The sequence below is a fragment of the Hippocampus zosterae genome, chromosome 11 (genome assembly GCF_025434085.1).
Source record: "Hippocampus zosterae strain Florida chromosome 11, ASM2543408v3, whole genome shotgun sequence".
Taxonomy (NCBI): Eukaryota; Metazoa; Chordata; class Actinopteri; order Syngnathiformes; family Syngnathidae; genus Hippocampus; species Hippocampus zosterae.
This window is the reverse complement of record NC_067461.1, coordinates 4,407,577-4,529,472: the sequence shown is the minus strand read 5'-3', so window position 1 is coordinate 4,529,472 and position 121,896 is coordinate 4,407,577. Positions and strand designations below refer to the sequence as shown.

The 121,896-nt window shown below is 45.7% G+C and overlaps 6 protein-coding genes and 3 long non-coding RNA genes across 11 annotated transcripts; 5 read left to right on the top strand and 4 right to left on the bottom strand.

Annotated features, from left to right (window-relative positions):
• The first annotated feature begins 602 nt into the window (after positions 1-602).
• On the top strand, positions 603-16,174 carry add3b (adducin 3 (gamma) b). 2 transcript variants are annotated; one of them, XM_052080867.1, is made up of 15 exons: positions 603-753; positions 1,579-1,820; positions 2,927-3,071; positions 4,729-4,880; positions 6,686-6,766; positions 7,290-7,439; positions 7,647-7,790; positions 9,018-9,116; positions 9,314-9,487; positions 10,644-10,910; positions 12,411-12,527; positions 13,070-13,159; positions 13,221-13,344; positions 14,146-14,238; positions 14,427-16,174. In XM_052080867.1, exons 2-15 carry the CDS (start codon positions 1,632-1,634, stop codon positions 14,654-14,656), a joined length of 2,055 nt encoding a protein of 684 aa, XP_051936827.1. In that variant the 5' UTR covers positions 603-753; positions 1,579-1,631; the 3' UTR covers positions 14,657-16,174. The 2 variants fall into 2 exon arrangements, with proteins under 2 accessions (XP_051936827.1, XP_051936826.1); XM_052080866.1 differs by having other exon boundaries at positions 14,143-14,238.
• Positions 16,175-19,809: 3,635 nt separating this feature from the next.
• LOC127610577 (max-interacting protein 1-like) lies at positions 19,810-27,207 on the top strand. Its single transcript, XM_052080888.1, has 6 exons — positions 19,810-20,603; positions 21,553-21,658; positions 22,064-22,093; positions 23,185-23,299; positions 24,883-25,054; positions 25,140-27,207. Exons 1-6 carry the CDS (start codon positions 20,099-20,101, stop codon positions 25,301-25,303), a joined length of 1,092 nt encoding a protein of 363 aa, XP_051936848.1. The 5' UTR covers positions 19,810-20,098; the 3' UTR covers positions 25,304-27,207.
• LOC127610605 (uncharacterized) lies at positions 22,090-24,974 on the bottom strand. Its single transcript, XR_007964971.1, has 3 exons — positions 24,856-24,974; positions 24,445-24,525; positions 22,090-22,431 (listed from the first exon to the last, which is right to left on the bottom strand). It is a non-coding gene; the product is annotated as an uncharacterized LOC127610605 (long non-coding RNA).
• Positions 27,208-28,020: 813 nt separating the features above from the next.
• smndc1 (survival motor neuron domain containing 1) lies at positions 28,021-32,004 on the bottom strand. 2 transcript variants are annotated; one of them, XM_052080895.1, is made up of 6 exons: positions 31,847-32,004; positions 31,377-31,496; positions 30,602-30,744; positions 29,855-30,019; positions 29,615-29,768; positions 28,021-28,617 (listed from the first exon to the last, which is right to left on the bottom strand). In XM_052080895.1, the coding sequence occupies exons 2-6, from the start codon at positions 31,494-31,496 to the stop codon at positions 28,480-28,482; spliced, it is 720 nt and encodes a 239-aa protein (XP_051936855.1). In that variant the 5' UTR covers positions 31,847-32,004; the 3' UTR covers positions 28,021-28,479. The 2 variants fall into 2 exon arrangements, with proteins under 2 accessions (XP_051936855.1, XP_051936854.1); XM_052080894.1 differs by having other exon boundaries at positions 31,377-31,516; positions 31,847-31,988.
• Positions 32,005-33,031: 1,027 nt separating this feature from the next.
• LOC127610576 (alpha-2A adrenergic receptor-like) lies at positions 33,032-34,640 on the top strand. The gene has a single exon (XM_052080887.1). It carries the CDS (start codon positions 33,204-33,206, stop codon positions 34,317-34,319), a length of 1,116 nt encoding a protein of 371 aa, XP_051936847.1. The 5' UTR covers positions 33,032-33,203; the 3' UTR covers positions 34,320-34,640.
• A 9,883-nt stretch (positions 34,641-44,523) lies between these two features.
• bnip4 (BCL2 interacting protein 4) lies at positions 44,524-50,106 on the top strand. The gene is made up of 6 exons (XM_052080924.1): positions 44,524-44,698; positions 44,962-45,124; positions 45,203-45,260; positions 45,712-45,818; positions 46,609-46,758; positions 48,867-50,106. The coding sequence occupies exons 1-6, from the start codon at positions 44,656-44,658 to the stop codon at positions 48,907-48,909; spliced, it is 564 nt and encodes a 187-aa protein (XP_051936884.1). The 5' UTR covers positions 44,524-44,655; the 3' UTR covers positions 48,910-50,106.
• ppp2r2d (protein phosphatase 2, regulatory subunit B, delta) lies at positions 49,327-57,369 on the bottom strand. Its single transcript, XM_052080883.1, has 10 exons — positions 57,130-57,369; positions 56,764-56,838; positions 54,924-55,021; positions 54,644-54,809; positions 54,455-54,567; positions 54,164-54,341; positions 53,160-53,324; positions 52,910-53,079; positions 52,496-52,587; positions 49,327-51,013 (listed from the first exon to the last, which is right to left on the bottom strand). Exons 1-10 carry the CDS (start codon positions 57,134-57,136, stop codon positions 50,734-50,736), a joined length of 1,344 nt encoding a protein of 447 aa, XP_051936843.1. The 5' UTR covers positions 57,137-57,369; the 3' UTR covers positions 49,327-50,733.
• A 5,932-nt stretch (positions 57,370-63,301) lies between these two features.
• On the bottom strand, positions 63,302-72,865 carry LOC127610600 (uncharacterized). The gene is made up of 2 exons (XR_007964966.1): positions 69,270-72,865; positions 63,302-69,227 (listed from the first exon to the last, which is right to left on the bottom strand). It is a non-coding gene; the product is annotated as an uncharacterized LOC127610600 (long non-coding RNA).
• Positions 72,866-73,465: 600 nt separating this feature from the next.
• LOC127610595 (uncharacterized) lies at positions 73,466-81,635 on the top strand. The gene is made up of 5 exons (XR_007964932.1): positions 73,466-73,702; positions 73,912-74,068; positions 74,162-74,225; positions 74,322-75,915; positions 80,797-81,635. It is a non-coding gene; the product is annotated as an uncharacterized LOC127610595 (long non-coding RNA).
• Positions 81,636-121,896: the final 40,261 nt, after the last annotated feature.

Here is a 121,896-nt window from a genome sequence, read left to right as displayed (position 1 = left end):
CATATTATTCCGACCATAACCAACGATAGATCAATCACTGAGATCAAAATTAAGCAGGTGGATGGTTGCCCTCAATTTCAGCCCTTGCGATTTGAAAATGACACTTGACTAACTGCACACGGTATTTAAGAAATCCAATCAGTGCGTCTGTACTTCCAACCGTCTTTTTCTTGTCTGTAATTTTTACTTTAGTAAAGACTGAGCCTTCTTTTCCTGCTTGCTAGTCAGTGAAATCCTGAGCTCTGCTTATTTGTGTGATGAAGAGGCGGGGGGAGTCAATGAATCACACGAGCAGATGGTTGGAAGAAGTCTTCCTGAAAAAAAGGCTTAAAAATAAAACAACCAGAACTGGGAGAAGACTATTTAGTACCTCGCTTCTGGACTGGAGTTGGGACTGTACTGCAGTGGTTGGAAGGGTTGTGGCCGCCATTTGTTCGTAGTTTCCGAGGAGGCGTGGTGAGTGGATGAAGTCGGGTCACGTGGTCACTTTTCCTTTTTTCCTTCTTTTTTTTTCACCACTCACACCCACCCACTCACCCACATCCTCAGCCACCCTCCCCGCCGACCTCCCTCCGTCTCTCCGCTAAGCGCGGTCGCCACTCTGCTGCTTCTGGATAGTGTGCGCAATGTATCCACAGTCGGACTAAAATACACCTGGCTTACTTTAATCAACCTTTTTGGAGCGCATTCTCTCTTTTTTGTGTGTGGGGAGGGGGCGAGAATTGACTCCACGCCGTCCGGAGAAGTTTTGAGGTAACTTTTGGGGAAAGTGTTCTCGCAGTGGGTTAGCTGTTTGCTTTTTTACGATGACTTCATAGTGATTCTACTGATAATCGAGTTGGGGTTTATTCGGACACAAAACGTCGCTAAAGCTACGCAGGAGAATTTTGTCTTGGGGGAACTACGTAATGATAGAAATAGTCGCGGTTGTGATGTACTGTCTGTATTTTTGTGTATCCTTCTACCCCCACATCCAGGTAGCCCCAAAGGTGCTAACTGCTATTCAAAGTGGCTCATTTACAAAAATGAGGGTGGGTGGGGGCTCTTTTTGTTTACTGTTAACTACTCTTGGCTTAAGAATGCAAGGCGCTTTCCCTCCCACCCTATTTGTTCAAAAAAAAGGGGTGGGGGTGATGTAGAGTGTTGAGAAATCCAAGGGATAGTATGATGATGACTTCCATTTTGTGGCACTGTACTCTTGTTTCCCAACTTTTATCAAAAGCAAGGCAAACACAAAGTGGACCACCAAACAAAAACAAAAAATCAAATGATATACTGCACCTTCTGTTTTCTAAGGAACAACATTCAGTTTTTCTGCCTGTCAGGGTAAATCGCTGGCATAGATAGTTGAACAAATATCATAATACAATATAATAATATTTTTTACAGATTAAGTGAAACTGTATCCTATCCTGCAGCACACCTGATGATCTCTCACTGCACACTAATGCATTTGGAAATTACTGATTTAAATCCCAGTTGTTACATGAGTCATCATTGCGCCTGTTGCCTAGACAGCCTGACTGAAAAAGCTCCCATATTTGTGTGGTGGGGGGTTTTTTTGGGTACCATTGTCAGATTCAAGAGGAAGCGTAGGTGGCGGGCGGTGATACAAGAGGCTCTGCTGGAGGATGAGTCTGGTGGAGGTGAGGCAGTTGGCAGGCTCACTGACCCTGTCCCTGTCCAGCAATGACTCCAAGGAACGCTCCTGCGAGACCGACCCCGACAACCTCCGCAGCCGAGCCATGTCTCCAGACCTGAGGCAGGACTTCAACATGATGGAGCAGAAGAAGAGGGTCACCCACATCCTGCAGAGTCCAGTATGTAGTCCGTAAAGAGAGTGTGAACCTCGTTTCACCTACTGGTCACAGCATTAGGTACACCTGCACTTATTCTGAATGGATTCAATATATAAACACATTTTTTTAATTCCGTTTATCCTGCTCAAGGGAGCTGGAGCTTATCTTGACTGACTTTGGGCAAATGTCAATTACAGAGCACAGATAGATTAAATTGTTGGGTTTCAGGCCTCAGCTAGAACGCAAAAAAAAAACACGTCAGGAAAAGCCTACTAGAACATCTGAACTTAGTTGAGGTTAATCTGAGGCAATTGAAATGATGGGCCGGTTCCCATTTAACGTAAATTTGAATGTTGAACACATCCACTTCCCCAACTATTATCAGCGGGTGCATCTTTGTGCAACCACATCATTTCAGTTGTTTATGGTTCACTTGTGTTGTGCAGGTTATACATCACATTCATTCTGGAGAGACGCCATGATCACAACATGCACAAAGTCGCACACGTCTGCTCCAAGCTAAGTTTGAAAGTAAACGAGAAGCTGTCGTGTCCACTGATGAAGACAGAGATTGTCTAAGTAGTCTCGCCCCGTATGAAAATGTTCATATGCATGATATTGCACATTTAGAGCCATATGAAAATGAGTGGTATGGATATGGATAGTCATTTAAAATAAATCCCATGAATCAATTCAACTTTGTTGAACGTCGCATTGGGCTATAAGATGGAAAGGAAGCTCGGCAGCTCCGTTCAAGGAGGCACGGTGAACACATGCCAGCTGAGTGCATACAAATAAATCGAGCCCACACTCCGCTGCGATTGCGTAACAGGCCCTAACAAGTAGAACTTATCTCATCGCCATGGTTACGGCTCTCGAATGAAGCAGAATGCTGGCGCTGGGCTGACAAGCACATCGCCGCTCGGAGATTCGCAGGCCCCCCCTGCATGGGGGAGAAAGTAAAAAAGTCGGGCTAAAATAACAAACGGCACCGCCGTCGGCCCACGCGGCGCTCGCACAAAGAGCTTTTTCTCGATTTGTGACTTGTAATAAGAAGAGCGTAGAAATGAGCCGCAGGGATTACGGAGCTCCAACACGGTGTAATGACTCTGGGCTTGGTTTTGCAGGTGTTCAAAGATGAGCTGGAAGGCCTGATTCAGGACCAGATGACCAAGGGCAACAACCCAACAGGTCTCCTGGCCCTGAGGCAGATAGCCGACCTGGTCATGGCCAGCACGGTGGGAGGGGCCGGGCCCTTGACGTCACCCATCAGTGAGTGCTTGTGCGCTCCAAATGAATCCGCTCGTTCTTGTCAGCGTGAAACAGCAGAAAAGTTGCGGAGGGCATTGTCAGTGTTTCCATGAAGCAAACCCGCATGACCGCCCGAGCAAATGAATCGCAGCAGTTTGCAAAGCTAATTACATTAGCCGAGTTTCTGGGGACAGCAATTGCAGGTAATTGTTTATGTGACTTTTATTGTGGAAGAAGTCCGAATGTCAGCGTCTATATCAACTAGCGATAAGGAATAATAAGCCATCCATTTTCTGGAGTTGCTTAAGCGCGTCTTAAAGCAATGGTCCCTTAACAATGGCAAAAAAAAAAATGAGGATGCAGTTCAAAGTTAAATGACCATCATTTTTGTTTTTTATTCTTTACATTTTGCACAACTCTCGTTTATTGCGCTGACAATCTAATTGTAACGTGTATTTGTTACATATTTTGATGCATTTTTATGCTTTAGAAAACATTTGTGTCTGAATTTTGACGGGCCTTGGAACGGATTAGCGCATTAACATGGGAAAAGCGTCTACTACTTTTTCTTGTTAAGAAATCTCTTCCGGAACCAATTAATTTTGTAAGTAGAGGTACCACTGTGGTTAGCACGTCGGCTTCACAGTGCAGAGATACCGGGTTCTATTCCAGCTCCGGCCTCCCTGTGTGGAGTTTGCATGTTCTCCCCGGGCCTGCGTGGGTTTTCTCCGGGTGCTCCGGTTTCCTCCCACATTCCAAAAATATGCATGGCAGGCTGATTGAACGCTCTAAATTGTCCCTAGGTGTGAGTGTGGGCGTGGATGGTTGTTCGTCTATGTGTGCCCTGCGATTGGCTGGCAACCGATTCAGGGTGTCCCCCGCCTGCTGCCCGGAGACGGCTGGGATGGGCTCCAGCACCCCCCGCGACCCTAGTGAGGATCAAGCGGCTCGGAAGATGAATGAATGAATGAATGAAGGTACCACTGTATCGCCTATTTAAAAAAGGAACTGTAAAACTAAGTTTTTTATTGTAAAACTAAGCACACCTCAAAAAGAATTGCACAACCCTGCATATTCAAATACAATAATTATTTTTAGCCGGTAGTTAACTCGCTAGCTTAATGCTAATAATCAAAACTATGGAGCGACGAGCCCACATGAGCACTAGACATGGGAGGGGGTGGGGGGGGGTTACCTTCAACTACAGAATATTCACACACAATTGCTGTGATAACAGTTTATATAACAATATTATAAACATTTCTTCCTACTCTGTGAAGAACTATTTATTCTAGTAAAGTTTTCAAAAAAAATTTTGTGCCTCTGGGCCTCATGTTTTAATGTCGGCTTCTTCCAGTTGAGACCACCTTGTTTGTCTTTAAGTTAAAACGCCTTAATGTTAGGAAAATGCCCGTGAAGTCAAAGCAGGCTTTGCCCTTTTAAAAAGCTTAAGTGCCTGTAAGAGATGGCATCGTTAAATATCCTTATATGGCCGCACGCTCCAAAATATCCTCGCTGGGAATTTCTGGAAAGCCTTTTTTCAGGTTCACATGCTCCCCGAGGGAGCCTTTAACTTGGTCAGCGGTGAAGGCAAAGCCTGTAAACATCCTTGTTATGTCTGCAAGTGTAGTTAAATGCAAACTCCTTACCGGATGATGTGTCGTCCGTCCCGTTGCAGGCTTGGGAATGGTGTCCCCCATCAATGACTTGTACGCCGCCGAGTCGCCATCCTTTGCCAAAGGCGAGAAGCCGAGCCGCTGCAAGCTGGCCAGCCTCTACAGGCTCGTTGACCTTTTCGGCTGGGCTCGTTTCACCAGTTCCTACATCACCGTGAGTGATGACATCCCCTGCACGTCTCTCCGTCTTCATGAGATCTTCTCCGGCACCACCATGAAGGCTTAAAGGGAGATGCGGCGTTCTTTTGTGTGCATGTGTTCAGAACATCCCATTTCATGCTCCACTAGTTGATTTACTATTGTGGGGTGCGGTTCTGTCTCAGGCCATTTCCTGTTGATGAACCCTTGCTATTGATACATACACTATACATACATGCTGATTTATATAGCGCTTTCACAACAGCGGCAGCTGTAACAAAGCGCTTAACAAAACAGTTAAAATAAAGTAAAATAATAAACAAGCTAGCGGCCCGGTAGCCCAGTGGTTAGCACGTCGGCTTCACAGTGCAGAGATACCGGGTTCGATTCCAGCTCCGGCCTCCCTGTGTGGAGTTTGCATGTTCTCCCCGGGCCTGCGTTGGTTTTCTCCGGGTGCTCCGGTTTCCTCCCACATTCCAAAAACATGCGTGGCAGGCTGATTGGACGCTCTAAATTGTCCCTGGGTGTGAGCGTGAGCGTGGATGGTTGTTCGTCTCTGTGTGCCCTGCGATTGGCTGGCAACCGATTCAGGGTGTCCCCCGCCTACTGCCCGGAGACGGCTGGGATGGGCTCCAGCACCCCCCGCGACCCTAGTGAGGATCAAGCGGTACAGAAGATGAATGAATGAATATGGCTTAAAAAAGGCATCTGGCGTTCTTCAGTCAAAGCAGACACAGAAAATAAAAACAGGACACTTAAATTCCACTTCTCTGCTCCACCAGAAGTTGCGCTTTTTGAGGCGGTGGTTCTGAGCTTTCGTTACTCTGGCGACCAGTGACGGAGCGAGAATGTTGAAGCTTGGGGAGCCGCGACCTGTAGCGAAATTGCGCAGAATCTTGAGGAGAAGGGATCAAGAAAGAAACCGGGGGTGGAACAGAATGATAGACATCTTTATTTGTGAACGCAGCCCTGCAGTGGCAATTCGTGTCGCCGATCTGTGTATATTGTGCATGCAGTGGACAAATGTCCCCTGACCCAGTGTTGACAATTGAAGCAAATACTGTTGGCTAATGTAACCCTACGCCGAGCACTGCACGTCTGCTTAATCTGGCCGTGAAAAGAAAAGGAAAATTTGTCGAGTTGTACTTTCGGAAAACGCAGAACAGCTGGCTAACATAAAAATGTACTTGGTTGTTTAATTTCACACTTGAAGGGCGAGGGCAGGCACTCCAGAGATGCAACCGTTTGTTCCAAGTAATTAAAAAGTCAAGTGCATCCCATAGTACGTCCTCTTTGAGGAACTTAAGTGAATTTAAAAAATATACTTTCGCTCATAAAATAATCTCATATATCAGAGAGGAATGACAGATCCTATTGCAATTTATATTTCAAGGGGTGGGGGGGGAAAAGCACAACGCTATCCACAGACGGACGGATTTGGCGCCACAGACGTCGTGCCCTTCATGTTTTAAAACGATTTCCCTCCCTCGGAACTTATAGAATTTCGACGTATCTAACTGAATTAGAAAGTCTTTGATGAACATGTGACTCGCGACGCAGCACCGGAAATGTAAATCTCTCTTTTCAAAGGCAACTGTGAAGTTTTACACGTCTCCTTGCCTTCAAACGTTAATTACTTGACCTTCAGACGGCAACATGATACATATTTTACCACGCTACATAGAAGAAATATACCACCGTCGCTCGCTACCATTTTTGAGCACATAAAGGACTGCTAAAGTCGAAGAAATAATGAATGCTTTCTGGATCCGTATTCGAAACCTGAATGAGGTTAGCTAAGCGTTTTTCTTTTCATCTCAGGTGCGTGTCAACAAGGAGCAGGACCATATCCTGATCAGCCCAAGAGGTCTGTCTTTTGCCGAGGTCACCGCTGCCACTTTGGTAAGTGAATCGAAATTGTAAGTAGTAGGAATTAAACAAAAGGCAAAAATTTTAAAAAAATACGCCTTTTGTTGCCACGACGACCGGATTTTGATGATGCTTGCGACTTTGTTGGGGTCGAAGTGCAGAGCAGCGACGAGAAAAGTTTTACTTGGGTGCAGTTTCACACTCGATGGAAGGGCAGGCATGTGTCGACCCCGCTACGTTCATGGTTCAGTGCCGCTGTAATCGGGATTTTTAGTCTCAACTATTCACTGAAATGTCCTCGCATGTGCGAAAGGAGAACGACAGTGGCCAATGTACTTTTCAGCCGCTCATTTAGATCACTAAAACCCCAAACCACAGACTCGGCGATGTCATGTGCAAGCACACCAGGCCCCGCCTCCTAAAGGCGCATGCAAGATGGACTCTATATTTGGCTCTTTTCCCCTCCATTTTATGCTTTTATCATTGCTCACTGTGTAAAAGCATTTCAGAAGCCAAAATACATCGCGTTTTGTTTGACGCTGACGTTTTGTTTCAGGTGAAAGTGAACATGATCGGCGACGTCGTGGACCAGGGCTCAACCGACTTGGGCATCGACCACTTTGGATTCGCCCCTCACGCCGCCATCTACGCCATGCGGCCCGACTTGAAATGCATCGTCCACGCCCACACGCCCGCTACGGCTGCCGTGAGTCGCCCGCGCGGCTAAGCTTACCGCTCAGGGGCTCGCCGTGATGCTCTTTTCATGTCGTTTTGTTTGCCATAAACTTTAAAGCCGGGCCGTAAAAATTCACAGCATGCGACGGACGCGACCGGCAAGGCTTTTTATGTGATTGCACAAACGTGTCTCTGTTTCGACGCGGCGGCGCCGACACCGTGTTGTTTATGCTCACAGGTGTCGTCCATGAAGTGCGGAATCCTGCCAATTTCCCAGGAGGCCTTGCTCCTCGGAGACGTGAGCTGCTTCGGTTACCATGGCAGCCTGGATAATCGAGAGGAGAAGGTGGAGTTTCAGAAAGCTCTGGGACCCACTGCCAAGGTACTGTCAAGTTGAGAGACTCCATTAGTGAAAGGAGCTTTTTTTATTTTATTTATTTTTTTTCGACAGCTGCTTTACCTCTCCAGTCACACCAGGTACACCTGCGGCATCTAATGAGATCCATTACAAAGAGCTCTGTCGAGAATTCTGCCTTTTGGCTACCTTATTTTTCTTTCAGTCACTTCAATTTCTACACTACTGCCACCTGCAATAATAAAAATGCCACAGGAAGTGAGTATTTGCGATACAGGGCTTTTATTACCTAATCTCGGAACATTACGAGCTGTATCTCATAAAAATACTTTATTTTTGTCATAGTTTGAGTTATTTTTCCATCATATTAAATCTAAATAAAACGACCAACCCCGGCTCAGATTCGGGAAAAAGGTGAGCGGTGATTGTTCGTTACCCACGCCCTGAGAAACGGCAATGTCATTTTCGGGCAAGAGCAAGTGGCAAAATAGCTGCCCCCCCCCACCCCCCCCGAGATGAACAACTTGACTCATATTTCACATACACAATATTAATCATGGGGCAGCTTTATTTTGTTTGTTGTTTTATTTTGAAATTTGATGCTGTCCCACGTGGCATCATTCATAATCGTGGTTTGAAGTTTTCTACCACAAATGGGGGGCGGCTTCCCAAAAAGATTAATTCATTTGCTTAAAACATAATTATTCATGGGCGGCCCGGTAGTCCAGTGGTTAGCACGTGGGCTTCACAGTGCAGAGGTACCGGGTTCGATTCCAGCTCCGGCCTCCCTGTGTGGAGTTTGCATGTTCTCCCCGGGCCTGCGTGGGTTTTCTCCGGGTGCTCCGGTTTCCTCCCACATTCCAAAAACATGCGTGGCAGGCTGATTGAACACTCTAAATTGTCCCTAGGTGTGAGTGTGAGTGCGAATGGTTGTCCGTTTCTGTGTGCCCTGCGATTGGCTGGCAACCGATTCAGGGTGTCCCCCGCCTACTGCCCGGGGACAGCTGGGATAGGCTCCAGCACCCCCCCCCCCCCCCCCCCGCGACCCTAGTGAGGATCAAGCGGCTCGGAAGATGAATGAATGAATATTAATCATAATGTGTTGAAACTTGTGGAGGTACATAGAAAAAATTGTTGTTAAGAAAATTTGGGGTTGACTTCATCTTTTCGACTTAAAAATTAAAAAGTCCTCATATTACAAACTCAACATCCTTTCTGCAATTGGGTTTAAAGAATTTCTGTTGTATTTTCCAGGTGATGATGCTAAGGAACCACGGGTTGCTTGCTTTGGGAGAAACCGTAGAGGAAGCCTTCCACTACATGTACCGCTCACAGCAAGCGTGTGAAATCCAAGTACGTTGAATGACGTCGTGACAGCACAGTGAGGGACGCAAGTATTTGGACAGTGACAGAATTGTTTTGACGTACGCTCGCTTGGACTTACCTTGCGACTGTTTTTTTTTTTTTGCTCAAAATGTGGCCTCCACTCTTATCCAATCGATGTCTTCTGTGACATGTTACCAGTTCGTTGTGGTCTGACTCGCTTTTAGGTGCAGGCGCTGGCGTGCTCGGGCGGCGTGGACAACCTGCTGCTGCTGGACAAAGAGAAGTTCAAACCTCTTACGCAGGGAGTGGCCGCTGCCGGGGTGCCCGTGAGCAACGATTTCAAGTGGAAAGTGGGAGAGGCCGAATTCGAGTCCCTGATGAGGATGCTGGACAACCTCGTGAGTGACTTTTTTTTTTTTTTCGCCGGGCGTATTTAATCCCACCTAATGTTCGGTTCCATCTGTACTCGTGCGCTACTGATGGACAGCCGAGGCAGTTGAGCGCGCTGCGGCTGCGGGAGCCGTCCGCCCACCCTTCGCCAGGCGTAGGCACCAGATGACAAAGCTAACAGCGGGTGCAAGCAGCACAACTAAGCGACCACGCAGTCGCTTAAGGGACTAGATTTAGCGTGCCCTGTTGCTGCAAGGGATTTAGTGACTGCTCAAGAGACTTATCGATGCCGTCGGCTTAGCCAACAGCTCAGGTGGTTAGAGGATCGCGTTACGTCCTGTAGCATGAAGATGATTTATCACTGCAGCTGTGGAGATGACACACCGTCTACCAAAATCTCAACTGTTCACATCGAAAGTAGGAAACCGCCTCCATATTTTCATTTTCAGCCGTAGCTCAAACGGCCAGACCTCCCTTACAGTGTACAAAGGACATAAGGAAGGAGCAGAGAATATTGTGAGAAGGAAGCGGCGGTATTTCAAGGTAAAAGGTAGTTGGAAAAAGAAAGCGCTTATCGCAATGTAGGCACCCTTTTTTCGGATCTCATTCAATCTATACAAGACATATTTGGGATATTTTCTACCACACATATTTCCTGGTACATTAGAAATGTCAGGGGAAATCCTTTTATATTTGACCGCATATCTCAGGGGTGTCAAACTCATTTTAGTCGCAGGCCAATTTGGACTTACGGCTCCCCTCGGAGGGCCGATATGACAGTCAAACCACAAAATGATTAATTGTACACAACAAATGAATAGATTACTATTTTTCAAATCAGTTAAGTTAATTATAATAATTTGTTAAATTATTCTCGCAAAATCTCAACAATATTTATTACACATTAAAATTTGACATTTCGGGACAGGTTTTAGCAAGTTGACACGCATGATTTGCTTTTGCGGGCCACATAAAATGACCCGGCGGGCCGGATATGGCCCCCAGGCCTTGAGTTTGACACAGGCGCTATAAGTGGTGTTTTTCAATATTCCGACACGTGACGGCAGTTTGACAAACATCCCTGTAATGACTTTTACACCGTTTATTTGTGAAAGGCCTTTGAGGGAATAATCGGCCCGACGTTCAGCTTTGGTTTCTCCACAGGGATACAGAACAGGCCACTCGTACAGAAACCCCATCGTCCGAGAAAAGCCCCGATCCAAGAACGACGTTGAAATCCCCGCCACAGTGTCCGCGATCGCATCAGATGACGACGGCGAGGCGGCGGCACTGCGTAGCCCCTTCACGTTTATGGCGCAGAGGCAGCAGCGGGAGCGGACGCGCTGGCTGACATCGCCCAACAGCTACTTGAGAGTGAACGTGCCCGAACGCTCGCCCAGCGGAGACGTCAGCCCCAGAACCAAAACGATGGTGAGTAGAGTCTACATGCATACCTTTTGATGAGGGAGTTGGGGCACGATGAAGCAGCTGGGAACGCCTCTGCCTCCCAGTCGAGAGGTTCTGGTTTTGAGTCTTGGCTCGGGCATTCCTGCGGGGAGATTGCAGGTTGAAGTAGAGTGTGCGGTCCAGAAGTAAGCATGCTGCATTTGAGTCTTACTCGGGTGAAACATAAATGTTGAATAAAGTATTACTCTTTCCCCAGTTCCAAGCCATTCAATTAAAAAAATGATCCCCCACCATGCAAAAATTCCAACAAAGGCCCATTCAGAATGCTCAAGAAAAGAGCCTCTCTGCCTCCAAAAACCTTGATTCAACGCAGTTACTAAAAGAAGCATCTTCCCTCGAGCTTCTTCGGGGTTGCATTTTTGTTCAACCCTTTCTTCACACTCAACTGTCCTTGAATGAACTCTGGTTATTTCAGTCAGGATTTGGCCGAGGTAGATTTCTGTCAACTACATTTAAATTCCCTCTTATTTTGTAGAATTCTGCTTCATTCGCATCCATCATTCCTGTAATATCCCCCACGGGATGTTGTCAACTTTGAAAATTCCTTGGGGAGGAAAAAAAAATCTGACTGCCTCAACAAATTATGTTTTGCCAGTGCTTTTGAAAAACGTTCACAATTTGAGTGCAACAGACTGCCGGGCTCTCTCACCTTCAGCTTTTTCAATCTCGTGTGAGCGACGTGAAGTAAAAGACAAGTCGGCAGACCGCGTTGACGGAACAGGACAATAAAATGACTTCAAGTGGAGCAGCCAGACCATTGAGAATGCCAATAACCAAGACGGGAGGAAACAAAGACGGGTGAATCGGACAAAAGGTGTGAATGAGCTGTGTCATTTGGCTGCCATCCAGTTCATTGTGTCCGTTCGCCCCTCACCCGCTGAAAGAGATTCCAGCGACCCTCACTCACACAGTGAGAAAGAAGCACGACAGGAAATGGACTGACGAGGTCTTTTGGATTAGCCTGCCATCTTGTGGACAACTGTGGAAATTCTGTATTGTCTTCTCATTAGGGTGAGCTGTACACACAGGACTGACCGGTTGGCAGAAAATCTCAGGGCGCCTTCAGCCAAACGAGCTTTCAAACTCACAGTCAGACAATTTGGAATTTTTCCACGAACCAAACGAGTATGCTGTCGTGGTGGGAGGGAAGTGGACAACATGCAAACTCCACACAGAAAGCCAAGTGCCAAGATTCGAACACAGAACTTTCGCAGCTGTGAGGCAGACTTGCAAAGCACAAAATATAGGAGGGCGGGTTGGAATAACGCTTCTTGTTGTGTTTTTGTTTGTGGGTTGTTTTTTTTTTCCCCTCCCCAAACACCTCTCAGTGTGTCGTCTAATTAAATCGATTACTCCAACAGCGACACAGCTGGGCTAAAGGAGAGTCAAAAACGTCTTGTATTTAAAACGGAGTAAACACCAATTAGCATCGTGCAGCTTTCAAATGATTTGTTTGTTTCTCAGTGGATGAAGTCATCCGAACCGGGCAAAAGCATCGGCACCCCCATTAAGATTGAAGATCCCAACCAATTTGTGCCTCTCAACACGGATCCCACAGAAGTGCTGCACAAGAGGAATCGGGTGAGTCATTGTGCAGCATTGCCCAAGTCGTTGCTTAGCAATTTTGGAAAACAGAAACAAACAAACATTCAACAAACACGAACCTACTTGACTTAAATTTCAAACAGACATCAAGAAGCAATCCCATTGCAATTTTCTTTTTTTTTTATGTTGTGACAGCAAGCTAAGATGACTCAGGCGGTTCATGTTATTAGGCTAAAGAAATACAAAATGAGAGCACTCACCGGGAGCTGCTGTCGGTCCAGATGCTCACAATGCAGACTAATCAGCCAGGCCAACTCTAGCTCTGGATGTCAATCACTAGGCCACGCCCCTAAATAGGTACATAAGAATACAGTGCGTTCGGTAATTGCGTTTCATTAGAACGGCCTATTTCTACACATTCCCTCTTATTATTTTTTGGTACATTTCTATTGTTCCATTGTTATTGATTAAAAACGGAACAAAAATTGGAAAGGCATTCATTTCAATGGGGGAAACGGATTTAATGTTATAGACATTAAACCCAAAGTCCAACCGCCACTGTCACTCTATTAATTCAGATAAAAGAGCAGCACAGAGGCGACCAGATGACATCCGGTCCCAAGTCCCATTTACTGGCGGGCATCGTTGTGGACACCATCCCAGGACCGGTGAGTGCACATTTTTTCTTTGGTTGTTCGCGCAATCCGACACTCTCCCGTTCTTGTGCAGGCTTTCATCATGGAGGATGAGGAACACACTCGCTCGCTTCCGCCCAATCCTTTCAACCATTTGACGGAGGAGGTGCTTGAGGAGTATAAGAGCCTGGTGGAGCGGAAGCGACTCGGCCAAGACGGTACTTATTTTAAAAAAAAAAAAAGATGTCTACCTGCTGTGTTTTTTCCACTTCAAAGTGTGAGTGCGCACAAGAAATGATTGAATTGGTCTAATATCCAACAGGAGTGTCCAAACTTTCTTCATGTGCTTTTCTTCCTGTAGCATTTCTATGCAATTCAAAATCTTAGTAGGGGGTTGCCAAAATTAATCCCGTTTTTTTTTCCCCCTTCGCTAATGCCGCAGGACACTGAAAAAAAATGGACGGTGGGTCGCAAATGACAGGCAAGCCGTAGTTGGGATCTACAACGATTTAGTCAGTACAGGCGAGGCAAAGCGCCCATATTTGATTTAGCACATTTCACAGAAGCTAACTCAATGTGCTTCAGATACTTACAAACAATAGGCTGTGGACAACATTAAAAAGCAAAGTAGAGAAATTAAAAGGAGCTTCCTAAAACTACTTGAAAAATGTACAGAACAAGAACATGATTTGGCGTGTTGGGGAGTGGCCACTATAGAAATGTTCTGCAAGCATAGTTTTAAAAGTTTGAAAATAATTTACACGCCGGGCTAACTTCAGTTTGCATCGTTTTCCTTTTGTGTGCAGCGTAACAGCTAAATGCTGCTTCACCATGTTTGCTTTTAACTCTGCGCTCCACGAACTGACCTTACTCTGCTAGCATTTCTTTAAAAAAAATCTAAGCCATTCTCCGATCTGTAGACCAGTAGCATTATTTAAAAATCTATTGTACGTTGTGACGGCTGGATTGTGATCATATAAGTGATGAAAATTTAAGAAATCACGTGTCGTTTCCAGAAGACGAAGACGCAACCGATGCGGACGAGATGACCACGTTCGATGGGTCCACAATCTCACTCTCGCTCTCTCCCATCATGACACCAACCAAGCTAGGTAGGCCAACAACCACCCAAAGGCGTTTTTTCCAGTGTCGCCATGAATGTATATGAATGCAAGATTGTATGGGAATTTAATCGGCAAAACTCTTGACGGTTGTTACTATTTCTGATATCGGTTGAGTTTTGGATCTCGTGAGATGATGTTTTTTTTTTTTTTTCTGATTGTGCTGCACTCACCAACAGACTCGATACCCAACGGGAAAGATCACTTGTCCGATCCGGATGAGGACTTGAGCCTGGAGGTTTCCAAGTTGAGCGCGAGCGCTTCGGAATCTCTGGACATCTCCACGGGCGCTCAAAACGAGACCCCGGAGTGCCAGAGCAAGACAAAGAAGAAGAAGAACAAGTTCCGCACGCCTTCCTTCCTGAAGAAGAGCAAGAAGAAGGAGAAATGTCAGGCGTCTACGCATTAACGCCAAAAACAATCATTTCGGAATGCAAATGAGGGGACGGAGATAAGCCAAGATTTGAATGCTTGTGCGTTTGTATGAATTGGCGTCGAAGAGACAAACTTGTGAAGTTCTGAGGATTTTTTTCCCTTTTTGCACAAATCCCTCGTATGAATGTATGGAAACGGGCGCAGCCGCGGCGTAATAATTGCCACTAATATACAGTCTGCGGCCTTCAAAACAAGTACGATTTATATCTTAAAAGACGGAAGCGATTAATAAGCTCGTGTTGCTCTGTCACGGGGTTCGGGAACCTTCGCTTGACGGGACAATCGTGCCTCTCCCCCCCAAAAAAGATTGCGAAGGAATTATGGTCAAAAAATGTTATCAATTGAGAGCTCATTTTTAAATCATATGGTTTTACTCAGAAAATGAAGATATTTGGTCTCGGAATATTTCGGCTTCGTACTAAATTTCATGAATCTTTTCCAATTATATGCCAATTTGATTCTGGTGAAGTTACAAAAAAAAATTAATCGACTTAGTTCTCAAACAGTTATGTCTTTTAAAGTTGATATTTTATTGTCAGCAATTGAAAACAATTTCACACTTATTCTCATCCAATAAAAAAAACAGAAAAAGAAATGCACGTTATTTCAACAGAATTGTCTGAAAAGTAACTTTTTTTAAACTTTAGTTTCAAGATTAGTCTATTTTTCTTGTGAAATTAAAATGTTTTCCCATTTTAATATGACGACTTCAGTCTGTGTTTTATTCTTAACTTCTCAAAAATATTTGTAGTCTAACCAAATTAACATTCAACTTTTAAAACTTTCTAATAAGAATAATATTTCTTGATTCTTCACCATTTCTTTTTTGGCAGAATAACTTTTTATGACATGGAGGGCTGAAACATGCAGTAATATCATATATATAAATATATGTAAAACCAAAGAAAAATCGTAATTTCCCGATGCTTAAGTAACAATATTTATAACAAACATTTGCTCAAGTGTGTCATAAATGCAGTTTTTCGGGAAAAGGTTCCCCAGCCCCCGCTTTCTATCCTCGCTATATTACATAATTGTGTGCTGTCGTTCAATTGAATATTTACCTACTTAAAAAAAAAAAACTGAGGAGCTCTATGAAGTAATACTTGTCATACAATATGCTGCTTTATTGTTCTGACTATGTGTAACAAAGCAACGAGGCTTTTGTTGTTGTTGTTTGCAGTACAATGTGAAGAATGTGTCAACCCAAAGGGAGCGAGTTGCTTTTGTAAATACGTTTTTGTTACACTCAAACTATGAAACGTTTTCAAATGTGACAGTACAATCCTAATACAGTACGTCGTTTTTAACAACTCTTTTTATTCTTCTTTGTTTTTGTTTTTTTTTTAAGATGATTCACATGTTCTGAGCAGGCACTGTTATTTGTTTGTGTGCGTATATTTGGACACGGTCATACCACTTTTTGAAATGTATTTGGTGTTGGTAAAAAAGTGCAAACACATGCGGTATGAAATAAAGCTTTTGAGAAAGACGGGCGGCAGCTTTTGTCACTTTTTGGACTGCGGATGCTTGTCGTGGTTGAACTCAATTGTCATAAAATATGGATGTTTTTTGAAAAAAATTGCTTTAAGTGTTCATGCATATTCTCGGAGAATAAATACAAAATATCAAATCTGATATTTTGCATGTCAAAATTACACATTTGTGTCATAGGATTTTGATACAAAGTGCAGTTTTCTCATAATATTACAATTAAGCGCTCCTAAAATTCAACACTTGTCTCGTCATTACATCATTCTCACAAAAAGTGAAAAATTGCATTCTCGAATTTATTATTATTATTTTAAATTGACACGTTCTGAGTGTTTGTGTCCTTACATTTTTTCCATTGTATCACTTTTTCAAGCATATTTGATGCAAATTACTGCGTAAACGCCTCAGATAGAAATAAAGCTTACAACAACTCTTTTTTTTCCTCTCTCTGATGTTTATTTTTATTGATCTTTCCGAAGCCCCCTGAAACAAATGTGGAGTTATAATTGGCTGCGCGAGGCGGTATAATCGGCCCCGTCGCCATGATATGAATGGCTCGTTGTCATGGTAATGCAACTCAGAGGGGTCTGCGGAGACAAAGAAGGGATTTGGTGTCTCCAACAGGTGTTCCATTTGGGGGGAGGGGGGAGGTATAGATCCCCCCCCTCCTCCCCCGCCGCCTATGCACAATATGACATAAGGAAGAGATACGAACACCGCGATGCAATTAAAAGGAAGCGCATATGCTTTTGAGGATGGCACGTTTCCTTCTGAGGTGCTTTTTGCTTGAGTTTGGGGGTTCGAAAAACAACGTCGGGGACACTTGTGGAGGACAAAAGCTGCGTAGGGAGCAGGTGATGCACGTCTGGACGCTTGGGGGGGGGTGGGGGTGCAAACGCCGCCGTGACCTCGGGGCAAAGTGCAACCATTGTCTCCCAACAACAGCCCAACAACAAGATAACGTCTGGAGAGCAGGACTGGAAACATTATGTTATGTTATGTGCATAGTTTGATGAGTGCACGGTGGATATAAAAAGTCTGCAAGGTCCTGTTCCCATGCCTGTTTTTTGTCATGTGGAAAAAAAAAGAGAGAGAGAGAGACAGTAATATGTAACTTCGACTATGCTGTAACCTGTATAACTCAATTAAAAAAAAGGAAATATTTTGAAAAGAAAGCAAGTCTATATATATATATATATATATATATATATATATATATATATATTACACATTTATATTTATATATATATATGGGCGGCCCGGTAGCCCAGTGGTTAGCACGTCGGCTTCACACTGCAGAGGTACCGGGTTCGATTCCAGCTCCGGCCTCCCTGTGTGGAGTTTGCATGTCCTCCCTGGGCCTGCGTGGGTTTTCTCCGGGTGCTCCGGTTTCCTCCCACATTCCAAAAACATGCGTGGCAGGCTGATTGGACGCTCTAAATTGTCCCTAGGTGTGAGTGTGAGTGCGAATGGTTGTTCGTTTCTGTGTGCCCTGTGATTGGCTGGCAACCGATTCAGGGTGTCCCCCGCCTACTGCCCGAAGACAGCTGGGATGGGCTCCAGCACCCCCCGCGACCCTAGTGAGGATCAAGCGGTACGGAAGATGAATGAATGAATGAATGTACATATAACGGAGATACGGTGGGTGCATAAGTGTGCACACCCCGCGTGTTTACAATCAGCTACCTGGATTTTAAAGCACGTCTGATTAATATTGAATCAAGTTCACATCTTCTAGTAGGATTTTCCTGACATTGGTTTTTATTTCATTTTATTTATTTGTTTTTGGACCTGAAAGCAAATTGGGCCGTCTTTTTATTTCGCAATTGTACAACTACAGTAACGCAGTTGTTTCGTCCCCCCCCCCCCCCCCCAAAATGAGTTGTACAAGTCATAGGCCCGATTTAAAAAAAAAAAAAAAAGATTTATCTTGGTGTTATTTGAATATATTTGAAAAAAATAGGCATTTGAACAGGGGTGTGCAGACTTTTTCCTCATTAACAAAACATCAATTTTGGTTCTTGTTTATGTGGGAGACCGAAACGGATTAACGGCTTCCCCATTCATTTCAATGAGAGACAAGTGTCTGCTCCCTGACAAGTTCCCCAAATCACGCGCGCACGCACACACCAACTTTGACTTTGCCTAGTGTGTGATAGTCAAGCCACTTTTGTAATCCTCCAGCTTTTCAGATTACTCCACTTGGGGTCACACATTCTACAGCCGTGCTGCGACGGGCCGCTTGTGTACAGCACCCAGAACCCGACCAGGCGTCTGATATAGACCAGCACTCCCAAGCACCCAGCACCCCCCCCCCCCCCTTTCAGAGAGGTTGTCACTCTCTCACAGGCGTCCGTTACAGGGTGGGCCACATCTGCAGCAGGCCGGCCATCTGCACCTATTGTCTGCCGGCCTGCCCGGGACCGCCACGCATGGCTGGCCTTGTAAAGACCCCCAGAGACGAGACAACCCCCTCTTACCCCTACCCTCCGACTACCTCCCTGTCCCCCCTTCCTCGGCTGGCAAAAAGATGACTTCTTAATCACCAGCCGAGTGTTTTGCAAAGACACGAGGCAGGCGCGTTCGAGGCGAGTTGCTTGGCAATCAGCCGCGAAACGTTCGGCCTGGGTTCGAAGTTGACGCGACGTGGTGTGCAAGTGCTTTTATTGTTGATTGGCTGGAGAAGTCACAAGGGGCGGGGGCCGAGGGCGAGAACGCACCCCCCAAAAATGACTCGAACACGTGACGGCATGGGAAATGAAGCAAAAGTGAAGAATGCTGTCAGTGAGTCAGCACATCTTAAAATGTCTTTTTGCTAATTCATTGAGTAGAATTTGTTATTTTATGACATTTTTGTTGTCTTTGCTTTTGACTGCCTTTAGCGTTTTTGTTTGGATGTGCTTATAAGTGTTGTGTCAAGCACATTAAGTTGTCTTGTGCATGAGATGTGCTATCTAAAAAAGCTGCGCTGCCTTGCCTAAACACGATAATACAGAATTATTTAACACATCAATAACGTCGTGCATAAAGAAGAATAATTAAAATAATATTGTAATATGACAATATACCGTCATTTATCATGTTATCGCGAGAAAATGGTCACAATCTGAGAATATGTTGCTGAAGGCGGATATAAAAAGTCGACACACCCCCAGCTCAAACGGCAGATTTTCACAATATAAAAATGAGACCAAAATAAGAAACTTATTTGAAAACACATTTTAAAAGGCGAGAAGAAACTAAACAGATTAAATAATGTGGTTGCACAAGTATGCACCCCCTCTCCTAACTTGGAGATGATCGTGTTCAGAATCAACCAATCATATTCAAACTCGCGTTAAAGAGAAGTCACCCGGTATCTGACACCATTTAAAGTGCCTGCGATTAATTCCAAACGAATTTCAGATGTTTTAGTGGGCTTTTCCTGGCATGCTTCCCCCCCCCCCCCTTTTTTTAGGCAGAACACTTAAGGTTTTGTGCTGACACCGATTGCTACTTGGGACTATTTTATGTTACAATTGTGCAGTCTGAAGATCTCAATAGCCCCCCCCCCCCCCTTTGGAAAATGCGTTTCCAATTTGAGTTTCTGAGGTTTATGGGTCACATCAATGGTGGCGGAAGCTTTGAGATGATATATTTTGGTCTCATTTTTCTTTACATCACAAAAACCTGGCATTTGAACCAGGGTGGGTATCGTCTTAAGTTGCCTTAACTAGTGAGAACAAAGCGCACTGGTACATGGAACTTGATATACTGGAACTGGATATACTAGTAGGCTCTAGTAGCGGAATAAACTTTATTAGTCGGAAACAGTCGTTCTACTAATGTGTTGAACTGTCAGACTGGTGAAGGCAAAAAGTGTGCGCCAGTAAATAGGGATTACATTGGGTATCGAGGATATGGAATAGACGGCCAAAGCTTGATGTGTTTTGGGAGAAATAAAATGCAAATGATGTTTTGCGATAAATCCAATCCGTCAGCTCCCCTCCCTTCTGCTGCATTGATCATGAGGATGTGTTCTGTGGCCCAGTTGACAATGGATGCGGCGTGCACGCGTTCAGTGGGAGGGATTATCCACCAAGTAGGGCAAGTGGCTGAGGCTAAGAACTGCAATTGCATCCAGCTTCAGACATCCGCTCGTTGCGCACGCGGACGACGAGCCGGGGGCCGCTTCTTCGCCCCAGTCACGACGAATAACACCTCAACCGAAATGGTCAAGTACGCGGGACAACAACGCCAGAACGACGAGCGGAAAAAGCAGGGGCCGGTGTCGGAGCGCGGTGCGTTCAAGGACCCGCGGGATTCGGGAAACGTGTCCGACTGTTCGCTGGGCGACGCGTCGGACGCCATGGATACGTTCATGAAGAACGTGCAAGTGCTGCTGGACGCCGCGCACTACATCGAGAGCGTGGATAAGAACAGCGGAAGTAAGTGGGATATACGTGCGGCGAAGAGACGCGGCTGTGTGCGTGCAGTGAACGCGCCACGGTCGGATCCCGGGGCAGACAACAAAAGAGGCGACGCGCACGGCACAACGCAGGGCCGTGGATAACCCTTTCCCTCCTCCCCCTCGCGGTGCCTGCGTCTTGTGGGAGTAATAGCACTAATCATAAATGAAGCCAACGGTAAATAATGCTAAATTCGGAGATCATGCATCGCTCTTGATCACAGTTGGTGCGTTTTTTATGCGGTTGTTACGATCTGCCCCCATTTTAAAACGCAGGCCAGGAGAGCTAAAGCGCGAGTTTTAATCTTCGTGCATACACGCACCATCAATTTACGTCGTTTTTTTCAAACATGTTAAATACGACACCGATGGCCTTTTCTGATTAATTAATCATTACGGTGCATCTGCTCCACCTATTTGCTTAATAAATATACAAAACGACTATGTCCTATTGCTAAAGGTATTGTTTGGTACTTATTATGAATTATAAATACCGGTTATCACTTTCGGGGCCAAGCTTCCTTGCATGTGTTATTCACATGGTTTCCACATGGAACATATTGGAGCCTCCTGATTGGCCTGGCACTCTTGTTCACCACCACCGTTAACCAATCAGACGTGCGTTCAAGCGTGACGTTGACGTGGCACCGGAAAAAAAGCATTTTGGGATTTGTATGATTTCACGCTCTGGCACATAGAGAGTGAAATGGCGGATGAAATTGTGTATTTTTCCCCCACATTGTTATTTGGACTAATATTGAATGTTAATATCGGGAAGGAACATTTAATCACCTCTTACATTGTAAATTTGCTGAGAATTTAGGTCAGGGCACACATGCTAATGCTATTAGATAACTATGTAGGTGGATATGTGTCAGACTGAGTTATATATGAACTTGTAAAGTCCGATTTTTTTTTTAACGACACAGAATGTGAGCATGGTTATGCTTCCACGTACCCTGCCAATGATCTGGCACACCCACAGAAACATCGTAAATTCAACAAGAACAGGAAACTGGACAATATTCACAACAGGTGGGTTCAATAAACAGCATATTACAATTATTAAACAGCCAATGTTCAATACACCAAAGGTAAATAATTCGCTTTTTTGAAGAAATAAAAATCTGTTTAGTGCCCGATTTTTCATGAGCTGAACACAAGGACTTCTTTCAGACATTGTTCACAAATCTGTGTAAATCTATTTTGTGTATTAGATACTAAATTATAAAATGGATTGCCTTGACATAATAGGATTGCTCGTCATGAATTGTCAGTTATGGTGTATTGTATCATTGTATCAATATTTGACTTTTTAAAAACATATTTTGTTTCTTTTTTTTTCTTCAAAATCAATCCTCTTAGCTTTTGTTTCTATTATTTGTCTCAGTATTAGAGTTTCCGATTTTCTAATGTTCTACATATTTGTAACCACTGCAGGTCAGCCCACAATGAATTGGAAAAGAATAGGTGAGTAATGAAAGATTAAAGCAAATTTCCTGTATGAATGTAGTTGTTTTTCCTACATATGACAAATACATGTATTCTGACAAGTCGCGTAAATTGTAAGTATCACTGTAATGACATCCTGAACAAGGACATGGTTGCCCACAGCTTTCAAATTCACCTTTGAAGAGGCGTAGCCTTGAGCAGTGTGTTCACGCCCCCTCGGTTAGTGAGTGACACAGTTCCTGGAGGACTTGCAGACATTTCCCCAGTCAGCAAATGTGCAGCATCTGTTCCCAGACAACGCGACTCCTTCCTGAAGCACGCCCTCGTCCCTCCGGTGCGGGACGAGGCGGCCGTAGCTGTGAGCAGACAACAAATGTCAGGATGCGTTTGTGTCCAAAATTAAATGGCCAGTTAATGTTTGCAAAACAAATCAATTGTGGGGCAGGAGGGAGAGAAATGTTTCTTTGAGAACGATTACATCACAGCTTGACCTATATACAGGACTACATTTTTTTCATTACCGGTAGCGGTACTGTACAGTTGATACCATGCATTTTTGTACCCGATTGTACATACAGGAATTATAGAAACCAATATCATACAAAAATGTCCTAAGAGCACACCACTTTGCCACATACATACAGAATCATACAAGATGTGGATTAATAAATACGTGAACACAATTTGCTTCTTGAACAGTTATGCTCTGACCAACCAATCAGAGCGCAGAACATTCTGATGTCATAAAGGGCCGGCACTCTGGCCCTGTGAGGATGCGTTTGAAATCTGGTTAAACAAACAGTCCAGTTGCTAATACATTTCAAGTTACATAAACCATCCGAAAGACGGGGGCAGATAAGTCTGACATGGCAACATCGACTGCAATCTAATTGGACAAAAAACAAATCTTAAGATCTTGAAATTGGACGAAATGAACGGCTTGCCACTGTCTGGTGCACTCTTGGATCAGCATTAATGTAACCGTATGTTTTGTTTTGAATTTGTGCGCTGTTGCATCGATTATTTTGGTTATCATATTACGCTGTGACCGTGACCGGAAAATTAACTTCCTGTTTGTGTGTTTGTGCAACCCTCCCCCCGACCCACAGACGAGCGCATCTCCGCCTATGCTTGGAAAGGTTGAAGTCGCTCATCCCTCTCGGGCCAGACTGCAGTCGGCACACCACGCTGGGACTCCTTAACAAGGCCAAAGTGCACATCAAGGTGTGGTTGTATTTTTAAGAAGCGTTGCACTGTCAAGACACTAAGATTTGGATTGTTTTCAATATTGAGCCACAATATTAGGTAAATTAGCACATCTCAGACGATCCAACACAAGAGGGTTTGGGTGGGGGGTAGTTTCCCGTGACCTTCCTGCTGCACACTCTTGCGTATAGTGGAGAGTGAATGCATCATCAACACACACATGGAATGTTTTAGTGGTCCCTTTCCTGTTTTGATTTTCGCTTAGTCAAGTCAAGTCAAGTCAACAGTATTTATAGAGCACTTTCAAACAGCCATCGCTGCATACAAAGTGCTGTACATGGAGCGATTTAACATATACAATAAACAGTAAGACGAATCAGTAATAAGTAATAAGTAATAAGGCGGTAGAAAGCACCAAGCAGTAAAACCAATAGCAAATCTAAGTCATGCTGAGTCAAACGCCAAAGAATACAAGTGAGTTTTGAGGAGGGATTTAAAGATGGGCAGCGAGGAGGCTTGCCGAATGTTCAGTGGGAGGTCATTCCAGAGAGATGGACCAGCAACAGAAAAGGCTCGATCCCCTCTGAGCCTCAGTTTAGTTCTTGGCACGTCTAGCAAAGACTGGTCCACAGACCTGAGGCGCCGGGCAGGTGTGTAGGGGCGTATGAGCTCAGAGAGGTAAGGTGGCGCGAGATTATTCAGAGATTTGAAAACAAAGAGGAGGATCTTAAAAATAATTCTAAAATGAATGGGGAGCCAGTGAAGGGATGCCAAAGTAGGAGTTACTGTATATGCTCCCTCTTACGAGTACCAGTCAAGAGGCGAGCAGCGGCATTCTGTACCAGCTGAAGGCGCTTGATGAAGGACTGGCTGACTCCAAAGTACAGGGCGTTGCAGTAATCGAGCCGGGATGTGACAAAGGCATGAATTACTGTCTCAAAGTGTTCATGTGAGAGGAAAGGTTTTATTTTATCTTATCTTAAATAAATCTTAAATCTTAGTGGAGATTTGAAGCTTTTGTTTGGGCAATAATAACGATGGTTAATAACAAATGGTTGCATAACGTAACGCAGACGCCATTATGTGGTTTGTCCCCTTTGATGAGGCGATTTGCGGTTGAAAATATTTACTTTGGTGGATAAAGCGTGTACAGTATGAAGTACCTCTTGAAGTCAACAGCTGGCTGTTTGAAGTCCTCAGAACGAGGTTCCGGTGTGGCGTTCTGATGTGGTTAAGTGTAGGAACTGGAGCAGGTGTGAACAGCATGCAGGGAGAGAACAAAAACACACAGCCGGCGTTATTTCAGCTACGGGAAATAGCTCGATTAGTGCTATCGTTGTCACTCACACCAGAGCCCATTCTCTACATGGCCATTTTAGAGTACTATCGCAAGTTTGGCACCCTCTAGTGGTATGCGAAAGAATCACTTAATTTAACTGTGGACGATATATTGGCTTCAGCTGTTTTGTTTTGTTTTCCCGGGTCCAGCACAGTACATTTGTTCAGAGTGTAGTATTGATGGATTTCGGATTAACGCACACGCACATTCTTGGCCCAATGCGCTCCCCTCACACCTTCTCCTCCTGGGTTTTCCTTTGAAGAAACTAGAGGAGGTGGACCGGAAGAGTCAGCACCAGCTGGACACCTTGGAGCGGGAGCAGAGGTATCTGCAGAGGCAGCTGGCCCAGCTGCAGACGCTCGGCGAAAGGGATCGCGTCCGCATGGATAGCCTGGGCTCCCCCACGGACTCTGACCGCTCCGAATCGGACCGAGGTTTGGATACAGTTACCACTACGTGCCCGGGGGCAATGGCAGCACCCTTTAATGCTTGCGTTTGTCCTTTTGTGTGTGTTTGCAGAGGAGATTGAGGTGGATGTGGAGTGCACCGATTTCTCCCTGGGAGAAATGGACAGCGTGAGTAGCGGCGGGGCCAGCGACCTGGATGACCAGAGTAGCCGGCAGAGCTCAGCCAGCGACGAGGGCTACTCCACTTGCAGCCTCAAAGTGGCCTTCTCGGCTTGAGGTCTGCCGCACTGTGCTCCTCTTCCCCCAACACTACTGTTTTATGGCTTTAAACAGGGGTGGGGAACCTACGGCAGGCGAGACACAATCCGATTCGATCTGCCATTGCAATTTTCACAACTGCATATCTACAATCGCCAACACGCGGTGAAGAATCATGGTTGGCTAACTTAAAATAGCGTACGGTCGCTAGCGAGAACAAATTGTATTCCTCCACGTGTCCAAATTCTAATTTTTTGAATAACGGTAAAATAAACACAAGCACATATTCTCTCACAACCTGCTGTGTGCTACAACTGAAACGGAGTGGTAAGCCATGTCACACGCATTCAATCGCAGATGCTACAGTACTATATAATGTGAGAATGGTGACCCCAGGTGGACAAAAATAATACCGACACCTCACATGCAGAAATAATTGATATTCTATGTAAGGCTGTCACTATCAAGTATTTTTTTACAAATGATTATTGGATTGAGAATGGCTCTAAATTATTTTAAAAAATAGTTATATCGTCACAAATTATCTAATTAATTGATTGGTTGTTGATAAATTTTGACACCTCTAATTCGGTATGAAGCCTCAAAACGTAATAAAATAACCATTTGGTCGCTGACGAGGGCCGACTGTACTGCGCAATAAAGTTTGCTGCTGTTTTTTTTCCCACACGCAAATCTTTGGCGAATCAGGCCGGAGGAATCAAAAAGGTCCCCGACACAAAAAAAGGTTCCCCACCTCTGACTTGAACAATCACCAGCCTACAGCTCCACAAACCCTCCATGTCCACCTAAAAACCAGCCTTAAGCTTGACCCCAACCTAAACCTGAATGCCTGTTGTCCCGTGACCAGCCACAATCAAAAAGAAAGGCACAAATGGGTACAAGTCTAATCTTCGATGAATCAAATGGATCCTTTTAGAAAACTGGAACGAAAAGGGGGGTGTGAAGGTCACAAATACCAGCTTGACATTTGCTCCATTTGCCTTTTAAAAAAAATGTAGCCCTTTTTCTTTGGAGGGCTGCGACGTCTGCATTCCAAAATGTGTTTGCAAACACAAAATCTGCTTTTAGTCGTCGGAGCCACAAGCATCAAAACTCTACACCTTAGTTGTTCTAATTTATTTTGCATAGTATTTATTATTTGTTGCTATATTTAATTGTGCTGCAGCTTAAGTGGTGGGAAGAAAAAAAAAAACGTTGAAAATGACGTGACCTCCCCTTGAAATGCATTACAGTGTCAGAACCTGTCATCTTTATTTTGACCCCCCATTTTAAAAGTCATAAGCTCTCCGGGACTTGTCTGAGCACAAGGTGAAAAAGCAATAAAACATCTATTTATTTTTTTAACGTCGCTTTTGTCCGTCCATAAGCTAAGGCGATTCATGTCCAACTTGGAAGACTAGTGATTTAAGTTTAAAAAAAAAAAAAGTAACAGAATTTCACAAGCTACAGTGCATGTGTGTTGAATGTTGTAATGAAAAAAAAAAACAATGTCTGTAGCATGAACAAAACACTTTTTTTATTGGATTTTTTTTTTAACGTTTAAACGGTCACCCCTTGTTGCACTGTTCCAAACCATCAAGGACCACAATAACGATGCCCATTTCCATCCATTTTCTCCCCTGCCAGTGAATCCATCAGCACCAAATTGTGTCTTAATGTGGGTGTATGACTCTTGCACAAGTCCCTGATCACCCCAACATCTGGGGAAATGTATAAAATGCACTATAAAAATAGGAATTGTGTTTGGGGGGTGGGGGAAAAAAAGCACAGCCCTGATGTTTTCTAGTGCTTGATTAGGGATTTTTTTTTTTTTTTGCAAAACATGCTGCTGGTGCCCTACTGATACTTTGTAACGGTTCCTGACGACACTCCCTGGAATCTGAATAAATCTCTTCCACCAACATGTGACCCAATTGTGTGTTGAACTTGAGCCGTTTTCCATGACGTTTGTTCCCATACTCGATGCAGATTGACCGTTTTGGCTATAACTATAAAAGCGGTTTAAAAACGATTAACTCGTGTTTTTATCTCCAACGATTTAGTTGATAAATTGAAAATAAGAAAAGTATAATTGCCTATATTTTTTAAGTGTTTGGGAAAACCTGATTGAAATACAACAAACTAATCCTTTCAGGGACAGCGGGTACTCCAGTGGCCATCTTATGTAATCAGGTTAGCATTATTGATGCATGAAAGGGTTTTAAAGAAGCTAAAGCAAGATGACTTGATTGAACCTTTCTCGATTACACCGTTAAGGACATTGTGACTCCGGCTAACAATATCACATAATAATATTACCTGCGTAAGTTTTGCTTTTGTGTCACAATATCAATTACAAAATCATCAACTATTTTACAAATAATCGTTCACAATTTATGAATAGAAAAGTAAACCCCGTTAGCGTAAAAGGTACATAATCACCAGCATCAAACGCAACCCAAGTAAAAGAGAAACGACTCACCACTTGATGGCAGATGTTAAGCGACGTAGCGTCGTTTTAAAGGCGTCGCTGTAATTCACAAAAGCATCAGTGCGTGTTAGCATTCGTGCAAGCGAGTGATGCGGAATGGCAGTGTTCATATTGCTTTTAGCGTCACGCACGAGGTAGGCCATGGGATGCTCACTGACCTGAAGTCCGGCTTGAATCGCTGACGACGTCGTCAATGCCGGCTTAAAGTCTGCAAGTGGTTCTTCCAATGATAAGAAGGCAGTCGTTTATCAAACTCAACAAATTGATGTTTATTTGACTTTTATAAATTACAGAAATTAAAAGGAGAAAGCAAAGCTAATTCACGTCATTGGCGCCGTTCTTGATCTTCTCCAAGTGAAAAAAAAGAAAGGAAAAAAAAATAAAACAGCCTGACACTGACACACCAATTCTGAGAAATGTTGAGCGTGACCCACAGTGACCTGTGGGTGGAATTAGGGCACGAGCAGCTAACTTCCTCTTTGTACATAACAAGCGACCCGATTACAAAGCAGGGCGACTTCCTATCTAATTGGAACAGCTTTTCTTCTACCTGCAAAACATTCCAAAAAACATAGTTTCAATTCGATGGTGTGCAAGTAACTGCAACTTTTTTTCCCCCCTCCTTCAATCATGTTTACACCCACACAAAAATGGACAACGCGGTTATATTCAGTATACAGCATATTTACAGGAGAGGCGGGGATCACTGCGGCATTAAATGCCTGACGTTGTATTTGGACGTGTCGTTGTACTGCGTCATGGGCTTGTCGGCGATGCCGCATGTGCCCACCCCGACTTTGCCGTTGACACTTTCTGGAGATGCAAATATGCTTCGCTTCACCTGAGGGAACAAACAAGATCATCGTGAGTAAATGGGCACGCAAACACGAGAAAAACAGTAAGATATTAAGATATGATGTTGCCCAAGAAGGATTTATTTGGTGATTGCATGTGATTGTGGTTCTCTTGGTGTTTTAATATTGTGATTATTTTATGTTGCAACACGGAGACACTATCCTGTTTTTTTTTGCAACCAAGCATGTCGTGTTTATTAAAATAAAAGTTTCCTTTGTGTCAAAGTAACGTTGATGATTGTTAGCATTGTGGATATAGCAGGGAAAATCAGACACTTTTGGAAACAACGACCTCACCTTGGCAAAGCTACATAAATCCGTTTCTACTTAGGAGGAGAACAACACGTGATTAAAACATTATTTTTAAATGAAAACCTCACCCCAAGGAAAAGCCTAAATTTTTTTAATGTATTCACTGATACCTTGTATGCTGAATATCCAGATTCATTCATTCATTCATCTTCCGAGCCGCTTGATCCTCACTAGGGTCGCGGGGGGTGCTGGAGCCTATCCCAGCTGTCTTCGGGCAGTAGGCGGGGGACACCCTGAATCGGTTTCCAGCCAATCGCAGGGCACACAGAAACGAACAACCATTCGCACTCACACTCACACCTAGGGACAATTTAGAGTGTTCAATCAGCCTGCCACGCATGTTTTTGGAATGTGGGAGGAAACCGGAGCACCCGGAGGAAACCGGAGCACCCGGAGAAAACCCACGCAGGCCCGAGGAGAGCATGCAAACTCCACACAGGGAGGCCGCAGCTGGAATCGAACCCAGTACCTCTGCACTGTGAAGCCGACGTGCTAACCACTGGACTACCGGGCCGCCCCTATCCAGATTCAAACATGACCAATTTTGCTCAATTTCACATCTTTTCACAAATCCAAAATATTGGTCAAGCCCCCATGTTATTACATTTTAATCTTTTCCGAACTGCTGCCAAATACATTTCCATCCATCCAAAGTGGGTAAAGGGATGTTACCTGTCCTTTCTTGTTCTTTGAGTAAGCTTTGTTGTTGAACTGTTGCCACTTGGACTTTTGGTCCTCTCTCTCCTGCTCCAGTTCCTTCATCCTCAACACCTTCTTCTGGGCCTTCTTCTTTTTGTATTCTCGCTGCTCGGCGATCTGCTCCTTTCTAGACTCGCAAGGAAGGCGGAGAATGCCAATTGAGCTGCTGCTGCTGCGTGGACCACGGTAGGCGGGAACACATTTTGCTCGTACCTCGATTTGTTCCTGGACAAGCCGAGGTCGTCTTCGAGGCGCCTGCGGTCCTCCACCGCTTTGAGGTTCTGCAGGGGGATGATTTCGGCGTTGCCGTAGCCGGTGAAGGTAACGGCGGCCGTGCTGTTCTCGTGGTCTATCTCCTCGATCTCGGCCTCATACACCCTGCAAAAGAGCCACGTCTGTAAGCAGGTGAGTACGGTTCACAGGTGGGCCACAATCACAAGCGACGACAGATTCATTGAGACATTCGCAGAGATTATAGGTGAGATTTCCCACGATCACCGAGGAAAGGTCAAAATAAATAAATCCTTTATTAAAAACTGAAAAAAAGTAAATAAAATGAAATGGCCAAGTATATATATTATTTTTAAACTGTATGACGTACTATCACAACAGTCACACGGTGACGACAGTGAACTAAATTTCCCGCAGCACCGATTGGACAAGCGATGTCATGTGATCATCTGCATGTGATGGTTAAGCGGGCGTGTCATGACTAATTGACATGTTGAGTCGGGTGCTTCTGAACATCAATGGCAGAGGATTAGAATGCCAATTCTCATTTCAATATTTAAAATAATTTTCAAAGGTTCGTATGCAGCATTCACATTTCTTAAGATGACTGTGGGTTTCGTTTTCCACTACATTCAAATCAAGTCTGACGCGCCCCCTATGTCAAAGGCACGTGTAAAACTAAAGGTAAGTTGAAACGGTGCTGTTTGTGGTGGTACAGGCAACACTCACTGTCCGTCCTGACTCCACACGGACAAACACTTGTCTCCCACTTTCCAGATGTGCCTGATGGGTGTCGGGGCAGTGCCATTGGCACTGGGGGCAGCTTCCGCGGGCTGCGAGGCCAAGAGGTCCTTGGTCAAGTCGATGACTTCCTGAAGGAGAAATCACAATCGAGCGTGGGGTCAGCTGTTAATTCCCAATTGTGGATTTTACTCATAACATATATGCTTCCTCATTGTAATGTTATTCGACAGTCTCCTATTTCACCAGAGTTAGAACAAGCTCGAAGGAATTTTGGAAAAGTGTCTTTTCATGGGTTTCAATGTGTTTAAGCATGTCGGAGAGTTGAAAAGTAACTAAACGTGTCTCTATTATGAAAGTTATTGTATCAAAACGGGCCGTATTTCACTCAGCGGTGCAGGTTTGCAAGTGTGTGCGCATGTAAGCGAATGCAGTTTTAATGGTCTCAAAACGTTTTTTTCTTTTCCCAAATAGATTTTCAGCAGGTCCAAAATTTTTCTTGTTGACAAGACAAGAAAAAACTGTTTGCAACCATTAAAACTGTTTGGGAATGTTTGGCGAACATCTTTTAGAGCTGTTCGCAACATTAATTGGAACCCTGACAAAAACAACATTCGCGATGTGCTCACACACAAACATTTGTCGCTAAGTGAGAGTTCACTGTGAAAAATACTATACTTCCCATTATAAACTCTTTCTGCAGCGACTCTCTGTCACTGCCGACTATGCCTTTAAACTCGTCGTGACAGACATCGAAACAAACCTGCAAGTCTTTCTGTAACTTGAGGAGATCTTCATTGTCTTGGTCGGTGGACAAGGCAACCTCAACTTGCTGTAGCTGAGCTTTGTAGCTGCCGAGCTGTTTCACCAAGTCCTCCGACATCTGCGAAACGGCATCCAACACTACAATTCACTCGCCGTGTGTCAGCTAGCTGCGTGCGTTAGCACGCAATATGGAGGACGGAAAATATGCCATTGACGATCGATTCGACGTGGTGGTTTCAGTTGGCATAAACACAGAGTCTACGCAAGGAGCTAAAACTAAAAATAAATCTTAGCTTAGGAGTCACAATTCCATAAAAAAGTTGGTTATATTTCTTAGCTTCGGCCTTCGTTCGTCGACGTCTCGCTATCACGCTGGATGCTAATGCTAACGACCGGCAGCGAAAGAGAAAAAAAAAGAAGTACACCCTTTATAATTCTGAACACAGCGTTTTCCAAAACTAAACTCACCTCTGAATGGTTGCGAATGATAAATAAAGTAAGCAAGCATTCAACTCTCACGACTTCAATAAGGCAAATAAACAATCCGCTGTGTGGAACAACAAGAATGGACGTCGTACAAGCTTGTCCTTTCGATGGAAATCTCGCGATAAGGTCCACGAATCTCGATTGAGCTCGAGGACGTCCCCAGCGGCCATGATAAGCAAAACAGTCTCAATATTTTTCCACAAATATGTTGACGATGGATCGTTTTTGAAAATGTATGAAAAATAACAGTTCGTTTAGAAATAAGATAAGAATAAGCCCTTCAAACCCTTTGACCAACTTGTATCCACTTCCAAAGCGTTTCAGGCTAGAGATACTCAAACAGGATTAAATTGGATCTCCTAAAATCTGATTTTGAATGGGTATATGACTTTATGCAAAACATTGAGAAGTATTTGTCATATTTTAGTCATTTGTGTATCGGATTAATCTATCTGTCCATCCAATTTCATTCTTACTTGTCATAATTTGAGTCTTAAATTTTCGGGGAGAGAAGCAGGGTTCACCCAGGACTGGCCATGAAGTCAAGTCGAAAACAAACAGCTCATCACGCTCACATTTAAGCCCAAGGACAACCTAAACCCCTGCATTCAGGAGTCCGACAGAAATATGAACCCTGATCTTCAGAACTGTGAGCCAGATGTGCTAACCACAACGTCACTACTGTGCTTCCACAGCTGAATAACGAAAATATTAAAAACCGCTCTGGGTGAAATGCAATACACTTTCACACCGCAGTAATAAGCGCATTGAAAAATGAATCGCAATAAGGATGGGTCATTTGGCTCCATTTCCTAGATCTACTTTGCGGCAAATTAAGAATGACTGTTAAAATGAAAACTTGACTCACGGAATTACTCACTGTATTATTTTTGTATAATCTTATTTTTTTTACCTTAGTAGTATTGGATCTTGTTAGAGTATCATTGCGGTGACTTTATATAAATATTAATCCAATCTATCAAAATGACTGCCAGTGTCATTACTAGGTTTCAGAGTCCGGTAGCAGCCTCCAGAAGCAGGAGGAGCCCTCCCCACCCTCGCTTGTAGCGTCACATCCATGTGGTATAAAAAGAGTCCCTCTCCAGTCTACCACACCTGCTCAAAACATCTGCTTGAACTCCATCCGTGTGTCTTCTTTTAAAAGGTCAGTGCCTGAATGATTCATTTGAAGTGCTTCGATGCGGTGGGGTAGGAACACAGTCGCATTTTTTTTTGTCTTTTCTTTTTTTCCTCTCAACTGAGAGAACTTGAACAAAATGACGACAGCTCCCGCTGATGCCGAGTGCAGCTTATAGTCTTCAATCCGAGACGAGTGTCAATGGACTGCCTGAACTTGACCGATGAGACCGCGCCGGCCCGGCACCCGTACACCGCTCAGACCTCGGCGCCTCTCACCCTCCTGGTGGGCGTCCTCATCCTGCTCACCGTCTTTGGCAACGTGATGGTGGTCATCGCCGTGACCACCAGCCGTGCCCTCAGAGCCCCACAGAACTTATTCCTGCTTTCTCTGGCGTGTGCCGACATCCTGGTGGCCACGTCGGTGATGCCTTTCTCCCTGGCCAACGAACTGATGGGTTACTGGTACTTTGGCAAGGTGTGGTGCGAAATCTACCTGGCGCTAGATGTGTTTTTCTGCACTTCGTCCATCGTCCACCTGTGCGCCATAAGCCTGGATCGATACTGGTCCATCACTCGTGCCATTGAGTACAACCTGAGAAGGACGCCGCACCGGATCAAATGCACCATCTTCGTCGTTTGGTTGCTGGCCGCCCTTATCTCCTTCCCGCCACTGATCACCATGAATAAGGACAAAGGTCAAGAGGACCGACCACAATGTGAAATCAATGACGAGAAGTGGTACATTATCTTCTCCAGCACCGCCTCCTTCTTCGCGCCTTGCGCCATCATGGTCCTGGTCTACGTGAGGATCTACCAGGTGGCCAAACTGAGGACAAGAACCCCGCCGGGTGAAAGGTCACGAGAAAACAGACGCCCGGAGCGTGAGGAAGCCGAGGTCAACGGGGAGTTCGGCGACGACTCGTCATCCGACGGCCACGAAATAACCTTGTGCTCCCTGAAAAAGAGGCGGCCCGCCCGGACGGCCGAGTGGAGCCCAGAGAATCCCGGAGAAGCCGCCCCAAAGTCGGAGGCCGACTCCCGCCGCTGGAAAGGAAGACAGCGGCGAGAGAAACGCTTCACGTTAGTGCTGGCCGTGGTGGTGGGAGTGTTCGTCCTGTGCTGGCTCCCTTTCTTCTTCACGTACACGCTCACGGCCGTGTGCGCGTGCTGCGTGCCCGAGACGCTCTTCAAGATGTTCTTCTGGTTGGGCTACTGCAACAGCTCCCTCAACCCGCTCATCTACACCATATTCAATAACGACTTCCGCAGGTCCTTTAAAAAGATCCTCTGCAGGAAAAGCCAGGCGGATTTATAAGAGGACGCGACTTGGAAGATCATTTGATGGTGCATGTCGAAATGTAAACTCCACAGTATTTACTGAACGCGACGGTTGATGTGCCGTTGGTTCTGTCCCATGTGTGTGTGTGTGTGTGTGTGTGTATCTGTTACTAAATACGGTACACGCTCCGAAACATTAAATAATATATGCAAAACATCTCTATCATGATATGTATGTTAATTATATATCATTCTTACATACACTTAGCAGGCATACATCACATGCAATCTTATCGTGAGAGGCATGTGACATTTCTGCGAACTTAGGATGAAGTCCGAAAATGTGGTTCCTTGCTTGGACATTTATAATAATAATAATAATAATAATACATTTTATTTATAAGCGCCTTTCATTTACTCTTTGTTATGGACTGTCAATCATCTTTTTAAAGATAAGATAAGATAAGATATCCTTTATTCGTCCCACACTGGGGAAATTTACAGCCTCCAGCAGCAAGAATGTCAATTTCAATTAAATACAATATGAACACAAATGGATAAATCGCAGTACTATTTACAATTTTTCCTTCACGTCATTTAATTATTATTATTATTATGATTGTTATTTTTTATTCATCAATTTTTAGCACGGGCGGCCCGGTAGTCCAGTGGTTAGCACGTCGGCTTCACAGTGCAGAGGTACCGGGTTCGATTCCATCTCCGGCCTCCCTGTGTGGAGTTTGCATGTTCTCCCCGGGCCTGCGTGGGTTTTCTCCGGGTGCTCCGGTTTCCTCCCACATTCCAAAAACATGCGTGGCAGGCTGATTGAACACTCTAAATTGTCCCTAGGTGTGAGTGCGAGTGCGAATGGTTGTTTGTTTCTGTGTGCCCTGCGATTGGCTGGCAACCGATTCAGGGTGTCCCCCACCTACTGCCCGGAGACGGCTGGGATGGGCTCCAGCACCCCCCCGCGACCCTAGTGAGGATCAAGCGGTACGGAAGATGAATGAATGAATGAATGAACACAAATGGATAAATCGCAGTACTATTTACAAATTTTCCTTCACATCATTTAATTATTATTATTATTATGATTGTTATTTTTTATTCATCAATTTTTAGCACATTACAGAAAAAAAACAACAACAATCAGTGAGAAATACGTAGTCGGAGTATGAAGTTACATCTTCATTTTGGGGTGGGTAACCTATAATATGTTTGGTAAATTATTATATAAGGATGTACAAGGGAAAATGTAACTCTCACTTTGTGTTTTTGTTTTGCACACCTCAGAGAGGAGCAGATCACAACTGCAGGCATGCAAGGAGAAGTCCAAAGTTGAAATGGGCATACAGCGAAGGGGGGATGGTGCCTTGCTCGAGGGCATTGCAACAGTAGCCGGCAAGCAGGCCAGCATCCCTCCACCAGCTTTGAAAATGTTGTCTGCTTCTAGGCTCAAACTGCTGTCCTCCAGCTCCAAAGCCCAAATCCTCACAGATGAGCTATAAGCTGACCCATAAATGATCCAGCCTGCCATTTAATTCTAAAAACCAAAACTTCCATCGGAGGGTAACCACAGATATTTATTTGGGGGGTTAATTGGAGGCTCATGAAACTGTGGCAGTTATGTGCCGACTCCCGTGTCAATCTGATTGGTTCATTCTGAATTCAGACACATCCCAGTTAATTTAAAATAGGGTGTGCACACTTACGCAACAACATCATTGCAGTGCATTATCATTCATTCATTCATTCATTCATCTTCCGAGCCGCTTGATCCTCACTAGGGTCGCGGGGGGTGCTGGAGCCTATCCCAGCTGTCTTCGGGCAGTAGGCGGGGGACACCCTGAATCGGTTGCCAGCCAATCGCAGGGCACACAGAAACGAACAACCATCCACGCTCACACTCACACCTAGGGACAATTTAGAGTGTTCAATCAGCCTGCCACGCATGTTTTTTGGAATGTGGGAGGAAACCGTAGCACCCGGAGAAAACCCACGCAGGCCCGGGGAGAACATGCAAACTCCACACAGGGAGGCCGGAGCTGGAATCGAACCCGGTACCTCTTGCAGTGCATTAATCCTGGAAAAATAGATATTTTAGCAGTTTTAGCTGTTAAAAAAAACAACAGTGCATCACAGTACCAAATATTTTCTCAAACATTTTGGATCACTTCCTCAAAATGAAAAGACATTTAGTAAAAGACATTATCTGCATTAATTTTTTTTTGTTCCCACTGAATAGTCAAGTGCATTCGTGTCTTCTTTGTGCCCGCCGTCAGAAGGAAGGAAATAACACGCAATAGCGACACGACTGATGATTTGAAAATCCAATTGAGGCCAAATGATCCCCATCCCCACTCCGGCAACTTGCCTGCGCTGAGCAGGAGGCACTTAGATGAAGGGGAAAATTAAAGCTAGGAGGTGTGTAGGCGGCCGCATCATTGAAGGCAGCTTATCATGAATTATTGCCCCTTCATATCAGGATGTCATTAAATCCTCCCCTGGAGTCAAACATGACTGCAGCAACGAATTGCAAGTAGGCGTGTCTTCTGCGGATGACACAATTAACTCTCATATGCGCACACAAGCTTATCAGTGCGATGAACACTATAGCATTCTTTTTTTTTTTTTTTTTGCATGCATGGCACATTTCAAACAATTTGACATTTACTACGCTGTGAACTCGAAGACATGTGGAAAACGCGCCGCTCAGTGAAGATTCCCATGACTTGCGCTGTGGAAATTTATTGTTTGAGATTCCTGTGGTGCGCATGTTTGGACTCAATCTGCGAGATTTAAAAATATGACCGCTATTAGTCAAACGGTCATCTGTGTTGAATAAACGTCTCTCAGCTGGACTTCCCATGAACAATGCGGGATGAGAAAAATTGCGTAACAGAAGCTCGACTTCACCCTGGTATGTGAAGCTCACGTGTGCTATTAATATGTTGACATGGGAAACATCATTTGAGCCACGGTAGCACTAACATACAATCAATATCAAAAGTCTACACCCCCCACCCCGTTTTTTAAAACACTTGTTTTTTTTTGTGATTAAAAAAAAAATATACTAAGATTAGGCGGCCCGGTAGTCCAGTGGTTAGCACGTCGGCTTCACAGTGCAGAGGTACCGGGTTCGATTCCAGCTCCGGCCTCCCTGTGTGGAGTTTGCATGTTCTCCCCGGGCCTGCGTGGGTTTTCTCCGGGTGCTCCGGTTTCCTCCCATGTTCCAAAAACATGCATGGCAGGCTGATTGAACACTCTAAATTGTCCCTAGGTGTGAGTGTGAGTGCGAATGGTTGTTCGTTTCTGTGTGCCCTGCGATTGGCTGGCAACCGATTCAGGGTGTCCCCCGCCTACTGCCCGAAGACAGCTGGGATAGGCTCCAGCACCCCCCGCGACCCTAGTGAGGATCAAGCGGCTCGGAAGATGAATGAATGAATATACTAAGATTAGGCGGCCCGGTAGTCCAGTGGTTAGCACGTCGGCTTCACAGGGCAGAGGTACCGGGTTCGATTCCAGCTCCGGCCTCCCTGTGTGGAGTTTGCATGTTCTCCCCGGGCCTGCGTGGGTTTTCTCCGGGTGCTCCGGTTTCCTCCCACATTCCAAAAACGTGCGTGGCAGGCTGATTGAACACTCTAAATTGTCCCTAGGTGTGAGTGTGAGTGCGAATGGTTGTTCGTTTCTGTGTGCCCTGCGATTGGCTGGCAACCGGGCCTGCGTGGGTTTTCTCTGGGTGCTCCGGTTTCCTCCCACATTCCAAAAACATGCATGGCAGGCTGATTGGACGCTCTAAATTGTCCCTAGGTGTGAGTGTGAGTGCGAATGGTTGTTCGTTTCTGTGTGCCCTGCGATTGGCTGGCAACCGGGCCTGCGTGGGTTTTCTCCGGGTGCTCCGGTTTCCTCCCACATTCCAAAAACATGCATGGCAGGCTGATTGGACGCTCTAAATTGTCCCTAGGTGTGAGTGTGAGTGCGAATGGTTGTTCGTTTCTGTGTGCCCTGCGATTGGCTGGCAACCGATTCAGGGTGTCCCCCGCCTACTGCCCGAAGACAGCTGGGATAGGCTCCAGCACCCCCCGCGACCCTAGTGAGGATCAAGCGGCTTGGAAGATGAATGAATGAATGAATGAATATACTAAGATTAATCTTTTCAAATTTTGCTCCACCGTGACAACTCAATTCAATTTTTGGGTTAGTCTTTTCAAGAGAGGAAGTCAAAAAAATTTTTTTTTAATGTATGGACACCCTCTCATAATTAGTGAATGGAACTCCATTCATAGTTAACCAATCATATTGAAACCTGACATCGTTGAACATGCCGCAGAATAACCCCAAATGAACTTCGGCTGTTCTAGTAGGCTTTTCCTGATATTTCATTTGCTTCCTACCAAACGCCTAAAGATTTTGTGGTCGCACTTACTGCTATTTGAAATGATAAATAATGTCCTCCACCTTGTTTCGGACACCAGCTGAACAGGGTCTGTCATTAAATCTTTTTAGGTGGGGGCTCTGTCAGAACCGGCACTCGCCTGATTTAAAACAATACTTCACGAAATTCATAGTTAGATACACTATGTACCGCAAACTGTGTTTGAAATAGTGAAGTGTGTCACCTCGGCAGCCAAAACACACGGAAGTATAGGCAATCAAAGTAGCTTCTTTAAAGACACACACACATACACACACACACACACACACACTCCCTTTCCCAACACGTAGACATGAATTAAAACAATACTTAACTTATTTTGTAGGCATGCATATAATTGTGGTCACCTTTTTACAGCTCAGCCCGACTGTTTTTTTTTTAACAGCTGTCTTCTAAAACTAGTGTTCTGTTTCACCAAATGTGTTAAAATATGTATGTCTTTCTATTTTATGTCCCTGTCAAGCGGGCTGATTGTGTCTGCATCATAAATTCACACATGTCCACTTTCAGTGTTTGCAGAGACAATATGATTTATTCAGAGCGTTTAAGGGCTTCATATAAAGTCAATTTAAAAAAAAAAAATGAGGCTTTAAAAAGTTGCTGCTGGCACAAGTTCCCACCATCAGCTGTCTCCGCATTCTCCTCATTGCGCTCGTCTCTTTAAATCTTCGAGTCATGTCTCTCAAAAGGGCGTCTGAACTTTGAGGCAATTAAAGAGCGCCGAGTGCCGACTGCATCCCACATATGCAGGATGATTAAGGCTGGCTCGCAGTGTCAGACAGAGGCCTCCAGACCATACTAATAAGTTTTTATCGTAGTTGGAGATGAATAGAGGGATTTTAATTGAATGCTGGCTCATTTATTATGGATGGAGCACTGGAGTACATGATACTTCCTCCCGCTCGGCTTGATCAAGATTCTGGATAATCTACTTAGATGCCGGGGGGGCTGCAAGCAGGGGCGAGAGATCCAGCTTGATTTTGCTTTTTCATTTTTCTCTCTATTCGCTTTCCTTTCCATCACTGATTGCTTGTTTACTTGCTTCAATCGCTTGTTTTTTCAAAGTTTGGGTATTTAATTACCATTCCTCCCCAGCAAATTCAATTTGCGGTGGATCTCACCCCTTTGACCAGATATCCAAATATGAAATAGGGCCAATTGTGTCAACAAGAAAATGAGTATATGGCAAAATGCGAGTTTAACTCGTTCCATGTTTCGATAAAGAGTGTGGCTCCTTTTGATATTGACTACCGAGCGCAAGTGTAAAAACAATCAGATGCAAGTCATTTGTCACAGAGGATTTAGAGAGTATTTGCCTGGGAATATTGTTATACTGTATGTCTGCATGTGTTGCTTCACCATTGGTGTTTTAAAAAAATTCCATTGCTTGAAGTGTTATAACACTGCCGCATAGCTGTTTGGTAGCTTATCTATTGTGTTTCCCCCCCATGAAGGTTTAGCATTGAGATAATGGAATTAACGCAAAGTCATGTGGTTGTTTTTCAGTAAAATATGTGTAATTATCTTTGTTTCACGGTTAGTTTGACTGTAAACTTTCGTAACTGGCAATGGCATTAAACAAATTGAAACCTCTTCGGTTCACTGGTTTGTCAAATGCTTTGCATCACAGCTCTCCGAATGAGACCATAAATGAAATAGAAAAAAACAAATAGAATGTTAGGTCCTGACTGAACTGAATTATGTTTTAGGATCCCACTGTGCGATTACAAAAATAGTTAGAAAAAAGAAAATAAAGGTATGTACCGAAATTGATGGTCACAAGGTGCTAGGAAAAAAACAATGCATGAAACCAAAAGGGCTTGGTGGAAAATAACATAATTTTAATTCATTAGGCTCTTGTTCGCAAACAGCTGTATTTAATAAAATAAGGCGACTGGGCTATTATGATCGCGTGTGTGTGAGCACAGCAATCCATCGCAAAACAAACCAATCTTAAAGACTCAAGGGAGCCAGGAGCCCCCCGTGTGGAATTAAAAAAGCCACAATCTTGTGTTTATATACTGTACGTATTAAAAGAAAAATAATCAGTCATCCTCCAGGGACACTTGTTCCAGTCTCTTTCACTGCGTCCGTTAATTACAGTAGATCCCTTTTTTTTACGCGCAAAAAGAAGTTGCTGTTAAATTATTCATCGCGGATTGCTTTCGGCAAAGCAAATTCACTTTTAAGAGAAGACCTGCTTCAAAAAAAAAAAAACAATTAAAAAAAACAATTAAAATGAGTTAACATTCGTAGAATACGCAAAGTCCAATTTATGGAAGTTAAGTTTACCTCAAGCTTTGTAATCCCCCCCCCCCAAAAAAAAATTCCCATTGCAGCATGAGGCAATTCTTACTTAAGGGCTCATGCGGCCTCATAAGGGCTAATGAATATTAAATATAGCTCTGCAGGTGTTCAATGTTAATCCATAATTAGATCGTGTTTTGGGGTGGGGGGTTAAAAATGTATATGAATGTGTGCGACGGGGTGAAAGAAAGTGGGCCAATAGATTTCATGATATGAGCAGTATCGCAAACATGGATACAGTGATGCTAATGCTTGACAACAAGTAATGCAGGCTAATCGCCGGAAATGGTGCTCGGGTCGTACTTTAGACAGCACCGGTTTGCGTAGAAACAATTGTAGATCATTGAATTCAGCTCCTGAAAAATCGGAGCAAAAAGGAGTATTCTCTTGATATTTTTAAATATAATTATCAACACCAGTTCAATGCTATCATAGACATCGGATCTCAGGCCGATACCAGACTTATTTCAAGTTAACGGGGGTCTCGTGAAAGATGATGATACCAGCCGCTGATATTTAAGGAAAAAGATAAATACATCCGGAATCAAATAAGTCTTCCTTGCTTGGAGTTGGCATAGCACTGCGGCCGTTTGACGCACTGCTGAATTATTATGCGTGTCAGAAAGACAGAAAGGTCGAGACCTGTTTTCTGTTCACAATTTTCAGTTCTTGTGTTTAGTGAAATTTGATGTATCATATGTAGTAGAAGTATCGGTATTGGTATCGGCCTCAGTGAGTACTCAAGGGGTGAATACTCGCATTGGTATCAGTCTGAAAAAAAGCGATACCAGTCAAATGTCGCTCTCTATCTCTTTGGCTGATCGAAAGCAGGATGTGGCCAATGGAGGTTAATTGTCAGAGATAATCAGGATTTGAACAGATGCTAAATGTCTTCCTGCCTTACTACAACTTCCTGTCTTCCCGCCTTCTCATCTTCCCCATCCACAAACCTATTTATATGCTGTATCTAATCAACGTTTCATATCCCGCTTCGCCAAGTTAGCCGCATTCATTTGTTTTTATCTTTCCTGATATCGTATTAATATCAGATACGAGTTGCGCTTGGAATGCCGTCTGTCACCGGGGATGCGGAGATGAACAAAAGCTCCATAACATTTAACCCAATCATTGTCGCCGGCAACACATGCTGACTGCAGCTTATGAAAATCTAAAGCACTTAACACCAGCACGATATGCGAATGCTCGCTTCGGGTTTGCAGCTGCATAAATGTTTTTGGAGGATGCGCGCGTTGCTTCTTGAAACCAACGGTATTGACGTTTCATAAGCAGTCAACATATTTTATTTTAGTATGGAAAGATGATTTATTCGCATATTACCATTTGGCCAGATGCAGTGCTTGGTCACTATATTGGAGGAAATGGCCAGAAAATTCCAGGTGTTAACTTTCTTGTCATGGGGGAATTATTGGGATGCCTTCCATATTCATACGGGCTGAATTAGACAGATGGAAGGTGTTAAACTGCAAAAGCATATACGCTTTCATCGTTTTCTGCGCAGATGGTCACATATCGAAAATTGTTAAAAATGCAAGCCTGAAGGTGATTGGGGAGACACACCCCCGAGCAAGCATTTGCAATATTGTATTTGTTTGTTTTTTTTCTACTATTGTGTCAGTAGTGGACACTTGTCAGTCAGACAGAAAAAAAACTGTTCTCTGGTGTTTTCGAAGATAAACAAGCAAAATATCACACTCACTGACACCTTTTCAGAAACAGTGAGCTAAAATATTTGGTTGTTTCATTTCGCACTTGACGGATGGGCAGAGCGTGTGAGTTTAGACTCAACTATTTGTATACAAGACCAAAAAAAAAAAAGTCAATTTTCCACAACATGACCCCTATGAAGAGATATTTTGGGAGCACATCTCCTTGGAGTGGATAACTTCCCTTCTCGGAAACATCCGTTGCTCTTTTTGCAAAGCAATTCCACCGTGCAAAAAGACGCATTGAATTTCTTCCATTTTGCACAGTGCGCCATGTTTGTTTCAAAGTGTATTTCAGTTGGGTAACAAGCCCATGTCTGGCAGGAAGGAGGACAGATTTGTAAGTAATAGCCTCCCTAAATTGCAGAAATAATTGAGTTGTCCAGGAATAATCAGTCACGCTAATCTCAACGCGAGGAAAACATAATTTCATTTGCCCGCCACAAATTTGGAGTTGCCTCGGCGAGATAGCACGCACAGTTCATGTGGATTTTAACAACTAGTCAAATTACGCTGGAGGTTCGTATATAAGGATTAAAACAAGTATTCTACACACGTGTGTGCATTTTGAAACACCACCGCTAGATACAACAATTGAGAATGTGCAAACACAACATGAGTTGAGTCATTGAAGAATTACCGGCCACTGTATGAGAAAATAGGGCCATCATGAATCAAAAAAAAAAGCACTTTCTTCAGGTAGGGGTGCTTCGATCAAGTCTGGTACGGTGCCGATTCTGATTTCGATCATCCATGAGTGAGATCGACCGATACCGATTCCCAAACCGATCACGTGGATCAAATGAACTGCACATTTGTCAATTTTACAGTTGCTCACTAACAATTATTATACTAATTGACATGACAACATTAATTGACATTGACATTGATAATAATATGTAATCTGACATTTGTCTTGATTAATTCAATAATCAGACTTTAAAAATACATTTTATGCACATTTCTATCCCTTTATTATCCAAAAACATGACCTCATTTAAGAGTGACAGTGTAGAAAAGACACACACCTATATTATGATTCAGTAACTGTTTACACGGACTGCACCAAACAAGCTGTGGGTGATCGGCAATGAAAGGCAATGATCGATACATGCCGATCAAGTAAATTATCACGGATATCGTTTGATGATATCGATCGAAGGACCACTACAAATAACAGTATGTATGCAAGTATCCCAAGTGTGGTATAGTAAGGAGTTGGAGTTTACAAGCTTCCAAATCTGGAAAAGCATGGGACACATAAACTATTACAGTATATGAATATTTCCATTTGCAAGACCAATTAATTTTATTGGAATGAAAAGTACTTTGGGTGTGGAATTTTTCAGTTTAGAAACTCTGCTATCAGTATTACTCAATACAAGTGAACGAGTCACAGCCTTAAGAGGTGAGAAAAACAAAAAACAAATACTTCTGACCGAGGAGGGAAACGTTGCTCAACAATGCCACTTTGAGAGGGGTCTGATCTTATACTGCCACCTAGAGCCAAATGCGCCGCACTGCCTCTATCCGCTGACCCACACAATATTTTTACTCGACGTGGTCCGTTGAATCGTTCTATTTGTGATGTATCGTGTCGATGTCATGGTGTGTTTTCAAACCCCGGCTTGTGACATATACCGGACGCAACAAAGACGTCTGCTTTCCAGGGAGAATGATTGCGCATGCGCATTCTAGCATAGGAGGGCGGGGCCTATTTTTCATACGTACGACACGCGCCCTCGCCTTGGCCAATCGGCTTCCAGGTAAACACTTGATTTCGTCATTGTTATTGTGTTGCTTGGAGGACGCTGCAGCTGATCGGGTCTCAGGGAATATTTCGCCACATTTAAACTTTTAGCCACGTTGGTCAACGCTTAAAACGAAGGAGGAAGCCAAGCTGTGCCATGTCGATACCAAAGGACGCTCCTTCGGAGGAGAGTTTGCAAGGTATTGTTTTAAAATGACACATTTTGTTCGGAAATGGCGCGAGCTAGCATGGAAACTGTTGGGAAGCTTCACGACAAGATTCTAAAAATGTTTTATATGAGTATGTAGTTTAAGATTTTGTGAGTCAGAGCGCAAATGATTACATTGTGCTTGCACACATTTTTATCGACATATCTTGTATTTAAAAATACATTTTTCATCATCACTGGCTGCTTTGTGTACATGATATGTATTTTTTTCCGATTGTTTTTATTTTTAACCAGGTTCGTGGGTGGAGTTCCACTTTACACAAAGCATCAGTCGCCACGGAAGCCAGGAGCTCGTCATGCCCACGTCCACTCAGCAGGATGACGTGGAAAACATGCTGCTGGACGCCCAGCACGAGTCGAGCAGGAGCAGCTCAGGTGGAAGCTCGGAGTGCAATAGGTCTGTGCTCGAAAGGGGAACGAAATGGTTGCGAAATGCACACAGTCACTCTGACCCTTTTCTCCCCTCTTACAACAGCCCACGGAGAGCACTGACCCCCCTTGTGTGGAAAGGCTCTGGGGGAAGCAGCTTGCAGGTACTGCATATTATCTACTGTCTTCATTTGAAAGCGGGGTACACGCGTATTGATTTTTAGAACATGAGTGACCCGACACATGACCAAAAAAAAAAAAAAAGTCATACATTATAGTAATCCTCCAACCCGCACTAGTTGTTTTTCAAACAAAATTTTCCCACGCTAATCTGGCATTTCTGTACTCGTTGGACAGCTTTGGCATACAAGTACTTCAATTACATGTTACAAAATAGGCCAAGCCCTGCATTCGTTGACATTAAAGTGCTACTAATAATATTGTACCTCACTAGTAATGGAATGTAGTTGTCCTACTCGTGAGCACAAAGAGTTTATTAGTAATGATATGACATTGCTGTTACACAAATTCACAATTGTCGGTATGTCTGTACCCTGGTGCTTGTTTTTATTTTATTTTTTTCAACCTGACCGAACCCACAATGTGTTTTTTTAGTCGGACGAGGACCTTCAGGAAAGAAGACAGGAAGTAGAGATGATGATGAAGAAAAACGCAGACTGGATCTGGGACTGGTCCAGTCGACCCGAGAACAATCCGCCAAAGTATGCTTTTTATACGTGATCACACTGGCTGTGGCCACAACATGAGCTACACGAGTTTTGATTGAAACAGTTTATTTTACGGAGTGGTGTTCCGAACAATATCGTCTCGATTAAAGCTGCTCCTTAAAAGATGGAATATGGATTCTTTTAGCTGCACCCTCACATTCGCGTTGGACGCTGAGGCATCAGCGCTGCAAGCATGTTTTGTTCATGACGGCGTATTGCCAAAAATGAAATGTTACTGGTTCAACGTATTTTTTTAAAACGTATTTTTACGTTTACAATCCAAACGTAAGAGAGACGCCTTAGTAAATGGAAACAGTCACGTCTGCGCCAGTGGTTGCAGCAGTCCATATGCAGTCAGTTGCCTGCGCCTGAAGTTAAGGAATAATAGGCTGATGAATAAAAAATAACAATCATAATGATAATAATAATTAAATGATGTGAAGGAAAATTGTAAATAGTACTGCGATTTATCCATTTGTGTTCATATTGTATTTAATTGAAAGATGTTTGTTTTCTCTCTGTCTCCTTTCTTCTTTCTACATACATAATAAAGTATATCTTATCTTATCTTAATATTTGAATATTAAATTAGAGGCATAAGATGAGGCCAGGGAAGATTGTTTTTTTTTCCCCCAAAAAATTCATTTCACTCGCTTTTCTGCCACATGAAGTGCCGTGGCGCCTCTTGCTTAAATATGACAATTTGGTCACTTAGGCAAGGTGACCGTTTTCTGTCGTCGTGACCTTCGACGGGCGATGAAAGTTTTATGTGCTTCCTCCGCAGGGAGTTCCTGCTCAAGCACCCCAAGCGCGCCACTGCGCTCAGCATGCGCAACAGCAGCGTCATGAAGAAGGGCGGGGTCCTCTCGCCCGACTTCCTGCAGCTCTTCTTGCCCTCTTTAATCATCTCGCATATACTCGCCATCGGCCTCGGGTAAGGCTCGTTGCAGTATGGGAGCATCTCTCAAGGAGTTGAGAAATGGCTTCAAAGTAAGAGTTTGAAAGTAGGGTAAAGATTTGAAAGTAGTGATTGAAGTTCGGGTTAGTGTTTCAAAATCAGTTCTCAAAAGCTGCATTTAGAATTTACCAATCGGTTTCAAACCCGGTTTACACATGATTACCACAATTTTAAGTACCTCTGCTCAATCTCCAAATGAAGTTCTGTTGTTCTAGTACATAGGTGCAGTGGCGGGCCATGCATTTCAACCTTCGGCCTACAGTGACGTCACATACATTAACACAATACAGGCTCGTCAAGCAGCACTTAATTTCAGGAGCATTTAAAACCATCAAGTATGCATTCATAATTAAGAGCAGCAAACTACATTTACAGGTATTGTCAAAAAAAAATCAAGATTTAAAAAAATACAAAATAAAATGCCAACCCAAATTACGCTGTGTGATCTTAAACAAGTCTGTCCAATAAATTGCGCAATGTCACAGTTTCATATAAGTTAACTGTATTTATAGAGCACTTTCAAACAGCCATCGTTGCATACAAAGTCCTGTACAAGGAGCAATTTAACATGCACAATAAACAGTAAGACAAATCGGTAAAAAAAAGACAGTAGAAAGCACCAAACAGTAAACCAAGAACAAATCTAAATCATGCTGAGTCGAATGCCAAACAATACAAGTGAGTTTTGAGGAGACACCAACCACACAACAAAACAAACCATTCTTTGAAAATAAAGTTAACAGATCATTTGCATTTTGAGAATAGGCTATACAACAGCAAATAACTGAAAATGTTGATCAGCTGAGATTGAACGAACTTTAGTGCACCAAGCTGACTACAATGCGCCATTATAAATTGCAGGTGATCTGATTTATTTGATACATTTTTGTATCGTTGTCATTTTATTTCGTTACCATTAATACTAACGAAATAAAATAACAAGACCATTAATACTAACGAAATAAAATAGCAAGAAGAAATGTAAAATAAAATTCATTTACTCACCAATGTAGTGCCTGTTCACTGAGCTGTAGATCTACGCGAGTGTCCCCAAACGTTTTTAAACGCACCGTAGCTTGTAAGTGCCCAGCCGTGATCTGATGTTTCCTTGCTGCCTTGGTAAAACAACTTAAATTGGTAAATCCAGTGGAAGGTCCGTCTTGAAAATTGTGTGGAAAGTAGTTCCGCAACCAGATCAACGTCTTCTCCTTCGGCCATTTTGGGTCAAAATGCAGCAACAGCTCCCTCTAGCGGGCGCTAATCCAATCACCGAACGCGCACGTCCAGTGTAGACGTAAGGCCTTCAAACTGGCACTGGTACGCAGACTCGTGATCTGATTGGCTATTGCAACCTGACTGTCACTGTGCACGTTCATTTACAGTGCACAGGGGCCTGCCCTGTTTACTCTGATGGCCGCGAGAAAGTTTAATTTACCTGGCAACACAAGCTATCTGAAATATGATTGGTTACAAACTCTACCATAATAAATTAGTTATTTATCGAGTGGCTTTCAATGTTATTTAAAATAACATTGAAAGCCACTCGACTAAGTGCAAATAATATGACGTAAAGAAGACAGAGAATAATTTTGTTTACATATTTATGAAAATAAAATAACATAAATTAAATTTGTTATTCTCAGAGTCAATTTATTAAATTTACTTTTCTGAGAATGTTTAGGCCAGCAGATAAGTCCTTGCTGGCCCTGTCGGAACGCCACTGCATAGGTGTCTAAACTCGGGTCCTGGATGGCCGCTGTCGTGCATGTTTTCCAAGTCTCCCTGTCGGAACACATCTGATTCGAATGATCAGGTTCAATGTCAGGCTTCTGCAGAGTTTGCTGATGATCTGATCATTTGAATCAGGTGTGTTGCAACAGGGAGACTTGGAAAACATGCAGGACAGCGGCCTTCCAGGACCGGAGTTTGACACCCCTGTTCTAGTAGGATGATCCTGCCTTTTTTTTTTACTTTCCTGCACAGGCCTGTCGCCAATACATACAGCTATTAATCCCTTAAGGAATTTTAGCCAAAAGCTCAACCTAAAAATAGAACTGATGTGGTCTACCGTTTTGTTTTTTTAGGATATACGTCGGGAAGCGTCTGGCGTCCCACAGCACCCTCTGAGAAGTGTTGCATTCGGACCTTGATGAGACCTCGTCATGCCTTGAAATGATGAGGGATCGAATGTGAAAAAAAATCAAGCCACCGTGGGCCAAGTGACTGAAACGCCTGCAGCCCCTCTCGGGACTCATCTAAACTGTCCTCTGGTTTTTCTGCCACTTCCTCAAAGATCTGAACGTTTTAGGAACTGCTGCGTTGTACGTCTATGAATCACTTGATCGAAACTGGTCAATTGTTTGTATTACCGGTACTATTGTGTCATTTGTATCCATGTACTGTGATTACTTCACTACAAATTATGCTGCGATATTTGTCAACAAAAGAAAATGTGACGCACAAACATGGTCCATGAGATTCAATAAAAGTTGAAAAATGCATGCGGCTTTTGCGAGTGATGTGAAAGGAAATCCGCCCAAAAGATGAACACAATTAAAATTTTATTGAACTTTGGTCAAAATAATAAAACCAGTGAATACATTGCCACCATATGAGGAATCAATGGACAAAGACAATGCGTTGTGTGTTTCGTTTTGAACGTACGTCTAAATTTTCGGAGGAACTTCCCCGTATTAGGAAGGAGACGGATGAGGGCTGTCAACACTCCTAAGATTGGGAGGCACTCTTATCGCCGACGCGTATGGGTGCAATGTGTATTCGTAGCAGCGGCGTTAATGTGGACATCACGCGTCAAAGATCGGAATTAACTCATAATGCACGTGAGGTTCGGGCTGGGAGGGGGGTCGGAACTTGTAGCTGTCACTCATAGAAAGTCGGAATTAAGGCTGCAGGTTCCCTTTGTCCGTCTTGTGCCCATGTGCTTTACCGGCCCACAAAAAAACCAAAAAATAAAACGCGCTCTAAAATCAAGAGGAACTTGGAACACACACACACGCGCGCACACATTGACACACACACACTTAGTTGTGTCCAACAGTGGTTGTGGAACTGGTAGCCCCAAAATGGTAGTTCATTAGAAATCTACAAAAAAAAAAAAAAAAACAGTGCTGCGACTGGACATGTTCCATCTCTACAACATAAAAACATGCAAAGCAATATACATCGAAATTTAAAAACACATCTGTCGTTTTAGTTTCTTTTTATTATGTGGATGACAAGGTGTACTTGAGTAGATACAGTCAGTGAAATCAGGTCACTGTATTGATGGGTGGAGGGAGAACGTAAGTACGAGAAGGGGAAAGAAAGGGAGAGAGAAAAAAAAAAAAAAAGTCCGCTCTCCAGATTCACGGCCACTTCCACCAGCAGATATGCGGCCGACGGGAGGGAAGGAATGTTACAGTTTGACTTTTTTTACCCCCCCCCCTGCCCAACCAACCGTTAATCCGCTCTTCGGTGCTCGGAAACCTTTCAGACGGCGGTACGACGTCACTTGTGTGGCGGGAGGGGGGGGGGGGGGGGGCATGGGGGTCAGCTTCCGAGCCTTTAAAACGGTGAAACGAAGGTTAAAATTGTCAACACAAACATCGACGTTCAAGAGTTTGACCTCCGTCAATGAGATCCAGGTTGGGCTTTCTGGGTCACTGGGGCGAGGGACAGGGGGGGGGGGGGGGGGGGTTGCGATGATTGCCCTGATGCCAAAAGGCAAAAAAAAAAAAAAAAAAAAAAAAAAAAAATCCAAAAACAACCTAAGCTTAGATTCAAAATAAAACAGACCTACAGGTCGGCCTCCCAAAAAGTAGACGCGTGCTTTCGAAAATTTCTTCACCGGGAGGACGACGCGGCCGTTTTTTTTCTTGTTGTTCTTTTACAGACAGACACGTAGTAGGCTGAACTACAACAAGGACGCCCAAAGCCCGTCCCCGCGCTCTTCTAGTTGATCTTGTCCTGGAAAATGTACAAGTTGTTGGTGGCGGCCACGGCGATCACGTTCTCTTTGGGGTGCCAGGCCGTGTGCAGGATCTTCTTGTTGAAGTCCAGGCTGTCCACGCTGATCTCGTCCTTCTTCCGCTTGCCGCCCGTGGACACCTTGCGCGGCTTCAGCGTGGCCCGCGGCTTGCTGCTTTCCCGGGAAGCCTCCAGCGTGACGTCCCGCCGGGTATTGCGGTCGAACATTCGGAAGAAGTTGTTGTACGAGCCCGTCATGATGGCACTGGAAGAGAGGGAGGCGATTCAGCACAGCCTTGCCCAACCTTTTCCGATACCGTCCAACGCTTATCCGGGGTCGGGTCACGGGGGCAGTAGCTTGAGCAGGGAGGCTCAGACTTCCCCTAGCCACTTCTTCCAGCTCTTCCCAGGGGATCCCGAGGCGTCACCGGGCCAGCTGGGAGACATCGTCTCTCTAGCGTGTCCTGGGTCGTTCACGGGGGCCTCCTGCTGGTGGGAGGAGCCTGAAACACCTCACCAGGCAGGAGGCGTCTAGGAGGCATCCTCATCAGATGCTCCTCTCAACGTGGAGGAGAAGCGGCTCGGCAGACAAGGTTACACCTATGCCTACTGACTTCCTGTCTGCCTGTGATTATTAATGTATGCTCAGTGTGTTGACGCTCCAATTGGGCTTCAAGTTACGATAACAATCTCGTCGCTGGTCTTGAAAACAACCAATTTGTCATAAAAAAAAAAATCACAGTTAATGGATGTTGGTTTTTTTTAAATGACAAAAATGGACCGACATGTTTTTCACAAAACACTCATCTCTGTTAGCCTTTCTAGGATGTTTTTTTGCTTTATAAATTAGCCAACCTTCGTCAAATGAAACGGCTTAATTGGTCCATTTTGGTGTTTCACCCTCTCGGTGGGGTGTTACTGCCGTGAACAAATTAAAGCAGCACTTATTTGTTATTTCCAAGTATTATACACAGCTCTGCTAATTTCCGTGAGCCCGTCTATAACCTTAACCACATTAAACTAGCCGGTGTTGGTCAAGGTGACAAATTTTGGGGTTGAAATATTCTTTTGCGTTAGGTGTCACTTACACAGTGAATTTATACACCGTATTTGGAGAATGTGTGAGCAAGAGAGTGGATGACGCGTCATAAGCAATAAGTTAAAAGGTGTGCTTACATCAAAATAAATGCATGGAAAGTATGCAGGGATGGTATTCATTCATTCATTCATCTTCCGAGCCGCTTGATCCTCACAAGGGTCGCGGGGTGCTGGAGCCCATCCCAGCCGTCTCCGGGCAGTAGGCGGGGGACACCCTGAATCGGTTGCCAGCCAATCGGAGGGCACACAGAAACGAACAACCATGCGCACTCACACTCACACCTAGGGACAATTTAGAGTGTTCAATCAGCCTGCCACGCATATTTTTGGAATGTGGGAGGAAACCGGAGCACCCGGAGAAAACCCACGCAGGCCCGGGGAGAACATGCAAACTCCACACAGGGAGGCCGGAGCTGGAATCGAACCCAGTGCCTCTGCACTGTGAAGCCGACGTGCTAACCACTGGACTACCGGGCCGCTCTCTAAAAATCCATCACAAATATCCATGTTATTATGTTCACAGCAGCACATGAATTACTTTTCACGAAAAGGAAAATGAATGTGAAATTGGATCATTTCGTGGTCTCCGGCAGTGGTTGGGAAGCACGAGCGTGGTCAAAAAAATTTAAATAAAAATAAAAGTACAGACCTGTCACTGCCATTCCAGCAGCACTCAAACTTGTCAAAGATGCAGTCGTTTTCATACAGGGAGCACAGTTTGCTGCGAAGGTACTCGTGGACCTGAAGGGCAAACAAAACCATACAGCAAATTGAGACCTTTAAAAATTTATTATGATATTTTTAATATGAAATTTTTTCATAAAAATAAAAACCTTTATTTTTTGGAGCAACTGAATTATATCTCATTTGCTGAATTTAAGGGGATCCTCAGTTTACGACAGAGTTCCTTTCCTACAGTGCCGAACACCCAAAAAAAAAAAAAATTGCCCACGAACACTTCACACATTTCATCAGTAACACATAATCTGGTTTGGCAAAAAAACAACACTGTGAATAATCCCAAAAAATTGGGGGAGCGAAGGGGGAATATCTGCAAACACACCTGATACGTCTCCACTGGCCGATTCTCCATGTTGAGGTCCCAAACTTTGACAGAGAGGTAGTCACGTGTCATCATGTAGCGCCCGCTGTGACTGAACTTCACGTCTGAGATGGACGAGATGATCTCGGAGAAGAAGGAGCGGCTGCTCGGATCCTCGGGCTCCTCGAAGACTACAATTGATCCATTAAAATTACAACTGGGGGAAAAAAAAAAAAAAGGACAGAATGCTGGCGCGCTGACGGCCACTCACACTTGGAGTGGCGGTCGCAGAGCGCCGCCGCTCGCATGTCGCACAGCCGGATCGTGCCTTTGCTACTGCTGTACACAAATACATTGCATTGGTGGGGGTGGCACTCGGCTGCCGTGATGACTTCTGTCAGCTCCTCCATATTTGCCGGCTTGATGTCTACAATATCTGGGAGGGGGTGGCGGGGGTTAAAGGTGACAACCAGCAGCCCCAGAGTGTCATAATATAAAATAAAACAGCTGACAGAAGAAAAAACAAAAAAACAAAACAGGATGAAAGAGGCGACTGGACTCCAAAAAATTATTCGGTTCTAAATTTAGAAGCGTGTAGTGTCTCCATCTCCCACCGGTGTCAAACTCGGGCCCGGCCAGGGGTCAAGGTCAAGCAAATTTTGTTCATCAGCTTCCATGATTCTTGCTAAAATTTCACAGTTGCAAATGTAAGAAATAAAGATGTCAGGTGATACGGCATTTATTTGTTTCAATTAACAAGCACTTTTTTAACAGTAACTTGGACAACTCTTATCACCGACTTCAGTTTTTTTTCCCCAAACATTTTCCATCAATTTTGTGCTAATATGATGATAAAAAAATATTTTGATGGCTTCACAGTCATACCTGGCCCCTGAGGCCCGTATCAAAAATCAATTTAAATGTCTCGCCAATGTATTCAACTTTCAGTGTCTGAATGTTCTTTGCGTTTCAGAGTCGACAAAAGGAAAGGGGCCAGCACATTCCGCCTCCCGCTCCGTCCTCAGACTCGAGGTGTCGTTGCCCTTTTCTTGGCGGACGGACATCAACACCAAACGCCCCATTGTGACCACAACCGCGGAGACACTCCGCACTTATAACATTAAGAACCGAAGATTCCTTTTGGATTCAAGGCGTCGCGTCTTCAACAAACAAGAGTCCGGATTTCCCCCGATGCAGCATTGCAGATTTCCACCCCCCCCCCCCCCCCCCCCGGATGACGACTAAGAATCTCCGCAGCCGTAGCAAAAAGGATACTAAAACTTCTGTCTGTGATTTCCAAGTGCCATAAATTTATTCTTAGGTCATCTGCAGAGAGGTACGTTTCATGGTCACTATTTACAGAAATGGAATTAATGTGATAGGTGTGCGCGTTTGCAAAGATCCTCCGCGGGCTGGCTTCTACCATGAGATCCATCGGCATTAGCACCGGTACCTGCAAAGCAGCCGCAAAGGCACACGTTAGGACGGCTCAGCCCCCCCCCCAAAAAAAAATAAAATCAAATAAAAAGAGAGACAACAAGGTGGGGCAAGTGAAAGCGGACGTACCCGTAAAGACGTGATTCTAAAGGGGTCTATAAGTCGACCGTCTTCATATTTCAGGTTGTAGCCTTCCGCTCGCTTGTCTCGTTCACTTATTTTCCACAATTTGATAGTTTTATCTGATCCCCCCCCAAAAAAGAGCAGTTGAGTGAGAGACGACGTTGGTTTGGCGGAGCGGGAAAAGCGATCTCTTACCGTTTGTTGAAAGTAGAAAGTGAGCAGCGTTCTGTTGGGGCAGCCATCGAATTTTATTGATTTTTTCCTCAATTTCTAAACTTTTCAAATAGTCAAATTCAGGCTCGTGACTCTGAAAAGTGCTATAAACGTTGTACTCGCCACGCAGGTGTGGACGATTTTTAGACTGTGAAGCAAGAGAGGAAACAATTTGATGTCCGTGACTCACGGAATGACAAATACATAAAGCCCCCCCCCCTCCACACCCTCACCCCCTTAGAGCGGGGGGGAATTTAAATACCTCCTGCTCGTGCTGAAATATCACAACTCTGCCTCCCTTGTCTCCCGTGGCGAGCAGCTCTCCGGAATAGTTGAATTCAACCGTAGAGATGATGTCAGCTAAAAATAGAAACAACAAGCTGTGGTGATGTGTAAAAATATCTGCATTCAGTTACAGCTGCATGATGGAAAAATATCTTCTCTCTCTCTCTCTATCAACGATCACAACAAAATTAGCTGCTGTCAAACAAACAAAAACAACATTTGCATTTTGTGTGCGCACGTTGCTAAAGAGAACGCTTGAGTATCTGCTAAAGTTAAAGTGGCCCTAAATGCAAATGTGACATTTTTCCGACTTAAAAATGTTGGGATAAAAATCTTCCCGTTTGTACTGTAGGTCAAGCAGCTCGGACAGAGCAAATGACAGATGACGACGACGACAACCATAGGCAGCGGAGCAGTTGTTCACACCATACCGCACTCGATTCCTCACAGCAACCACCTTATAAATTGTCCAATTTCACTTGAACTGGTTGGAAAATTTGAAGGCTATTACTTATATTATTGTATCTTAATCCATCTTTGCGTGCCATCGACTCAAAGTGACCGACGAAGCAATTTAGAGGCATATTTGTGGTCAAATCTAGAGTATTCTCAGAGATTATAATTGTTGTTTTTGTAAATATACAATTCTCACACAAAAAAACGCACTCGTTCGGTGTTTCAGTACTTTACACACGACTTGCTGTTTTTCCAACAGTGACCCGATGGCAAAAATCACAACCGGTGTTTGAACCAATACATTTGTCATGATGTCTGTTTCTTGGCCTTTCTGTGACTCTTCCAGTCTCTGCTGAACCCCATGAAAGACACTGTGGCAGTTAGCTCGGTGGCCACTATCCTCGGAGAACATCCTGTTTGAAGGCTCCGAATGGCCAGGTACTATTCATCAATCGTTAGGCCCGCCGCACACAAAACGATGCAGCCGAGCAGGACTTAACTGGAATGGCTGCTCAACCACACACCTGCCGAGTGACCGTTGCACACTAATTCTCTCATTGACAAAGCAACATTTTGAAGCACCACATACACCGTATAGTATTATTGTTACGGAACCACAAACGACACTGCAGTTCTAAGGAATTGAGGGAATGGAATCTTCAAATGCTGCTTTTGTGTTGGTCTTTTTTTTTCCTTTGATGATTGTTTCTATTTTTATGTTCAGTGTAATGATGAGCATCTTTGCTGCAAGAGTCTAATTCCTCTCATAGTATGAATAAAGTATCTGTCAATCAATCAGTGGGACATGCATTCAAAAGTTTAGCTCATCAAAAATTTTCAGCACATCCTGAATTTCCCCATGAAGGCTATCATGTGATTTTTTTGTGAGTGAAGCAGGCTTACTTCCTTCAGCTCCTATTAGTAATAGGGTACGACATTATTAGCCTTATATCACGTAAAGCTGCTTTTTCCTTCGAACCCATATGTAAACAAGACAGTTTTCTCACCATTATACGCGCATTGCATTCGATTCCCTGAATGAATGAAATCGAGCGTGATGTCACACGCCAATTTATGGGCGCAGCGCAATGACGTCACGTCCACAGGCGCTCCCCCTTTAATAGCCTAGCCGCCGTTTAGCATTCGGCTAGCTAGCCGCGCACACAGTAGCGTCACCGTTTCAAGACAAACGGCACGTTCAACACACAAATACACAAACACGCTCCATCCAAGTACCGCAGCCGAGGGCGGCGGTGTCTAAGAAACCCGTGGCGAGCGCAGAAGAGCGGCTTGCTCTCCTTCTCCTCCTCCCCCCTCCATTCTAGCCCAGCGTGCTAGCCATGCTAACGTTAGCTACATACCTTCCGCAACATCTTCATCTATCGCTCCTTTTACTTGAGAGAAACACCACTGAAAATCATTTCCTCCAGCAACCCCTGAAAGGTAGAAAAGGGAGAGAGAAGGGTGTCACTTTTGTCGTGACAGCGCGAGGCGTTTCGACGTTAAATGACTTGACAGTGACACAGTTTTGACAACAAGCACGCTAATTAGCTTAGCCAGCTAACTTGCAGTCACTCAGGGCCATCTCTCGCTCTCTATCTCTCTCTCACACACACACGCACAAACGCACACATGTATATTTATATACACGCATATACACACACATGCACGAGCTAAACGAGGTGGTGGATCCTTTTGCTTCCCCTCTTCCCTCTAAAGTCGCTCACCCGCCATTGCTTCATTTAGCAGCGCTTTTTGTTGTACACGGCGCGTCCGATGCCCAAAACGACGCGCGTGGCTGGCTCGGAGTTAACGGTGAACATCCACGATGACTGCGAAATGCCGGGGCTTCAGGATCCGTCAAGACCACACAAATTATCCGTGATTTTTTTCCTCCTCTCCCCCTTTCCAAAATGGCGCAAGGGACATGGAGCGGTGACGTCATGCACGCATGCCACCCTCGCGCGCGCGCATCCTGCTCCAGCATCACCAATAGAAGTTCGCGCGTTTGTAATGCATTTCGATATCAAATGTTTTTAATCGTTATCCTGATGTTACCTGGTACAGCGGCGTTCAAGTTTATCCCCAGTACGAGTGCACAGATAACACGAGTGCATCTGCACGAGAATGATTTGATTTGTATTAGTGCTGCAGTACAACAAACAAAATACTACTACAATAACAACGCCATAGCAGCAACATAATTTTTCGGAAATCATAAAAAAAACAATAATGTACAGTGTCTATGATAATTGAGAGCATTAAATATACAATTGTAGAATTAGTATTTAAAATGTTGTCGCGTCCTTTAGAACTTCCTTCTGTGTCGATTTCATTTATCGTTTGCATTTTACAAGCGACATGAAATGCATAAATATTATGACACCCGCAAGCGTATGAATTTCACGGGTGAATGAGCACCACCTTGTGGAAAAAGGACACGCATGCAGAATGTGTCGACGGCGATACTGTACTGTACAGCTATTTTAGTGTCATTTAATTTTACATCTGACACTTTCATTTTGAGCTATGCGAGTCAGGTAGCATATTTTATTCTCAAGTTCAGCGCAAAAATGAATGAATAGAGAAAATTCATATGAACATTGGACACAATCAAGGTTTATTTTCGAATGTTGATGAATAGAAACAGCCCGTTATAGCATTGAATTGAATTTACTCCCTCCAAAATGACCAAAATGGAGTCGACGAAAAATATCAGTGGCTCATACAAAACATCTGCGTGACTGTGACGGCTTGTCTTAACACTACAACAAACTAAATTTAGTAACAACATCACTGCGGCAACACTGTAGTAAAATAATAACAATCAACATTCTGCCAGAGTAGTGAGTACAGTACTACTGTACGTTTTAAAAATATAGTATTAAGCACACATGAGTAGAAATAGACTTTCCAAAGACTTTAATATTTTTCTGGACTATTAACCTACTTGAGCGTTCATGATTTATGGATTCTATTTTAGAAGCTAATTTATAAACTTGTCACTTTGAAGCGGTCGCATTTCACGGGCAATGATCACCCCCTAGTGGGGAAATGACAGCAATGCAGAAATGTGTGCGCATGCTGACAAGACTCAAGCGGTCCTCAAATTGATTTGACGTCACGGCTGCAAAATTAATTACACAATATAGTGAAAAAGAGCAAGTGTTATCAAAATGAATCAGTTGAGAGGGGTTAAATTTTCACAGAAAGCACAACATTTTGCTATTTGTGTTGCCCTTTGTGTTTTATTACACAGAAAATATCACTAGTAACATTTGAAAGTGGTTTCACGATTAATAATTTCAGAATTATTCATCCGACCATAGTACATAGCTGTTTCGAACCTTTTAGTTATTACATGTGCCAAAACTAAAATGTCTTCGAACTTAAGAGTTCTTAAATATTATATATATTAAATATATTTTAAAAAATGTGAAATATTTTGTGCATTTTTACTTTTGAGGTTTTTCAATTTTTCCCGAGTGAGGGTTTGAGTCCAGCCGCTTATCGTCACTGAAACCTAACATACAATGGGAAACTCCATATGCATGTCCGCTAACAATTAGCATCTACAGTATGTGGCAAAGGGTGCCGCAACACGTCAGCAGACAAGATAACAATACTTATAGGTACATACTCTTTATCCTCTGAATAGAACTATCAGTATTGTTGCCATACTGAGAAGCCTAGAGAGTATGTCTGACGAAGGTTCGTACACCCAAATGAACAGCTGAACTCACGTCAACTTTATTTGTACATCACTTTAGAAGTGCTGTCCCTGGAGTAAAATTTTGACATATAAAATACAGTTAAAACAATCAATAAATGACACAAAAACAGTATAATAACACCATAAAATGACGAAACAATTCCGCGTCTTAAGCCGAGTCAATTGCAGCACCAGGTCGGCTTTGGTGGTAGCATTCTAGAGTGGTTTAGATCCTATTTGGCACACAAAATGTTTTTGTGTTTGCCTGCCCCACTGTCGTATGATGTTCCGCAGGGTTCAATTTTGGGGCTCCTGCCATTTTCATTGTATTTGGAGAAACAATTACAATCTTTTGAATTAAGCGGAAGATCTGAGGTCCAGGGCGGCCCGGTAGCCCAGTGGTTAGCACGTGGGCTTCACAGTGCAGAGGTACCGGGTTCGATTCCAGCTCCGGCCTCCCTGTGTGGAGTTTGCATGTTCTCCCCGGGCCTGCGTGGGTTTTCTCCGGGTGCTCCGGTTTCCTCCCACATTCCAAAAATATGCATGGCAGGCTGATTGAACACCCTAACTTGTCCCTAGGTGTGAGTGTGAGCGTGGATGGTTGTTCGTCTATGTGTGCCCTGCGATTGGCTGGCAACCGATTCAGGGTGTCCCCCGCCTACTGCCCGGAGATGGCTGGGATGGGCTCCAGCACCCCCCGCGACCCTAGTGAGGATCAAGCGGTATGGAAGATGAATGAATGAATGAATGAATGAATCTGAGGTCCAGTACTAGCACGTGATCAATGGCTGCCACCCCTCCTGGGAGGGGTACTGTACATTCATTTTGGGCAACATTTTGACATGGCTCACAAAAAACAAAACAAATTGTCAACATCACAATGAGACTTGACTTGCGAGACGCGATGTTCAAAAAGTCCATAATCCATTTCCAAACTTGCGATTTAACCACATACAAAACAACGAGTGGTTGTTTTGAATGTCTTTCTCCACAACAGAAGACTCGCCAACCTTGAACGCACAATTTTCGGAAACGCTGCGCTTTAATGAGCGCTCCATCCTTGTTGCCGCGTCGATTGGATTTTTGTCCTCCTCACTTTCCTCCAAAGTTCAGTGCACATTGTGAGTGCGCCCGGGCTTGCTCACTGGCTGCGGCGCTGCAGCTTGATCAGGTATAAGGAGAGGTGTTGACTTTATTCCGAGCCTCCAGTAACACCACTGACTCTGATAGTTCCCTATCCCGCCGGGAATTCATTATAAGACAGCTAGAGGCTGCTTGCGGACGCTTCCCGCGCTCGGCCGTATGTTAACGTGTCGCTGTGGCGCCGGGCAAACGTGGTGCAGCTGCTTTCTCTGGCTGTGGGCAACCTGGAGAGATTGATTGGTGAGCCTTCTGTTTCATCCAGGATCAGGGCCACATTCAGCAGACACGCCGCCTCCGGAGAAGACGCCATTTTCCGAGGAAAATATGGCTCATTACCAGCGCTGGCAAAATGAAGGTGTATTGACTTTTCTCCCCCCCTCCCCCCACCCGTCTTTTTGAAAGCATCTCTTACACACAACACACCTATTGTTTGTTTGTGCTAGCTCAAAAAAACAACCAAAAAAACTTTCACACATCTCATCATGTATTATATTGTGTATTTAGTCTTCAAAATGAAAGAGCGGACTACTGGAAACGCACAAAAGGATCAGTGTCGACTATTTGCCTTTTTAAATAGTACTGACCACAAATGGTTCGTGTTTCTACAACAGTGGCCCCTTGAGATACAAGTTGAATTTGTCCCGTCACCGTGCGCGTAACACACAGCATGCACATCTCAAATCATTGTTCCCCCTTGAGCAGAATGGAAATGCCATTAATTTGTTCCCACTTCCTCAAAAATTCACAGCGCTGCAGAATATTGTACAGAATGTAAAAAACAAAGCAGTTTTGGGATTAGTTCAATGGATAAAAAAAAATTACCAGCAAAATTCTTGAAAGGGGCAAAAACTGCCAATAAGCATTTTTCCACAAAAAACAGGGGTTGGCCCCACCCAAAAAAAAACTATATACTGTAAATGTTTTTCAATTAAAAAAAAGCATGGGGCAGAACACTTTAAAAAAGTATGTCAGTGTTGGTCGCTCATGTTTAAAAAGTGCTAAACTGACGTTTTTTTCCAGTATTTTCTTGAAAAATATTAAAATGTTTGAGTTCAGCACATTTTAATCATGTGCAACTGAATTGTCAGAATAACCTAAATCCAAAAAGGATTTGTGTGTGTGTGATATTAGTTGTTCTTCATGGAGGATGAAGGATATATGCTTGCAACTATTGCCTTCTAATCTCTCTACTGTGTATTGCGGAGCGCACGCTGTGTATAAATATTAATTGATTGAAGGGTTAAAACCCTACAACACTGATGCTAATTGTTTGCCAGTCCATAGCATTTTGCATGGTTTGTTAGCATTATGCTAAACGGATTGTAAGGCAACACTGTGTCGTTTCGAATAAATTTAAAAAAAACATCTAATTGTTTTTGTATTAGTTTTAGCTTGACAGTTAAATTCACCTGGGAGTGGTAATAAACACCCTGAAATCATTTTTTGGGGCGGGTGGGCTAGCTATCAAACTGTTGTTTGCTTGCATCTCAAATTTTTGCTCTTAAGTCAAAGCAAAAAATATATATACAGTACATCCGACTGACAGGTAATATTTTGAAAAGCTTGTAAGTCAGGCCACACATATCTTAAAGGTACGACTTCACTTACCGTACTTCCTCTAGGTAACCCCCAAATTTGCTAGGGAAGAAGCCCATTCAATGGCAGTTTTCTACCGGCAAAAATATGACTTCCTAAATCAGTTTGATTTCTATTTATTACTCTTTTGAAAAGTAAAATAAAAATCATAGTAAGTAATCCAACATGTTGCTAGTTAATTGCAGTTAGTGGAGTTCTCACATTTAGTCATAATTTGGGAACCCACAAAAAATGAACAAAAAACAACTATATAACACCTTATGCCTTATAACCTCACAGAGCACCTTGCAAACACGCACACACACACACACACACACGCAGAGAGACCCCTCCTCCATGTTTGGTCCATCAGACAGTTTTTAAAACTAACCATTGCTGTGCTCAGGGGCATGAAGCTGTGTCCAGGCACACAAACACACGTACGAAGCAGCAAAAGACAAACACAATTAATTATTCAACGCTCTTGTTTTTCTTTTTTCCCCCAGATCATTTTGGCTATGTTGTCTCTATAGCATCCGTCCGCCTTGGCGAGCTGGAAGCCAGGAGGGCCTGGCAGATGAGCGAGCTTGAGGTCCTTGATATCATTTGCATGCGCACACCACCGGAGGTCATACGTGGAGGACGCGCCACTGATTCCACCCTTCATGTGAGCTTTTTTTCCTTTTTGTCATGCTTTTTCTCCTCACTCTGGTGTTCAACCGCAAACAAGGATGAAACCAGGTGTGTTTTTTTTCCCTTTTTGTTTTTGACAGCAGAACCGCACCTTTCCATGTAACACCAACGGATTGATGAAGAAGGCGGCGACAAATCACTACTTTTCTATCAGGCAGAGTTACACAAATTAATAAATTATATAAACATGAATGATACAAATAATAAATCAGATAAAGAAATTAGCTGGTCCAAATAAAGCTCCTCCGACATTTTCCCAAGGTGGCACCAAGACAATAATTTGACATTAGACATGGCTTTGACACACACACACACACACAAATGCTTGTCAGCGAATAACGGAACAGTAAATTCACAAGTAGCGAATAGCCAATAAGCGGAGAAGACAATTTCGAAGACTAACCGAATGCTAATGTTAGCCGCTAGCTGTTGACTGACTAGCTGATTGTCACTTGTTATAAAAGCTGGTGTGTTTTTTATAGAACGTTTTACATTTTACATTTTTACACTTGTGTGTACATGTTGTTAGTTGTCATTTATGTTTTGATTTTTTTTGTTAAGGGGGGAAGCCCTCAATGACGTCCCTTGGTCAGAGCAAACCTGTTCAACTAGCAAATCACATCTGTAGTGATCTGCATGCATTAAGATGTTTAATAATGACGTATTTTATCGACGCGTTTCATTGATATTGTTTGATGAACAATACATTTGACGTAAGGCTTTTAAAAGGTGGATTGGGTCGTGTCCCCAAAGACCTCGGTACAAAATGCACAGCCCACCAACTGTGTGATGTGCATCTTTTGCATACAGTGCGGTAATCTGAGCACTAGATGGCAGTGTGGCACTGATTATTTTTCAACCGTGATTTTCCCCTTTTGCAAGACGATGACACGGCGAAGGCCACCAACGACGTTTAAGTATCACACAGCACATCTGTGATTACACTCGATTCAACATTTAATTTAATTTAACTGTGTTTTTGTTGCACGGCAATCTATTAAGCTTCTACTCGGGTTGACTTTTCTTTCTTTTTTCTTTTTTTGACTACGGGTTTATTTGGACATCACATCAAATATATTCTGAGGATGAAGAAGAAGCAGAAAAAAAAATCAATGAATCACACTGAGGAGAAATATTAGACGCTGATCCTTTGCAGAAAGCATGTCTTTGTAAAACGATCACATTGTAAATAAGATGGGTTAAATTGCACTTGTAGCTCGCCTTGCAACAGTCGGCCTATTCTCTCGGGGTGCCGGGTGTGGAAGTGAGTGCTGCACACTCTTCCTTCTAATAACGCCAGCAGACAATAAGAATCCCGGCTCATAACATAGGCCTGCCCCCCACACCCCCTCGTCTACACTGTACAAAACACGTATTGGGGGGAATGGGGGGGGCTTAGCAGCTAATAAAGTGGCAAGTCGTCAAATCCATGTGAGAAGAGCGCGGCGCCACAGGGACCTTTCATAACACTTGTATGCGCGGGTTCAAGCGCAGTGTAAAGGTTACACGTTGGCATTGTACGCGCGCTCACCTGATGGCTCGCCGTAAGCCTCGCCTCATTTCCAAGGCCGCCTTTCTCATTTGAACCAGCGCCACTGAATAATTCCGCTCCCAAAGACAGCGGAGGCCCGATGAATGTTTCACACGCGATACAAAATTGACCGTGTTCGTGGCGGCGGCGAATTAATCAGCCTCTGTTGGATTTCCCGTTAAGACGTGGAGCTTTTCAGTTTCTAATGTTGGATCGGGGCCCGGCCTTTAACCAAAATAAGAGTGTCGCTAATTAGCCCGCGTCGGCCGGCCCGGTGTCTGAAGCTGTCCTTCACGGGAGCGCAGACGTTCTCCCGCGGCATTTCCACCCACTTTGTTCGCCGGGCTTTGATCCACACGATTCCAGTTAAAGTTACACCCATTGCGCTGCAAGTTGAAACTTTGGCCATTGTCACCGGGCGGAACCTTATACCCGTGGCGCCTTCTGGCTTTTGTCCCTCCCTTTTAGCGACGGAACTCTCCTAGCGTGGCACACAAAAGGCTACTCACGACACCATTTTATCATCCCTGCCACGATAGCCACATGCTAACGTTGAACAATCGAGATATCGGGAGCAAATGTGAGCAACCTGAAGCGGTACTCGTGGGTAAAAATTGCTTTGCATTTAGCAGAACGCGGGTCATTAGGTGGGACGTTGTAGAAAATAGACAAATTTTTAACAAATACATTAATGAGTCAGTTTACTACGCTATTACTTTGTGTAAGCTATCATGCTAACACACAAGTTGGTCAGTTTCTACCTCTTTTAAGACGACTAAAAGCTAACCTAAAATTTGTCATGGTTCTACTTATTACTTTTTAGAGACCCGGAATTTAGTCAGGTATCTAAGAAAATATTTTTGAAAGTAACCACCCAAAAATCACTCTTCTACTAATTAGTTTTTGTAAGCTAACTTACAAATCGACCAGCAAATTAGCACGTATTTCCTATTTATTGAATTTATTGTATTTTTAATAAATTCGCTAATTATATTTGTAGGAAATTGTCAAAACAAACCTCAAATGAGTGTTTTTTAAAAATGTTTTGAACAAATGACCTGTTGCTTTTTCACAAGCCAGTCTCATAAAGCCTCCAGTACAAATGTCTCTTTTTTTTATGTTAGCAATTAGCTCTTCAACACCAGAAGACGACCAACAAACGCGCGTTTCCATCATCTTTGTGTTTGCGCGCGCGTGTGTTGTCCCCGTTGTTGTTCGAGGAGCATGTCGCTGCTAAACTAAACGGAACGCTTCGCGGCGCGCTAATCTGGCGCACTTAAAGGCGGCAACAACAACATGCCGGGTCGTGCGTGTAAAGTGCCGCTTCCCCGTACAATCGGCATTGGCGTCGTGCGAGTGAAACATTCATGGCGCACTCCATCGGTTCAATATTTCATTTCTCGACAAATACGACACTGCGGAACAGATGCTCAAACTTTTCCTCAGGAGAGTCAAAGTCACTTTCGCAGGCGCCGTGGAACAAAGGACCAAGTGAAACATTTGTGCGTCCTCTCGCTCAGACACACACACACACATTTATACATACAGACATATTCATATGAAAGTTAAAGTCCATCTTTAGCTTAATCTCATTTTAACACTTAAAGTGTAGATTGTATTTGAAGGGCAATAAAGCAGCAACACATTCAGACCGGAAATAGACCAAAGAAACACATGCATATATTCTTTATCCTAGGCGAAGAATGACGAATATTATAGCATCTTACTGAGTCACTTACAAACATTGTGAAATTCTTTTTTGTGCCTGCACTGGTAGCCAAGTCGCGCACACCACAAGGCGTCACAATGGTTTAATCATGATGCCCAAACTGTTTCATTCTGGACATTCTAAGTGAAATTTTAATCGAGTGATGTTTCTCTTTATTGGCATTTCCATTCATTTCAATGGGGCAATAAGGCCCCCTGCTGTATTGCTTTTCTGAGCGTAATCGCACCCACTCTAATGGACAGGCTTCTTGTGTGTGACTGTAAATAAATCAAAAGGTGTAAAATGTCATGCTCTCTTTTCGGAAGAAAAACTTTGGACACCCCTGATGAGCGTTGTCGGTGTAACGCGGACAGCGCAATGTTTACATCCGAGGGCGACGAAAAAGTCAAGCCCCTTAACGATGCGCCAAGGTTGCCCCCTTTCCCTCCATGTCGCACGCGCGATGAAAACCGGACTCGGCATGTTTACGTTAGGATTTCTTCATCTGCCTTTTAAAGCCCGACGGGCGTGCTTGAAGGTGAGGGGAGCTAAGATGATGATCCCCTCTTCCTCCGAGGAGCTTTTCCTCGCGCGCACCCTCGCAGATGTCGACATTTGGTGAGGCGCTGTACACCAAACCCCAGATTATCAAGCCGCTCCTCACCCAAAGTCTGTCGAGCCAAACTCCAGAGCCCACAATTCACCCCCACCCGGTCCCGCCCCGCCCCTTCGCGGCCCGTTGTTGTGTAACCCGAGCTGCCACCTGAAGGCCTCAACGAGCGGCGGCGCGGACCTGACGTGCTATCGATCAACAGGCAGAGCAGATGGCGTGCACCGCGCTTCCTAATGCTCCTCAAATCCAACAGGAATTGACAAGTGAAATCCCCCGCCGGAGTTTGGCCGACTTTTTAGCTCGGGCGTTAAGCTTCTGTAGGATTCTCAATTGCAAAGTCAAACAAGAATACGGGGGGGGGGGGGGGGTTTGGGGGGTGGGGGGTTTCGGCGGTTTTGGACAGGGCGAACGTTTTGAAGTTGGGAGGTCCGTGTAGTTTCAGTTTTAAATTTCATCGGGACCTAGATTTTGACTTCTAAATCAATTTAAGATCTTTTCAGGTCCTTTGTTTCGATGCGTTGCGGCCTCTGCCGCCATCTAGTGGCAAAAAAGCCAGCAACCCGCAGTGGGTCTCACTTCCACTGTGTTTTTACATTAGACAGGGCTACGGCCTGACTAAGTGACACCCTTTTCCTTGTTTCTACCTAAATATATTCGGCACCAATATGCCACAGGGTGGCGCCAAAGCGATGCTTTAATGTTAGACAAGGGCTGTGGTCGTTGAAAGCAGAGAATCGGGAAATAACAGAGGCAAAGCAACTAGTTTTGCGTCAATGCCAAAGAATATTCTGACTTTACGACTAGCGTTAGGTCAGATACAGACTACGACACAATTTGGGTTACATTGCTGTCGTAGGAAGGGAAACTCTGTTGTAAAACGAAGACAGGAAGAAGCAGACGGGGCCAAACGTGCTCGGGGGAAAAAGGTTGACGATGTTGACTCGCATCGCTCTAGCTAGCTTTCCCAGAGTGCGTGAACATCCTCCGCACTCTCCTGCGGCCGCCCCTCCCCGGAACGGCGCTCCCCTTCCCACTGGAAAGTAGGCCAAGTGAGCGCCAGGGCGTTTTTTTTCTTTTTTTTTTTTTAAAGATGATCACTTCATCCGTGTGTGTGTTTTTGGGTGTGTGCTCGCTCAGGACAAGCTATTCATGTGGCGTGTAGAACAAAGAGCAGCATTATACAATTTGCGGAGGGGAAAACAAGGCCAGTTGAAACAAAGACAGCAACAAAAAAATGTAGCTTTCCGTTTCATTGACTTCCTTCTTTTCCACCTCCTCTTGGAGGAAAAAAAAAAAAAGGTCCCTTGCCACTAACACAACTGCATGTTCATTGTGTGCTGCTGGATTATTTTAGCGTACACTCGGTCTTGGTTTTCGCCGCGCAGCTTTTTCACCTTGACTCCCGCTCTCGTGACATCACAATTAACATTTCTGTTAATAGCGATGCACCTCGGCGTTTGGCGCCGATGCCGGCGGAGTGCAAGAAGTCGCTCCGCATCGCTGGGGGGGAAAAAAAAAAACACACACACACACACACACACACAATAGAAGAGGCGTGTTCATTAGCACCACATTGCCGATAATTATGTATTGTGATGACATGAATTCTTACACATGAAGAGAAGAATTTTTTTTTTTTTTACTGTCGCGGGTGGAGGAGGCGGAGGAGATCAGAACCCAAGTGGTGAGATCGAAGGCCGTATATAAAATAAAAAAAAGTCAGGTCAAAGTGTAAAAAATGAAGTTGGTAATAAGGACTTCAGTCAGAGGACTTGGCTAGTAACGTTCCACTCAATTTTCAATGGGATTTGTCACTTGAGCTGTATTGTAACGTAGCATTTAACTAGCCTACACACATAGCATTTAACTAGCCTACACGGTTTAAAAAAAAAACAGTTGAGTGAGCTCAACATTTCAAGAAAACAAGCCTCAACCCAATTTTAGAATGGGCAATTCAACAACCTATTTTTACTTTTGAGAAAATGTGTCTTTCCTGCATTGTTCACAGAGCTAACTGTCTCTTGTACTTTCTCCCAATACCTTCAAAATTTAAATGTAAACAACTCAGATTTTTTTTTGGGTGGGGGGGGGGGCAAACAACACGCTTGTTTTGTTGTGCTTGCTAACATTGTTACCAGTTTTTGTTCCTTTCTCTTTCTGCCATTGTATGATCACGTAGCGTTAGCATAAACTGAACACCTTTACGTAAGTCTTCAATAAATTGATAAAAGGGCGACTGCTAAAAATTGTCTTTTTGGAGGGGAGGGGTCGAGTTATTCAGGTCATCGTAATCGTAAAAGGTTGAATTGAGGCAACTGGACTCTTCTTTTAACAAATTTGTTGTGTTTGTGGACACGACTTGGGCAACGATGCTATTAGGCTAACGATTTCTGATTCGCTGTTTCTGTCACGCTTCCTGTTTTGATCAACTAGAAAACATTTTTGGGGAGGCATCATTAAAAATAAATAAATACATGAATAAAAGGGATGCAAAAGTGTACTGTAGTAAACCCTTTTGACACTTCGCTGAGTCTCACGATATACGAGGGCGGGTCAGCAAAGTTCCAACCTTTCCCCTTGGAGTGCTATGGCACTTTCCAAGCTTTATTTGTTCCACATTCATGCATCCCTGAAATGATTCTCCATCTTGACATGTCAGCGTCTTTATAAGAATTTTTTTTTTTTAAAGGCTCCCCGTGATGACTCCTTGAGCCTATAGTAAAAAGAAGCGGGGGTGGCTGGGATAATCTCAGGTCAGGTGACTAAAAGGTTCCAAGCAAGTCACCTTTTCTCGCGCATTGAATGAAACAACTGTCTTTTGACACCAGTCCTGAGACCTTTCTGATCCACCTCATATTCTAAACTTCATAAATGAGGCCGTTTTTTTTAAACTTGTAAATTGGCTCATGCTATATGTTTTACGATCACTTATGACGTTTGCCATACGGTTTGCGATGACATTCAACAGACACGTGAGCACAGCCCTGCCCACCAGCTGATGTGATTTTAAAATTTGACCTTTTGAAAGTCTTCATTTGGCCTTCAAGTTGAATATGTTTCCACTTATGGCTGAAATAATCACATTTGATTGCCTTTCTCCTCTTTTTGACACCGCTCAAGAATCACCAACTCAACTTTTATTTAAATCAGTCCCGGATAGCTCCACAAAGCGGTGATGGACACCTCCGCGATTGGATTGGAGGGGTGGGGTGTGGAAGGGGTAAGGAGTGCAGGGGAAGAGGGGGGTCGTAAGGAGGGAGGGGTCTGCATGAGAGTGATGGCACCCTGGGTATTTTTTTTTTTTTTTGGTCATGTGCATTTCGGTGGAAATTTCCAGGGGATATTTTAGATGTTAATAGCCCTGAAGTGGTCGTGGTTTCTTATTTAATTTCTCTCGCCTTCTTTTAAAATGTAATTCGCCCACAGACTGCGCCGCGAGGCTCGAAAGCAGGCGCGGGTTAAAAAAAAAAAAAAAGTCTCTCTTCATTTCCACAGTAGAATGGAAATGCAAATGGGACGCAGGCATATTGATGCCCTTGACACAACTCACCAGTGCACACAATTAAGTTGGTCACCCAATGTGACGTCAAGACGGAACACCACATTTAATATTATTATTACTATATTAACAAGAGGATAATAATAATTAGTAGTATGGCCCGCGCGTATGTCGTGCTGGCCTTACGAAACAAAATTCGGCTTTTCCATTAATTGCACTCGTATCGATTTATGAAATGCTCGGCGTGGAATCTGAACACTACTACCAATAATAACGATGATGATTAAAACAACGAAAATAAGCAGAATTAGCTTCTGCTTTTTTTTTCCTTCACTAAAAAAAAAAAAAAAAAATCCACGTCGAGATTTGGGCGCCTTGTGCAAGTGGGGGGAGAAAAAAAAAAGAGTGTTGCCAAAGAGGGGCGCTGTCCGTCTATCAGCTCGACAAAAATCGATCCCATCGCTCCTCTTGCCTAGAATACATTTTTACCCCTCCCACCCTCCTCGCCGCCCCCCCTTAAAGACAAAAATAATCCATAATTTGTCCTTTTTATGTCTCCTTCTAATGTTTTTTTTTGGTGCGTGTGGAGTGGGGATGCTTTCCTTTTAATTGTGAGCGAAATGTGAATGCATTTATTTTAATGAACACACGCACAAAAAGTGTTTTGCAATCACGCCCCACCCCAAAAAATAAAATAAAATGACTATTGGTGATAAAAATGTGTTGGTGGTGAAACAAACGCGGGGAGGTAATTATTAAAATGCACGTTAAAATATAAAGACGTATTTTACGGGGGGGAGCAATGTGATGAATCGATGAAAAGATGGGAGTGAAATATGTTAGGAGCGAAAAATGAATTTTAACTCAATAAAAATGTGAAAGTGTTCATTTCCATGAAAGAAACATGGGAGGGGTGGGGGGGATAATCATCAGAAATCAACGCAAATGCAATACAAATATTTCGGGGTGACAAATTACGAATGCATGCACGGACTAAATTCAAATGTGTCAACCATAACAAATCAGTTAAAATGTGTTCTAATTAAGGAACGCGAGAGAATAATTTAGAATGTGTTTTTTTTGGGGAGGTGGGGGGCGATCAAATATGTGAAAGAAACAAGGGGAAACCATTCAAAATGAATGCTTACAAAAAAAACAAGCTTTCAAAAATGGCGAAATAATCGGAATCGATGCATGACAATATTAGAATGGCTTTGAATGAAAGAAACAATCATTTAAAAGAAATCAATCGGAAAATACTTTCAACTCCATGCGCCACCCATCCCCAAAATCAATAACAAAAATATAGTTTCCAGTGCAAAGGGGAAAGAAGAAAAAAAAACCACGTACGCTTGCTGCGTGGGCTGCTTCTCTAATCATTAAGAATTTGCGAGGCACTGTGGGCGTGCATGTAATTAATAATTAATCGACAAAAGATCCCTTTCACAAAGCCTGCATGGGCTGCTTATACCAGAAAAAATAAAAATTAAAATAAAAACAACCACGCAAAACGCAGGTGAGCTCCCTACAGCAAAAAAAAGCTCCTTTTTAAATAAATGCGAATAAATAATAATAATCATACGGTGTTGCATGGGCGCGCGTGGATGTGGAAGTGGGCTGGACAGCTGGGCAGCGGCCGGCTGATTGACTTTGCCGTGACATCTGGGAGGCCCGCTGGCCCCTGGCACGCGTGGAGGCTGATGTCGGCCATTTACATGCAAATTTGGGGCGAGATCATGAAGGGCCTCGCCCCGTAAATTCAACACACACACGCACACACAAAGACAGAGGGGTGCATGCGCGCGCCACACACACCGGAAGCCCTCATTGGGGAGTTTGATTGGATATCAGTGGAGGTCAATAGAAGGGTGGGTGGGAGACACTAGTAAGCGTGACGTGCTATTTTTTTTGCGCATCTTTCCACCCCCCCACCCCCCAAAAAAATATATAATATTTACATTTTGGATTTTTGTTGTCCGAAGACCACAACAGTCAAGGGGGCTCAGCTGACGCCCCTCTTTTTCCGTCTCTGCACGTCCAGATGGCTGCAGCACACAGATTTGCATTCATTTCCACCGCTAATATGTCCACAACGAGCGGGGCCAGCTGCATTTGTTGTCAAATACGCTTTAAAAAGACGCCGTCGTTATTCCGACACATTGTGTGCGGGCGAGTGTGTGTGCGCGCGCGCGTGCGTGCGCGTGTGTGGCGGCTCCTCTCCAGTCAACAGTATCTGATCTCTAAAGAGGATTTGCCTTTTAAAGAGAAAGAAAGAAAAAAAAACTCCGACATAAAAGGGAAGGTTAACTTCTTCATAAGCGAATAGCGCGCATTTTTTTTTTTTTTGCATGCGGTCTTTGACGATTTTTAGCGCGCGCAAAGTGTGTGCAAAGCTCAATTTGGCAATAGATTTGCGCGGAGGTGAAAGCAACAGCTTATAATTCACTTATCTTTGGCAGCAGCTATTAACCCTCAGCACCGGCTAGATAGATTGCTCAGGATGGAGCAGTCGGCCCTCCTCCTCCTCCTCCTCCGCCTCCTTCTACTCCTCCTCATCCTCCTTTTCACCACTAATGAAGCGAACTGCTCGGACCGAGGAGCATGCAAGACAGTTCTTCAAGGAAAAAAAAAAAAAAAGATGATGTGTCTGATGATTATGGATTTTTCGGCACTTGCGTAGTAAAAAATAAGACGTCATATTATGATAGGGAAGTGTCCTTTTGTCAGAAAAAAAACCGATGATGGTCCTTTACACAAAACCGCAACTTAAATTCGCGGTATTTTTTATCCTCCCCCCTCCTGCTTGCATGCGATGCCGATTAAAATTAAAAAAAAAAACACACACGCAAAATAAAACTCACCACATTGGAAGGGGCCTACAATGGAAGAGGTGGTGAAAAAGTGAACGAGGCAAAAAAAAAAAAAAAAAAAGAAAAAAAAATCTCTCTCCGATTCGCTCTTTGGAAACAGGAAGCGTCACGCCTCCGTATATGGTCATAGCCCCGCCCATTCAGCGCGTCATCCCGTGACGGCTCCTCTCCCGTGGGTTTAGAGTTTTGGCTCCCGGGAAAGAGTGCAGTCCTCGGGGGAAGAGGGCTTAGTTTTGCATGTTCCCATCCAGCGTGCGCCACGCCGCCGCCGCCGCCGCCGCCGTCACGCCAACGGGGCCCCTCGTCTCCTCCACCAGCGACGCCACTTGCACATCTCGCGCCTAGCGTGGAACACCTTCCACTGGCGAGCAGTGTTTTGGAGTGTTTTTTTCCCCCTCTACCGCCGCGAGTGGGGCTTTCTATTTTTTTTTTTTGGTAATTTTTTTTTTCCCTCTCGTCAAGTCCTGAAGGTTTTGGACGCCGGTGCTTCGGGATGTGTCCACTTTGAGAGCAGCATCACCCACGAACACAATCATTTTTATTCCTCCACGCCAAAAAAAAAAAAAGAAAATAATAATATCGCTTTTTTTTAACGCTCGTGTGTGTGGATATCTCTCTTAACCCACTCGAGCACTTTTGAGAATTGTTCACAGCGGACGGAGAGAAGAGGGAGAGCGGACCTGTGTGGACTTTTGGACGGATAAGCCAACACGCGTGGCGTGGACCCTTATTTCCCCCCCAGTCCCACCACCACCACCACCACCACCGCCACCGCCGCCGCCTATTTTTTTTTTTTAATCTTTCCCACCCCACGCAGGAGGCTCGATGTTTGGGATTCAGGAGACGATACCGCGGGGCGGCACGACCATGAAGGAGGAACCGCTCGGCGGGCTCAACTCGGTGCGCTCATGGATGCACACGGCCGGGGTCGTAGACGCCAACACGGCCGCGCAAAGGTACCGCAGGTCATCCCCTTCCCGTTAAAACAAAAAATACCAAAAAATATAAATCCGAAGTGGAACTTGAATCTCGGCAAGTGGACTCTTTTTGTTCGTGGTAGATATCTTCCACGAGCGGAAAAGAATCCAAATGCCGAGATGGCAAGTTTGAGGAAACGGAGCGACCTACCTTCCACCCGACTGTGTCCTTGTTGTTCACCCCGCAGTGGAGTCGGCCTGGCCCGGGCGCACTATGAGAAGCAGCCCCCGTCCAACCTCAGAAAGTCCAATTTCTTCCACTTCGTGCTCGCCTTGTACGACAGGCAGGGGCAGCCTGTGGAAATCGAGAGGACGGCTTTTGTCGACTTTGTGGAGAAAGAAAAAGTAAGCGCAAACCCCATCCCGATTCATCCTTAAAAAAAAAAATCCAAATATTTTTAATTTATTGCTTTACTAATTCCCCCCCTCCCCTTGCAGGAGCCAACCAGTGAAAAAACCAACAATGGGATACATTACAAACTACAATTATTGTACAGTAACGGTGAGTCGACTCAATCTCAAAACGAGCGAGTTGTCATTTCTAACGATAATAATATCAATTTTATTGATATCAAATCGATTTCCTGTCTTCTTCTAGGCGTCAGAACAGAACAGGATCTTTACATTCGGCTAATCGATTCCATGACGAAGCAGGTAAGTTGCATGGGTGAAAAAAACGGCGCACGTGTATTGCTTGGGAGAGGGGGGGGGTGGTTGGAAAAAATCCAAAACAACAAAAAAAAGCCACCCCATAATAATAATAATGATAACAACAATAATATGTAACGTCAATTAATATAAGATGTAACGTGAGAAGTTAAAAGCCTTGCCAGACTCACTTTGTCCCAATATTAAAAATTCAAACACGTCTACCGATCGCGTCGAGATGTGAAAACTATGTCAGAAAACAAGAAGAAGAAATAAATGCAGCCCGTTTTCTATTCAGCACGTGCTCGCTTTATTATTATTATTTTTATTTTTTATTTTTATTTTATTTTGAAAGCACAAATGCACGCCGCCTATTTCGGAAGCCAAATTAAGACGTGGATATTTTACTTATTGTTATTCATATATATTTTTTCTTCTTGAATTTAAAGAAGTAGCGCCGTGCCGGCAAAGCGCTCACACACACACTCACACACACGCGTGCGCGCGCGCACACACACTCACACACACATTCCTGCGCCAATGATCCGAGTCAATGACGCAGAACAAGCAATTTATGGATTTCGGTTGCCTCGGCTGCAAAATGGCCACATCAATCAAAAGCAATAGGGTTACGGAAACATGTTCAAATAAAATTAAACAAATGGCGGGGGGTAGGGGGGGGGGGGAATCAATTCTGATATGTCACACACCACGTTTTTGGGGGACGAAAATAAAAATGCCGACCCTTAACAGCCGCAAATTGTTGTTCTTTTAGCCTTCTTGACTTTTTTTTGTTGTAATTCTTAAAAAGAAAAAAAAAAGGTGCCGTCGGAGGATATAAGGAGAGCCCGAGTCTCCTTAGAAACGGCAAGGATGAGGATGAGGATGAGGATGAGGAGGAGGGATGGAGGGCGGCAGAAGTGATCGCTCCACGCCATCTGTTTTCAGCCAATGCTCAAAAACTACTCGAGCGTACACCGCCAGACAGCCGCGCGTTTTATCCACAGAAAAAGATCATTGTTAGCGGCTCCAAAATAAACAACAGATTGCCCATTAACACTTTCCCCCAAATATCCCCAGATTATAAGCATATTGATGACACTTCTATTGGAGCGAAAATGACCCCCCCCCCCCCCCACCAGACACCATCATCCACCCCCCCCAACCCCACTGTCAGTCTGTCCGTCTTAAGTGGATTAAATGGGAGGGAAAACAATACACATTGGAAATATTAGTATTCTGGCGTTTCATCAATTAGCTTAAAAAAAACCCGGAAATGCCAAAAATGACATTTAAAAAAAATGTATTAGTCTGATATTAATTGAAAGGAAATATTTTCATACATCCGCCATTTGTGATTGTAAAATGGTCGCGTGAAGCCACAATTAATGATTCCCGAAATCAAAAATCAATGGACGTTATTTTCTATTTGTTGGCTAAATGTTGACGTGCGACTTTTTTTATTTTAAAGGCATCGTTTACGAAGGCCAAGACAAGAACCCGGAAATGTGCAGAGTTCTTCTCACCCATGAAATCATGTGCAGGTAAGTCGATGACATTTTTTTTCTTCTATTTTTTTGTTGTTGTTGTTGTTGTTTTATATTTAATTTTTTAAAATGCCTTCGTCTGTGACATGTGACTCACAAAGAGTGAGTGCAAGTTCTAAGCGATTAGCCAGACCGCGTTAAACAGAATATATTATTATTATTATATGTATAAATTATATATATTTATAGATACATAATTGTTCATCTTTTTTTTAATGGATGATCTGAGCGTCAGCGATGTCGAGCGAGGCTTTTAGCAATTTGCGCACGCATTCGCCTCTCACGTTGCGCTGCCGCCATTCATACCGTCACCGATACCGAAACGCCTTTTGTCGTTATTGTTGACCCAAGAACCCCCCCCCCCTGACCCCCCCCCCGACCCACCACCACCACCCCGCTTGCCCTCCCCAGACCCCCCCCCCAACCCAACGTGCGACCGCAGCTCTGCGAGCACCGAATTAAAATTCGCGTCGCTTGAACGCCCCCCCCCTCACCTCTTCCAACCTTCTCTCGTTTTATTATTATTGTTACATTGTTTCGATTGAAAAGGAGCATGCATCAAATGCTCTTTTTAACACCCCCCCCCCACCACCCGGCCCCCTCCACTCCCCCTCCGCCCCCCCCCCCCCCTCTTGCGTAAACTCATCACTCCCCATCAATTTGCATGCGCATCCATCACTTTGGTTTTGTCACCCGGCGTGGACATAACATTAGGCACACCTGAGATCCGACACCGCGTGTTCAAATGAACCAAAAATAATAAAATAAAATAAAAAAATAACCGACTGCTGTTCACACATCGCACCGAGAGCTGTTCCTAATATTTGCCTCGCTATGTGAGATCACGGGCATGACCTGGAATCCCCTTGAGAGTAGTTACATTACGATTATATACGGCATCGGGGCTCATGTTTATTATCATAATTTGCATTGGGAATCCAAAACGCCTCATGCTCGGAGCTGTTTCTAATATTTTGCTTTGTTCCTTTCATTTTTTTTTTTTCAAATCGATCAAATCCAGATGACGACGAGTATTCGTGAAAGTAGTTCTGTGACAAGCGGGACACTAAGTCGAATTATGTTTTATGATCAGAGTTGCAGAAATGCAATCGGGCATCATGCTGCGAGCTCTTCCTAATATTTTCCTTGTTATATTAACAACTGCATATGGCCAGGAAAGCGGTTACATCTCCATGATATACCGATTATACAAGTGTCATGCTGTTCCTATTTTTATTTTTTTATTTTTTATTGTGATTTTTTTAACAAGTGCAGTATTTGACCAATACTCCATTGGAGAGTATTACTTTTCTCTATCAAGTATCCAGAAATATGCTTCTTATTGTAAGCCTGGACTGATTGTAGAAGCTGTTCCTAATATTTTGGCTGTCGCTCGTGACTCAAATATTGCCCTTTATTATTGTTAGTAAGAGAGTGAAAAGAGACGTGACCTTGCGATTACACACGGGCTCCAAAAAAAAAAAGCTTTTCGACGCTTTGTCATGCTTGTCACCACATTGAAGAAGTTGCCCGTCATTTATTTTGCTGCCATGCTGCCGTTTCATCAATTTGCATTGGGGGGGTTTGCTTGCGCTGAGAGTTGCTCGGCTTTATGTCACTGGTGCCTCGTATTGCTTTTTGCGCTGTTGTCACACACACACACAAAAAAAAATTGGGACTATTCCACACATCCGCTTCACCTCCACTTCATTTCACGGCATAGCGTGTCCCCTTCACGGTCGCTTTCAGCGTTGGAGAGACAAGCACCCAAGGCTTGTTTCTGACACGCATCAATTCACGCTGAGAGCTGTTCCTAATGTTTAGTCCGCACGTAATTCTCGCTCTTAATCACGATACGACCGGGGGATGCCGTGGATGGCGAAGTTCTGAATCGGCAGGGGCGCCTTTTTGACGGACGCTGGTCACCGTATGGCGGTTTGCTGTGTTTTTGTGCTAAATTCCCGTCCTGTCACTTATTGATCAGATGTGAATTCGTTTGACTGTTAGGACGGCCTGGAATTATTCTGCGAGTTGCTCTTAATATTTCCGAGACGCTATTCCACGTTTGCGTTGCCCCCCCCCCCCCCCCAATCAGGGTTCTTGTACGTATCAAAGTTGAATTTGTCTGATAACGAGTAGGTACGAGCGCAAAGATACGAGTGGTGCGCGCGGTGCACAAGTGGAGGGCTCGCGACTGAGAGGAGTTTCTGGGAAGGGGGGGGGGGCGTCGCTATCCACGCGGCTTCACATTATGATAGCTCGGATGACTCCTAGTCGGCGACGGTGGTTAAGGCACACCTGCACAAAAGGCCCCGGCAAGGAGGATAGTGCTGAATTTGTCAAGCGACCTCCGTGCGATATTTTTTTTTAATTTTTTTGCGCGAGATGAAATGCGAGAGGTGACGCCGCAGGCGTGGCTTTGTCATGATCGTTATGGGGGCTACTCGAGGGCCTTTTACGACGGATAACGTTTGACGTGCGCGGTTCAGGGGCCGCAAGACAATAATTTTATTTTCACGGCACAAGTTTGCACTTGTGTTTTGGTTGTGCAATATAATGTCAAGAAAGTGGCCAGTGAGAGATTTAAAATATTTTTTCTGGTTATTAAAAAAAAAAAAGTGTGAAGAGATCATGAAAAGATAAGAGTGAGGTGACCTTTAACCCCCCCAGTGCTCAAGTAATAGATCACGTTTTATTTTTAAATTTTAGGCTGCGGAAATAATAATAAGTTAAGCGTGATTATTGCTGCTGTAAATCAGACTTTTTTTTTTTTTTTTTGGTCCTTTTCTAAAGCGTGAGTGAGCTCGACCGACAGTATCTTTGCGCAAATCTTTGTTTGGCTTCCTGCACCATATGGCGCAAATCAATCTGATTCTCATGAGTTTTCATTTCAAATGGAAGCCCGGATGATGAATTTGTTTATTTCAGTTTTTTTTTTTTGGCTTCTAATTCATGTTCAAATCAAAGGATGTGAAAGTCAGCTAGCTGCAAGCTCTGGATTGGCGTGGTAGAAAGAGGGCGGGGGGGGGGGGGGGGGGTCGGTTGCTGTTTGCGCCTGAAACATGTGGTGGAAGATAGATTAGTGCTTTTGAGGCCATAATTGATAAATGCCTCGCAGAAATATTGGTTGAGGGTGGCACCTTGCATCTCCCTCAGAAATAGCAGCTTGGCAATTAGAGGTAAACAAAAGCTGAAGCTGTGAAAAGTGACTCCCCTGCTTCACCCCCCCCCACCCCAATCCCCCCCCCCCTGTGCCTCCCCTCCCCTGCAATGCTATAAGCCAAAGAACACAACATGTTGTTTTCCAGATTTAAAAAAAAAAAATCTATCAGCATCAATGCAAAGAGTCGAGCTAGCCTCACGCGTGGTAGCCACTCGATAAAACGCACGCTGGGTGTGGGGGGGGGGCTTGCGCTGCTTCTGAGCGAGAGGGACAAAAAAAGTCTTTTTCGCAAGTTAGGAGAGAGCGGAGGGAATTGGAAGTGAGGGGGGGGGGGTTGTGGCGAGGATAATTTTTAAACAAATTTTTTTTGGGTAAATGTTCGTTTTGCTAGTAGCCCCAATAAATGTCGCTAAAAGTGCTTTCAACGCGGCAATACGGGGAGGACCGAGATGTGACGTCACACAAAATGTTTTTTTCTACAAGTAAGCCATGTACATCATCTCTAGGTAATTTAAATTAAAAAAAAAATATGTATACTTTTTGGAATGCCCTTCGTTTCTTGATAGCCTCTTTTCACACGGAGACCCTGCATACGCGGTGCTCCCACAAGGACCATACGAGCACGCCGCGGGGCCTGTTCTCATATTTTATATACCCTTTCACGCACCCTGTAACCCGATAACACGACAAGCCGTCCACTGGAGTGACCGCTGTCCACTTGAAAGGGTTACGTTCAATTCAACCAAATATTTTTTGCTGATAGGAAAATTGCTGTCCCGCATTGCCAACAAGGAGATTTAAAAAAAAAAACGTAACTGTCGCCTTGATTGTCAGCCGACTTCAAGACAGAAGTAAAAACAACTCGGCAAATTGCTTTGGAGCAAAGAACACGCTCGCTTTGTTGCACTAGCTAACATCGTTGCCATAAATGTCAATCGTTTCGACTTGAACCTTGTCCCAACTGAAATTATGGTTTCCCCTGCCCCACCAAAATGCCAGTTGCGTTTTTTTTTTTTACCATGAGATAACTCAAGGTAATTTATGGCAGTTGTTATTTCAGAAGTGTGTATGAAATTGTTAGAAATTCAGTCCCCAAGAAGTATGTAACCCTCCGCACTTTTACATATCACGCAAAATTTTTTAATGTATTTATTTAGTGGCACCATCAAATCTCTGCGCAAATCTTGGAATTTATTTGGATATTTTTAATTTCCTCCATGTCCCTCACTCAACTCTTTGACACGGAGATCCTGCAAAATTCTGAGTTAGTATTTCATTCCGCCTAGCAGAGGCGGGATTGATGCTTTGCATTTTTTTTTTTAAATCTACAATGTCTTACTGGAATGCCCTCGCATGTGGGAAAGGAGAGCTACCGTTGCCGAGGCACTCGTCAGCCTTAACGGAACACCGCGTGAAAAACACAAACATAACCAGCTCACTGATGCAGAAGCTGCTGTCGACCGCAGTTCTCACCCGGACGCTCACGCGCACTAACCCCACGTCAATGTCGGAAATTTTCGTTTTATTTCGTGGTCGCAATTTGTTATTTTGTAAATTTTATAAGATATTGTTGAAAAGTGTGGACTTTAAGACGTTGAAACGTGTTTAAAATAAACGGCGGATGATCACCAACTACGGGTGCTTCTGGAAAGTATCATCTCGGAAAAAATGTCAAGCCCTAAAATTCTGACCCGTCCCCATCTGTGTCTAAACAGCCGATGCTGCGACAAGAAAAGCTGCGGGAACAGGAACGAGACCCCGTCAGACCCGGTGATCATCGACAGGTAAGACCCCCGGGTAGCTTTCTCTCATTAGGAGGGTGGGGGGCGGGGTGAGGGGGGGAGTCAAACGAGCGACTAAACGGCTGCGGGGATGAGAGCCGGCGAACAAACGAGCTTCCTTCCCCTCCCTTGGCGTTGCCAGACGGCACCCGCTCGGGCTGACTTGTATCTTACGAGCAGGGGAGGAGGGTGGGGGGGCGTGGGAGTGGCTGAGGGGGGTCTTTCCCACCCTACCTGTGCGTTGAGGGGACGGTCAACCACCTGGATGGGGGTGGGGACGGGGCGGGGGGGGGGGGGGGTTTGCTCAGTCGCAGGTGGTTCAATCACGAGAGGATCACGCTGGGAATAGAGCTAATTAGCTTGGGCAACTTGGTGTTGATTTGGCTCGCACCCCCCCCCCCTCGCACCCCCTCCCCTTTTGTTGATCACGCTGTCAGACGTTACCTCCAGCGAGCAGCGTTTTTGTTTGCCAGGCAGCGAGACGTCACACTTCAGACGTATGATTCGTTTGGCAAGAATCCGCGTTGCGGTGCTGATTTGTTGTCGCTACCGTTTCGCTATTGTGCAAAAGTCGACGGCAGAAACATCGACGGCGCAAAATTGTGCTGATTTTTTAAAAAAACAAAACATAACAAAACCAAAACAGATTCAGTGGTCTTAAATGTGTAATATTGAATGTGACATGCAAGCCTCCCGGTTTGTTCTCAATTTCTCAGGAACAACAATAATGTTTTTGGGTCAACTTGACCCGGGCCAGGTGTTGTGATCCAAAACTTCCAAATTGGCGAAAAACAAACCCCAAACCAAAAACTGATTTTTAACACTGAAAACAAGTCCAAAAAAATGCTAAAAGTCAGATTTCTATCCGGTTTATTATGTTGAATTGCTCTTACACTTCCATACGACTTTTCAATTTATTAAACGGGCCAATGTGTCCAGATTTGCAACGACATATTTGTATTGATAAATTGTGTTGATGCCGCTTCCACGAGCGTTACGATCACGAAAATGGGTCGTTTTGACCTGAACCGAACAGGAACCTTTACGAAAGCCGTAAAAAAAAGTCTTTTTGCACATTACGGAGCTAGAACGAGCCATTCATGCATGAAAGTGTCAAAATGTGATCCAAAAATGAGGATTATTTTATCCCTTCACCTTGGGGGAGAAATAGGGGGGGGGGGGGTCGGTCTGTGTGCTTGTCTATCTCCTGTTCTTGTGTTGCGCACACCTGGAGGGAAACCGCCACAGAGCTGTGACCTTCCTTTTCCCCCCATCCAAAGTGGGCGAACACACACCCAAATCGTGCCCAAGAGGTGTGTGTGTGTGTGTGTGTGTGTGTGTGTGTGTGTATTTAATGTAATTCTCAGCATGTTGAAGGTTTGAGACGGATGATTTTGTCCAATCATTATTTTCGGTTGCCTTCAAATTTTTCAAAGCTGCTGCTGTCGACCACTGCTCTCTCCCGGAACACCCACCCGAGACTAGGCCCCGCCTCTTAAAGGCACAAGCGCATACACGCCGCCACTACTCACTCGTACAGTGTTTCCCTCATGCTCTTCGAATGTCCAAAATAGATTCACGAGTGATGCTGAATGTGTTTCACACAGCTTGAGGAGGTGAGGCAGGGCGAAGGGGATGGAGGGAAAGGGTGTGTGGGGGAGAGAGGATGGGGGGGGCGCGGCGGTGAAGGGGCGCATTTCAATGTAACTCTCACCACGTTGTAGGGAGAGACAGCAATGCTAATGTTTGACTAGGCGGAATCACTGTTTGCTTAGCGGCGAATGCCTGCTATCTGACAGAGGGGACAACTCTCTTATTAGTAATCAAATCGGGCTGAGCAGTTGTTGCTGCCACTCCACTCCAGCCGCTTCTCATGCATGGAGAAGTAGGAGCCGGCTGCCCTGGGAGCCGGGATGGATTACCGCAGCTACTAGCTGTCTGCAGGGCAAACTCACGCACGCGGACGCGGACGCACACAAGGGCACAGACAAGACGGGGATGCTGCTGCTGCTGCGTCGCCGGAGCAAAAAAAAAAAAAAAAAAAAAAAAAGCAGGCGACGGCGCTTTTCATGTTCGCCTTGGTGTCATTCAAGAGTTTGGCGCAATCGGCCGCTGGACAAAACGTGTAACTTAAGTAACAATGCGAGCGGGATGAACGCGAAGGGGAGGAGGAAAGAATTAAAAGTCAAGCGACGAGAAGGGGGCCGGGGGAAGAGAAAAGAGGGAACAGGAGGCAATGGAAGAAAGAGGGGAGGGGGGCGTGTGAGGCGGGGGGGGGGGGGTATTGTAAACTCAACCGGCTCGGGGAAGGGCTCGGGTTTTCATTGTGACGGCTCTGAATGGGAGTGGAGTATCCCTTTCCTCGCACAATGAGCGGCTCTGTGGAAACACAAAAGCATATGTTCCTCATTAGACCCTCCCCATTGTCTCCATGTCGTAACTATGAGCCTGTCAGCGCGCCCTCGCGGGTTCCCAGTGACCGGGGGGGGGAGGCTCACTAATTCAAAAAAATTTTTTTTAAAATAAAATAAAAATAATCATTAAAAAAAAGCAGCCCAAGCAGGCCCTGTTTTTTTTCCCCTCCCCCCTCCCATTTTTTTTTTTTACACCGGCGTGTTAAATTATTGGCCACGGCCGCTCCGAGGCGGCGTGTTTTACAGCCGTTTGTGTTCCACGCGTGGCCCTCGCAGGCACGTCATTACGAGGCACCTGCGCCGCCCGCGCCTGATTACTTCCAATCCACTTGACTGACGCAAGGCTCGGCCGCCGAGCGGTCCGAGAGCCTCGAAATCAGCCGCGTCTGCGTACAATTACGACGTGGAAACCCAAACCTTTGGAAACATAACAGCTCCGCTGGGAATTTAAAAGGAAAAGGGGGGAGGGAATGAGGAGGGAGGGAGGGGGGAGGCGGGAGGGTTGGGGGTTACAGTTAAGTTAAGCACCTGAACTGAGTTCGAACTGGACGATTTTCCAGAAACAGGACCGCCATGAAATGTGAAAGCGGCGGGCGGGGGGGGGGGGGGGGGGGGGGGGGAAGAAACAATGGTGGCCACATACCTTGGTGGCTAGTGCCAGGCTGAAATTGAAACATTTTGACACAAAAGCGCATTGCGTCCAAGAAGATGTCACATTTTCGACTAATTATTGCGCATTCCTTTTTTTTTTCTGGTGGGAGAAAAAAAAAAGAGGACTAGTTTAGCCGCATTTGGAAAAAAAAAGGGTCGTTGGGGTCGTTAAGAGTCGAATCACAATAGTTCAATGATATTCAGTCAAAATATTTTGCAGTTGCTAATTTCTACTTTTTTTTGGACACAAATTTAGTTACGCCAAATTGTCAAACGATTGCCGGATGTGTGTTAATATATCGCTGGTGTCGGGCCAGAACCTCCTATCTCACAATTCCCCCCCCGTCACCCACCCCCCAAATCTATTCTGTTGGGCATTCCACATGTTAAAAAAAACCAACAACAACAAATGATTCTGAAAAGCAATTTCGGAGATTTCACTCGACGCTAGCGATATAGAACTTTTTTAGAGTTAATTTAAGCTAGCCACACAGAAAATGTTTAAAATGCGCATGACTTTTTCGCCCAAATTCTATTGCCGCATTTGCATATTTAAAAAGTTCTATTTAGTAGTGAGAGTTAAGTCATGCCATGTCATAAAATCCATTTAAAGAGCTTCCGATTAATGCATCAGAACTTTTTTTTTTTCGATTTTCAGATTTTAATCCCACTATTTCTCATCGCTATTTCGTGAAAAGTGTGTCAGAGGTCAAGGGTCAGGTCAAAACAGTCCTTATAACATTCAGTCGGAACATTTTGGGAGTTGCGCGGAAAAGTTGACATGATATCGTCGTAGGCCATTTATCGAAGTGGGTTAGAGGTTTAAAAAGAGGCCGAGGTTGTTTTGTCACTTTTTTTGTACAAAATCCCAACGATTGACACTATTTATAGTTTCGATGTAACGACGGAGGTGAGAGTCAGGGCACATCTGCGGCCATAACATGGCTCATAAAAAAAAATATTTGGGGGACCTGCAAGTCATTCAGAAAAGTCGGCATTGTAACTTTAATTAAACCGCCGTACTTGTCAGACGCAAATCTCACGATTGATGGTGTCATATTTATAGTTCGAAGTAGGCGAGGGGTTAGAATCGGGACACATCTGCTCCATCGCGTCACTCGGGGAAATATTTTGGGAGGCGGGGGTCTGGGGGAGGGGGGTAGGGGAGGGGGGAGAGGGGACGGGGGTGGCGTCTGCATGTGATTCAGAAAATGTCGATTGGACTAAGTAGCGACAGATCATCAATTTTCTGCATGGAGGTTGTCGTGATCAAAGCGGCGGGGATGAAAGCGGGGGCGGGGGGGGCTCGTTATGTTTGGAACGCTCGTTCGGTGAAAAAACGGACACTTTTCGGCGAAGCACAGCGCCAAACTTTTTGAACCGAATCTTCCGATTTCTGCTGCTGTATTTACAGTTAGAGGAGAAAGAAGCTTAGATTTTTAGGTGGGGGGTGCGCAAGGGGCCAGGTGAGGGGGGGGGGTCATGTAGCAAGTGTCAAGATGGAACTAATTGTGATTTTATAGATTTATTGATGATTCTTTCTTTCTTTCTTTTTGTGGGTGTGTGTGCAAAATCCAACTCACGTTCGCTTTGTGGTTTTACGGTTCACGTCGGGGCACCATTTGTCTCATAACATGTTTGTAAGTAACCCAGAATATGTCACTTTTTTTCCTCACACGGTGGATACCCCCCCCCCCCCCCCCCCAAGCCCCCCCCCCCACCCCACGACACAAAATCCAAGTAAATTCTCGTGAGAACAGGCTCCTTGGACTGTATCATTGATGGCGTTCACGCACTGTAACATTTTCCCAGATGGTAACGCGGGGGCGGGGGGGGTGGAGGAGGGGGGGGGGGAGGCGTGTGCTGCTTAGCTGGCATCTAGCGAGACATTAACTGGCGTTCCCATGGATCTGGCATGTCCGACAGAGTTTGGGAAACTTATCATTCCGAATGTGTCCTATTTTCCTGCGGTCAGGCCAGACATCTGTTTACCCTATTTTCCCTTGGAGTTCTGATACATTTTTTTTTTTTTTTAACACGAGAGGAATGATTCTCTCTTGAAAAGAGGGGGGGAAAAAAAAAGTTGGTTGGATATAGAGACCCAACAGCTGTCCCATAGTTTCAGCACTGCTTGCTCTTTAAATATTTCAACAGTAAAATTTGATGCCTTTGCATTATTCAGACGCATTTTCACATGAAGGCAAGTTGCGTTTTGGGTGGATTTGTGACTTTTTTGTTCTTTTTTTTTTTTTTTTTTAGTGTCTTCGGGGAGCGCCGGTGCACTGCAAAACGAACCGTTTCGATCGCGCCCTCGTTTTCTTGTTTAAAAAAAAAAAATAATAAAATATAACTCAAAGGCTCCAAGTCTTGGCGCGAGTACGGAATGAAAAGTCATTTTTAGGGAATTCAAAGTGACAGTTCTGGAGGGGGGGGGGGATCGATCAGAAGATCTTTTATTTATTTATATCGTGTCGAGATAAATTCAGTGCATATTTACATACCATTTTTTTTTCACGAAACAGGAAAAGTTGAAGTGATTTGCGAGCAATTTTGCTGCAATCCGATTACGTGCTGATTTACGTCGAGGCCACGCCTCTTTTTTCGAACCTCGTGAAGCTGCCGTAGTTAACGCCGAAAGGACGGCAGGTGTTTTGTCAGTCAACGGATGTCGATCAATGGACTCTTTTTCATATTCATTTTTATTTACTTGCATGTAAGCCGAAACGATAAGACCAAAACATTTCTGCTTGCCAACTCTTCAGATCAGCAAATCGGAATCAGGGATGGCTTGAGGTGTCCCTCATTTATTTTTGATGCTGATTTAAAAAAATATATTTTTTTTTCTTTTTTTCTTCCTGGCACAGCAAGATTTTGAGAACTTTTCTTTTTTTTTTTTTTCGTATTTAACTTTGACTTATAAAAACTTGCGGGACACTGAATTTGTGCGTTGGAACTTATAGCTAAGTTTGCTTTACCGAAGCCTTAATTCATAAATATGATTTGACATATGACTATTTTACATCTATTAATATTACGACGGCGACCCGGTAGTCCAGTGGTTAGCACGTCGACTTCACAGTGCGGAGGTACCGGGTTCAATTCCAGCTCTGGCCTCCCTGTGTGGAGTTAGCATATTCTCCCCGGGCCTGCGTGGGTTTTCTCCGGGTACTCCGGTTTCCACCCACGTTCCAAAAACATGCGTGGCAGGCTGATTGGACGCTCTAAATTGTCCCTAGGTGTGAGTGTGAGTGCGAATGGTTGTTCGTCTCTGTGTGCCCTGCGATTGGCTGGCAACCGGTTCAGGGTGTCCCCCGCCTACTGCCCGAAGATAGCTGGGATAGGCTCCAGCACCCCCCGCGACCCTAGTGAGGATTAAGCGGTTCGGAAAATGGATGGATAATATTACGACGCTATGATTCTTATCCAATATGAAAACCTCGGTGTACTGGAGAAAAAAAGACGAGGGCCGCTTCGGAATCAGCTCAAAATATTCATCTCGGAAAGTTCACGGGCCCAAAAAAAAAAATGTGTTGACCAACGTCTTGTCAAACAGAAATCTATCGCTTGTATGTGTTCACAAAAACACATTGGAAGAAGAAAAGAAAATAAACAATAGCATATTAAATCTCTATCTCGATACTTGGGTGGACAGCGCAATTAGATTCTTCTTCCAAATCGTTCGAGGCTCCGTTTTGCCCCCCCCGCGAACACAGTTGGGTAATAATCGCGAGCGGATTGAGCAGATCCCCGCAGATGTCACATTTCTAAGTTAATGGTGCCTTAAAATAAGTGGGGGTGTATCTTTATTCAGTGGGTAATTCGAGTCTTTAGAATGATAGTGATGAGATAGCCAATATGTGATTAGATGCGTCGCCAGTCGGCAGCGCGCGCCGAGCATGGCGCGCATAACTCAATTTGCCGCGACTGCGCCGCGCTTGCTAGCCGTCCTCGCCCCGCTCGCATATTGACTTTGTCTCCTCGCGTGTGAAAGATTAGACACATTGTTGTGGCTCACGCATGGATTTTGTAATAAGACAACAGCGCGCGCCGCTGAGAGACCGGAGAAAATGACTCATTCCCGGCGTCCGGGGTTCAAAGATCACATTCGACTCAAGGAGGATGCGCTTAGGAGAAGGGGCGGAGCCAACGTGCTATCTTTCCATTTTTCGCGTATATATATTCGTTTTCGCCGCGAGCGTAAGCATACTTATATTAGTAGCGAATGTATGACAACCGGCGTATAATTATTCCCTCAACAAATAAATGATCGCGGATTTTTTTTCCTGCAGAATGCAATTAAGAAAAAATAGAAACAAAAATCAATTTCAATAAAAAAAATAGAAACAAAAATCAATTTCAATAAAAAAAATAGAAACAAAAATCAATTTCAAAATCAAAATCAATTTTTTTTTTTACATTTTACATTCAGAAAAATATCAAAAAAATGTAAAATAATTGACATCAAATTGGACTGCTTGTCTCGTTCAATAAAGATCCGAAAGCGCAATGACTTTGGCTCTCCTTGCCCACAGGCGAGGGCATTACTCTTGCTGCTGGAGGCTGTAAATTTCCCCAGTGTGGGACGAATAAAGGATATCTTATCTTATCTTATCTTATCTTATGACATATATACATCTATATATTTATCTATATCTATAAATAGATCAAAAGATAAACACACACACACACACACAAGCCACATACGACACATCTAAAATGTTTTTCTCGTGTGTTTTCTGGGGGGGGGGGGGGGGGGGGGGAATCCAGCTGATGTTAATGTCCAGCTGTTCCGACGCACCCCGGATGCAAACCCACGCCGCCTCCTTTCATTCCGGCCGCGGCGGCGCACCCTTTCACTTCCTGTCACAAAGGTCAAAGAGCAACGACCTCTGGAGAGCAGCCCGGCCGCTGAATAATTCATGACATTGACTTGTTATTTTCTCCCCTTGTCTTCTTTTTTGGTCAGCACGAGCGCGCACAAGCTAGCGAGCGAGCGTGCTTGCTTGCTGCGGGAGGCTTTTTATTCATTTAGTTCCTTTATAAAGGCTTCAGCACACCTGTTCTTGTGTTAATGCAATTACATTTTGGCCTAATGTACATTTTGCTGAGCCCCCCCCCACCATGCCAACCTTAACCCCGCGCCCCCCACCTCCATTATGCCCCTCATTAGCCAGCCCGTATTTTCCAAATGACTTTGCGTTATCGTCCATTTGCGCAACACCTACGAGGTCATTTCCCAGAGTGCACTTGACTTGTTGTCAAGTTGTTTACCAGAAACAAAAGGCGGCGGCCCTCGGTCGCCACGCCCGCCCGCCAACAACACCCCCCGGCCCCCACCCCCACCTCACCGCGTCGGCCTTTCGCAGACACAAATCTGGGGAAATATGCGCGCTCCCCATCTGGTTTTTGCAAAAGCGTGATTACCTCCAAAAGCTGAACAAATGCCAGTATTTATAAGGTCAGGCCTTTATGTGGAAATGTGATGTAAATGAGAATCAGCGAAAGGGGACATTAAACAAAATTAAATTCATTGTCTCCTTTAATGTCATTTACATTTTTGGCTAAGCCGCGCTCTGTCAAAAGAGGATTTCTAAAAACCATTTTAATTGCGCGATGGAGAGGAGGGCGTGTTTTGCGGCGGGCGTCTTGATAACCTGCGATGGCTGCTCTGTTTATGAAGCGCCTAAATGATTTTTTTTTTTTTTTTTTTTTTTGCGCACCGCATCTGCACCGAGGCAATTAAGATGGCACTCAGTCACTTGGTGCTAATCCTCCCTCAAGAAAATCATAAAAGAGGAAGGGTCAGCGTTGTTGGGGATTGCTGCAGGTGCCTTGATTCTATATTTACACACCTGCGCGCACCTCGGCTAATGAACCCCCCCCACCCCCCTGCCGGGGGCGCGTCCGGTGAGAAACGGCCGAGTGCAAGTCGGCGTCACGTTGGATTGGAGTGTTGAGAGCATTTTCAAACATGTTAGCATGGTTAGCCCAAATTTCACACCGGAAATGTATCGAAAAAATACAGGAAACGATTGAATACTCCGATAGTGAACACCGATACTTTTTTCACAAAACTTTTCTTTTTGATGCCGACGATGATCGGTTGATGCGTCAAGGCCGCTGTACCGCATCGCCAACTACTGCCGAGAAGGACTGACTTGATGTAAGATTAACTTTGCCTGAAGTATCACTGGCTGTTATCGGTAACCGCCGCGAGCATTCGATACATAAAAAAAAAACCCGGTGCTGTCCGCGTGAGTGTCTAGGTGTAAGCTGTGGCCGAGAGCAGCTTCCGCATCAGTGGTTTACTGTTCTCCCCGGCGTGGCTCTCCTTTCCCACATGTGCGGGCATCGCAGTAAATATACAGATATACATTTATATATACAGATATACATATACATTTCTAAAAAAAACGGCGTGAACGCTGAGGGGACGGCTGAGAAACGTCAGGCCGAACCGTGAGACGGGCAGGGCCGCGGAGGTCGGCGTGACGTCGGAGCGAAGGCCGTCTCCTCCCGCGCCAGAAGAGCGAACGCAGGAAGTGTTGAGAGCAAAAAGCTGTACTTGGCACGCCGCCGTTGGCTCGCCGCTCGGCGAAAAATGAAACCCAGACCCCCTTTTTGCTCTCTCTCTCCCTCTCTCTGCGAGCCAGAACCTCCCGTCCCAGCGCTCCGGCACGCGGGGTTGGGTAATAGTGTTTCGCTAAGCAAAACATTACCTCAAATTATCCTCGCCCTGTTTTCTATTCCCTCCTCCCTCGTGTCAGTTTTATCGCAGTTTGTAAATGTCAAGACGCGCACAAAAGACGCGCGGAGTAAAAGCATTTTTTTCTCCCCCCCCCCTTTTTTTCTCCTTCTTCTTCCAAATTACGCTCACATGTTTGGGTTCGCATGAGTGGCGGCTGCACGTAAACGCGGTGCCTGGCGCTCCCCCGGGGACGCCCACCTCACTGGGGTAGGATTCCCCAGTGGCATCAGCTAATGGCAAGACTTGACAACAGCAGAGGAGCCGGGGGTGTTGTGTTTTACTAGCGCTGAGCAAGGGTGATGACTTTAACATGTGTGCGCAGAAGGAATGTTTGCGTACGTGTGTGTGTGTGTGTGTGTGTGTGTGTGTGTGTGTGTGTGCGCACGTGAGCTAACGAGAAGGAAGAGAGGTGTGCATGCGGGCCAACAGAGCGACGGGTTGGGCTCCGGCTTGACGGCAGTGAAAGACGAAACATGGTTCCACATGTGTTGAGAAAGAGCAGTCCATCTGTCCATGGAGACGCCCCCCCCCACCTCAATACTCCTCCGTCCCAAACACCCCCCTAACCCCCACCTCTCGCCACCCACTTTTCTCCCCCCCCCCCCCCCCCCCTCCCCTCGTTCTTTCTCTTCCTTCCTTCCCTGGCTTTCACTGCTGACAGAAAAGAAGGGCTGATGGGACGGACGCCGGGGCCAAGAGCAACACGCGTTGCATGAGGGGAATAAGAAAAAGCTTAGCGCGAGTTATTACCTCCACCAAGGAGGTTTTTCACTGGTTTGTTAGCGAGATGACCAAAAAGTGATTCTCGAATGGGTTAATGCGGCTTACGGGCAAGTCTGAATTTAGAGTCGCGTGCCTTCAGAGGAGGGGTGTAACGATTCATCGCTAAAGTCATCAATGATTAAGTAAATCAATAATTGCTTTTGTCAGTCGATTAATCATTTCGAACATTGTGTTAAATTAAAATCAACCTTTGTTAAACAATGATCTCCATCTTTCCAACCAATTATTTTTGGACTGGGCATTTTTTTTGCCTTGTCCATTTAAAATAACATCCTATTTTTGAAAAGGGGGGGGGGGTAAAATGACTCATCTTTTTTAATCAGATTCTTCAATACAATAATCGAGAGATTAATCGATGACTAAAAATGATCGCGAGTGGCCGCCGTACTTTCGTGTCATATCACCTTGAGCCACGACATGCCCAGCAACACTGAGGTCTATTGGAAGAGATGCAACGTCATGAACTATGTGGAAAAACAGGCAGAGAAGGTCCCCAACTCAACTCCGGTAATAACAACAAAAAAAAAAAAACAACAACAACAAAAAAAAAAACAAAGCAGAGAGAATATTTTGCAGCATTGGACTGAATCCTTGCATCTCCAAAACCATCATTTTGAAGAGAAACCGGTCACTAGTTCAGAAAAATTAACACGCCCACATGGGGACTTACCAATAAATCGATTTTGTTCAAAATAAAAAACGAAAAAAAAGGAAATTGAAAAAAAAATAGGACATCGGAGGTTTCTATCTGTCAGTAGTGATCTGCCAGCGGCTATTGTTGGATGCTCTCTTTGCAAATGCTTCTGCTCCGCATGCATTCGTGTGGTTGTCATTTTAAGGTTTATAATGACCGTAACATCTGTGCTAGTTTCTGTTAGCGCATCAATATGATTTTTCTCATTACTGTATATGACAGCACGATGCTAGTGGATTTTCTTATCACATTTGGTTGAAGAGTTTTGGTGTTTCAATCGACAATGTTTCATAAACGCCAGTCATTGGTGCCTTGACTCGTTTTAAGAAATGCCACCACGGAGCAGCCGATTGTTTTGATTTTTATTTCTTAACATTCTTACATCATTTAGTACAATGTCACGTGATAGATCAGATGCACGAGTGCCGATCTTGCGTCAATGCTTCACACGCGTGAACATATGTCGGATATTCGGTTGACATTTTCCGTCACGCCTCACGACGGCGGTTTCTTGGACCGAACTTTTTCCTGAAAATCGTCCACAACCCCCCCTCGCGGCGTTCCGACGGCTTGTTAAAAGTTGCTTCCGCCGTCTCGTTGTTGTGCTTCTGCGGCTTTCACAAGCCAGCTGCCGAGCGAGGGGCGAGTGATTTATTGGGATATTATGACAGAAAACAACCGATAAAAGATTCCTTCCACTCCCCGCAACGAAGAGGAGTCGGCGCGGTGGAAATCGTACATTATTGAAATTAAAGCCGGAGTAAATAAAATATGTCCGTCTCTCTCAAATATTTAGCGCTGCTGTATAATTGAAGCGGATGTCGTTTGGTGCCCTGAAGCATTAATGACGCTTTGCCAAACAGAGTCTGTAAAGAGCCACCACTGTTTTTGTTTTCGCTCCGTTTTTTTCCTCCCCCCCGCCACTCCTTTTTCCTATCCTTGGCGTGTTCTCGCTCCCTATTAGGTTTCCCCCTAATTGTCAAACAAACTGTTGGGTCAACCTCATTCGTATCTGGCCGTAAAAAGAAGCACGTCGGGCCACGCTGAGGGATATATGTGGTATTTCACGGGAGGCGGAGTAATGCTGGGGTTTTATGGTTAAGTACCCGTTCACGCCCATGCCATTTGTTTCGCATTAGACTGAAGGTTTTGGAAATCAGATCAATATGTTCGCCGAGATGCGATTCCTCGCCTGGATCTCCCGGCCTGTTCTTTCTGCGAGTATTTTTCTTGGGGGTGGGGGGGCTGCTTGTCAATGAGAACCCCTATTTCCAACCCCCCAAAGCCGCACCCCCCCCAACCCCCCTTTCTCCTCGGCATCTATTTCCACTTTCTGAATTTGTAGCGTGTTGTGGTTTGTTAACAAGATGACGCAAAATTATTTTGGGGAGGTGGTAAAAGAATCCGACAAGCTTGCGTCAAGTGGTCAAGAACTCGGGTTAGGATGAAAACTTTGGAATGGAATGGCGAAAAATTTGGAATGCAGATGCGGAATAAATGCAGTTGTAGCTTTGAAAAGCGGGACAGTGGAAACATTTTTTTTTTGTGTGTCAATTTAGCGCGATGGTTATTTTTTGTTGCGATTTTGCGATTAGGTCTTCGTACACACCAATGTCAACCCCCCCGCACCCCCCTCACACACACACACACAAAAAGAAGCTAATTTTCCTATGGCCTTAGCCCCCTTGCCCCGCCCCACCCAAACTCCAACCAACTTTCGCACGACAAGTAAAAATCATTTTTGGTGTCATTTTAAGTTTCAATGAAGTATAAATTACGCATGGTACGGTTTTCAATTTTTCAATACTATCTTATGTAAGGTTCGAGTTTATTTGTCTTCATTGGAAATAGTTTCACTTTCTCAACTTGTAATTTGATGCAGTTCAACACTGAACCCTCATCAACATTGAAATTTGTTAAAAAAATAAAATAAAATAAAACGACCTCCAAAAATTTGTCAGGCAAATTTTGCCATCTTTCCTCATTTCAATGACATCCAATTAAAAATATTAATATCCAATGTTCTGTTTTATATTTTGGGTGTTCATGAGACAACAGAGCAGACGCCCCCCACCTCACCTTTTTCCTCCCCCTTTTCACCCCCCACTATTTCCATTTTCTGAATGTGGCAATTTGTAGTGTGACATGAACGAGATTAAGACGGGCCGAGCAGTGGTAAGATTCCATCGGACATGGTCCCGCTGGCGTGAGGTCACAGGACATGAGATTGAAGGGGAGGCGGTAGGGGGGGGGGGACATTCGGCGAGAGGGTCATCAGTTACCTCGGGGAAACGAGCTGGTTCGCCGGCTGCTCCGTTCGAGGCCTCCCCAAGGGGCGCCCGGGATGTATTGGAGCAGAGGTCCCGGTGGAAAGAGCCCCGAACCGGTGTCATTTATTACAAGTGACAAGTTATTTCTAACTATAGCTGTGTTTTGATTGGTTTACAATGCTGTCGTTTGGAACGGTAACCGCAGTGCCCCCCCACGCCCGTTTCCCCATCCACATCTGCGATCGCAAATCACAAGCAAATGATGAATGAACCAGAATTAAAACAAAAAAGGCGCGGTTTAAAACAAAAAAAAAGCGGAAAATATTTTCACATGGGCTCGTTCTCACCACGGGACAGTTTATGGCGTGCATCTCTGTAACCAGTTGGGCTCCAAAGCATGACATTGGTGCTATTAATGGTGTGTTTTCACAGCGTTTGACCATTGCTCTGCACAGAGGGTCAACGGGGTGTTCAGCACAGCACCACCTCCCTCCCCTTCTTTTTCTTCTTTTTTTTTTTTTTTTTTTTAACTGCCGACCCCAAACTGCGTTAATGATATATGACAGAAATTTCCTTGTGCTGGTTCAGTGGCAAGAAAGGTCCTGGCTAGTCTATATCAATCCATCTGACTTATGTTCCCATGTCTTGAATTACCGCTTGATGGAAACCTGCTGCGGGCTTCTCTTGCCGATTGAAATCAGATCTCCTCCACAGCCCGCCGTGATATTGATCCATATTCAACACCCAGGCTGCTAATCGATCACTATTGATTTACAATAAAAAAAAAAAAAAATACAAAATAAAAAAAAAAAAACTCCTCTGCTTGTTCAGCATTGCGGTCGATGCATTAAAGCGACGGGAAAAAAAAAGAGGAGGGAGAAGAAATGAAAAAGAAGGGGAAAAAACAGTTTTTTACTGCCGAGCCATGGTGTTGAAATAGCGAAAGGGAGAGGAAATGTGTCATTTCGTTCGACAAGTTGGAGGGGGTGTCGAGTGTGAGTGAGCAAACATTGAACCGTGAGCGATGAAGCGAGCCCGACATGTGAGATCGAGCATAAAAAAAAAAAAGGTTTTACACGATGACACTTCTATAAGGACTCAATTACAGGAGGGCAATTAGCACACCCACGCTAAAGCCGTCGCGCGGTATCCCGACTGTTGACCCGCAAACGCGAATGACGCAACCTGCCCGCTCGTACCACCCAGCACGTCGCCATTAGCTGCGCAAAGTGGCGCTCGGAACCGACCGAGGCGACCCCGTTCGCTTCCAGTCCCGATCCCCTTTTATTCCTGTCACATCTTAAGTCCTAATCTCTCGGACTTCCTCCCCTCCGCCAAGTAACTGTTCCCATCCAGCAGGTCCCGGCGTCGACATCTGAAAGTTATTATCCCCAATCTCTGACATCCAGGAGTTTACAGTTATATAATGATGGGGAAAACCACCACATGTCCCCAGAGGCGGAGAACATTTTTGAGATGCCTCTCCATCTGTTTTTTGGGGAAGGGAGGGTCGGGGGGGCGGGCAGGGGGAGTAACCCCATTTCGGGCCAGAGTCAGAATGGCAAGTTGTCGTTTTTTTGTTTTTTTTTGGGGGGGGGGGGGGGAACAGCCAGGCTGGGAGTCATTATACGGGGCGATAAAGCAAATCCAATTGGGTCAAATTCTCGTCCATACAGCGCCGGTGGCACCGGCTCACGCCGCCTCGCCGACCGTCCCCGACTGCGTTAAGTGCTGCTTGTTTGTTTGTCCAAGAGAGGCCGGACCGGGGGACTAATGCGGGCCCGGGGGCCAGCCGGGTCGGAGGCGGCGGGGTGAACCCGAGCCGCCCGTTGCGGCAGTCGGCGTTCTCCTGGCTGCCGGCTCACTCTTGTTTGGACTGCGGCTCCGGTTTGCTTTCTTAGAGGGAAGCTGAGCCTCCGTAATCATTGAGCCCTTTTGCCCGTTGGGGAGGGGGCGGTGATGACATCGGGCGGCGGCGGCGGCCTGGTCCGACCCCCGCCCAACCCCCCACCCCACTCTTCACGTATTTATTTTCTTTTCTCGTTGTATGCTTTAAGTCACAGCGTATTAAGTTCGGAGCCCATGCGCATGCACGACGAGCTGCGTGGCGCAAAGCCGTCGGCTTTTGTTTTTACTAATAACGTCAGGGATTTGTGACGTCCTGACCTCGGTGTCATCTAGAGCAGGCCTTAGAGTGTGCAAGTGCCCAAGTTGGACATCCCCCCCCAAAGTCCTACAATTCGGAATGATTATTTTGAGAGGGAAAATAAATACGCCTCTGAAGTCGAAGCGCGAGTATTCATACGCGGAGCAAAGCGGTCCAACGCACACGGGAGGTCACGGTGACTGTATTACGAATATTGCCGCAAAAGGAGCGCTTGGGGGGTTGTTCGTTTATCTGGATATCATCAAGAGGGCCGAGAATCTTTCGGTGGCGAGTTCTGTAATGGTGTGGGAAGGGGAAAAAAATAAAATTCTGGTGGAAAGGCGGCTTTTCGAATGATCGGCGAGGAGAGGATCGTGACAAATATTTGACGGGGTTTCTTTGAATACTTGGTGAGAGCATGAAAATATCACGCAAGCGCAGGCGTCAAATGTGTTGGCTTTGTTTTTTTAAATCAAAAAAGTCAGCGATTCGACGCATGTTGATCTCGGGGTGATTTTCACCAGGCCTTAAAGCTGACAGGGGTGGAGGAGGGGGGTGGGGTCGGGGGAGGGGTGGGGGCTCTAAAACTGAACGTCCTCTAAAGTCAAAATGGAGTTCCGGGGTCGTGAGCCAAAAAGATCTCGCTCAAGGCAAGTACTTTTAAGAGGGCCGTGAATTTAGCTTCTCGTTCTAGCAACTAAAAAAAGCGGGAAAGGTAGCATGCTAACGTCTCTTGCCTTCGCGTCTTTGTTCAAACAATCGGATGTTTTCATTCTGTATTTTTAACTGGACAGGCTAACTGGACAGAGTATTTCTAGTTCAGTTATTTCCTCCGGGGAAAATGTATCGGACTTCCGAGGTTCCGGGCGGCACTTGCTAGCAAAGCGTCACCTCTAGCTAGGCTGACTGTCCCTTTTGCGTAATAATATCACGTCACATCATTTTCGTATCATATGGAGATGTTTCCTCTTAAGTGTCGGGAGCCTCTCACTACCTCTCGTGCAACCCCCCCCCCCCCCCACCCTAACCCCACCTCAGGCTCTCCTCCAAAATGTTTTATTCAACATCACAGCTCTGTTCTGTTTTGTTACGTTATTGAAATGGCTTGTCGATTCGAATAGAGTCAACCCTGGTGGGCCAATCTCATTGTAGCCAGTGGAGAGTGAAAGCCATCACTGCAGCATAGACTCCCCCCCCATACCAAAACGCACACACACGCACAGATTGGACGAGGGGGGCAGCAAGAGCGCGCCTTCTCCAGATGGAGATGGCAGATACGGCGGGGGGAAATGTCCGGGCTATTTTCCAGGGTTTCCATAATGGCAATCTAGCCCTTGCTTGCTTATTAAGTTGTGCACACAAGAGGAGTGGAGGGGCGAGATGGAGAGCAGAGGAGATAAGGGTTAGGACAACGGTGAGCGGGGAGGCGGATGGGGAGGGGGGGGGCATTCACCTCCGCCTTGTAGGTGTCAAGCAGACCCTGTCGGAGAAAGACGCGGGTCATGCGGATAGATGATTGTCAAAGCATCACGTTGATAGAGGGCCTGGTGCCCCCCCCCCCCCCCCCCCCCCCCGCCCGACACGACACCTCCTTCCAGCCACCGAGCGCGTGATATGTTTGTGTTTTGTGCCGGAGAAAGTAGCACACAAGGGGTCAGGGAGGTTGGCTTTGGTGCGGGGGTCACCAGGTCCTTCTCGGAGAGGATGGGGGGGGGGGGTACCTATGGCTCCTCACATGGGGAAGCCATTTCTCAGCTTCCTTAAAATGATAGGGGAGGGGGGTCACCCAGAAAGGTGATCTTTCAGGCGCGCGGACAACATGGCAGCTAACCGCAGCTAAACCGAGTGAGACGGATAGGCGGGGGTCCCTCATACGTAACGGCGGTGGCGGCGGCTTGAAGACGACAAGGGCTGAGTGTTATGGATGCTTGACATTGACCCGGTGGACGGCGGCGGCGTATTCGTCACCGCTATAGCGCAAGGCGACGGCAGTCCATTTCGAACGGGGCGGGCGGGGGGGGGGCGACTATGCCCGTCAACCGTGAATGAAAAGAACAACGCGGCGCGTGTTTGATGACCTCGTTTGCCGTGCCACGTCCGTCCAAAGCCGCTGACAAATTAACTCGGATTCTGTATTGGGTACAAAACCGTTACAAACAGACACCCCCCCCCCCCACCCCGGCCCCTAAAATAAAAAACGTAATGAAAGCACTCTCAAGGAGCATGGAGCAGACGCTCACGCTGAACTGTGGGAAAGGGCCAACCTGGCTAACTGCAGCTCATGACCTCACTCGTTAGGCCACGCCCATTTAAGACGAATTTATTTCTACAGCGCATTTCATAGGGCGCCTCGATGAGCTTCACATGACTCCAAAAGCAATTGCAGACTGACAGCATTGAACGGCATTTGCAAACAAAATATTGAAAGACATTTCAAACAAAAAAGTAACTTTTCCAAAGTTACTAAAATACTGTCCAGCGAAATCGATTTGGAAAATGCTTAAAAGGTCTCACGGGATGTGAATCAGAGCGTCGTTTTAACGTAGATTTAAGGGTATTCATACTCGGCGATGAATCCACTTTTGTCAGCAACTTATTCCATTTGCGTGCAGCATAACAGCTAAATGCCGCGTCACCGTGTTTGTTTGGAAACTTGGGCTCTGCTAATTAAGGCACAAACTATACTGCAAGCATGCGACTTTTGCTACAATTACAATTTAGAAAAGCAGGTCATTTTCACCATAATCAAAAATGTGTGTTTAAAAAAAAATAAAAATAATTATAATTTCAACGGCCACGCCAGGGAATGAATCGAACTTTGTAAGGTACCACTGCATCTCCTACGGGGATAATTATCTGTCTTTGGGGGTTGCATGAGAAAAAAAAACAGAATAAAAAGTGGGGCCAGGGGTCAGCGTATATGTTTTATAGGCCATAAGTCGAAGAAGCCGTGATGTCACTGCGAGTTTCGTTCCGATCCGATCCAGATTGCGCATTTGGCAGCAATTTGAGTTGAAACATGGAAAATCCCATTTAACATGTTCAGGCGCTCAGGTTGTAACTTCTCATGACCTCATGCGAGATCTTTATGCACGTCGCTCCCTTGGGAGCAGAAATAATTCTGAATCCGGATGAGACCCGGCTTTCCCCCTCTCTTGGACTATTTAACGTGGGAGCGGTTCACTGGGCGACTTTGCAGGTGACAAATGTTTCCAAGGGTGCTTTTATTGTTATTTTTTTCGGGGTGGGCGGCCTTCTCTTTCTGCTTCTTGTCGAGCGGGTTTTCAAACGGCGGCGATTGTTATTTTGAACGGTGTCACACTTCTATCGAGCCGCATCCGCTTTGGAGACTAGAAAAGGCTCTGAAGCGTACATTTTTCTGCGAGTGGAAATATTTGTTTACACATCGGCCTGTCACGCTGCGAAACAACAGTCATGATTCTTTTATTTATTGCGCCGCCGTCATCATCCTGCCCCCCCCCCCTTCCTCTACTATGTGTGAGTGTGGAGAGGGGGGGTAAAAGGGGCTAGTCTACAAAGTGGCTTTTTGTCGTTTGAGGGAAGTAAACTTCATCAGGTCGACGGCGAGGTGCGCTTCACATGTCACTCACCGGAGCTCGCGCCTAATGAAATGCTGCATACAGATTTCTGCCTGGGGGCTCGGGGGGATAAGACCGCGGTAACACAATGAAACAAACCCATTCCCATCGCCTTCACTCACTCACACAAACCCACACACACACACTTGCTGGAGAGCATCCGTGTAAAGAAGATCCAAACCGGCAATTTATTCAAATGTTGATATTTCTACATGTCACCGGGAAAGGTGCCTTGAAATTTCCTCAGAGTACAGCTGTCAAAAAAAAAAAAAAAATTGCGAGAAATGTGCCAGATAATTCATAAATGGAGTTCAACGCCGCTAAGTCAGTTGGGAACGGCGAGAGTAGGGGAGGGGATGGGGAGGGAAAAAAATATATCATCCATGCTTGTCAATGAACAATAAGCGGCAACACCGCCGAAAGCTGCCGCTCGTTCGAACATCATGCCAAGCAAACAGCCCGATGTCGCCTATTTGCGTACGCGCGGGTATGTTTGCGTACGTCTGCGTGTCCAAACATGTCGGTGTATATTTATGCATGCGAATGCTCATTTGTGTGTGTGTGTGTGTGTGTGTGCACGTTTTGGCCATGTTGTGGCTCCTACTTGGATGTGTTTGTTATCTTTCTCCACCAACACACCCCGGTTCCCATCCCCGAGCAGCCAATGGGAAAGAGCGTCCTTCCTCCCGCAGAGGTCCGCAAACCGGACGTCGGCCGGCATGTGGTTTGAATTAGGGCCCCCGAAAAAAAAAAAAAAAAACTGTGAAGGACGCATTGGATGACGTGAGGCCGCTCGCGGAGCAAATTCCATTCTGCTGAACGGTGGAGGAAAAGAGAGCTCTCCGGAATCCTCCGAGATTCTTTTTTTGGCCCGAGTCCCGCGGCGATTAAAATAGGGCGGAAACCAATAAGTCATTGAGTCATGGACCGAGGTCCCATGAAATCTCTCAGTGCTGTGTCACACCCTTGTGAAAACACAAATCTGCTCGACTGATTAGCCCCCCCCCCCCCCCCACACACACACACACACACACAAAACTCTGTTTGGTGGTTCGGGACATTTGTCCGAAGAACACTTACAAGCTAGGCTACTTACTCGACATTGTAACTCCCGATGATCAATAGTGGGTTACACATTTGGGCCCTTGTGGGGACTTCATCCGCCACTTGTACAAAGCAATTCAAATACCATCAATATGATACAAAATATTTTAAAAAATCAGCCAATACAAGTGCAACGGTGCCAAGAAACTTCACCTAGAGCAGTTCCGAATCAAGATTTCTCTCACAGCACGACCAAAGCGTTTCAGAAGTAAACGAAAGACGTCATCCTCAGCACAGATGCGGACTATTAAATGCATGACAATCATGACAGTTTTGCTCATCGTCATCAAATTTGGCGAAAACAAGTTTTGCTCTGACCACCCATTCAGAAGACCGGAAAGCACCAATGTCAAGGCTGCTTGGTTGAAGAAACAGTCTCGTTGCTCATATAAGTGAAATGATTTTGAAGGCCCTGGGCAGATTAGTCCGACATGACGACTTAGGGGCTGACATCTGATTAGCCCCCCAAAAAAAAGGAGTGGAAACAGTACACTCAAGAAATGCTAAAAAAAAATGGAGAGAGGCTGATGAGAGTACACGCAAACAATTTCATTGGTCCCCAGGAACAATGTTGAAATGATTTTAGGAAGTTCATTTGGTGGCAATGGGACAAGATTTCCCATATGCGGGGGCTAGTTGGAATGGTCGCCTCTACCTGAGTACGACACAACAAATAGTTTAGAAAAATTGGATGATGGATTGTGGAGAAATTGATTTTTTGGGGGAATATTTTGGTGCGATATCGCCGAGAGAAAATCTGTCCCAAAAACACGTTCGAAGCCTCGTCTCCGATTGGTCATGTGACATTTTCATTTTTTTTTTTTGGGTGGAATTATTTGTTTTTGAGGATTTCAGATGCATTTTAAATAGTCATTCCATGCTCCTCCACACTCCATTTTATTTTTAAAAATTCCACAAAAATGGCTGCCACTTGTCTCCTTGCTACATTCGGACAAAAGTATCGATTTGCCACCACCTCGTGGCAACTCTAAGCAATCGTAAACCTTTTAGAGGGCTGTCGATTATGCAGGTCAGCGCTTCGCATCGTGTTTTGGCCAGCAAAAACGGCCCTTCCTTGCCCCGACCATCCGCCACTGCCAATGATGCACGGCCCGAGCGTGCGCTGCCAAGACGCGACAGAATAGCGACGCGCATATCTGCGGCGGTCATGTGACGCCATAGTTCACAGCAGCTGATGAGATGCGGTTTGGCACAGCTTGGGACCCATCTGGGAGATGCAGATACGCAGACAGGGGAAGTATTTTACGGCCACGCATCTGCGCACTTGAAGAGCTATTTAGCATATGCCGCCGTAGCAGAGGAGTTGTTTTGCCGCCGCCAGCTGCAAGCGGGCGTCGTCATTGCTCGAAAAACAGCCGACGGAGCAGCTGATCCGTAGTGCAGTCGAGAGACGAGCGAAATGTTGTCTTGCGCCGGCGTCGCGCGTCAGAGGACGTCGCCGACCGTTTGCTGATGGATTGCGATGCTAGCCGGAGACGGCCCGGGTCGTCGGAAGTATCCCGCGCGGAGCTCGGCGAGCTAGCCTATTAGCATTTGGCTCCAACTAAAAACAATTTGACAATCTGACGGGCTCGTCGTCGCTTTCAGCGGCGAGCTACGAACGAGCTGGGTTCCTGTTGGAATGACGTAGCCTGTCGCTAAGCTATGCTAACGTTGTAATCAAATCGGGTTACAGTCAAGGTGCGTCAAAAGCACTTTGCGTTACGAAAGTTAGCTCATTCGTCACCTGTTGAGCCTCCAAAACAATCCATTTTGTGATGCTTCCTGAGATGTCGTCATCATAAAAACGTTTTTTTTTTTGCCGCTCATTGGAAACGATACAAAGTGAATTAATTCATTCCAGGTTCAAAGCGTCAGCATCGTAAATCCATTAAGGAACTACGCAGACAAAATCTTGGCTAACGGGAAAGCGCTACATTGTGACAAGGAAGTATGTCGAAACGCTACAAGGCGGCTAACGGCCCGATTTACGACCGCCCTTTTCCAAAAATCGACCGAGGATTGCGGCGCAGTTGGCGACAGGTGTTAAGGGGCCTTATTTCAAGCGAGCCTTTGGCACTTTAGTGAGCTCTGATGGTTTTCACAACGACGCCAAAAAAAAAAAGGAAGCTCGAAGTGATGTCATTGCGAGTGTTAAGCGAGGACATTTTGCCACGCCGTTTGCTATGACCCCCCCCCCCCCCACATCCTCCTCCCCTGCCCCTTTTGAGTCACACACTGCCCCCTCTTTCAAACACCGTGGGTGTGTTTACAATTGCGGGACAGAAACGAGTTGCACATGAGCGCAGTCTGTTGCCCCGATAGTTTGGGGGAAGCGAGCAGCCACATGAAAGCCGTGTTTTGTTTTGATTTCACTCATCCCGAGCGCGTGGGAATTTTGTCTTTGGCGATCCGTTGCGGATAAAACTTCAGCAAAACACCCCCACACCCCCAAAATAATAAAACAAAACTTGCGGATGTAATCTTTCGGATGATCGCCGATTGCACCGGCTAGTTTTTCTTCTATTTATACTGCTTTTGCAAAGAGTCCACTAAACCGTCTTTCTCCTTTCCATTGCCTTTTTTTTTTGGGTTGAAGTCAAAGCGTTTTTAGCCGATGATGTCACTTCAAAACACAGGTCGATATAATCGTTCAACTGATTATATTGACTTCGATGTACTCCATTTACAGCGGTTGTACACAAGTAACACCCGTCTCGTTATTTATGACGCATCAATCCGGAGCCAGGGCGGCCCGGTAGAGTCCAGTGGTTAGCACGTCGGCTTCACAGTGCAGAGGTACCGGGTTCGATTCCAGCTCCGGCCTCCCTGTGTGGAGTTTGCATGTTCTCCCCGGGCCTGCGTGGGTTTTCTCCGGGTGCTCCGGTTTCCTCCCACATTCCAAAAATATGCATGGCAGGCTCATTGAACACTCCAAATTGTCCCTTCGGTGTGAGTGTGAGTGCGAATGGTTGTTCGTTTCCGTGTGCCCTGCGATTGGCTGGCAACCGATTCAGGGTGTCCCCCGCCTACTGCCCAAAGACGGCTGGGATAGGCTCCGGCACCCCCCGCGACCCTAGTGAGGATCAAGCGGCTCGGAAGATGAATGAATGAATGAATGAACAATCCGGAGCCTAACCGTGTGCCCTTCAATATTTATCACATGACATTCTACGGAGCGATCATTCAAAACAAAGCAACTCTTAATTTTTTAAAAGCACAGCTTGAGGTGAGCAGTGCAAGTTGACCTGCGTTGGCGTAGTTGCGCTCAGGTCGGAGTCCGACTATGAACCGAAATAAGTCTCAGGAACATTTTCTGACTTCCCGTTTGCTGCCAGCGTCGGCGGCTGACGGACTCGGGCGGGCCGCCGCCGCCGCCGTCGCTCCGACTCGAGCGACTGATATGTCTGGCCATCCGGGGGGGGCGGGCACATGGCGGGCGCTTGACAGCCACCCCCTCCCAGGCGCTGTCATCTGGGCCCACTATGGACCAGTGCTCTGCTGACAGTGAGAGGGTAAACGTTTACCACCTCAATCCCCCATTAACTCGGTGAAGGCGCTTCGATCCGCTGCGAAAATAATGATATTGATCGCCGCCGCCGCCGCCGCGGCTCTACAAACCAAACGCTTGCAAACTAAAAGAGGGGATGGGCCTTTGCATTAGAATACGGGATTTGCCCGGGATAAAAGAGTGTTTGGATCTTGTTAAATTTCGCCTCTCCTGCATCTCGCTTTGTACGTGCGTGCATCTGCAAAGATTAGTCTGCCCTATATCCCCTTGCAATCACACAACAAATGACAACATCATTGCTCGGGTCACCCCCCCCGACAGTCCCCCCCCCCCCTCTCCCTTTCAAAATACAACACAAAAAGTGTGTTGTAGTGACATGAACTTGCAACAAAAACCCCCTAATAGACCCTTGTCGGTGCTGTACCCCCACCCCCCTCCCCCAAAGCCCCATTTTTCCCAGCCCCAGCCTCCGAGCCTCGGCGGAGATCAGGAGCTCCCTGTCGGAGGTGCTTTGTCACGTAGCTCGGGGAGCGTGGAACTCACCCAGAGCTGTTGAACAAACACAAGCGCGGGGCCCTGTCAATAGCAGCTCCACAAACTAATTGCCTGTCAAATGAACCACCCTCGTTAAGCTGCCCTCACTCTCACACACACACACACACACACACACACACACACACACACACACACACACACACACACACACACTCACTCATAGAGAGCGCGAGAGAGCCGTCTTGATTCAAGGCGCAGTGATACCTTGTTAGAAGAAAAGACACACGGGTGGCACTTCCCCCCGGTTTGCCATCTTGTCGCCGGAGTCGTGCTTGCGCACTCACCGTGTGATTGCCTTTTTTTTTTTTTGTTATTACTAAGGAAGAACACAAAAGATGGCGCCGCTGATGTAACTCCCGGCACATCAGCTGGTGCAATATTTCAGCTTTTAAAAGCTCTCATTAGATGGTAGCAGAGCTCCGCGCGCCAAATGTTATTGTTTGTTTTGCTTTTTTTTTTTAATCTTAAGCCCCTCCCCCTTTCCCCCATTTCTTCTTCTTCTTCTTCTCCTTGCCGCCGTAGTCATTAGGAGCGAACGTTGGAGAGCCCCGCCGCCTTGTCTGGGTGCCTGTAACGGCGCTGTCGGATTGACACAGCTGGGGAGAGCAGCTTGAGGCTGCACGCTCAGGAATACACAGGGGTGTTCAAAGCCCCCCTCTCTTGAATCCTGATCAGAGCGCTGCCCCGGCCAACTGATGGCCTATTAAATATACATGCGCAGAGGTCAGAGCTGGAGGTCTCGGCTTCCTCCCAGCCATGTGCACTTAAGCGGAAGGGCCGAGCAACAATAAAAAAATAAAAAAAATAATTAAAAAAATCCCCTCCCCTCCGCTCGAACCCGGCTCTCCGTCGGCGCCCTCACCTCCAAGATGTACGTATTACCGTCCGCCTTTTGAGAAAAGGCCAAATGATGCATTTTTTACATGCTCATGACGTATTTATATTCAATAACACCCGGGACAGCTCTTTGCATCTGTCTGTCTGTCTTTTTTTTTTATGTGTGTGCGTATCGGCGACAAATATAAACAGCTCCGGTTCGACCCCGCAGGTGAAGGGGAAGGAATCCCCATCATGGCCGCTCATGATTAACATATTCAGAGTGACACGCTCCCCGTGTTCCTTCGTTAAGCCCGCTCTGTCGGACTAATGAAGTGGAGCGGCAGTTTATCAATTAAACCTAGCACCCGGCCGTCGCTTACTAGCTTCTCCCTCGCTTCTCCCCCTGCCGCTCTCCCTGGATGTCACGCCGAGGCTGCCCTTTGACCTTTCGCCGGTGTCCAACAAGCCGGGATGTGGTGACAATGAGAGCCACAACACACAGACACACAATCACACACACATGAGTCAGATAGGAGCGTGCGGGAAATGCGATTTGAAGGCCACCGCGCCCCCTCCCCCCCAAAAAAATGAAAAGTGTCAGATTGATCGGGTAATGGGATCACGGAGAAAGATGTCCGACGTTGGCGCTTTTCAACTTAGCCGTAGATCATAGCAAACAACTTAGTGCCGTGCCTCCCCTCCCGTTACCCCCCCCCCCCCCCCCACAACCGTTCCTTTACCTCCATTTCACATTGTTTGTGTTCATTAAGACAGCGGGCGACCCGCCTTATCCACACGTCAGAGGCGGCTCTCAAGAGTAATTGCGACGCTCTCGCCGAGGATAATGCGGTTTAAACTCACTACGGCCCGTCTATTAGGAGAGACATGATGGCGACCACAAATAATAAAGAACTATTTATTCCTCTCCTCCGTGACGCTAACTAGGTAACATATCAAGGCCGCGCCGCTAAGGGTCTCTTCTTCCTGTCAGACGCGGCACCCCTTCTTCCGTTCCCAGCGGAAGCCCCCGCCCCCCCCACCCCCTTGGCCACCGGTTCATCCCCCCCCAACATGAATCCCCCGGTCATAAATGCACACGCGGCCCCTCATATATATTTGATAGTTCATATTTATCTTTGCACAGGGAAGTGCACTTTACATGCGGTAACATACGATTACCTGCAATTCTTACAGCAAAGAAAACAAAATCGATATGGATATATAATTCATGGCGGCGGAGGCGGGGGGGGGGGGATATCAGTTTTTATGGCTCTCTATCCAGCCTCATTAAAGTTTTATCGTAATTGACTGGCAAGCAAGAGTTTTTTAAGGCGTGTTTCTCTTTCGCTTTCTACCTTTAATTATTCAATATTGTTTAATTGGTCGGATTTTGGAAGCACCTAGCGGATGATAGGAGGCTCCGGGATTTCGCCGGGCATGAATTATGGAGCGGTATGTTATGCATTAACCTGTCAGTTTGTTCATTTGTTAAGGCGGAAAAAAAAGTGCGACTCGCATCTCCAAATCGAATGAGCGCAGCCCCCCCCCCGCCGCCGCCGCCTTCCTGTCGGCGTGCGTCTCTCATGGCCGTGTTAATGCGGCGACGCGACGGCTGTCACTCAGGCCGACAGCCCCGAATCGACTCAGCTGATTGGCGGTCAACTTGTTCTCCTGACGGGCGAGATTGACAGACGGAAAATTGCACTCTCAGATTTCACCCTTCATTCGCCGCAGTTGTTCTTCCACTCGTCAACTGCGCGCCGTGGGCCAGACCAGACAGACAGAGGCTTTATCCATTAGCTGCCGGCGTGGCGCTCGGATGGACGTGCGGGTGGGCGGGTTAGATTGAGGCGGGATGCGAGAGGAGATGAGGGGATGCTGGGGTGGGGGGGGGGGGCGAAAGGGGGGGGTCCTAGGAAGACAATCCTACATTTGAGCACTCTGAGGGAAAATCAATCATGTCATCATAAGTGAGAAGTATGGATGAATTTCATCAGCTGGCTCGTGTCCTGTTCGCACCGTTGGCTCCCTGACTGGCCGGCCCCCCTCCGATTGGCTTCCTCAATGACCCTTAAATCCAGAAAGGGGGCAATGGAGGGGGGGGGTTTCGAAAAACACTTTAACAAGAGAAAGCAGGGTTGCACTTTCCCACTTTGCCTCATGCTTGCCTGAGAGAACCCTCAAGTGGTTTCCCTTGACAGAGTGGTAATAGATTTACCATACGACGGTGGCGCCAAAGCACCATTTTGGAGGAAAATGTTTCTCAACTCCATTCTGTCCTCGGCCGATATGATGAAGTGTTACAAAGGGCGAGTAGCACTCCGCCAACCAAAGAGACGTTCCGTAATACCCCACTACGCCCCCCCCCCGCCCCCCCATCCCGTCATCTCACGAGGTCAGCGGCGACAACGCGGGTGTGAAGCAATCAGAAAGCGGATGAAAAGTGAGGACATGGAAATCACACGAAGGAAAAAAAATTGCCGGACGTTTACGGCTGAGTGACAAGAGTGAAGCGGAGATGGGGCGGCCGTAAGGAAGTGAGAAGGCGAGCCACAAAAAAAAAAAAAAAAAAGAGAGCGAAAGGGCAGCGGGGAAGATTTAGGACGGCGGTAATAAATTTAATGTGAAAATCAAATACAAAACAAATTCATTCCTTTGGACTGGATGCCTCGCTCGGCATGGCTGTGCTAAGCCTCGGAATAAACTGTCACTCCTTATCGATCGCCGCTGAATTGTTACCGAGATTTCTCAAAAGTAGTCCTGACACGACCCCCCCCACCCCCCGCCCGCCCCCTCACTCACCCACTCGTCTGAGCCAAACCCGAATTGTAATCTGGGGAGAAGAGAAACATGCAGACTGAGCGGCCGATTTAAAAATAATAATAATAATTAAAAAGTCATTTTTTTTGTGCACCCTCTCAAATCCCGCCAAAGACACTTTTGAGGATTCCCAAATTTCCCGGTGATGAACACCATCTTCGTCGCCGGGGTGTTTTACGCAGCCAGCGAGCGTGAAATGTTGCTCGGTGATTTGTTTGCCATTTGCGACGGAGATGACATGATGAAAAAATCAATGGGCCTCACGTTTTGAATTTTCCGGCGAGCTGCCTAAATGACTGCTGTCGGCGGCGCGTCCGCCGGAATTCATGTACGGCGGGGTAACGCTTCGTTATATTCCGATGGCGTATTAATTACGCCGGCGAGGACGGAGCGGCTGCCGCCGTGGGGCTCGGGGGGGGGGGGGGCGGCCTTGTAGCCACTCATCTCTCGGGCTGACAGCCCTGCTCCAGGAGAAGGGGATTTCTCCGGATTGAGTGCCATTTTCTCTTCTTTAACAAGGAAATTAGTGTGTAAGGGAGATCTGTCAGGATAAAGTGCAGCTTGACTGCCGCCGCCCTCCCCTCCCCTCCACTTCCTGTTGCCGCCGAGTCCCGCAAACCGGCGCTCCCCCCCTCTCCGTTTCTCACCCTCCAGCCGCCTCTCTCCTTCCTTCGCCTTCCACTCGATGGCTCCCTCAGGGGATCTTCCTTGAGCATTAGCAGAACACATCCAATGTCTCAGCTACATGATTTCATGATATGATTTGTACGGGGGATTTGCAATAATCCGCAAATAAAGGTGAACGCGAATGAGTCCAATAAGAGGCGCGCGCGCGAGCGAAACCGACGACCTTTTTTGAAGATTTTTCTTCTATCGTCGGCGCCACGGAAAAAAATATATATATATAAAATAAAATAACGTTGTTGCCGCGCTTAGATGGCGGCAATTTAGCGGCGCGCGCCTGTTTTGTCTTTTTATGATCATGATTCATTTGCGCGCGCGGGAAGCCGGCTGTTATCCATAATGCATCGTTCCCCTCATTTAAATGCTCGGTTCCTCCCGCTAGCTAGCTAGCTAGCTCGCGCGCGCTAGCCCTCATCGGCGCACATGTGATATTCTGCCGCTTTAGCGGGATGTCGCGCTTTGACCGGGGTGATTAAAATCATAAGTCGGTGTGGTGGTGTGTGTGTGTGTGTGTGGGGGGGGGGGGGCGGTGTTAAGATAAATCAAAATTTCTCGGGTTAATTTGAAATGCACTCTGCATCTTTGATGGGTGAGAGGCTCACAGGTAAGTGAGGGAGACAATTAGGGAATATATGTGAGTTGAGGAGCCGCATACGAAAAAAGGAATAGGAGGGGGGGTGATGGGGGGGGGCGTAAATCACTATTTCCCCCATCTGGCCCCTACTGCGTCGAGAACTGCAGCTGAGGTCCGATTTCAGCCGTCAATCACAACCCGCCGCGCGGTTGGGGTGCGCGTCCTGGTGAGAGAGCCTACCCCCAAGTCATTAGCGCGCACGCTGCAAGTGTACGGACGGAGTTGCCCCGGCATCGCTCCGCTCCGCGCCACGGTTTAAATATCCCCAGCCTGTGACAGGATCAGTTTAGCGATCTGTAGGATTGATCTCCTCTTTAAAGTTTTGCCTGAGGCGACTCTAATTGGGAACCAGGCTGCCTCCGACTCCCCTCACTCCCTTAACTGTCAGTCTTGGCTTTGTTTACTGAGGACATGCCCAAACCTATTTACTCAATAATGAGGAGACGTGGTGGGATGCTGCTGATCACATTCACGCTCCCAGCGGGACTCCGGCATGCCGGGGGAAGGCGGAAACATCATTTTCGACTTTTTTGGTCGAGCTGCTGAAAGTTCGCTTAGAACGCAGATGAAAATTTCATCTCTCGATTTGTGTGTGAGAGAAAGAGAGAAAAAAGAGTGAGAGAGCGAGAGAGAGAGAGAGAGCGCACTTGTCAACCTCCAGTGCTTTTAACATTGTTTTTATCTGTCATGGTGTTCAGTTAGCGTAAATAAATCATTCTACTCTAATGCCCTACATATGTTCTGTGATATTCAAGGCGCGTTATTTATAGAGCGTCAAATCGCACGAAAGGGTATGAAGGTTCCACTCCAACTGAACCGGCGGATGGCGGCCATCTGCCTCGACCGGCCGGGTGAAAACAGAAAGATGGCGCGGAGAACGCCCGTCCTCATCATTGGGAAAAATATTTGAAACTGTGGCGCCTTTCTACAAAATTCCATTGCACGTTCCTTATTCGGCCACTTTGTAAAAACAACCCCCACCCTCCCACCCCAAAAAAAACAAACAAGAAGAAGATTGTACAGTTGACCCCCCCCCCCCCCCCCTATTCGCAGAGGACTCGGACCAGAACGGTCAACGATTAGCCCAAATTTGTATATAGTTCATTCCATTGAAATGCAGTGTGGGGGGGGGGATAATGACAATTAACCTCCCTCAAATCTCCCCAAAACATTGCGAAACATTCAATACTTGGAACATGAAAAAAATGAATACAAATACTGGGAAAAAAAATACTGAGAACCCTCGGTTTATTAACAATGGCACATAATTGTGTTTGGTGTGACATCATTGATGGATCGGTAGATTATGACATCACAACTGATCACCAATTTTGCATAAAATGTCAAATAACGACCGATTCTGATCTGTCGGTTGGGAGTGACAACTAATGTTGCAGCGACTAAATCCATCATAATATACAATTCTATTTTCTAAGCATGATTGCCGATTTCATTTTTTTAATACTTACTTTCAAAATATCAATGGAACCTGCCAATGCGCTAGCTATCCCCCCCCCCCCCCCCCACCCACCTCCTTACTGTCTGTGTAGATTGTTAGTCATCCAGGTTATGGTTTTTCCGTCGAAAAATGCAACGACATGGTAATGCAAATGGACATGCAAATGACATGGGCCGTGGCAAGGCGAGGTACTTGGAAGTAGGAGTTCAGAACAACAACCCCAAAACAAACAGAATGAATTGAACCGGTTAAACCGTTTGAGTACGAATAACCATAACAATGCTAATTGTAGCAGCACCTATAGAAAATCAAAGGCCTCGATGTACACGATCGCTCGAGCCCCCCCCCCCCCACTCACTTTGCATGAATTCCTCAGATTGTCCCTCGCATTTAGCTTGTTTTCATTTGCGCCCGGCGACAAAGCCTTTGGTGTGGATGGCGTCGCTAAAGAGTCCATTGATGCCTACTGGGATTATGGATGATGAAGTGGGAGAAGCCGGTGCTATCACGGGGACACAACATTGCTCTTAATAGAAAAGCATTTAGGAAAAGGCGGCTGGGAGGGGGCAGAGGGGGAGAAAGAGGAGGAGGGGGGGGGGGCAGAGGGGGCTTTCTGACACTCCACTGATAAGAGGCAGCTCTTCAGAGGTGGTTGTGTGTACAATGAAACACGCTGATGGGGATACAATGACACACGTGTTGCATGTGACAGGTGGTGATTTAGATGTGGGCTAAAAGGGCGGAGGAATAATCATATTAACCCCCCCCCCCAGCCCCACACACACACCCGAAAAAAAAAAAAAAAAGTACCGCGGGAAGTGGTGAGAGTTTCACGACGCCTCCGTGTCGTACTTCCTTCGCTCCGGTTATTTCCCTCCACTTATGTGTTTGATTTCAGGCAAAACGCATTGTCATTACTCATATCCGGGCCGTGACAGGCTGCGGAGGGACAAGGGAGAGGCGGGCGAGAGGAGTTAGCGCAGAAGTGGCACGGCGGCGGAGGCGAGATATGCAGAGTGGGAGAGCTGTCAGTTTGAGGAATGAGGTTGATAAGAGGAAGGGACTCGGCAGATGGGCGCAAGAAACGGCGGCGCACTTCTCAATTAAACATGTAAATACCACAAGCAGGCGGCGGCGGCGATGAGAAAACGTTAACAAACACGGAGCCGTGCTGTGATTAGCGGCTCAAAAACGCAACCACCCTTTTTTTTCCGGCCGCTTTTCAACTCCAATGAACCGCTTTAATCCCGCTCAACTCCTGTTTTACTTGCTCGACTGTGGGTTTTGCTTTTCCCTTCGTCATACCCTGCGGCCAAATGTAGTCATCATGCTGGGCATGATTCTTGGGAGACGTTTTCAGTTTGTGACCCACATTTCACATTTGGCTGCTCCGAGAGACCCCAAAAAGGTATCGAAATAGCTGACATTGACTAATTACGATGTATCCCGCACAATATACAAATATGAGCATGTCTACTTGAACTACAATTATACATCGTATAATATGCATCAATAATACTGCCCAAAGATGTACATGATAGAACGAACCTGCAGCCGTCGCTTTCTGTCGGCATAAAAAGCAGGATGTAAGAGGATGCGACGTTCAACAAGTTTCAACAAAAATGAGGCGGTGCCGAAATACGTTTCAAATAAAGCGCACTGTTTTCTAGTGGTCGACGGCAGAATTACACCCAAATATCAACCGAGGCAGAACGAAATGCGGGTTACCCAATCTCGGGCCTTCAATAAATCTAAAATATCGCTACCCAAGCCCCGAATTTGAATGCGATTTAAGCAAAATGTTAAATGTTTAAAAAAAAAAAACACTTGTGGGGACAGCTCTGAATTTCTGATCAAAAAACTGCACAACTGTGCCAAATGGCAACCTAATAAAAACGGGTCAGATCCAAAGTTTCGGAAAGGCTACGCAAGACGGACTTTGAAAACCAATCAGCCAATCGCGATTTAATTTCCCCCTTTATTTTTTTTTAAAAATCAAGTTCCATTATTAATATTTCATTCCAATAATTGTCACTTTTGCACAGGTGCCCTCCTCGAGCGCTCCCCCCTGACGCGAACGACGGGCGGTATCTTAAACACCTCTGTAGGCATCGCGTCTGACATTAATAACAATGAGATTGGCATAAGCACCGGCGCATTCTCGGGCAACATTCACAGTTTGACATTCAGGCCAGATGCTATCTCAGCGCCTCGGCGTACAGTGAAGACAGACATCTGTCACTTGTTACCTTTGAAGTGAATGAGAGGAGCCACGGCGAAAGTACACGGCGGACAAAAGGCCATTCTGAGCGCGGACCCTCGGTGTTTACAAACGGAAGGGGGGGGGGGGAGTGACGGGAGAAACTCAAGATGAATGGATCAGCGTTGTTGATCTCGCCTCCTCATTCTGTGTGCTAAGTTATTCCGTGGCTGCTAACCCAGTGGGGGGTTGGGGTGGGGGCTTGGCTGGATGGGTGTGCGGGTATGGAGAGGGGAGTGGAGAGGGTACAGGAAGTTGAGAGAGGCAAACAAATGCCTGAAGGACTCTGGAGGAGCAGAGCGCCGCAGCCTGCATGGGGAAAAATCAAACTCTCCGACAACTGACTGAACGCTCCTCTCTAACCGGAAGGTAGCAAACAGCGCACACATAGAAGGCACGTTATTAATGAGCGGATGATGCTATATTAGGCAATATTTGCAATAGCGGGGGAAACATCGACATCAACCGCGGCTAGTTTTGGAGGAAAAAAAAAAAAGATCAGAGCGCATGCTAGTAGTACTTGGACACGATGCTATCAGCTCCGGCGCTTTTTGGTATGTGCTGTGATAATCTCGTGGTCGGAAAATTTTTTGGGGGGAATGTTGGCTAACTATTTCGAGTGCTAGCTTGACTTACGAAGCGCAAAATAAACAAACCAAAAGACGCACTTATGGTATATACACACAAAAGGACACCACTCGACGACTACCTCTGATGCCACTCATTAGGCCACGCCCCTAAAAGCAAATCGCCAACATACAACTCGAGACTGCGTACAGTAATCAAACTTTGCTCAACCAGTTAATTTGTTACGTTCTCTTTTATTATTTCTATACAATACAGTTCAATTTTATTTACACCCCGCCCACCGGGTTATTTCAATTCATTCCAATGAAGAAAATTGATTTGATATGATTATTGTTGAACTTGTGAGTCAAGTATTTTTCCCCACTATAAGATCTTTGCACAGTGTCCAGTCCAATTTCTGTGATGTCATGTTTTAGCTGCCCGCGGCCATTACGCGACATATTGACAACGTTTTGTACGAATGCGCTAGCCGCAGTTAGCCCAGCCTTTGCTTTTAGCACCCTTCACTACTCTCGCCCGCTACTCTCAGATGAAGACATAAAATGTTCCGACGCTACCAATGTGATTATTTTATATTTATCGGAGCGATTTCAAACTATTTCCGGTAATAACAACGATGCCGCTAGCTAGCATCGACTTTTGGCGCGCTCCGCCTTTTTCGTACGCACTTGCTATTTCGCTACTGGACCGCTTCCGCCACGAATGGAACAATGGCGGCGTATTAATTCATCTCTTGTCAAGCCTCCTCAGACCTGCTTCTATTTCAGTTGCACGTCAAGTGAGAGCGGCTATATCTGGCTGGCAATTAAGCCGGTCCTGCCTCCCCTTGATGCTTGATTAGTCCGATTGATGGAGGAGGCCATATGTGGCGGTGTCAAAACTTGGCAGACGGGCGCCATCCTCTCAAATGAGAGGCAGGCAATAAAGAGGCAGGCTGCCCAGAGTGGGTGCACGTATGCGGCGCCCCTCCCCCCCCCCTTGGTGTTTCCTCCAGAGGGTCTTCAGGAGGAGGAGGAGGAGGGTGGGAGGTAAGAGGGGAGGGGAGGGGGATTCGGGGTGGTGGTGGTGGTGGGGTCTCTGACCGCTCCAGCCAAGTTGCGGTCAGAGCACACAAGAGGTGGTGTCACAAGCTCCGGGGCTTGGTGTCTGCTCGGAGCGAAGAGGGAGAGCGGTCGATGGGTGGCGCACAAGGCGGGGACGGGATGGGTGAGAGGTTTGGAAGGCAGAAAGATATGGCCCCCTTCCCCAAATCTCGCTCGGAGACAACAAAAAGGGAATGCTTGAGAAGGGGGAAGCAGCGGGAGGAGAGCACAAAGACAAAGGCGCGGGCAAGGTCAGTGTAGCTAATGGGCCTGAGCCGCGGGCTGCCTGGGGCTAGGCACACTTCTGTTCTCGCTCGCTCACCGGCCCTTCAAAGCGCCTTCAGTCCAGCCCCGGCTTTCTCCTCCCCGCTCCACCGCTCCTCTCCCGCTCTTTCTTCTTCGCCCCGCTTCCATTTGTGACACTTCCCCTCTTCATAAAAAAAGCGCCGCGCAGGTGCCTTTAAAAGACACCCCCTCCCCCCAATCCCCCGTCCTCCCTACCAAACACCTCACACGCGTACTGTATCAACAATTAATGGCTCCCCGACGTGGATAAATCCTCGTACAACAACTTTAAAAAAAATGGCGCGAGAGGGATTTTTGATGGCGGGCGCCCGCCTGGAAGCGCGGCTTTGGTGGAGCGCCGCCGTCCGGCCGGCCGGCGTCGCTTGGCTCCGCTCGAGAGCTCCTTTAATGTGCAGCGGACTAGAATAAGTGAGTGGCTGCGGGGCGGCAGCTGAGCTCGCCGTTGTCCTTCGCCCGCTGCCACCTGACACCGGGCACCAGGCTCCGGGCGTCTCTTGGCAAACATGGCGGCGCACACATGTCCTCCTCATTTGGATGGAGATTTCAGACGCAAGACCACAAAAGCGTCGGCGTTGGCCCCTCTTACCCCTCCAACATTCCCCCGCTACTTTTTGACTCCCGTCATAATAATCCGGGTATCTTCTTGATCGTGGCCCCGTGTATACTTTTTTTTTTTTTCTTCCTCATCTTCTCCAAGACGAGTTTGAAATTGCCTGCGTCAGGACTTTGCTAATTAAAGTCATACTTTCAAAAATGCCATAATAACTGTTAATTAGCTTGATGCTATTTTCAGCATAATTTGCTAATTAGTGGAAAACCTGTACAGCGTTTCTCTCTAATTACAGTATGGCTCCGCACGGCGCATCTGTGCCTTGACTCCAATGATACCATTACAAAGTCCCGTATTACGCCTTCTCTCAAAACAGTTAATTGCCCGCGCGGATAGTGAGATACTTCAGTCAGCTGATTTTTATGGTAATAAATGGACAGACGCGAGCTTCCTCATCCTCCGCCGCTTCATGTTTATGAAATGTGAGGAAAAAGGCAAAACAAGCTCCTTATGAGACGCGCGCCGAATATCATCTCGTCTTTCTGTGATGATTTCAGCGAGACTGGGGCTCCTCTTTTTCTTTTTTTTTTTTTCTCTTCTTTTTTTTTCTTTAATGAACTTTGATTTATTTTAACGTCGCAACCTGGCCAGGAAGGAAGCCGTAAGATTGCAATTAAAGCGAATGAGGCGAGCGAGGTTCGTGTAAATACATGCGGCAACATAACGCGGGGCCGCGCGGCAGCTTATTACCGCAAATGTAAATATGTTGTTGTCCCGGCGAATTACGGACATGACCACAGGTTGACCCCCCCCCCCCCCCCACCGAGCTGGTGTGTGTTGCATCGCGCACACATTATGACTCATTACGTGTGGCGGGGAGCGTGATTGGCACGACCCCGGCGACCTCCGGCTACGTCGGCCGTGCCCATCCTCCTACCCCCCCCGGCTCCTGACAGCCACCACTCTGACAGCGACTAGCGCGGTTCGCCCGGCTAATTAATGCGCCACTTCAGAGGCCCTTTCATTTATAGCTTCTGAAAGGCATTATTAAATTAATTAAACCACCAAGAGTTAGTCATTATGAAATCAGGAGGTTTACATGGATGACAGCGTTTATGAATTAAACATCCCCAAAGTTCCTCGCAGAGATACCCCGAGCTGCGAGCGGGTACCTAGCACGACAGATGTTGCACCCCCCCTCCTCCCCACCACACCCCCTGCCTTCACCCCCTCTCTCAACCCACCCACCGCCCCCAACTCCCATCTCAAGCTAACCTGTATCGCAAGCGATTTAGGTCTCATTTGGGGCTTTGAAAAGTGAAAGCGGCGGAGAAAGAGGTTGAGGATAGCTAATGAGCAGAGAAAGAGAGGGGGAAAAGGAGGTCAGCGGCTCTGTTCATGTGGAGACGCCGCAGATGGTTATGTTTTATACCCGACAACAATGGCGCGCATCAATTTGTTGTTCGCTCCGTCGTTAATAGATGGGCTACTCTCAGATGATTTTGCCCGGCCGGGATGGGCCGTCTGTGTTGCGAGAGGGCGGCCGCGGGGTGGTGGTGGGGGTTGGTGGGATTCCCGTGGAAGGAGTCTACATTTATAGCCCGCAAACATTTATAAAGCTGTTTTTAAACTCGTGTGATGTGAACACTAAAAATGGCACGTGAGAGGGGAGCCCGGGTTGGGCGGGGGAGGGGGGATCGTCCATCGTTGGATCTCCATCTCCAGCCCTCCCTCCCTCCCTCCGTTCAGGAAGTTTGCCAGCTCGCCGTCTTTGTTTACAATGCTGAGGGAAAATGTCAAAAGCGCTGAGAAAAATATCCTTCAAATATCTCTCTCTTTCTTTCTTTTTTCTTTCTTTCTTTCTTTTTTTCCCCCCCTTCTCTTCGCCGTCCCCATCTAACAGTTTACTGAACTTGATAAGTGTCCTATCAACATGCTAATCAAATTACTTCGGAACCAAAATTGACAGTTTTCATTAATTATACAAGATTATTCTAATTGCAATTCAAATTTATTCACTCCGAACAGAAGGTATTCAGTAATATTTACAAAATTTGCATATTAAATGGAGGGAGTTGTGCATTATGCATGGTAATGTATGCACACTTTCTTATTTTTAACTTCACGGCCATATGCGGCGGCGTCGTCGCCGGAGCAGGTGAAAAGTCTAAGTGTGTTTAATTTGCTTGACAAACATGCGGCTGGAGCTTGTCAGCGGGAGTATTGTGAATGCCAATCTTTATTCCCTCTTATTGATTACCTCCAAACTGGAAACATCTGGAGGTAAATGGCACACGCGCGAGACGAACCGAATCGCGGGATTAGTACCTTCAATGGCGGAATCACTATCAATTACTTCAATGGCATAATTCAAGTGCGCCGCGTACAAAGCTACAGTACCGCGCCTTGAGCTCGGATTAATATTGCAATTTAACGTAACAATGGAAGCATGGGAACGACGTGGATGCCGTCCAACTCCACCCCCCCCCCCCCTCTCGCCCGCCACCCCTTGCCTCATTGACGTCGCCGGCTATGCCGTTATCTCAATTCGAGTGTTTTTAATTCCTAATTTGGGCTTTTGTTTGTCAAATGAAAAGGCTGGGCGCGTTAGCGGGGCGCACGCTTTTAAAAGGTAATGCATTCTGTGAGTAAAACAACCTTATTTATTCACTCAGACGCGAACCCCCAATTTGCTCTTTGTTTTTATTTCCTAGAGCGGGCAGTCAAGTGCAAACAGCTTACTGGGAAGCTGTTTACTACTGTATATGACAACGTGTGTGCGTGTGTGTGTGTGTGTGTGTGTGGGTTGGGGAGGTGGTGTGGTGAGGAGGTTGGGGCGGAGTCTCCTCCAGCTCCACAGGCAAGGTCTTGTGTTGTAATGTGAGCGTAATAATTATCAAACAGCATCGGGGGCTCCGTGTGTGTGTGTGTGTATGTGGGGGGGGGGGGGGGGGGGGGGGGCTTTAACAGGGGGAGAGCATGTTTGATATGTAGAATGAGCCCACAGTGCATCCAGAGAGGGTGACTAAATCGCACGGTTCACGGATCGCATTAGTATGGCTCTGCATCCTGCCCCACACGCTATAGGTGATTTCCATTTAGACACACATTTCCACACCAAGATAAATATGACTTGAATCCTAATTTCCCTGAAGTAAATATAATACAAATACGACATAATACAGTGTCAGGCCGGGCAGGCTAATAGATTACTAGCGTGTTTTCCATTTGTATGGTAAGTGGTGAACCTGGGCGGCGGGCCGGACGGCTAACAAATTGAATGTTTAATCCATCGGCGTGTAGATTGAGGGTATCGTAAGGTTTGAGGTAAGATATCGCAATCGGCCACGTTCTCCCGTGACCGCCGCCGTATTAGATGGGATTTATTATTTTTTTTTTTTTTAACTTTGAAGAGAATGCTGCGGGATTAGCGAGAGGTGCAAAGTGGACGATAAACGTCATATTGTCGCGTGTTACTCGTCAAAATGGCATTTGGCGTCAGGGGAGCTCCGCGGCGTCATCTCTGAGGCGGGTTTGCGCGAACGTACTTGGGGGGGGTCCTCGTTGGAAGACGAATAATTCAACCAAAAAGATGTGTACTGTATTGAAGTCTGGCCTGGGCCATTATTGTAGGACAAATATTTACGGCGATGATGACTTGTTTGTGGTAGATCGCAGCGTGTTCCGATTTACATACAAATGCGGGTTACATCACATACTTGCGACAGTCCCGGAACAGGTTTTGGACCCCCCCCCCCCCAAAAATATCTACATACATGTTTTTTTTTAAATTGGCCACTGACAATATATATTTATATTCATTCATTCATCTTCCGTACCGCTTGATCCTCACTAGGGTCGCGGGGGGTGCTGGAGCCTATCCCAGCTGTCTTCGGGCAGTAGGCGGGGGACACCCTGAATCGGTTGCCAGCCAATCGCAGGGCACACAGAAACGAACAACCATTTGCACTCACACTCACACCTAGGGACAATTTAGAGTGTTCAATCAGCCTGCCATGCATGTTTTCGGAATGTGGGAGGAAACCGGAGCACCCGGAAAAAACCCACGCAGGCCCGGGGAGAACATGCAAACTCCACACAGGGAGGCCGGAGCTGGAATCGAACCCGGTACCTCTGCACTGTGAAGCCGACGTGCTAACCACTGGACTACCGGGCCGCCTATATTTATATTATAAAACCAAATATTTATGCCATGAAAGTGCCCCCCCCACCCCCAAAAAAGCAAGGTAAAGCCTACAGAACGATGGCGTGTAATCTGTTCCGTATTTTAGGAGCGTAAACTTCATTTTGGAAGTGAAACCCAAACTGGTGGGCCAAGGAAGAACCGTGGTGACGATTCGAGAATGGTGCGGTTTCCAACTTGTGTTGAATTTACATGACACAACAAAATATTTAGAAATAGGGCTAAAGTCCACAACTACATACCGTTAAAAGCCTGATTTGTTCCATATTTTAGGAGCATAAAAATATTTGTTTGTTTGTATTACGGAATGCTGTCAAAAGGACTTCCCTTGTCCCGATCAGGTTTAGGATTGTTGAGCCTTGGAGGAGGTCCGCGAGAGCCCTTCCAGTCGCTAATGTAGCACTCCATAATATTCTCCGGGCACATATTTCTCTCTCTTAAAGCAACGTACTGTACTTATTGGGCCTTTTGGAGAGGCGACATTAGCACCAGCTGCGCGGCACCTCGTAGAAAGTGTGACAAATTGCTAGCTCCATATAGCTTAATCTGTTTACCGCCGCGCTTTGTGTGTGCGCGCGCGGAGTTATTACAAACTAATTAAAGAAATCACTTTGATATAATTAGTCAGATTTCAGGAAGCTCATTAGTAGTAATTTGCATGAAAAATAGGCCCTGTAGTGACGCTTTCCACCAAGCTAACCAATCTGTTTTGTGGTTTTTTTTGTTTTTTTTTTCTCCCCCTTATCTGGTTACACATCAACCCCCATTGTTTGTTGTTGGAGGCGCTCAGAAGTGGCCCCCGATATTTGCAGTCATCGCCCTGAGAAGCGGCAGGGTGTCTTTCAACAATTTCCTCCCCTAAAGCCACCCAACCTGGATGTGGCGGAGGCAGACGCGTGCCTTGTGTGCACACGAGGCGGGGAGGAGTGAGTGGCAAAACACTGTCTATTTATGTGTCAGTTTCCTGACAAAGAAGCGGGCTGACAAGCGAGGCTTTCCCTCGGCGGAGCAAGGAAGGGGAGTGAGGGGGGGGGGGGGGGTGCGCTTTTATTCACCGCACTTACATGCCCGGTCTATGCCCACAGACTCATGTGATTTGCAAATCACACTCTTTGAGAAGTCACAAACGGGGCGAGACACGCCACGCTAGGGC

Excerpts from the sequence above, each read along its gene's own strand:
- LOC127610577 (XM_052080888.1), top strand. The coding sequence starts at position 20,099 with ATGTGTTTTGGGAGAAATAAAATGCAAATGATGTTTTGCGATAAATCC. Across the intron at positions 20,604-21,552 it reads CGTGGATAAGAACAGCGGAA|AATGTGAGCATGGTTATGCT; the intron begins GTAAGTGGGATA and ends TTAACGACACAG. Across the intron at positions 22,094-23,184 it reads AATGAATTGGAAAAGAATAG|ACGAGCGCATCTCCGCCTAT; the intron begins GTGAGTAATGAA and ends CCCGACCCACAG.
- add3b (XM_052080866.1), top strand. The coding sequence starts at position 1,632 with ATGAGTCTGGTGGAGGTGAGGCAGTTGGCAGGCTCACTGACCCTGTCC. Across the intron at positions 6,767-7,289 it reads AGGTCACCGCTGCCACTTTG|GTGAAAGTGAACATGATCGG; the intron begins GTAAGTGAATCG and ends GTTTTGTTTCAG. Across the intron at positions 14,239-14,426 it reads CATGACACCAACCAAGCTAG|ACTCGATACCCAACGGGAAA; the intron begins GTAGGCCAACAA and ends ACTCACCAACAG.
- LOC127610576 (XM_052080887.1), top strand. The coding sequence starts at position 33,204 with ATGGACTGCCTGAACTTGACCGATGAGACCGCGCCGGCCCGGCACCCG.
- ppp2r2d (XM_052080883.1), bottom strand. Across the intron at positions 54,342-54,454 it reads TTAGAATCACGTCTTTACGG|GTACCGGTGCTAATGCCGAT; the intron begins GTACGTCCGCTT and ends GCTGCTTTGCAG. Across the intron at positions 52,588-52,909 it reads GGCCAGTGGAGACGTATCAG|GTCCACGAGTACCTTCGCAG; the intron begins GTGTGTTTGCAG and ends TTTGCCCTTCAG.
- bnip4 (XM_052080924.1), top strand. The coding sequence starts at position 44,656 with ATGTCGATACCAAAGGACGCTCCTTCGGAGGAGAGTTTGCAAG. Across the intron at positions 45,125-45,202 it reads GGAAGCTCGGAGTGCAATAG|CCCACGGAGAGCACTGACCC; the intron begins GTCTGTGCTCGA and ends CTCTTACAACAG. Across the intron at positions 46,759-48,866 it reads ATACTCGCCATCGGCCTCGG|GATATACGTCGGGAAGCGTC; the intron begins GTAAGGCTCGTT and ends TTGTTTTTTTAG.
- smndc1 (XM_052080894.1), bottom strand. The coding sequence starts at position 31,886 with ATGCTTGCTTACTTTATTTATCATTCGCAACCATTCAGAG. Across the intron at positions 30,020-30,601 it reads GTGTGGAGTCAGGACGGACA|GGTGTATGAGGCCGAGATCG; the intron begins GTGAGTGTTGCC and ends GCTCTTTTGCAG. Across the intron at positions 28,618-29,614 it reads CAAAGAACAAGAAAGGACAG|GTGAAGCGAAGCATATTTGC; the intron begins GTAACATCCCTT and ends TTGTTCCCTCAG.